This window comes from Tachysurus vachellii, chromosome 10, assembly GCF_030014155.1.
Source record: "Tachysurus vachellii isolate PV-2020 chromosome 10, HZAU_Pvac_v1, whole genome shotgun sequence".
NCBI lineage: Eukaryota > Metazoa > Chordata > Actinopteri > Siluriformes > Bagridae > Tachysurus > Tachysurus vachellii.
In genome coordinates this window covers 18,738,920-18,883,098 of record NC_083469.1, presented here as the reverse complement: position 1 = coordinate 18,883,098, position 144,179 = coordinate 18,738,920, and the positions used below count along the sequence as shown (strand labels likewise).

General features: G+C 36.1%; 7 protein-coding genes across 10 annotated transcripts in view; 5 read left to right on the top strand and 2 right to left on the bottom strand.

Annotated features, from left to right (window-relative positions):
- LOC132852729 (disintegrin and metalloproteinase domain-containing protein 12-like) overlaps positions 1 to 15,883 on the top strand; it is a 112,946-nt gene extending 97,063 nt beyond the window's left edge. For 2 of the 3 annotated variants that reach the window (XM_060880117.1, XM_060880119.1), the window contains 9 exons: positions 773 to 881; positions 2,789 to 2,987; positions 3,160 to 3,237; positions 6,942 to 7,050; positions 8,426 to 8,612; positions 9,254 to 9,362; positions 10,140 to 10,406; positions 13,535 to 13,692; positions 14,277 to 15,883. In XM_060880117.1, the coding sequence (XP_060736100.1) occupies positions 773 to 881; positions 2,789 to 2,987; positions 3,160 to 3,237; positions 6,942 to 7,050; positions 8,426 to 8,612; positions 9,254 to 9,362; positions 10,140 to 10,406; positions 13,535 to 13,692; positions 14,277 to 14,316 (1,256 nt within the window). In that variant the 3' untranslated portion in view covers positions 14,317 to 15,883. The remainder of the gene's footprint in view (positions 1 to 772; positions 882 to 2,788; positions 2,988 to 3,159; positions 3,238 to 6,941; positions 7,051 to 8,425; positions 8,613 to 9,253; positions 9,363 to 10,139; positions 10,407 to 13,534; positions 13,693 to 14,276) is intronic. The other variant, XM_060880118.1, reaches the window with a different exon arrangement.
- A 2,279-nt stretch (positions 15,884 to 18,162) lies between these two features.
- fank1 (fibronectin type III and ankyrin repeat domains 1) lies at positions 18,163 to 30,265 on the bottom strand. The gene is made up of 11 exons (XM_060879380.1): positions 30,100 to 30,265; positions 24,769 to 24,949; positions 22,138 to 22,262; positions 21,739 to 21,820; positions 20,548 to 20,622; positions 20,324 to 20,389; positions 20,022 to 20,187; positions 18,758 to 18,901; positions 18,579 to 18,656; positions 18,409 to 18,453; positions 18,163 to 18,311 (listed from the first exon to the last, which is right to left on the bottom strand). The coding sequence occupies exons 1-11, from the start codon at positions 30,107 to 30,109 to the stop codon at positions 18,273 to 18,275; spliced, it is 1,011 nt and encodes a 336-aa protein (XP_060735363.1). The 5' UTR covers positions 30,110 to 30,265; the 3' UTR covers positions 18,163 to 18,272.
- A 4,123-nt stretch (positions 30,266 to 34,388) lies between these two features.
- LOC132852283 (uncharacterized) lies at positions 34,389 to 38,266 on the top strand. The gene is made up of 4 exons (XM_060879383.1): positions 34,389 to 34,446; positions 35,979 to 36,576; positions 37,609 to 37,778; positions 37,913 to 38,266. Exons 2-4 carry the CDS (start codon positions 36,001 to 36,003, stop codon positions 37,944 to 37,946), a joined length of 780 nt encoding a protein of 259 aa, XP_060735366.1. The 5' UTR covers positions 34,389 to 34,446; positions 35,979 to 36,000; the 3' UTR covers positions 37,947 to 38,266.
- Positions 38,267 to 47,760: 9,494 nt separating this feature from the next.
- On the top strand, positions 47,761 to 53,733 carry LOC132852281 (uncharacterized). Its single transcript, XM_060879381.1, has 4 exons — positions 47,761 to 47,816; positions 50,048 to 50,684; positions 52,111 to 52,280; positions 52,415 to 53,733. Exons 2-4 carry the CDS (start codon positions 50,070 to 50,072, stop codon positions 52,446 to 52,448), a joined length of 819 nt encoding a protein of 272 aa, XP_060735364.1. The 5' UTR covers positions 47,761 to 47,816; positions 50,048 to 50,069; the 3' UTR covers positions 52,449 to 53,733.
- A 6,595-nt stretch (positions 53,734 to 60,328) lies between these two features.
- Positions 60,329 to 83,935, top strand: apoba (apolipoprotein Ba). Its single transcript, XM_060880114.1, has 29 exons — positions 60,329 to 60,458; positions 61,097 to 61,150; positions 61,601 to 61,713; positions 62,540 to 62,685; positions 62,807 to 62,954; positions 63,069 to 63,221; positions 63,324 to 63,448; positions 64,713 to 64,801; positions 65,545 to 65,992; positions 66,105 to 66,219; positions 66,361 to 66,504; positions 66,711 to 66,916; positions 67,199 to 67,403; positions 67,494 to 67,673; positions 67,748 to 67,963; positions 68,070 to 68,237; positions 68,530 to 68,735; positions 69,508 to 69,687; positions 71,158 to 71,288; positions 71,498 to 71,708; positions 71,951 to 72,123; positions 72,216 to 72,391; positions 72,614 to 72,735; positions 72,918 to 73,291; positions 73,400 to 80,923; positions 81,695 to 81,797; positions 82,036 to 82,065; positions 82,157 to 82,340; positions 82,541 to 83,935. The coding sequence occupies exons 1-29, from the start codon at positions 60,404 to 60,406 to the stop codon at positions 83,759 to 83,761; spliced, it is 13,200 nt and encodes a 4,399-aa protein (XP_060736097.1). The 5' UTR covers positions 60,329 to 60,403; the 3' UTR covers positions 83,762 to 83,935.
- An 8,905-nt stretch (positions 83,936 to 92,840) lies between these two features.
- Positions 92,841 to 130,019, top strand: ldah (lipid droplet associated hydrolase). Of its 2 annotated transcripts, none has more exons than XM_060880112.1 (7): positions 92,841 to 92,975; positions 95,442 to 95,633; positions 104,937 to 105,071; positions 110,413 to 110,582; positions 117,364 to 117,604; positions 125,890 to 125,972; positions 129,235 to 130,019. In XM_060880112.1, the coding sequence occupies exons 1-7, from the start codon at positions 92,888 to 92,890 to the stop codon at positions 129,424 to 129,426; spliced, it is 1,101 nt and encodes a 366-aa protein (XP_060736095.1). In that variant the 5' UTR covers positions 92,841 to 92,887; the 3' UTR covers positions 129,427 to 130,019. The 2 variants fall into 2 exon arrangements, with proteins under 2 accessions (XP_060736095.1, XP_060736096.1); XM_060880113.1 differs by lacking the exon at positions 92,841 to 92,975 and adding an exon at positions 95,167 to 95,198.
- A 2,215-nt stretch (positions 130,020 to 132,234) lies between these two features.
- Positions 132,235 to 139,960, bottom strand: gdf7 (growth differentiation factor 7). The gene is made up of 2 exons (XM_060880110.1): positions 139,514 to 139,960; positions 132,235 to 136,675 (listed from the first exon to the last, which is right to left on the bottom strand). Exons 1-2 carry the CDS (start codon positions 139,755 to 139,757, stop codon positions 135,696 to 135,698), a joined length of 1,224 nt encoding a protein of 407 aa, XP_060736093.1. The 5' UTR covers positions 139,758 to 139,960; the 3' UTR covers positions 132,235 to 135,695.
- Positions 139,961 to 144,179: the final 4,219 nt, after the last annotated feature.

The following is a 144,179-nucleotide window of genomic DNA, read 5'->3' as shown; positions in this document are numbered from 1 at the left end:
AAGATGTTATATTTAGGCAGATATATACTGACTTCTACTCATTTCTTTACCAGTTTTCTTTCACAGTATTCTTACCAGTTTAATGTTGTTTGTGAAATGCCAATAGCTAAACAAAAAGACTAAGATTAAATTAACAAAGTAAATAAAACCATTTCCCTGTTGTTTAATGTGTTATTTAATGTTGTTATTTATGCTTTTGATTGCTTACGTCATTCATGCAGTGGAACAGTGATTTTATCTTGCAGATGGGTTTAGAGTGTAATATTCAATCATTATGAGACAAATTTAACCAATGTGTAGACATAGTGGCTTAGAGGTTTGCACACATGCCTTGCAACTCCGGTTCAGTTCCTTGTGCATGCACTCCCTGTGCTTTAGGGGTTTCTGGAGGTACTCTGCTTTCTCCCCCTAATATAAAGACCCATATATTGTTGTGCCATCTCTAAATTGCCCAGTGTGTTTGTGTGTGTGTGTGTGTGTTGTGTGTGATTGTGCCCTGTGATGGGTTTGCACCCCATCCAGGGTGCCTACCTGCCTTGTGTCCAAGTTCCCTGGAAAAGGCAACAGGTTCCCTTCAACCATCTGTAGGAAAAACGATGGATGGATGGAGTGCAGTGTTGTTCATTCCACATGGCTATTAATGTGACACAGGCCACAGTTTGAGACATGTTTAAATAGGATTTACATGATGGGTTGTTAGTGCCACTCTGAACTAAGTACCAGAGTTAACTGTATACTCTCTCTCTCTCTCTCTCACTCTCGCTCTCTCTAGGAGCCAAACCTGCCCCTGGGATCTGCTTTGAAAGAGTGAACTCTGCTGGAGATCCCTATGGTAACTGTGGCAAAGATTCCAAAGGCTCCTTCGCCAAATGTGATGCATGGTATATCTTGCTCACTACATACACCATACAGCCAGGAACAAGGGCTGGCTCCAATTTATAAAATAATGTTTTTGATTGAGAATAACCTTCTGAATACACTATAATCACACATAAGCGTTTCCTACTACTGTATGTGAGCAGCACAAGCAGCACATTTCCAATTCACTTCAGTTTCCTCAATTAATCCTCAATTTACAAACCCATGTCCTGGAGTGCCCCTGTCACGTAATTTTATTAGACACTCACTCACATCAATTCAAGAAGAACTGGCTTAGTAGTTCACTTAAGTGCGTTGGGATTAGAGAAATTATTAGAATGTCCAGAAGGAGTTCAACCAGGACTGGAGTTGGGTTGGGTTGGAATTGGGTAAGCAGTCAAAGCAGTAATAAGACAAGAACATGGTCGACTTTTGTATCAAAAGCTATCTTGTAACAAGACACGGAAATTACAATAAAATGTAATTCAATTCCTATGCAAAGAGCAAGTTTAAAAATATGCCTATAAAATGAGTCTTTCAGATGTTTAACACTGTACAATTTATAAGTCGTTACAAGTTGTTGGTTAAATAATTAGCTAGCAGATTATCTACATTGGACATGTATGGTTTTTATACTGTAGAAGTGACAACAGACAAGGTTTGGAAATAAAGTGGGATCTCTACCCCCTGAGCCACCATGTTATCGTATAATCATATTTAGTTGGAATGAAATCTTTAAATACAATTTTATCATTTTTATTTTGTATGGAAGCCACATTTCAAAATAGTATAAATGGTGATTGAGACACATCCAAATGGGAAACATATTACATTTCAGGATATACTGTATAGAAGATATATAAATCATGCCAGATGTTTACCATGTGAAAGACTTTCCCAGACCATGGTACATGTAGAAAGTTGATTAAAAAAAACACATAAAATAGCAGATAGTAAAATATACACTATATGGCCAAAGGTTTGCGGACCCATATACTGTTCATGTCGTCTTGTAAACCAACTTGTTGCCACAAAAATATAAGCACACAATTGTATTGAATGTCTTTGTATGTTTGTAGCATTACAATTTGTTTTGTAGCATTACAATTTCTCTTCACTGGAACTAAGCAGCACAAACATGTTCCAGCATGATGTCCCTTTGGACAAAGCAAACGTCTTGAAAACATGGTTTGCCAAGGACATAGTGTAAGGACCTCAAGTGGTGTGCACAGAGCCCTGATCTCAACCCCATTGAATACCTTTAGGATGAATAAGAACACTGACTGCACTCCAGGGCTCTTTGCCTGACATTGATGTCTGAACTCACTAATGCTCTTGTGGTTGAATGTGCACAAATTCCCACAGTCATGCTCAGAAATCTAGTGAAAACCGTTCCTACTGGAAGAGTGGAGGTAATTATACAGCAAAATCTGACATGGGATTTTCAACATGCACACATGGATGTGATGGTCATGGGGACGTGATAGCCTAGTGGTTAAAGATTATCGATCGGACGGGTCGCTCTGGATAAGGATGTCTGCTGTCTGCTGCCATGTAATGGTCAGGTGTCCACAAACCTTTGGTCATATGCTGTTCTCTGATACACACACAACTTGAAAAAGCCTCAGAAATGAATGTGACTAAGCTTTACCTGGAATATTTTAGAATTATTATGAGTATTTTTATTGCCTATGTTGTCTGTTGGTTTCAAGAATTTTTTGTAAAGAATGAGATTTCAGTCTATTCAGTTATTATATGTTTACCAAAATACATCACTCTCTATCTCAATGAACATTTTACACACAGAGAAATAAAGAGAGAGTGAGAGAGACGGTAAAATGAACCAAAGTCTAAGTGACTCACTGGCTCGCTGTTTGTTCTCCTGCTCTCTTCTATTGATCTGTGTACGTGTCTGTGTGTTTTGCTACAGGGATGCTAAATGTGGTAAAATCCAGTGCCAGGGTGGTGCCAGTCGACCTGTAATTGGAACCAATGCTGTATCCATAGAGACAAACATCCCCCTGCATGAGGGAGGGCGTATCCTGTGTCGGGGGACACACGTATACCTCGGGGACGACATGCCTGACCCAGGACTGGTGCTGAGTGGCACTAAGTGTGCTGAGGGCATGGTATGTCTCTGTAGTGGATTCAAGACTGATTTAAAGTTAAGACAAGCATTGAGCATGGGAAAATGTTTCAGTCTCAAGCCGAGTCAACATTTAATCAGCAGAGTTGATGCTCGAAATGCCCATGTATTCACTTTTGCTTTCCTTGTGGATTTTTTTTTCCTCTCCATTACAGATGTGTTTGAACAGAAAGTGTCAGAATGTCAGTGTGTTTGGAGTGCATGAGTGTTCAGGGAAGTGCCATGGCAGAGGGGTAAGTAACACACATGGATATTCTAAAATGTACCTTATATAACCTTCTATTAATTCTGATGGATAGCGGTTGAGTGCAGACGTTTGCAAACTCTTTAATGAGTCTAAATTTAAAAAAAAACCTTTTGTACATAACACAGCTTACTTATCTTAAAGGTTTGTGTCTCCATAGATACAGCCTAGTTAACTCATGTATTTGGCTGCTTTATGTGACTTAAAAGCGAAACATTTGCTCTTAATTAAGATAAGAACAGATAAAACAAATTTAATTCTTAAGCAGTTTGTTGTGAACAGTCAAGATTGTGGGATAAAAGCAACAGTTGTCGCAAGACCTAAAACAAAAAGATAATAACTCTTCAATTTTTTGAATATTGAAATATTCACCAGCCATAATTATGAAATAGAAGACGCCTAAACACACACACACACACACACACGCACACACGAACAGGACTGAGAAAGTGACTGTATAAATGTACATTAACATCCACCTAACCAATTAGGTTGTTAATGGTAATGAAGAATGATCTCTAAAATACATTAAATATAAATATGAAATAAAAATATGCAACTATGGATTTATCCGTATGTTTCAAAACACGACCCTTGGATAAAATATATCTTAGAGATATTGAATGCTCAATTCTGATTAGTTGGAAGATTATTTTTTTATCAGCAGGTTTGACAATAGTGTTGCAATGCTTATTTTAAAGCGCTTGTTTTTTATATTGTACTTTATATTATTTATATTGTCGCACTATTACAGTCTTGGTTGTATATTAATAGTTTATACATGGAATCATGTGGCAGATACTCCACATTACATCTGGGCTCTCATGTGGTGCAACAAAAATGTGTTTCTTCATCATCCCAAATATTGGGAATTTGAATTAAGATGATGCTCAATCATGTTTTCTGTGTCCAAAAGTTCTAAAGAGTAAAATTGACCATGTTTTCAGGGTGTAGAGACAATGTTTGGCTGACTTTACATATCTCAGAGGAAGAACGTGTTAACCTTTACCATTGCCCAGCTGATAGTTGTGGTATGATATGAGAGCTGGCTAGTGGGTGGAAATTGACAGGTAACTCCAGTGAACTTTATTAAGCCAAAAACTCTTCTACTAAGCTTCTACTTTCAATAAAATAAAAAACCAAACTCTTCTATGACTCGCTTATAAGTAATGGAATATTAATCTGCTAAGTGAAACTATTACATTTCAGTGTAGTCTTGTAGATATTCTGCAATATACAAACAATAACACATCAGAGCTGCATATAATATTATTGCTTCCCAGTTAGAACTAAAGTCCATAGCTTCCGGCTGCTGCTGTGTTTAAATCAGTCTTCATTCCCCCACTACAGTTAAAGCACACATATTTAATAGCTTTATTTATGTTGTACTTAAAGCACCATTCATCATTATTTTGGCTTTAGTGTACAACGCGTTTGCCAGCAAAGCACTGAAATGCGAATACTATACATCCTGGCCAAGATTCGCCCCTGCACTGTCATCCACATCCCACATTCCCCCCGAGGGGTTTTATTTATATACACTTTCATTTATTATTTCTTATTCCTCTCTCAAAAGCAGGCACATGCTTAATGTCAAAGATGGAAATATTCTTGTTTGAAATGCTTTCTCTCTCTAAGCTGAGACATATGAGACAGGACTTGGAGCAACTTTTTGTTGTTTCTTTGTGTTGTGTTTGAGGATTATTGTTGACAAAGTGAATTAGTGTGCGTGACGGGATAAAGAGCAGCAGTTGAAACAAACTAAAAGTTGATCTTGACGTGTTGCGCTTCCTGATTATGCTATTAGTGTGGACCAGTGGACATCAGGACAAAATGATGTTAGAGCGACTTTGTGATTGTTTTTTTATCTCTGAAAGCTTAATCAAGCACACTGGTCCTAGCTAATGAGTATTGAGCGAGTGAGTGTGTGAGGGAGTGAGTGACAGAGGGAGGGAGTGAGTGTGTGAGTGAGTGTGTGAGGGAGTGTGTGAGTGAGTGAGGGAGTGAGTGAACGTGTGCATGCACACCTATGTGTCTGTTACATACACGTTTGTTTTTTATTCCTGACTTTGCTGATCTTTCAAGGTTTTACACTTGTATGATGTAGAAATGATTTATATAATGAATTTATTATGAATATATGTAACAAGCTGTAATATGAATGTTTTAGATTTCCTATACCCAATCCTAAATAGACCATAAGTTTACCTCAGCAACAAGAAAAGAAATTCAGCTTTCATTTGAGCTATTTATTTTACAGAGCTATACAGTGTAAAATTCATGGCGTGAAAACATCCCAAAGAACAAACCAGTGCAGGACAGTAGGGTGCAGAACAAATAACATGAATATGCTTTTTAAATGTACATGAAAGTCCTAATGTGGTGTGTGTGTGTGTGTGTGTGTGTGATGTGGGTTCTGTTGGAATGAGTGATGTGTTGGAAAAATGCAGGTCCTCATAGAAGCCAATGGAGGTGTGTGTGTGTGTGTGTGTGTCCTTTAAATGGAGATGAAGAAAATTATGCCTGATCGGAGGTCCAATTCAGAGCCCTAACTCCTTTTGGAGTGTAGCTCACCCTGGTTTTCAGAAAACAGAAGCAGATCAGTTTTATAAAAATGCTTTCATTTATACGGACCATCTTGCAGATAAGTTATCCTTGTGTTGTGTTTTTTTTTCCTGGCTTTCCTGCATAATCAGGACATATTGGTCCTGACAGTTCACACACACACACACACACACACACACACACACACACACACACACACACACACACACACACACAGCTGATACCCATTACCTCCTGAAATCCTCAGGATCCTCACTGAAGCCTGAAGTGAAGAGTGACCTGTCCTCTGTATGTTTTAAACATCACTGGCTGCTCCTAAGCCTCTCAGCATGACCAAGGAAATGCATGACATTCTGAAAACACACATCAAATGCAGTGGAATATGCTGCTTTGCACTTTTATGTTCCATCAGATGTTCAGACTTCATCAATCCTCGAGTGGTTCTTCATGAACGGCAGGAAAAAAATACCGTTGTGTATATGCTTTACAGATCGAATGTGATCACAACATTGTGTATTTTTTCCATTGAAAATTTGACTTAGAAAATATTGGATATTAGCCTATAGAATATATATTAGCATGTCATGCTGTGTCTAGTACAGTTACAAAAAAAAATTTTTTCTCACTCATCTTTTCCAGTATCATATTGTCAGACTAGTAGAAACAACCGTTACCGGTGCAGACATATATTGTGTACAATGCAAAATAACAGCTAAAACTGTGCGTAGGGACAAAACTGCAAACACATACAGACTATGAAAAAGACTATGGAGGTAACAGTAGCAAACAAACACAATATTAACAAAAACTTTATAAATAAACAATGAAACACAGGAACTTGTATACAGTTCTTATCAGGTTAAAACTGGACATGTGATAAGAGTGCTTGAGATGTGTGATGTGCTGGGGCTGATGGGAAATGTAGTATAGCAACCCTATGGTGTTATCTGAACACAGACAAAAATGCAGGAATTAACGTTCAGGACTCTTTTAACCGATAAAAATAAATAATAAAGATTCTGAACGTAGTGCAGCTACAGTATATGACCCAGTTAAAAAAGGTATTAAAATGTTTATGCTGGTTCTTTAGGGTGCATCCTTTAACCCCATTCTGCTTTGTTTCTGTAGGTGTGTAATAATAAGAAAAATTGCCACTGTGAAGCTCATTGGGCACCACCGTACTGCGAGAGGTCGGGGTTTGGTGGCAGCGTGGATAGTGGACCAATGAGATTGGCAGGTACAGTAGCGAACAGTTATATGCATAGTATATGCAACACATAGCTTGCAATGCACAAATCCTTTTTTTTTATTTTCAAATCCAATAATTGAGCTGTAGGAATACATAATAATGATCTGATTCAAAAGTAATCAAAGACTGCTTTCTTCTGTTGTTAACTATTAAGTGAAATGTCAGATGAGTGATGGTAGAGTGCTGACAAGTTACGTTTATGTTCATTGAGAGAATTGTGCCATGTCAATTGACACCACACAGTTTTTATTGCAAACTCAGAAAAAAATAAATAAAATCTGATTGTCAAGTTTCAGTATCAGGTTTGTAGCTCCCTGTACAGTATGTAATTCTAGGAATTCTAAGTAAACACTTTAACTCTAATGTTTATTCATCAAACAAGATAAATTTTTTATCAGAAATGTTTAAAGTGCAATAAAAGTCCTTTATTTGTGTTTGTAAATCTAAAAAAAAATAAGTCAAGAAAAACTGAGTACTACTAGTTCAAACAGTGAAATCGGTCCACTGCTGTCCTGGCCATTTTGAAGCATCACTATGTTAATAATATTCATTTGTCCTAGTAATGATTAATAATAGGGCATGAAATGAGAAATAGACCCGTTCTTTTCACCGTGCTTTCTTTGATTGATGAGCAACTATTTTTAACAAGGAACATGTAAGACTTATGTTAGGAGGTTTATCCAAAGTGGATCTATTTCCAGTTCACTTGGCAGCTTTTTCCTAGGACACTATGCTTGGGTATAGTTAATGAACAAGTTCTTCTTTTATCAAACCCAATCTAATTTAAAGTCTGATTTGGCACAGATTAGAATGATAAACCTCATTTCTATTTGGTTAGAGTAGAACTAACATTCTAAAATTCTGACCCATTTTTCTAGACTGGGAAAAGAACTGAAGATCAATTTATCATGGAATTTTAAGAGTATTTGTTGGGGCAGACAGTAACCTTCTGTTCTTTTTCACTACAGAGAAATGTGTCAAAATTTCTGTCAGTGATAATCACCTCTAGGCTACAGATGTTCCAGATAGAAATGGAAAAAAAATATATTCCACTTATTCCCTTGAAGCTCATACCTGCAATATTGTGCGTAAAAGTCTTTTTTTCCTACAGCTTTCATATTTTCTTGACAAAAGAGGTCTATATTCAGAACATGGTCTATATTCAGAACATTATCTTTTAGTTTTTGCAAAAAAAAAAAAAAAAGTAGGTTTGTTGTAGATCCAGCAGACGTTCTTGCACTTTCAGGCCAGCTTTTGAACTAGAGATCTGAAATCAATAAGATGTTACTGAAGTCCAGTTTTGAATCACCATTGACTGCTTGCTATTTGTGTTTCTCCCCTCTGTGCTGTGCTGTACCATTAGATGTGCACGTGTGTGTATTAATGTGTGTATTGTCCTATGTGATGTCAGCTGATAGCCGGGCCATCACCACAGGCGTGCTGGTCACTGTCTTCTGCCTGTTTGCGGCTGGCTTGTTTATCTGCTTGAAGAGGAAGACACTGCTCCAGCTGCTCTTTACTAATAAGAAGAGCACCATTCAGAAACTCAGGTATGGCCAGAAAAAGGAACACAGCTAGACGTGTATCATGTTATTGTGCAGGAACTGAGAGAATGGTATAGTGCTTTGCATAATTATCCATAGGCCATATTTTGTAATATTACTATCTGGATCTGAAATTAAATTGGGATAATAAGTCATGAAGCTGCAGGGATCATTTTAATCAGTAGGGCTGGAATACCGGTCAGGGTTGAAGGCTAAAATGGAAGGAGCTAAATAGAGGGAACTTCTAGAAGAACCCTCTTCCTTAGAAGAAGTTAGCAGGAGCCTTGAGAACAAAGACAATGGCCCAAAGCATACTATCCAAGCATCTGAGTGGTTTAAAATTTAAAATAGCTCAGTCAAGGCAAAACTTTGATCGATTGAGAATCTGTGACGAGACTAGAATATTGCTGTTTGCCAGCAATCTACATCTAATCTTATAGAGCATGAGCAATATCGCCAAGAATAAGGTTGAAAAATATCAAAATCCAGATATGCAAAGCTGATAGAGATATATATCAACTGCAATTGCCATACTGATAGTGTCCTGATAGTTCAGTGTCCGTTCCAGTTCCAGGTAATTATACTGCAAAAATATAGGGGAAAAAAAATTCAAGGTGAACTCTTACATTTTTTTCTCTGTTCTGTAGATCAGTGGGATGGAGGAGAACAACCAGTCCATCACACTCACAGCCTGTGTACAGAGATTCTCCCCAGCACAAATCCCCCTCCAGAACTGCTAACTGTAGTTTAGATAAGGTACACAGGATTAATTCTGCCTACGCACCCATACACACCCATACACTGATGCACCCGAAGACCATCAGAAAATGGTCAGTGCTTATTCACAGAAGAATAGTTTATTTTTATGACCTTAACATCCATGAAAAAAATTGGTTTCTCTCTGTATTTATATGCTTTAAGGAAATCTGTTGTAGAAAGGTATACTCTCAAACAAAGTTTGTCAGCTGGTGGTCCTTGGTCTGTTTGCCGGACATATTTCATGAGACAGTGACTAAACAGTGTTTTGAAAATAAAGACTATATATATATATTTCCAAGATTTTAGCAGACGCCGTTATCCAGAGTGATTTACATTTTTATCTCATTTTTTCATACAACTGAGCAATTGAGGGTTAAGGGCCTTGCTCAGGGGCCCAGCAGTGGCAGCCTGGTGGACATAGGATTTGAACTCACAACCTTCCGATTGGTAGTAGAACACCTTAAACACTAGGCTACCATCATCCTAGCTACCACATTTTATATATATTTGTTTAAATAAATAGCAACATGCAACAATATGAGTGGCATTTGTGTGCAAGGCTGACAGAGACAGAGAAAATGTGTGTAAACTCTTTAATACACAAAGCAGCATCCATTAATGTAAGTCTTATTGACTGTGGCAGAGGCAAACACAAAGGCTAAGCATCAAAAAGCAAAGTTCAAGTGAGCTATACAAAGAGATGACTGCTCCTGGCAAAACAGAAAATCTCATGAAGTATAACATCAGATTCTCTCTCTCATTCTCTGTCTTTAGCGCTGTCAATTCAGTGCAGAGCCTCTTCTGCCTCCTGCTTCATCCCACCCTCACAGTTTGCGACGGTTTCCTCACTGCCCTGCTCAGTGCCAACCCCTCCACATTAGCCACCCCATTCCCATCACACTGGGTCTGGGTCGGGCTGCTGGCCTACAAGATCTGCCTCCTGTTCCTCCCCACAGGCCTCTGCCCAGACACACCCAGTCTCCTGTGAGAGCATCTCCTTTTTTTACCCTCCCGCGGCAGCCAGTCTTTATGGCTAATCAGGTGAGTTCTTACACGCACTGAAGCATGAATCTTCTATATTAATATGAAGCACTGTAGACACTGTACCCATAGACACGTAGACAAGGTAGACACGATCAATAGAGGATCAACTTCTGTCACTTGTTGTGCATAGGGAGCTTAAAATGCCAATTACACAACGTTTATGTAGTAAACGTGTAGTAAATTGTTAGCACAAGTTACATTTTATATTTTGGAAGGAACCCACTCCATTGATCCAAGTGTCTCAGACAACTATTGTTTATTTGTATGTCATTAAAATTTTACACAGTGCTTCATAGGATTGTGAAAGCAGTGCTACAACATAATGCAATGTTTTAGTGTATTTATCATTTAAAACGTCTTTTGTACATTCCTCTCGTCATCAATCCACAGCAGTGGCAGTAGCTTCAGGCGTTCATGGTCAGACATACTGTATTTAAAATCATTATTTATTTCACTTCTGAGATTTAAAACTAAAACACTGCAAATATTCATAGGTCAGTGGCTTGTAAAATGCTTTATCCTGCTTACTGTTCATTCTTAATAAACCAGACATACAGCTGACTGTGGCATGGCATCTGCATGAGCTTGGCTCTATAACTGACATACATGTTGTGTTATGAGGAGTGTACGTCATAGCCATAAATGCATAGCCATCCTCCAAGGTTTCCCTGGGGAAAGAATACAAATGTAATGTGTAGGAGTTGTAGACAAGAGGGTGACATTTCTGAGTGGCTTTATTAAGGCTTTTGTAAAAAATAAAAATTAACAAATGAACAAAACGGGAGGATTTGGATAAAAACATAGACATAGAAACATGATCAATGGCAGCAGACAGGCAAGAGAAGAAATCTGGAAATCATATAAATTACGAACACAGAGAGATAAGAAATATGCCTCTGTGATCTATAAGAATTGATTCATAAGTTTTGCAATATTTGGCAAACAACTTCTCAAATATCGACAGCTGTTGATCTAAAAAGCCAACCTCAAACCAAAATGTGAGCAGATTGTGAAATACGGATAATATTTAGGGGATAATAGTGCATAATAATGATCTTCAATAAGCTCCATAAGATCATTAAATAAAAAAAAAAATTGTTTTTTATTCCCTTCCTGTTTTAATATCCTTAATTGCACACAAATAGTCATGGCCTTGATCTGACATCAGAGTTCTCAGAACTGTTCTGCTGCAGCTCTCCTGTCTCTCCTGCTGGTTTCTGAACACGCTATTATTAAGACTTAAATCAGTGTGAGCAGTTCAGAGAGCAACGCCATGATAGAAGAGCTAAAGTGAATCTGTTAAGTGCTCAGTATATCTGGGAAGCAGAGACCAACACTATCCAAAGGGCATTCATAGCAACTGAAATGATCCTGCTGAGGCAGTAACCACCACCAACCCCATGGGGCCTCAGCTTTTTTTTAAGTAAAAATCAAATAAGCAGCATGAGCTGTAGAGGTACAATGCTGACAGCCAGGCTGAGGTTTAATACATTTCTAGACTTCAGAGACTGTGTAGAGATTGTTTTGTAGTTATATCAGCGAGGGCAGCCCAGTAGGTTCCCAGAAATAACAATGAGTTTAGGATTCATAGCAGAATTGACTTGTAAGTAATGGTCAGTGTGTGAAAGTGTTAGTATCGAATATCCCACCTTGCTTTAAAGGTTATGAAAAGACATCTGAAAGGATATAAAGATGTGTGTGTGTGTGCGTGTGTGTGTAGGTACTCTGTTCTGTATCTGACTGCTTTTCTGCACTGAATCAAGAGAAAAAAATATTCTGTTGTTTTTTGTGTGCTTGTTTTTTTTCATCTCATTTATATTTATTTGTCACTTATTTGAATAAACAATATTATTCTCATACACTGCAAAAAATGACATCATTGCAAGTTAAAATATCTTAAATATACTCAAAATGGTCAAGTATTTCCTATTAGATTAGTAAACCTATTTCTTGCCGTATTTTACTTTTTTTTTACGTTTTACATTTTCTTGTTTTATTGCCAAATTTATTTTTTCTAGTGTACATAGTAATGTTTTTTTTTTTTATTTAAAGAATGGGCTGGAACTCTGCCACTGACAATCATGTTATTATATTGTTAGTAGATGATCCTGTGGATAGCATGAGTACAAAACCACTTGTATGAGCAATGAAGCAAGCAATTCAGTTAACTTGGTGCCCTTGAGGGCTTGTGCTGGTTGACCTAGACACCATTTACGGTGAGAGTTGCAAAATGGATTCATTTCTTTAGGTGCTGCTGCAAATTGGCCTCACAGCTCAACACACTCGACTAACACTCCCATAATGCTGTGGTGACCTTGCAATCTCTGGTGAAGAGACCTGTTCAGGCAGGGTTAAGAGTAATCACTTTCACTCACTGAGAGGCTCAGTGGCTCAGAAAAAAAGACTTAGGATGGTATTTTTATGATTATAATGCAAGGACTACATAAGGCTTAAGATAATGGCTTTGATGTGTGAAAGATATATTCTTTTCTTTTTGTGACAAAAAAAGGAGTGATGATGTAGAATGAATGTGTTTGCTGGTGTCAAATCCAATCAAATCAGCTTATCAGACTTTATTAATTAACTTTATTAATCCCAGAGGAAATTCACGCATCCAGTAGCAACATACAGCATAACGAAATTAGATTATCACAAATACAAGTAACCATTAGAACAACCCCATAACGTGCAACTGAGATTATTTTATGGATGGATGGATGGATGGATGGATGGATGCAGCTTTGACCGTTAAAATAGCAACTCAGCGAGAACAAAAAACAATGATTAACTTGTGCCCAAAAAGGTTGCAATACATTATTGAGTGAACAAACACAGACCACCTCATTTCTTGTGTATAACAAACCTGTATGTTTTATCCAATTTTTTTATATATGATTTGAGAAATTATAGAGTGATTATTAGCTGCATGTGATAACTGATTTAATTTTAGGTCAGGAAGTAAACACAGAGGTTCCAACTTGATAACGCTACAAAAAGTGTGAGGAGCCGGAGCTCCTGTAATAGACGGCAACATATCACCATCTAGTGTTGATGCAAGTGCAGTGTTCAAGCTATAACTGCATTCCAAAACATTACAGGTCATTGTTATTTTCTGTTGTACACAGGACCATGAGAAACCCAGTCCTCCCCAAAAGCCACTGCCTGCAGACCCTCCAGTTCGAGGTTACAGAATGGCCAGGAGCACATCAGCAGCTGGAGTGCCCACATCAGGCCCAGTCCCAACTGCACCGCGACCTCCACCTGCTATACCACAGACAGCAAGGTCAGTAAAATCTTGTCTACATGTTTTAAATCCTTCAGAATATAAACTGCCCAGTCATAATATTAAATTCACGGATAGGTGAAGTGAATAACATTAATTATATTGCTACAAAGGTATTTGTCAAATATTAGGCAGCAAGTGAACAGTCAGTTCTTACAATTAATGTGTTGGAAGTGAGAGAAAATGGAAAAGTGTAAGAATTTGAGTGACTTGTTGGAGAGCTTGTGATAGCTACAGTAGGTGACTGTGTCAGAGCATGACCAAAACAGCTGTACAGTGGTTACCTACTAAAAGTGATCAAAGAAAGGACAACTGGTGAACCAGAAACAGGGTCACGGACACACAAGACTAACTGATGCATATGAGAGAACCCTTTCCTGTCTGTTTCAATACCACAGAAGAACCACTGTACTGTAGTACAATTTGCTAAAGAAGTTCATGCTGGCATTGATAGTAAAGTGTCTGAGCACACAGTGCATCTCAGAGTCTGAGCTGCTTTGCGCCCTACACAATATTAGGCAGATGGTTTTAATGTTGTGGCTGATCAGTGTATGCACAAAATAAATTTTTGGTTTATACTTTAGGCCAACACAAAGACTACAACCTTCTCTATACGAGCGCTGAAATGAGCTCCTGATAAAATCAAGGACGAATTCCACCAGCGAATGGACACTTACTTGCACTATGAAAACTCAAGTGGACCCACTGCACACCCCTGTGGAACATTGTAGAGTATTTTTTTTTAAAGAAGTGAACTGTGCTTAATTCTTGGTGCTGTGCCTCACACAAGGTGCTCAGCATTCTCACTCAGGTACTGTGGAAATGAGATGTATACAGTATTTATTGTCAGAAGAACACAATGCACTGTGGTCAACACTTTTTTCTATGGTGTTTATTATTGTGAACTTTTTACTAATATGTTTGTGCTTGTCGTTTTTTTTGTCAACTCTATGAACACATATCGATTTCAAATCTCGAGACTGTTTGCTTTTATTTTAGTCTGTACTAGGGCAAAAATCCTGTGATGTTCCTGTAAATAAAATATGAATGGATGTTGTAAAAATACTAGACATACATTTACATGTACAGCATTTGGCAGATGCCTTTATCCAGAGCGACGTACAAAAGTGCTTTTAAGTGTCTATCGATGAACACATTAACACCGGTTCACTAGGTTACAGACTTAGGATACCATCAACCTAAAACATTGCTAGTTTAAGTGTTTGAGGAAGAGGTAGGTCTTCACCCGTCATTTAAAGATGTTCAGACATCTAGGGGAAGTTCATTTCACCACCTCGTTTCCAGAACAGAAAAGAGTCTTGCTGTACTGTATGCCTACCTCTTCCCCTGAGAGATGGTGGGACCAGTCGAGCAGTGCTGGTAGAGCTGAGGGAGCGAGGTACAGTGCGATGAGTGATAAGAACTTTGATCTAAGAGCGAGCTGGTCCATTTTTAGGCAAGCATCAGTGTTTTGAATCTACTGCATGCAGCTACTGGAAGCCAGTGGAGGGAGCGTAGCATTATAGTGAACGTATCAACAAACCTCAACAATATGTTGTTATATGTAGATCCACTGAGAAGGAACTAAAACTAAAAACATACAGAACAAACAAAAAGGTTTGTTTTCAACTATGAAGATGGCTCATGCAGACAGGATGCTGTAGTACTTTGTTGATGACCCATCAAAACATTATTTAAATCTAAATGAGTCAACAAGTACATTTTTTCCTGTCTTATTTGATTAAATGATACTGAATCATGAAAAACTGGCACCTGTTACAGCTACTGTACTGTCTTTTTAAGCAGCAGGATTTGTTACAATTCCAAGTTGGTTTACATTTCTCATTTCCCATATTTCATAAATCTTACTGGTATCTTTAGTACTGTTACCGTCACTGTTTATATCGATGATAGACAAAGTGCTGTATTGAAATGCATTTACTTTATTTTGTCACACATCCCCAGAAAAATAAAATAAAATAAAACATTTGAAGTGTATTTGTTTTCTTTGTAAGTCCATGGTACTTTTTTTTGTCATTTCTTTGCCAATTAGATACAGTATTTCAGTTCTGTTTCACTCATGTCATTGTTTTATACCTCACAAGTGAATCCGTGTTGAAGATGTGAATTTACATGTGAACCTGAATTGTAACTGTGTCTGGCGATATTCAATGATTGAAATGTATAAAAAAAAAAATAAACAAGGCTTTACTTTCCATCAGTGTCGTGTCAAGGTGTTGTGTGTAAACTGATGTTTAATGAATCAAGAATTAAGCAATTCTTTTATCTACAATTTTTTTGTCAATTTTTTTAACTACAATATTTTAGGACTGGATGTAGTGAATAAATCATGATAGAAAGTTCCTTTAACAACACCCTGAAGTCCTCTTATACCACAGCAATTTGCTATTCTTTGTTTATTTATAAGATCATCCATCCATCCATCCATCCATTCCAAGGGACTTGCAGAACCGAGAAGACAGGGCACATGGCAGAGGACACCCTGGTTGGGAGTTCAACTCATCACAGGGCACATTCACACACTCATTCACACTCTACAGACAATTCAGATATGCTAGTCATCCTGCACAAGTCTTTGGACTGGTAGAGGAAACCAGAGTACCCGGTGGAAACCCCGAAACACAGGGAGAACATCTAAACTAGACACGCAATGTTTTTTTTTTGTTGTTGTTTATAGTTACATTCAGAGATGGGGGACTCGAGTCATATGACTTGACTCGAGTTGGACTTAAGTCGCACAGTTGAGACTTGAGACTTGCTTGACAAATATTAAAAAAAGAATCGACTTGACTTTGACTTGACATTCATGACTTGAGACTTGACTCGGACTTGAGTTAAATGACTCGAAATAACTTTTTTTTTTGTTTTTGTTTTATCTTTTCATTGTCTATTTTGTTTTTAAATCTGTTTTTAAACGCACGCAAGTGCGTAATATAACCACGTGACGCAGCAGGCACGCAGAGGGAGCGCGCGCACTAACTAATAAACCTTAACAGTCGTGACGAAACATGGAAGGCGCTACACCAAAAATAATTAAGTTCAGGTACCGGGATTTTGTGCAAGATGAGAAGAGAAGAACAGCAGTATGCGACCAAATCGCTCACAGTTGAATGACAAAGTTCTATCAAATTAATTTTTTTGCAAGCGCCATGTAGTGTAAATGTTTGGTCACTGTTTATGTGGAAATGTCAGCTTTTTTCCAATAGCACTTATAATTGGTCTTCAGTGTTAGGCTTTGAGTGAAAAGCGTATGGACCGTTTATGGGGATGCACATATATATAAAAAACATAAATATAAAAATAAAAAACCTCAGAGTTGCAAGCACAGCAAAATTCTTGTCTCGCATGCACACGCACACACATTCAATTTAAAGGGATAGTTCACCCAAAAATAAAATTTTTTTTTTATAATTTTCTCACCCTCGTGATTGGTTGTTGTTATTCTGTTGTTAAAAAGGAAGGATCTAATTTAAGGATGTGTTCATGTCCCATTAAAAGGGAATACTTGTTCAAAAATGCCATTTGGTTGCAAAGTAACCATTGCACTTTTTATATATACTTTTCCATGGTCTTCTGCCATGTTTGAGGCATATTGAAACTTTTCATGCTTTTATGTTGGCCTTATTTCAGTTACATTTACATCTTAGGCTTTGTAGTTTTGATTTTTATTCATTTTTAGATTTTTATTGTATTTACAACTCACCTGTATGTGGACACCTTTTAAAAATAAATGCATATCATAGTCCATAAATACTGTAGATTTACTGTAACTTTGTTTAATATATACATTTAGTTAAATCATCAAACATATGTATGACTTGCCAGTGACTTGCTTGACTCAAGCTACGACTTGACTTGACTTGCTTGACATAAAGCAGTGACTTGACTTGACTTGACTTGACTCTCACAAAAAATGACTCGGACTTGCTTGAGACTTGAAGGTTAAGACTTGAGACTTACTTGTGACTTGCACATGTGTGACTTACTCCCACCTCTGGTTACATTTAATGTTGTGAACATCCATAAAACATTATTTTCCGTTCTAATTTACTTTTACAAAAAAATTTTAAAAAAAAAAAAAAAAAAAAAAAAAAAAAAAAAAATAGGAAAACTCAAATTCAAATTACTTTGTGTTTACAGCTTTTCTTCTCACCAGTGCTGACAATGGAGACAAGATTACAAAAATGAACATCTAAAAGAGTCAGCTGTATGTTTATGTCTATACCTAACATAAAAGCATATCCACAAATGTTCTAAAAAAAACAATTTTAGTGTTCTGTTTACTTTTGTGATGCAAAATGATTACGTTTAAAAAGTCAAAATTTGTTGATAGAATTTGTTTTTATTATGTTTTTTTTTTACAATGCAAGTGAACATAGAAAACTATTTATAGGTCTTTTATTTTTTTAGCTTTTTCATTATTTTATAATGATTATTTTATATGGGTAAAAAAAAATACTGAATTATTCAGGTAATACTCAATGTATTCAGTATCCGTGTTGGAAATAATGGCATCTTGCCATCTCTACTTTTATGCTGTTCTCCTTTTGATGCCAAATCTAAACAATCTGCCTTCCCTCCAACAAGTTGATGATATTCTAGAAAAGAAATGTTAGGATTTTTCTTCTTGACAAAGTACAAATTTGTGGGCAGAAATATATTATTATTATAATTATTTTGATTAAATTAAATCACCTTTTTTCCAGAAGCTTTGGCCATTTCTAATAAACTTGATCCAAACTGGAATGAGAAAAAAAAACTCATCTTAAAATGCTACAAAATAATAAAAGTAGTGTTTTGTTGCTATTACAAATAGCAAAAAAAAAGAAAAAAAAAAGATTCATTACGTTGTAAAACGTATTTACCTCGTTTTTCACATTCCGGTCAGCGCCACTATCTAGTAGGAGCTTCACCAGCTGTTCATGGTGGTTCACCACAGCTAACTAATAGAGAGAACAAAGTTTTAATAAAGATTTAATTTTTCCATCATAAGTGGCATATCCTGATAGCCACTGCTTTTTAGCACATAGCCATTTCCCATTACCATAAGTGGCGTCTTTCCGTCTTTGTCTTGGACGTTGATATCAGCTCCAGCTTGGACTAGCAGCGAAGCCACGGCAGTGTTTCCGCTCAATGCTGATACTCTCATGAGAGGAGTACACTGAGACACAGTGTCCCGCACATCCAGCTGACACAGAACATACACAGCACATAAATATCAGGAAATACAGTATATTTCTGAGAAATTTACATTTATCTATATATCCACTTTACAAGGTTTTTAGTTTTTTTCCCTCTGATTTTTCTCAATAATTTCTAGTCACGACTAATTCCAGCTAACCAGGAAGGTTATTGAGGCACATAAAGCCAGCTGTCCACAATTTTTTCAAACTGCTGCTCATGCAACATCTGGGGTGAAATAAAATACATTGATTAAAGCGCTTTCTGTCCTATTCCTCATGCATGAGCTAACGGACATCCTACTCTTACTGTAACTGATAAAGAAGAGAGTATGTCTGATATCACAGACAGTTTTGCTCTCTTGGGCTCATAGCCACGGATGGTCATGGCATCATTACGATTCGAACTCATGTTCTCCAAATGATAGTGACACTTGCACTCCCTGTAGTAGTGTATTACAATAAAACTTTTTGGGACTTATACTCTCAGCAACTGATATAAAACAAGCAGTTTCTTGAGTTTTTGTATACGTATATTAAGAGCTTATTTTTTCACTGTAAATAATAACGTGTACGGTTTGTGCCATACTCTTGAGACAGTGATATGGATCCCTACTGAGAGGTAAGCAGACAAATCCAACAACGTTCAACAAGACCAAGGTCAAAAAACAGGCTAGGATTAGGTTAGAGTCAACTGGGCTATAGCGAAACATAAAAATCAGGACGCTAACAGGAGTCACGTAACCAAAGTAGCAAACGCAGAAACAAGCGGCTTAGTAAAGACAGCTTGGTAAACACTGAGCAATACTTCAAACCATAACAAAGCAACCTAAAGGTTTAATTATACCAATGACAGGACATGGGTAGAGACAGGAAATGAATCAAACCAGAAACACACATGACAACATGCTGTAGTGCTAAAAGATGCTTATACGGGGAGGGGGAGATTCTTGACAGTTTGTGTTAATTAATAATGCTGCAACTTAGTTCAATAAATTGGAAGTGTCATTTTTAGACTAATACTGTATGTCAGTTTTTAAAATTCACCACAAATGTGGTGTACATTGTAAATTGCAGATAAAATAGTGGAATAAATGGACATACAAAGGGAAATCAATCAATACTGACCTCACAGCCATCCTCAATCATATAGGCTATGACAGAAAGGTTGCCCCCGTCTACCGCCCAGTGGAGAGGAGTGCAGCCACTCATGTCCTGAGACTGCCATGTGGCCCCAGACTTGCGCAGGTGCTTCACAATATCCAAATAACCAGAAAAACAGGCCAGCATCAGACTGTCAGCAAAACACAATACAGTATATAACATCAGACAGATTTAGAAAATACCTCATGTAGAAGATGCTGAAGAGTTAAAGACTAAGCAGTTATTCTATTAGACAATCTCCAATTAAACAGGAAATCCAAACTCACGCGTCTTTACCACTACCATTCTTCATGTGAATATCAGCACCATGTTCTATCAGTTTTTGGACCATCCTACAAACATAAAAAAGACAAAAAAAATTATGTACACCATGTATTTCAGTGTATTTACTCCTAATACAAAAATTGACAAGTAGTTGGTATGCAAGTCAATAAATATTAAGATGTTAGATATATTTACACTAATTTCCCAGAGAAATAAACACATGTACCTGATAAAACCTTTCTGTGACGCATACATGAGTGGTGTGTATCTGTGTCTGTCACAAACATTCACGTTTACCTTCCTGATAAAGGTAATGCATAAGAGAAGATTAGTGCCTGTGTAAAATACTACAAAAATATGATGTCAAGTGACTTTTATTGTCATTTGAATCATATACAGCTGGTACAGTACTCTGTGAAACAATGCAACATTTCTTTAATGTCATGCTGCTACATAAAGCAACACAAAACTAGATAAGACTACACAAAAATAAGGCAAAATAAACAAAGAGCAGAAAACTATACAGTAATTACTAAAACAAGACAAATAGGCACAGTAAAAGACAGCGTGAACTAGTACACAGTTCTAGCAACATATAACAATATAATTATAAAAAAAAGAACATACTACAGTATGACACAGAATTCGGCAGATATATATATACAGTACTGTGCAAAGGTTTTAGGCAGGTGTGAAAAAATGCTGTAAACAAAGAATGCTTTCAAAAATGGAAGTTTTAAACATTTATTTTCATAAATGAACAAAATGCAGTGAATGAACAAAAGAGAAATCTAAATCAAATCAATATTTGGTGTGACCGCCCTTTGCCTTCAAAACAGCAGCAATTCTTCTAGGTACACTTGCACACACTTGCAAGGAACTCGGCTGGTAGGTTGTTCCAAACATCTTGGAGAACTAACCACAGATCTTCTGTGGATGTAGGCTTTCTCACATCCTTCTGTCTTTTCATGTAATCCCAGACACACTCGATGATGTTGAGATCAGGGCTCAAGGCAAAAGGTAGTAACACCAAATATTGATTTGATTTAGATTTTTCTTTTGTTTGTTCACTTTGCATTTTGTAAATTGACAGAAATAAACACTCATTATTTATATTTCTGAAAGCATTCTTTGTTTACAGTATTTATTCACACCTGCCTGAAACTTTTGCACAGTACTGTATATCTTAGGAATGGGAAACTATTAGCACCTTACAGGGTGCAACAATGTGGGATAATGAGTGTATGACTGTAAAGCTGCTTTAAGCTCCTTATAAATAAAATTAACTTGTTACTGTATTCAAATACATAATGTGTTATGAATACAAATATTGTATATAATACCTAAATGCTGGATCTCACTGTGTATTGTACTTCTCAGAACCAGCCATTGGATTAAGATGATGCTACTCACTCACCCTGACTGCAACACTCTGTTCAGCTCCTCTTCATCATTGCAGTTTACAGCTTGGTGTAGATCTCTGCCATACGGTGGCTCATCTTAAACAGATATATCAGATTTCAGATAAGACAAACATGATAACGATGGATTTGCTTTCCCAGGCAGTTGAAATGAAGGTAACTATAGTAGCTCAGAACCAATATAATTGAGCATCACTTCCAAAAGAAAACCAAAAAATGCATTATTTTACACCATTTTTATTACTAGTTACTACACCAACTACCAACAGTGGTTCTTCTTGATAAGCAAACTTTCATCTTCCAATTTCAATTTGAATCCATCTGTAATAGACCTGGACAAAAAACTTTCATTAAACTTCCATTTAACTTCATTAAACTAAAATGAACAGACTCACTAGATGTGGAGGCTGAGATAGACGGGGTGAGACAGCACTCTTCGTCTGGTCTGCTGATTCTCAGTCTGAACTGATATGATGTACATGGCTCTAGATCCTCCGCAATATGACGAGAGCCGTATCCTCTGGAGCAACATACCAAACCATTAGAATTAAACTGTTTGCATAAAATCCAATAAAATCCAAATAAAGAAAAATATGCTAAACTGCTACACATAATGAATTATTGCATAGTCTAAATGTTTGATGCACAGTTTCAAATCTTAAGACTCAAATTTTATTCAGCACAGCAAATAAAATGTGCAATGGAATGACTGTCCGTATCATTAAAATGAAATAAAATCGAATAAAACTGACTAAGAATAGAATTACAATAAAGAATAGAATTTAATTATACAGGTAGGAAAGAGAAAAAAAAAAGAAAATAGAACATAAATAAAAGATGCTGTGCAAAAATCCTGATGTGGTCGAGAGACAAGTTTGTACGTGTTGTCCTGGGCCAAGAACCGAATGAAGAACCTTCAAGAAGTGAAAGCACTTCCCTGACTACAGCTCGTGGAAAACAGTCCAGTTGTCTGTGAACGACGGTGCTGTTGTTGGTGGTGTGTTACTTTAATCTTCAGTTCTCTTTATGAATGGGTGTCATATATTTACATGTATACAACAGGTAGTTATGGTCCACTACTGTGACTGGATAAGCAGTGTTCCAAGACTAATATTTAGCATAGCAGCAGTGGTGCATCTCACTGTCTAATCGCCTAATTCTAGTAATGGTTCTTTAAACTGTACCTGTTTCTACCTACAGTCTGTCAGTCAGTCTGTTTGTTGGCATGGCAACACGCCATGCTTTATCTAACTCTGTCTTCTTTGGGAGCAATATTTGTTGACAAAGCAAAAAATAAAAAATATCTGGCCATATCACATCTGAAATGTGAGCTACTTGATATTAATTTTTTGCTTATAGGACTCATGCACAAAAGCAAAATCCCACTGCTAATGCTATTTTACTGAATACCACCACGGCTGTGGTAACATGCAATTATCTAAGACCAGATCACAGCTGTGTTGATAGTCAATACAACAGCACTTTAACTCGTACAAATTTGATTAATTACAGCATTTCCCAGATCCCTTATTTAGAGTCTCCAGTAAAAAACATATCCACATGGTACAAATAGGTCAATGCTAAGAATACCATTACCCTTAATTTCAATGAGTTAAAGCAACAAATAAAAACAGCGTACAAGCTCAGCTTTTGAATTTTCATTTCTAATTAAGTGCTTTGTAAAGACATATGACGTATTGCATGTTCTGCCTGTGCTTCAGGGGTTTTCTCCAAGTATATAATAATAATAAAAAATTAAAAAAAAAACCTGAATAGAGTTTCACAATATCCAATGGTTGATAGTGTCCTAAGTCTGTAACCTAGTGAACCAGTGTTAATGTATTCATCTTAAAAGCACTTTTCTATGTCGCTCTGGATAAAGACGTCTACCAAATGCCGTAAATGTAAAGATGATTTAGGCCGCGTTCACACTGCAAGTCTTAATGCTCAATTCGGATATTTTGCTCAGATGTGATTTTTTTGTTTGGCTGTTCACATTACCTTTTAAAATGTGGCCTATATCAGATACCAGTGTGAACTGTTTGCTGTTTCGAACTGACCCGCATGCGCAAACGAACAATAACAATGACGTCACACGCAGCAAGCCGTTGCGCTAAAAAGTTGGCGAGGTTATGGAGGAAGTATTGTATCATCTGGTGCAAGCAAACATATCATGTACATGTAATGCTATAATGTGATGTATTCAATGCAAGCATTATGAGCTGGTTCACGTAACCACTTTATATAACACTCTTAACACACACATTACCAATCACGTTTGTGTCACGTTTTCGCCGGCGCAAAAAAAAAAAAAGGTTTCGCCGGCGCAAAAAGAAAAAAGAAAAAAAAAGTTTTCGCCGGCGCATAATTGTGACGAATGTCGATGTAGATTGACGTAAAAGTCGCATCAAATCCGCCTTGTCTGTTCACACTGCGGCCACATTGGAAAAGGTCAGATTTGGGTCTGATTCAGGACCACATATGGAAGTGGCCCAGATCTGATTTGAAAAAAATCTTAACACACACGTTACCAGTCACGGTAACACACAGATGAATGATTTGAGTGTTCACACTACTCCTGAAGAAGTCTGACCTGGTCACTTGACCCCAAAAAAATCGGATTTGAGCCACTTTTACCTGCAGTGTGAACGTGGCCTTAGAGAATCTTTGACAGCCTTACTGTAATAATTACTATACTATAATTACTATAAAATTTACTACATAATACAGATGCAATTCACATTATAAGAGCATTTCAGTCACATTACATAAGCTTTCAATGTAGATCTTGTTCAGATGATCAAGCGATTAAAATTGATCATTTATTGTTCATTGGTGTATACAGAATATCTTGTTTGTTCATTTTTCAGATTTTAAGGAGACTCGAGATGTATTTGTTTTGATAGAATTATTTTCTAAATTTAAACCTATGTGCAGTATCTGTTATAGTTTACCTCATTTAACAGTCTATATAGTGTAGTGTGTGGTTGAAATGTATTTTAAAATATAAAACAGAGCACACTCACAAATATATGGTGCCATATTTGTTTGTTTTGGGATCCATCTGCTCCAGAGCAAAGCTAGTCCACTTTTCAGTGGGGCCGCTGCGGTCCTCCTGCACTGCTTCCCAGCTCAGCTCAATACTGTGATGATTGACCTTCCCAACCACAAGCACTTCAGGAGACATGCCGGCTCTGCTGTCTAAAACTGTATCAAAACACAGTGAGATGATCAGGGGAAAACGTTCCTCACTCTCGGAACTAATTTAGTTTGGAAACTCTTAATGATTCTTTACAGAATCGAGTGTTCTTGTTCAAAAACTCAAGAAACTATTTGTTTTATATCAGTTGCTAAATAACATACTCTGAGAGGAATAAATAAGTAATAGCCTTGGGAGTAATTAAGGGAGGTAAATAAAACCCCAAACCTTCGTTTCGAATATAACTGAGATTTATTAATAGACTGTATACATATCTTTATACATATCACAAAGATTTCTACATGAATAATGTATCAGGTGACAAAATATACTTTGAAAAGTATATTTTGGTGAGCGTGATAGAGTCGGGGGGGGGGGGACTTTGAGCCACTTATTTACATGTTTTATGACTTAGATGAACAATAAAACAGACTCGAGACTTGATTTAAGGCATTAAAAAACAAAAAAAAACAAACAAAAAAAACCCAAATAAATAAATAAACAAATAAACAAAATAATAAAGTATGTATGTAACAATTTGCAAAGACCCATTAATGTCTACTGCACATATACATTGGCTCACTCCCCAAATGTAACTGAAAATCTCTAGGTCTTTATCCAGATGATAATATGCATATTCCACCTTTATCCTTGATGTTATTAAACCTTTTAAAATGGCCATTGCATCAGCTGACCCAACACTGTTCATTTTACCTTATTTGGCCATATTGCCATTTTTGCCTGTCCAAATAAAACATTAAGCAATACATGGATCTGCTTCCTATTTCTGTTCTATTTAGGTCCATAAATAAAAGACATAGGTGTAAACACCTCTCCTAAAACCCTATACCATTCTTCTAATTGGGACAGCAAAGCCACAATGAAAGAATAAATGAAACACTGTTTCATTCATCCCACAAAATAGGCACTGCTCCCCTACCCCAACGGGGCTCAAGGTGTGCTCTGTGTCTGTTTGTGGCTATTAAACCATGCACAGTTCTCCACTGAAGGTCTCCAGACTTTTTTTAATGGGAGGTTTGTATAGGATCCTCCATAAACCTCTATTAAAAGTGCCTGATCAGAAAACCTCCTGCCATTTTACAGTCTCTGCATCAGGCAAACTGATCTAAACCCAAGCTAGGAAGCCAGCGTTTCATCAGATATCCATCTAGATGGTGTCCAAATTTTGTAACCCCTGCACTCTTTAGAGCATATACATTTACAGCATTTGGAGGACACCCTTATCCATAGCGACGTACAAAAGTGCTTTAAATTCCCTATCATTGAATACGCATTTCTCACTGATGGATGAATTTAGAATTGCAGCGTCTACAGCCGCATTGTGCAACAGGGGTTCTTCCATACTCCAACAGTCTTGCAAATCCCTGATATTTCATTCATTCATTCATTCATTCATTCATCTTCTACCGCTTATCTGAACTACCTCGGGTCACGGGGAGCCTGTGCCTATCTCAGGCGTCATTGGGCATCAAGGCAGGATACACCCTGGACGGAGTGCCAACCCATCGCAGGGCACACACACACACTCATTCACTCACGCAATCACACACTACGGACAATTTTCCAGAGATGCCAATCAACCTACCATGCATGTCTTTGGACCGGGGGAGGAAACCGGAGTACCCGGAAGAAACCCCCGAGGCACGGGGAGAACATGCAAACTCCACACACACACAAGGTGGAGGCGGGAATCGAACCCCGACCCTGGAGGTGTGAGGCAAACATGCTAACCACTAAGCCACCGTGCCCCCCTCCCTGATATTTCTTGTGATATTTAAAATGATCCATTCTTTCAACACTGAATGATAAAAAGAAGACAGTCCAATGAGGTCCATATTTTGAATATCCTTGAAAAAAATATGTTGGTCTAGCCCCATCCTTGCTGCTCTCTTTAAGAGACATCTTTTATGACACTTTCTCCACCAGGCCCTCCCAATTCTGTCTCCTATACTCCTCTGTTCCTAAAAACACCCATAAATACTTAAACCCAGTTCTTCCCCATTGTAAATTACCTGGGAGTGTTGGACTATTGTGGTCTAGACCACACCACAGGGCCACACTTTTATCTCAATTAACTTTGGCAGATGAGGCTTTACCATAACTCATTAAGCCGAGTATTAACACCGGAACATCTTTTACATTCTTTAAAGCAAGCGATAAAGCGAGTGATATCATCTGCATATGCTGAGACTTTTACAGAGTCATTAGGAATTTAACCATTTATCTGTACGCCCATTAATTTTTCTTTTAATTTACATAGAAGAGGTTCAATGGCCAAACTGTAAAGCTGGCCTGAAAGTGGGCACCCCTGTCTTATGCCCCTCTCCACCTAAACAGGGACACTGAGCCCACCTGCCATCTTTATCATACATGTGTCATTATTGTACAATAGCTTTGTCATTTTGATAAATTCCTCTCCAAATACAAAAGCCTCCAACACTCTGAAAAGGTATTGATGGTCAACTCAAGCAAATGCTTTTTCCTGATCAAGTGATAAAATTCCTACGTTAATATTATTACTCATAGCATCATCAATTACATCACGTACTAAATGCAAATTATGAGTGATACATCTGTCTCTTATACAATAAGATAGGTCCTTGTGTATAATTTTGTACAATAATTTGTTTAATCTTTATATTCAAAGCAGAGAATTGCCACTGGTCTCTAGTTCTTTAATAGAGTAAGATCCGCTTTTTTTGGAAGTAATGTTAAAGCAGCCTGTTGGCAACTCTTAGGCAGAAAACCTGTACACTTCTGCAGCACGTCAAAGAGATCATTTCTAATTATTGTCCAGAAATGTTTATAAAACTCGCCAGGAAGTCCATCAATGCCTGGGGTCCGGGCCTGTAAAAGGTCCTGTTACTGCTGCACTTAATTCCTCAAAAGTAAGTCCAGAGTCCAAATCTTGTTTGTCTTCTTCAGTCAAGCAAGGAAGATTTTGTAGAAATTCATTTTGGGTCTGAGTGTGTATGTTCTCAACTGAATACAGGTAGGAATAAAAATCCACTGCTAGTATCCGCATTTCCACAGGATCAGACCTACAATATCCATTATTGTTTTTCAAACAGTGCATTTGATTTTCTTGTGCATGTTTATGTTCCAGGTTGAAGAAAAAAGAGGTGGGCCCGTCCATATCTTTCAATGATTAAAATTGGCTTCTCACAAGAGCTCCTTTAACCTTTTCATTTAAAATGGAACTCAACTTCAGTTTCTTTTCAGTCCACTCTTGTGTACTGGTAGAAAGATCTCCCAACAAGTTCTTTTCAATAACAAGAATTTTTCTATTAAGCCACTCCAAAGTCTGTTGCAAGCACAATTTTTACAGTTCCAGTCCCTGTCCCCAGCTAAAATGATCAAATCACTGTCTTGCTGTTGTCCTAGAAACACTTTCGGGTTATTGAAAATATTTATTCTATCAGAACCTCTATTTGGTGTGTAAACATTCACAAAAACAAAGAAAAGGCCATTTATAACAACTTTAACTGCCAACAATCTTCCTGGTTCAATTTCTTTGTTGTACAGAATTTTAGCTTTAATAGATGGGGAAAAATGAATTGCAACTCCTGCACTTAGATTAGTGCCATGTGTAAGAACACAATTATTCCTCCACCACAATCTCCAGTCAACCTCATTATTCACATCAGGTCTCCATATTTTCCCTTCTTTGGTTTCCCTTTTCCAGTTTTAATTCTTTTTGAAATTAAATTCTTTTTAATTTCTTTAGTCTGAAACATTTCTGCTGTGATAACTGATCATTATTGCAAACTGTCCTTGCCCTCGTTACAGACGAGACAAACTTGTCCAAGTCTGTAAAAAACTCACTCACTTCAGTACTCTTCCCTTTAGTTTCATCAAGAAATTCGTTAATTTGAGCCACACTGTACAGATCTTCACTGTCCAGCTTTAACATCTCTGACCCTTCAGTCCATTGATCATCTTTCATGCTGTCTTAAGTACACTGACAGTCTATTTAGATCATCTGCTAGACTTTGCTCTACTGCTTCATCAATCTGAGTCACATTCTTGTTTTCATTTACATTCTCAACTGTATCAGTAATATACTGCACCAGCCTTCTTACTGCTCTCAACATCAACACCAGCATCGCTTTCACTCGCCTCACTGTGCCTGGAGACCTTCTCTAAAGGCCTTCTGCTTTGCCTCTTTAATGCTTGTTTTTTTCTGTGTTGCTGTATTGTCCACTCTATTGCTAGTGTCATTATGTGGCCGATATCTCTGCAATCATACCATTTGAATTTATCAGTGGTTGATCACATCATATATGAACCTTCTGTACATATATGAACCTACTGTACACGGAAAGAAACCTCCAAAGTGGTCTGGTTAAGTAAGAAACTTTAACACTTGTTGCCTGAATGATAAGCTGGAGTCAGGGGCACAGTCATTCCTTTAATACACAATTCACTTTCAGACAGCTGAATGACTAACTGTTCTGTTTTCTCCCACCACCCCAAGTTCATCCTCCACACTCACACCAGGCTCAGCCACACACCTTCACCCATTACGCAGTGTCAGGTGTGAGGTTTCCTGGCCAGATACCTACGCCATACTGACACGCGTCAAAAAGCCGATCGCGCTAACAAACACGTTCCACTCGCCCCACCACACTCGCGCATGCGCAGAGTGAGAGAAAGTTAATAAGTGCGATTAATAAGCCTCACAGTTAGTAAACATATCACATATGGGTGACATGATCACCTGTGATTGGTGGAATATACACAAACGGGGGGAAGAGAGAGAGAGAGAGAGAGAGAGAGAGAGAGAGAGAGAGAGAGAGAGAGAGAGAGAGAGACAGTGACACAGAGAGAGACACACAGAGAGAGAGAGAGAGAGAGAGAGAGAGAGAGACACACAGAGACACTCAGAGAGAGGGGGGAGAGAGAGAGACAGTGACACAGAGAGAGACACAGAGAGAGAGAGAGAGAGAGAGAGAGAGAGAGAGAGAGAGAGAGACACAGAGACAGACAGAGAAAGAGACAGAGAGAGACAGAGAGAGAGAGACACACACACAGACAGAGACAGAGAGAGAGAGAGAGAGAGAGAGAGAGAGAGAGAGAGTGAGAGATTATTACATTATCTTTATTTGTCTGAAATAAATAAATAAGCTTAAAATACCTGGGTCCATCGATGATTCTTTATACAATTGATAGGTTATGAAAGCAGATGTTTCTCTTATTTACAGCTGGTTACTTCTTCGCCGGCTAAAGTTAGTCAACAACCGGTAAACTTTACCGTGCACATGCACGTACACACGTTCCTCCCACGTTCCTCCCACAGAGCCGCTGGTTGTTAAATATACAGTTGCTATGGGAACAGTTGCTATAGTATTTCGAACTCTTCAAGAAGCTCAACAGCGCACTAATGTGGTGAATATAGTGGATATATTCCCTATTCCCTCTTACTACTACAGATCATTTTTAAATTAAAAAAATTAATTTAATTAGAAAATAACTAATTAATTAATATATATAGCGGGTGTCTTGCTAATTGCCTATAATTTCCACCTGTTGTCTATTCCATTTGCACAACAGCATGTGAAATTGATTGTCAATCAGTGTTGCTTCCTAAGTGGGCAGTTTAATTTCACAGAAGTGTGATTGACTTGGAGTTACATTGTGTTGTTTAAGTGTTCCCTTTATTTTTTGAGTACTATATAAGTTTCAGTTCCAGTTTCACCATTTTATACAAAGTGCATATCATATATTCCCTATATAAAACAGCTTCATTTAATGTTCATATCAGAACCTGATCTATCAGAATGGTGACGGTCATTGATTTAACCATAGCTTGATTGTTGGTGCACTAATAAAAAAACATGCAGCTAGCAGCAGAAATGCCTTGTTGATTATGAGAGGTCAATGGAGAATGATTTGAGCTGAGAGAAAGTCTACAGTAACTCAGATAACCACCTTAAAGAATTGTTGTAAGTATGTTAAACCTTGAGACAGAGTGTTCCACTTAAAACAGAAAGCTGAGGCTGCAGCAAGCACAGATTCGTCAAAAGTGGACAGATGAAGCCTGGAAAAATGAAGCCTGGTCTGATGAATCTTGATTATTTTTTCTTGATTCTGCTGAGGCACTTCGATGGTAGGGTCAGAATTTGCTGCCAACAGAACAGTCCAACTGCTGAAGCTTTAACAGTGTACAGTATATCAGTCAGTGTGTATCATCTTATTTCATTACCATACATACCATATTTTGTGACTATTATTTCTATTAATTTTTTTTTACATAATTTTTAATTGAATTTTAATGTCACACAAAATGTGCTTTCCTTCAGTACGAGGCACATTTTGTAAGACATTACAAGGACAGCTGTTACACAATGTGGCTGGATCTTCTGTGGAGCTTTGTTTTAAACCAGAGCTACATAACCCAGTACCTTGTCATTCATCTCCTTGATAGTCATTGTGGCTTCATCAGGAGATGAATAGCACACAAAACCAAAAGCCTCATGAGCTGCCATTACCCATCATCACCTCTAAGGGGCAGAAAGGAAAGCAAAGGATTAGTAATACACACACACACACACACACACACACACACACACACACACACACACACACACTACAATGGCTAACCAAGAGAAAAAAATCAACAGTCTGCACAGCAAAATATAAACAGAACACAGATTAATGAGATAAGAATGTAATGTAAAGCAAGGCAATAAACCTAAGTAATCATCCAAAGCTGAAACATAATGGCTGAAAGAAAACAAAGTGAAAATACTGTCACAAAATCCTGACCAGAATCCCAAAGAAAGTTTGTGAACTGAGTGAAGCATGTGGAAAACGACACCAAGTGTTTGATTCAAGAAAATTGAATGAATATTATGCTAAAAGGCTAATGCATAAAAGACCTCTTACCTATGGGTGTGGTTACTTATACTTATTCTTTTATAGACTGGTGTTTAATTTTTGAATCCAAATTTATACTCAATCTTTTGTAAAATTCACTGTCAACAAATTGAAACAAAAATGTTAAAAAAAAGTAAGAAAACACCATTACAATGTAAGTACTGTAGCAATTTATAATTTATTTATACCAGTTATATATTCCAATAAACATGTTCCGAACAAAGACACTTCATGATAGATCCATCTTCTTTAATGAAGATAATCCTTTTTATAGTAAACTTGCCAAACCTCCAGTAAACCAGTGTAACCACATTAACCTCAATGTCCGTTTAGGCTTATCAGTTTCGCTGACTACTACATCTTTATTATAAAAACTCCCTGGTGATCTCAGTAAACTTGAGTTTTGTATTCAGTCACTGTCTCTGCAGGAATTTTTCAACCTCTTCCTCTATATCAGCTCAGAAGGTTTGAGAAAGACGGAAAGGGAGGCAGGCATGAAATGACTAAAGTTCCTTCTTTTTAAAGTTCCTTCTTTTTCTTTTACTTTCCCTAGCTTGTTTCAGCACTTTTATTTTCAAACACACAATCACACATATTCACATCACTGACAAACTTCCCCTGTTTTTTACTTTTGTTTTCTATGATGATTCATTATCGGGAAGCTGAAGAGGCATTTCTCTGCATATTGTACACCACACATGCTCATTTTAGACAATGTTATACAGTACAGTGGACAAACATTTCAATAATTTAACTGTGTGACTTCCATGCCACCATTCAATGTTGTGCAAGTTCACACAAGAACTAGCTCAAAGTTTAGTTCACATAAATGAAAATGAATAAATTCGTGTTTGTAGTTCAGGTTTAGTTCATTTGATCATTTCATTGAGTGGGAGAAAGTGTGAGAATGAATGATTCTGATCTAAAACCTCTTTAATAAAACCAGCCAAACAGATGGGACAGTGAACAATTTAAATTTAAAATAAACTCTGAGAAAATGAACAAAAAACAAAATCATTATCTTTTCTTATTCCGCTATAGCTATGTTTAACCATACACTAATGTTGTACCAAACTGTGAGTTGAAAACTACTAAGCCATTTGCTATGAGTTTCTTTCCTGTGTCAGCGTTTGAATTAAATTTGCCTTTTTTAGTCAACAATTTTGCACTTCTGCTTTCATTTAATATATTTTCACTTTCGTATCACAGTTACTTTTTTTTGGACAAAACTTATGCTTTCTGTTTGAAGACACCAATTACTGGAAATCCACTTTGGGTTTTTTACTATTCATCCCATATTCAGCTGACATATGGCAAATATTTAGCTTGTCCTGTGGATAAGTCCAGTCCAGTGTGTAGTGGAATGTCTGGTTAGTCTTTACATTAGCATCAATTAAAAGATATATTTATTTGCAAAGTTGTTGGATTGCTTGTGTAGGTTTATTTAGGGGTCTAGGCTGTTTTTCTAGGCTGTTTAAATTGTTTTTCGACTTAAGTTGTGAGTCTTGGAATGAATTAACAATATAAGGCAAGGGATTTTTTGTATATCTATTCTGTGTTGTAATGTGTAATGTGTAAAGTAGCGGTACTGTGTCAGAATTAGCAGCAGCAACAACATATCAGCTGCTGCATGTTATACTGTGTCTCATTCCAGAGGAAGGAAGGCATTCTGAATGATTCAATATCTCACAGAAATCTGAATTAGCTCAAGTACCAGTTATTAAGTTGTAAATATGTACTGCTCAGTTCACCATTGATAAAAAATGAGCTTGTTCGATGATCACGCTCTTTTGAACTCGATCAGTAGTCCAGAGTTCCCACAGTAGTCCCACAGTTAAACAGTATGAAAGAAGGATCTGTCCACAGATTGGGTGGTTTTATTTCCTCAATCTCCTAAACTTCAGAAACCCTAGCAAACCCACCACCAATATTAGGTTCCTCATCTGAATGCTTAATGTCACAACAGACAAATTCATCTATTCATTTTTTCCAAACTGATGGAGCCAGCCTCCAAACATGCAACTTAGCATGATACATTAACATACTGAACATCCTCTGTTAGAGTTTGAAATAAGCAGTTCTTTCCTAAATAACTAATTTAGCTTAGTTTCCCACTAAATCTAGTGAGTGAATACTGTATGTACACAAAATATTGTCTCTTTGTGTGTTAAATTTGTATATTAATTTCTATCTATCTATCTATCTATCTATCTATCTATCTATCTATCTATCTATCTATCTATCTATCTATCTATATTTTGTTATTATTATAATTTTATTTTTATTTATATTTCATAGTTCTGAAAATAGTACCTAAGTATGTGAAAAATATACCCAGAGTTTTTCTTGTGTGAACTGTAAAATTGTCTAAATAGATTGTACGTAATTGTAAAAACAGAATAATTGTATTTAATATGTAAATAATTGTTAAAAAAAACAAACAACTGTAATTATGATGTCATTAGATAAGCAGCCAATAAAACACGGGTCATGGTCATGGATCATGTATAAAAGGTTACTAATAAGTCATGAAAAATGAAAGTACAACTCAGTCAGTTACTTCAGCCTCCTCTGAGCAGTAATCACCTCTACATCCCTTCATCATGTAAGTCTGTTTTCCATTTTCATTAAATAATGGCACAGATCTGGAAATCTATGATCTATGATCTATGAAATCTAATCTATGATCTTTCAGCATAGAATTGTGTGTGAAGGTATTATTAAAGAGGAAAGTGGGAAGTTTCTTGACAAACAAACTATTTTCAATAATTTTTTTAGCTTAAGCATAATTTTTTTTAGTGAGAATAATCTGCCAACTTTTCCCAAATACTAGACACTTATCTTTTAAAAGACAAGGTATCTTTAAGAAATTGTGTCTCTCAAACTTATATGCCAAACAACAACAAACTGTGTTGTTATATAACAAACAAATAAACAAATAAACAATAAAATATATAACAAACAAATAAACAAACAAACAAACAAATAAATAAATAATTTTTAAAAAACTGCAAAAGAATTATACTACAAACTTTGAAGGACAGATGCAAGGCTATTTATGGCATTTCTGCTAGAGATGTACCTTAGAGATACATAGTACCAACAGTATGCAGACCCCTGACAACTCACACCCATGTTGCTCATTAAACATCCCATTATAGACTTCCCCCTTACCTGTTATAAAACACTTCACAGCTCTGGGAAGGCCTTTTTTTGGAGCTTGGCTTTGGGAATTTGTGCTCATTTAGCTACTAGAGCATTAGTTAGAGCTCTGATGCAGTTTAAGAACACTGGTGTGCAGTCGGCATTCCAGTTTATCCCAAAATAAACGTAGTACATAGCAAATCACAATATATTTCACAAATTCCACTATGGAAGGTCTTTAAATAAAACTTAACTAATTATAGGATGGTAAACTACTTATAGAAGTGTCCTGTTATGAAGTTGACTCTGAACTTGTGCAGCTGGTGGAGAATAACTGCATTGGCGGGCTATAAAAACTGTTGCTATCGCTATCTTCAAGCAAGACTATCATGGTGGGCTTGTGGACCTGATTCAACTTCAAATTCCATTATTATAAAATCATTTATGTCACAGTTGTAAATATTCAGATCCATGCTGCTATAGAAAATTAATCAAAAGCTTCTGGTTTGAAAATTGCACTGTGGTACAATTATTATAATCAACACATTCATTTAAAAGACTTGAATTTGTAAAATGTAAAATCCCAATGTAAAATACCTTACCACATCCTTGCTCCTGAATGCATAAGCCCCTAGTACACATTCCCTGTGTGAGCTCACTTTTCTGCACAAGTTCTGTAGTCCATCATCTGGATACAGTGCATAAGTTGGGTCCTATAGGGCTAAATGACGTAAAAAGTATTCTCCTGTGTTGAAAGTGTATATGGCATCCATTGCAATAGATCACAGATTTGTGGATGGTGTCTAGCTGTAATATTGTCACAGTCTTATAAATCATAATGCCTTCATTTGTCTCAGTCGATGAAGAGGAACTTAATTTCTTGCTACTGTGGAACAATGTGATCACTTTCTAGTTTTAAATGTAAGAGATTATGCAAGTTGACACTTTTTCAGAATTTCTGAAATAATCCTAATTGTATTTTTTATATTCCAGTTCTTCCATTTTCTCTACTACTATGGATGTGAAAGACAAACCGTGTGATGATCTGTTCCTTTTAATTGAGAAGCAGGAGCAATTTGCAAATCATCTCATGGATTTTGCCAATGATTTGGAGGAGATGACTAAAACTATGACTAAAGGCAAATGTGTGGGAAACACAGCAACTGTGCTTGGGTCTGCTACCCTAATTGGAGCAGGCATTGCTTTTTTTACTGCAGGAGTGGCCATACCCTTTCTGGCAACTGCAGCAGGTGCTGTGGCTTTGACTGGCACTGCAACCACTGTTACGTGTACGGTTATTGAAATATGGAAATCCAATGAAGCAATGAAAAATGCAGAAAGAATCGCTAGTGAAATTAAAGAGATTTGGAAAAAAGTGGGTGAGATTCAAGACCTTAAAAGCATGTCGTCTGATGAATTGGGGAGGAAAATCACAGAAACAATCCTGAAAGCCGTGGCCAAAAAAGCAGCAACAAAAGGAGCAAAATATGCAGCAAAAACAGCAGCAACAGAAGGAGCAAAGACTGTAATATTGGCGACTAAAGAAGGAACGTCTCTTGCACTAAAAACTGTGTTGAAGGGAACAAGCCAGGTATTTTTTTTATAGATATAAAAGACACACACAGGAACATAGACACAAATATGGATATTATGTATATACATACAGTAATGGAAAAAAGAAATTATACTTTCAATTCTATGTTGTTTTTTAATCAAGTCCTAAATAACAATAGCTATAAACAAAGAAGACTACAAACAAGACTAAAAACACAAAATATTTCAATATTTAGTCATTTCTTCCCCAAACACATTCATAAACCTTATGGGAAACAAGTACATCCTTCCTACTTCCACAGTTATTAAGAGATCAATAAGCAGCCAGGTGTTACTAATGAAATGTACAAGCAGAACTTTAGGTGTTCTGGGGCACTCAGAAAGGACACCAACCCTGACTTCAAATAAGTTTGCTTATTTGCTGCTCATTAATCTGGTAAGGGTTATAAAGCCATCGACAATGAATTTGAAAGTCACCATTCAATTGTGACAAGACAATTGTTGTACAATCTACAACAGATTATAAAAATGTAGAGATTTCAAGGCAGTTGATAGGTTTCCCAGGAGTGGGCTTCCCAGCAAATGCAGTCTAAGGTCAGACCATTTAACATTAGCATGTTTAGAAAAAACAAAGCACTTCACCACAAACACCTCACATACAAATTGTCGAACCTGGTAGTGGAGATGGCATGAGGATTTGCTTGTTTTGCAGCTACAGGTCCTGGGAAACTTGTAGTCATTGAGACACTGATGAACTCAGCTTTATACCTAAATATTCTTGAGACAAATAAGAGGCCATTTGTCTAGTACTTTTAGCTGGGCCTTAAATAGGTCGTGTAACAAGATGATCCATAGCACACCAGCAAATCAACATGGGGGTCTTCCAAAAGCTCTTGCCACAAGTAAACATAGCATTATTGTTTCACAATGCCCCTGTAAACAAAACATAAAGACATGGTGTGATATATATATATATATATATATATATATATATATATATATATATATATATATATATATATATATATATATACATATATCACTTAATATATATACCACTTATTTTCAGTTTGCAGGTGGAGCCCTTGGCATAGTGTTCACACTTCCTGATCTCATTGACAACTGTCAGAAACTGTATGAAGGCAAACATGAGACAGATGCTAGCTCATGTTTGAGAGAAAAAGCTAAGCAAATCCACGATGCTGTGAAACAATTAAAGGAGCAGATGAAGAACATGGAGTAAGTACATACATCTGTCCCTGAACAATTCATGTAAATTATATATATTGATTAAGCAACACAAGTAAGACAGCTTACTAGAGCACAGAATCTGGATCATCTGCTGTATCTTATCAGCTAATTTTATCTTTCAGAGACATGTACAATGAAACTTCGGACAGCGAGTGACATTGATTTGGCTACAATCAATAGCCTTTTTTCATAAATCCCCTGGAAGAACTGTTCTGTGGGTTCATCATTAACCATTCACCTTCTTGAACTACTACTTTTCACCTTCTTGAACACCTAATTTCATTGAATATGCAATCTACACACCAATTAATGCCTAACTTTGAGTGCATTCTTAGTCATAAACTAGCCTACTGTATAAAACACTGAGCAAATATAAATTTAGATATCAGTTAACAAATGTATAATCACTAAGCAACATTATTTAATCATGCATGCTATTCAGACTAATCATGTTAAATAAACTGAACATAAAACTATCCTTTCTCCAGCATCACATTTTATTTTTGCTAATATTTCTTACTTAGTATAAATTGTATAATGTCCATTCGGTATCCAGTAGGAAATTTAGCTAACTTAGTGTTAGAAGCAGTCACAACTGTTATAAACAAAATAACTGGGGTTCAATATAGTTTTACAGATTTTCCCAGCAGACACCAGACACCAAGCAGGCAAAGTAAAACGCAGTAATACTATAAAAATACAATCCAAACTTCGATCAGTTTGATTAAAGCTGCTGCTGAACACAGATAAATAAAACTCTTTAGACTACAGAATTCATTTGATTTATCATGTAATCATGCAAGAGTTCTCTTGTAAAACAAAGTTGAGTTTTGTGTTCCCCTCTGCAGTGATGCAGCACTCGGCTTGCACTTTTCTTTCTTCTTCTCTGTCTATTGCTGTTGTCATTTTGCTGTCATTTATTCGACATTGGCCCATGTATTTTTACTAGATTATCTACACAGGTATCAAACGTCCATTTTAGATTACCAGCAACTCCTGTGATCTGGTGTTATAGAGCATCAGGTAAATGTTCACTCATCATTAGGAAACCCTTGTGCAATTATACTAGCAGTATCTGTTTGTATCAGTTTGATTACAGTCTCAAAATGGCCAGAAACAAAAGAATGTTCTACAGAAACTCATCAGTCTTGAGACCAGAGAACCTGGAGGAATCCTGCACAGTCACAGGGTGAAAATGTAGTTGTACATGTAGTTGAACCGTACACATGCACAATATGTACTAAATCAACTTTTATGACGATGTAAGGATTAGGATTTTCAATTCATTTCTTTTTTATTTCTACAAGGTCCAAATTAAATCTTAATAAAGTGCATGATGCTACGCCCTGCAGACTTCTAATTTAAATCCAGTGTTTCACTAACAGTATGTTTTGGAATGACTGAAAGACAATATGGCTTACTCTGAATTTTAAACATCTAACAAACTTCAATTTTTATCAACTTTGAAGTAATGTAATTTATTTAAATTTATTGGAGATCACTCTAAAGACTACTGATATTATAAAATATTTCTTCTTAAAAACCTTGCAAGTTCAGCATAACAGCATAATAATTGATGTACTACATTGCTGTAATTTGGTGTAAATTGTGTAATCTCCCACATTTTTGGACCTCTACAGTTAATTCTGCAGACTATTATCTGAAAATCTCAGACTGTTTATATACAACTGTCATCTGGAGGCTCAAATTATAATGTGCAAATCCCCAAATGCTACAGATCTTTCTACAGTTTGGGATATCAAATAAACTTTCCTACACTATAAATGAATTGAGTTATATAATTTCTATATCTTAAATTAAAAATGTATTTGTCATTTTACTATACAATTCAATTATTCTGTATTTCTTTAAAAAATGCTTTATATATCAGTGATACATTTATTTTGTGTTGTGTTGCTTTTTAAAAGGAAATGATATAAATATACTGATGACTAAAAATAATCAGACTGAGACTGTAATAGAAGCAAATGCAAACATTTATTAAAGTAAACTATATATAAACTATAACTATAAATAACTATAAGTATAAATAACTATATCTAACTATTAATAACACTAAACAGCTATGAGTTTATTTACAACAATTGTATTTACAGCTGTTAAAATATATAAACAGGAATAAAGACAAAGGAATAGATTAATAAGGGAGGCTTAATGAGGGACATTAAAACTAATCCTTCGTTCCTGGCTTTGCTGGACAGACCTGTAGGTATAAAAAGGGTATTTTTAAATATCAGGATTAATCAAAGATAAAAAATAAAATTAATTTATACTTACGTGTGGAGAGCTTGAGCAATGTATAGAAAAGAAATGAGGGAAAAGAAGAAATATGAAATGTAACAAAGGAAGAAATGAGGATTTGTGTAGAGGGAAAGACATTGCTCAAAGGTTCTCCAAAATCTCCATCATCTTCTCCACGTGCTGCCTGAGGAGACACCCAAGTGTGCTGGCTAAGGCTACTGGGTCATGTAGCTGAGTAAACAGCACTTCACAAGGTCTGTAAATGTAAATGTAAATGTAAATGTAAATTGCTGGCCACAACCCAGGCGTCTCCTCGCGCCTCCTTCAGACAAATAGAAGCTGGAGTTAAAAAAAAAAAAAAATATATATATATATATATATATATATATATATATATATATATATATATATATATATATATATATATATATATACGTATAATCTGGAGTAGTGTGACATAGATGCCCCTATATGGACTTTCTGGAGCGTAATCACTTCATCACGTGTCCTACCCGAGACATTAAATTGGCGTGTGTGCACACAGCCGCCTTCACACTGCACACGACAAAAAGACACGACTGTCTGATTTCGCCCCCTAGTGACAGTCGCACGGAATGTGCAATATGATCGTGTAGACGTCAACATAGGAGAGAAGCGTGATTCTCGCGGTCTCCGAACACCCGTTACTTTATGATCCAACTCTTGAATCATACAGAGATGCTTACAGGAAAAATGAAGCATGGAAGCGTGTTGCCGAGATTGTCGGTCTTTCAGGGGTGTTGTATTTTGCAAAATGTGCTAAATGTTTGCAAACTTAATTAGCCTGTATTCTCCCTCCATTTATCATGGTGAATGAAGTTAGGAGTACAAACAATCAATGCAATCCAGAAAGACCGCGAGTAATTTTTGAGGAAACATGGGAACAACATTAAAAATAATACAATATAAATATTAATAATTTATCACTTTTTTATAAATGTATTTAAAACAAAAAGATTGTTTTTGATAAAGTTTAAAAATTACTAAAGTTTATATTAATACTTTTTAATAATTCTTATCATCGTGTGCAGTGTGAAGGTGGCTTGAAGGCGGCTTCAAGACACAACTTCCTTACAGAAGAATTCCCATAGCGTCAGCCCTGACACAGCTTCTCATTCCCTTCTCAGGGAACCGGGCTACATATGTAACCTGGTTTAGTTCCTAAGGATAGAAGTGGTATGGATATTTATATTCCAACTAATGTGAAAGGAACGGGGAAATTGTTGCATAAGTATATATATTTATTGCACCTATGCTGCATTGAGGGTTGATATTTTACATTATCTGTGATTTATATAGAGAGCAACAAAACATCGACCAAAAATATGCATGCAGTGCAATCAGGTTCCAGCAGGAGGCGCCAAAGTAAAAGACAAAATCCGAGAGCCGTGCAAAACCATTTACAAACTAATTGTAGAAACCGTGGAAACAATCGTGCAGCAAAGAAAAGAGAAGTTCCCTGCTTTTGTACAATACTGTCATACTGTAAGATAATGAATCGTTTCAGCATAAAGCTGAGCAGCACAGAGCCGTGTGCAGAAAATGCAATTACATATCTATATAGACATTTTTGTTCACTTTTTTGTTCAAAGATATTTTTTCTCTAAAAATAATTTCATGTTCATTTTGAATAGTAACTAAATGTTAGAAAATGTGTTTTGCTTGTGTGAACTTTGAGTGTTGATTAATGAATTAAATACAAAAACAACTGTAATTAAAGCTGCAAGCAGCATTTCCCGGGTTCAAGCGTTTAAGGCCTTTGGATTGACATGACAAATGTCATGTCATGCTACATATGTCATGCTACAGAGGGTGCCACAACATATGTCATGTGAAGTACTCACCCGTCCAGTTTTCCCTAAAATAAACAAAGTCATATCCATTAGAGATGAGCAGGATACTTGGCTAAAACGAGTATCCGGTACGGATAAAGCACTTCTGCCGAGTACGAGTATTATACATGTACGAGTAATACGAGTCAATATCTGTGCTCGGATTGTATGAAAATCATCATTAGCTAGCTGATTGTGTCAGCGTTCTTTGATAGGCTAGTCACAGTGCCCCTCCCCTACAGTGATAGGCTAGTCACAGCGCCCCTCCCCTACAGTGATAGGCTAGTCACAGCGCCCCTCCCCTACAGCGATAGGCTAGTCACAGCGCCCCTCCCCTACAGCGATAGGCTAGTCACAGCGCCCCTCCCCTACAGTGATAGGCTAGCACAGCGCCCCTCCCCTACAGTGATAGGCTAGTCACAGCACCCCGCCCCTACACACATACAGATGTGTTGCTGTGTCTCGCTCTGCTCACTCACAGTCACACACAGAACAGCTCTCTGTCTCTCCCTCAGTCACTCGGGTTCGCGGGTCTTTTCCGCTAACATTTAGGGTTTCTTCAGCTTTTTACTTCTGGTTGTAACGTTAATAATACGTACTTACTAACCAGTAGCGTTCTGGTAAACGTGGGTTCGTTCAGACGTGGTGCTTGCTTGGTAGAATGCGACTCGCATTGCGTCTCTGCCTGTCGGAGATTTTTTTTCTTTTTTAAACCTTCAGCTGTCTCTAACCAGTAACCAGACACTGAGTGTCTGACACGTTTTTGCTGTATTTCATAAAAACATAAAGGTAGTAAGCTAGTGTTATAATTACAAATTAATTATTACAAAATAATTACAAATTAATTATTACTGGTTAAAGCCCCGCCCATTTCAAGACAAGCCCCGCCTACTTCCGTGTTAGGCCCCACCCACTCCGAGTCAGAACCAGAATCAGAATCTTCGCCTTACAAGTCAGCACACAATTGGGGTTTTGGACTGTTGGGGGCGCTAGAGGGCTTTTTTTTAAAAAAATGGCTGTTTTTAGTGATTTTTACATTATAGCGCCACGAAGTGGCCAATCACCACGGTTTTTGAACTGTGACCTCAGTTTGACCTCTTTCACATGTATCCCAAGTTTGGTGTTGATAGCTCATTTAGTTCTTGAGTTATTGACATTTTAGTAAAACTGGCTCCTCACAGTCCAAACGTTTTGGGGCCCCTTAAGGACCCTGAATCAAAATTTCGACTTTTTTCGAAAATTATTGTCATTGAGACTCCAGAGAATATTACTACACTGGATTGGTCTCGATCAGGCGAAAAACCTAGGACTAGTTAGCAAAAGTAGGTTTCGGATAAAATGTGCCATATCGAAAAAATTTAATGGCGGAAATGAAATTGGAGTATACGTTTTTTAAGTCATGAGCCAAGGATTCCAATGATATAAAGCACTTGAGATTTGGACTTAGGGGTTTTAGGGGTTTAGGGGTTATGGGGACAAACACGTTTTGGGATTTTGGCCCTGAGTAACTGTGACCAGTACTACCATCTGACCAAGTTTGAGCTCTCTAGGCCTTACGGTTTGGGCTGCACGACCGTTTCTAGACCGTTTCTATATATATATATATATATAGCAGGTGTCTTGCTAATTGCCTATAATTTCCACCTGTTTATTCCATTTGCACAACAGCATGTGAAATTGATTGTCAATCAGTGTTGCTTCCTAAGTGGGCAGTTTAATTTCACAGAAGTGTGATTGACTTGGAGTTACATTGTGTTGTTTAAGTGTTCCCTTTATTTTTTTGAGTACTATATATAAGTTTCAGTTCCAGTTTCACCATTTTATGCAAAGTGCATATCATATATTCCCTATATAAAACAGCTTCATTTAATGTTCATATCAGAACCTGATCTATCAGAATGGTGACGGTCATTTAACCATAGCTTGATTGTTGGTGCACTAATACAAAAACATGCAGCTAGCAGCAGAAATGCCTTGTTGATTATGAGAGGTCAATGGAGAATGATTTGAGCTGAGAGAAAGTCTACAGTAACTCAGATAACCACCTTAAAGAATTGTTGTAAGTATGTTAAACCTTGAGACAGAGTGTTCCACTTAAAACAGAAAGCTGAGGCTGCAGCAAGCACAGATTAGTCAAAAGTGGACAGATGAAGCCTGGAAAAATGTAGCCTGGTCTGATGAATCTTGATTATTTTTTCTTGATTCTGCTGAGGCACTTCGATGGTAGGGTCAGAATTTGCTGCCAACAGAACAGTCCATCTGCTGAAGCTTTAACAGTGTATATCAGTCAGTGTGTATCATCTTATTTCACTACCATACATACCATATTTTGTGACTATTATTTCTATTAATTTTTTTACATAATTTTTAATTGAATTTTAATGTATTGTCACACAAAATGTGCTTTCCTTCAGTAGGAGGCACATTTTGTAAGACATTACAAGGACAGCTGTGACACAATGTGGCTGGATCTTCTGTGGAGCTTTGTTTTAAACCAGAGCCACATAACCCAGTATCTTGTCATTCATCTCCTTGATAGTCATTGTGGCTTCATCAGGAGATGAATAGCACACAAAACCAAAAGCCTCATGAGCTGCCATTACCCATCATCACCTCTAAGGGGCGGATTAGGAAAGCAAAGGATTAGTAGTACACACACACACACACACACACACACACACACACACACACACACACACACACACACACACACTACAGTGGCTAACCAAGAGAAAAAATCAACAGTCTGCACAGCAAAATATAAACAGAACACAGATTAATGAGATAAGAATGTAATGTAAAGCAAGGCAATAAACCTAAGTAATCATCCAAAGCTGAAACATAATGGCTGAAAGAAAACAAAGTGAAAATACTGTCACAAAATCCTGACCAGAATCCCAAAGAAAGTTTGTGAACTGAGTGAAGCATGTGGAAAACGACACCAAGTGTTTGATTCAAGAAAATTGAATGAATATTATGCTAAAAGGCTAATGCATAAAAGACCTCTTACCTATGGGTGTGGTTACTTATACTTATTCTTTTATAGACTGGTGTTTAATTTTTGAATCCAAATTTATACTCGATCTTTTGTAAAATTCACTGTCAACAAATTGAAACAAAAATGTTAAAAAAGTAAGAAAACACCATTACAATGTAAGTACTGTAGCAATTTATAATTTATTTATACCAGTTATATATTCCAATAAACATGTGCCAAACAAAGACACGTCATGATAGATCCATCTTCTGTAATGAAGATAATCCTTTTTTATAGTAAACTTGCCAAACCTCCAGTAAACCAGTGTAACCACATTAACCTCAATGTCCGTTTAGGCTTATCAGTTACGCTGACTACTACATCTTTATTATAAAAACTCCCTGGTGATCTCAGTAAACTTGAGTTTTGTATTTAGTCACTGTCTCTGCAGGGATTTTTCAATCTCTTCCTCTATATCAGCTCAGAAGGTTTGAGAAAGACGGAAAGGGAGGCAGGCATGAAATGACTAAAGTTCCTTCTTTTTTACTTTCCCTAGCTTGTTTCAGCACTTTTATTTTCAACACACAATCACACATATTCACATCACTCTGTGTACTCTCTCTGCCCATTGTTTGATATCAGAGAAATTTTGTCAGGCTCAGCACCAAGCCAAATCAACAGAAAAAAATGCTAAAACTGCTCCCAGTTCTAAACCTTCCTGGAGGCTACAGACATGTTTGAATGGCATGGGAAACACTATCACGTGCCTGACCCGATCTGAAGATGTAAGAATGAGGGAAGTGAAGACAGGCTTACAAGGACAAACTTCCCCTGTTTTTTACTTTTGTTTTCTATGATGATTCATTATCGGGAAGCTGAAGAGGCATTTCTCTGTACATTGTACACCACACATGCTCATTTTAGACAATGCTATACAGTACAGTGGACAAACATTTCAATAATTTAACTGTGTGACTTCTATGCCACAATTCAATGTTGTGCAAGTTCACACAAGAACTAGCTCAAAGTTTAGTTCACATAAATGAAAATGAATAAATTCGTGTTTGTAGTTCAAGTTTAGTTCATTTGATCATTTCATTGAGTGGGAGAAAGTGTGAGAATGAATGATTCTGATCTAAAACCTCTTTAATAAAACCAGCCAAACAGATGGGACAGTGAACAATTTAAATTTAAAATAAACTCTGAGAAAATGAACAAAAAACAAAATCATTATTTTTTCTTATTCTGCTATAGCTATGTTTAACCATACACTAATGTTGTACCAAACTGTGAGTTGAAAACTACTAAGCCATTTGCTATGAGTTTCTTTCCTGTGTCAGCGTTTGAATTAAATCGATTTATTTGCCTTTTTTAGTCAACAATTTTGCACTTCTGCTTTCATTTAATATATTTTCACTTTCGTATCACAGTTACATTTTTTTTGGACAAAACGTATGCTTTCTGTTTGAAGCCACCAATTACTGGAAATCCACTTTGGGTTTTTTACTATTCATCCCATATTCTGCTGACGTATGGCAAATATTTAGCTTGTCCTGTGGATAAGTCCAGTTCATTGTGTAGTGGAATGTCTGGTTAGTCTTTACATTAGCATCAATTAAAAGATATATTTATTTGCAAATTTGTTGGATTGCTTGTGTAGGTTTATTTAGGGGTCTAGGCTGTTTTTAAAAGGGTTTATTTGACTTAAATTGTTTTTCGACTTAAGTTGTGAGTCTTGGAATGAATTAACAATATAAGGCAAGGGATTTTTTTGTATATGTGTTCTGTGTTGTAATGTGTAATGTGTAAAGTAGCGGTACTGTGTCAGAATTAGCAGCAGCAACAACATATCAGCTGCTGCATGTTATACTGTGTCTCATTCCAGAGGAAGGAAGGCATTCTGAATGATTCAATATCTCACAGAAATCTGAATTAGCTCAAGTACCAGTTATTAAGTTGTAAATATGTACTGCTTAGTTCACCATTGATAGAAAATGAGCTTGTTCGATGATCACGCTCTTTTGAACTCGATCAGTAGTCCAAAGTTCCCACGTTAGTCCCACAGTTAAACAGTATCTTCAGAAGGATCTGTCCACAGATTGGGTGGTTTTAATTCCTCAATCTCCTAAACTTCAGAAACCCTAGCAAACCCACCATCAATATTAGGTTCCTCATCTGAATGCTTAATGTCACAACAGACAAATTCATCTATTCATTTTTTTCAAACTGATGGAGCCAGCCTCCAAACATGCCCTTCACAGAATATTAATAGGGATTATTAATGGATTCTCACCCAGGTGCTTGGCTATTAACCTGTTTTATTTTGTGCAAAAAACTTAGCATGATAAATTAACATACTGAACATCCTCTGTTAGAGTTTGAAATAAGCAGTTCTTTCCTAAATAACTCATTTAGTTTAGTTTCCCACTAAATCTAGTGAGTGCATATGTACTCAAAATATTGTCTCTTTGCGTGTTAAATTTGTATATTAATTTCTATCTATCTATCTATCTATCTATCTATCTATCTATCTATCTATCTATCTATCTATCTATCTATATTTTGTTATTATTATAATTTTATTTTTATTTATATTTCATAGTTCTGAAAATAGTACCTAAGTATGTGAAAAATATACCCAGAGTTTTTCTTGTGTGAACTGTAAAATTGTTTAAATAGATTGTAAGTAATTGTAAAAACAGAATAATTGTATATAATATGTAAATAATTGTTAAAAAAAAAAAAAAAAAACAACTGTAATTATGATGTCATTAGATGAAGCAGCCAATGAAACACGGGTCATGGTCATGGATCATGTATAAAAGGTTACTAATAAGTCATGAAAAATGAAAGTACAACTCAGTCAGTTACTTCAGCCTCCTCTGAGCAGTAATCACCTCTACATCCCTTCATCATGTAAGTCTGTTTTCCATTTTCATTAAATAATGGCACAGATCTGGAAATTTCTTTCCAGCATAGAATTGTGTGTGTGAAGGTATGTTCAAGTATAATTTGCTATATTATGAGTTTCTTTCATCTGGCTGAAGCACTTTTTTTACATACAGTCCAGAGAATGAGCAAGCCTGTAAAATGGGTGTAGATAGTATTAAAGAGGAAAGTGGGCAGTTTCTTGACAAACAAGCTATTTTCAATTATTTTTTTAGCTTAAGCATAATTTTTTTTAGTGAGAATAATCTGCCAACTTTTCCCAAATACTAGACACTTATCTTTTAAAAGACAAGGTATCTTTAAGAAATTGTCTCTCAAACTTGCTGCCTACAGTATATGCCAGCGATTCAACACCTTTGTGATTCAACACCGTTTTGAAACACGTAAAATTTTGGAAGTTAGTTATTGTAGAGTTACTGTTAATAGTTAATAATATTAATTCATAGTTTATTTCTTCTTTTCAAAAAAGAAATGAAAAGAAATCTTTTTACATTTAAGGCAAAAAACACCAGCTAAAATCTTCAGTTTTTTTCACTAGCTGGAATATTATTTTTGTCTTCCTAAATACATTATTAAATTGATCAATAAGATTTAAGTTTCCTGAAAACTTAACAACTTTTAAGTTGTTTTTGATCCTCTGTTTGCTCTGTGCACTGTGAGGTTACATATCTAAAAGGGAGGCTCTATGGTTTCACACAGCACATAATTAAACTCACTAAGCAGGGCTGAAAACAAACTCATAAAACTGTTTCTTTCACTTGTCAGAAATACAGCAACAGCAAATAGTTTGTTTTAATAGCTGCATCCAATTAGATTCAAATGAAATGTTTATTATTATTATTATTATTATTATTATTATTATTATTATTATTATTATTATTATTGGAATTATACATGAAAAGAGATTGTAATATAAGCAAGAACAATTATTATTACTGCAAGTATTATTATTATTATTATTATTATTATTATTATTATTATTATTATTATTATTATTATTATTATAAACAAACAAATAAACAAACAAACAAACAAATAAATAATTTTTAAAAAACTGCAAAAAAATTATACTACAAACTTTGAAGGACAGATGCAAGGCTATTTATGGCATTTCTGCTAGAGATGTACCTTAGAGATACATAGTACCAACAGTATGCAGACCCCTGACAACTCACACCCATGTTGCTCATTAAACATCCCATTATAGACTTCCCCCTTACCTGTTATAAAACACTTCACAGCTCTGGGAAGGCCTTTTGTTGGAGCTTGGCTTTGGGGATTTGTGCTCATTTAGCTACTAGAGCATTAGTTAGAGCTCTGATGCAGTTTAAGAACACTGGTGTGCAGTCAGCATTCCAGTTTATCCCAAAATAAACGTAGTACATAGCAAATCACAATATATTTCACAAATTCCACTATTGACGGTCTTTAATAACTAATTATAGGATGGTAAACTACTTATGGAAGTGTCCTGTTATGAAGTCGACTCTGAACTTGTGCAGCTGGTGGAGAATAACAGCATTGGCGGGCTATAAAAACTGTTGCTATCTCTATCTTCAAGCAAGACTATCATGGTGGGCTTGTGGACCTGATTCAACTTCAAATTCCATTATTATAAAATCATTTATGTCACAGTTGTAAATATTCAGATCCATGTTGCTATAGAAAATGAATCAACAGCGTCTGGTTTGAAAATTCAACTGCACTGTGGTACAATTATTATAATCAACACATTCATTTAAAAGACTTGAATTTGTAAAATGTAAAATACCTTACCACATCCTTGCTCCTGAATGCATAAGCCCCTAGTACACATTGCCTGTGTGAGCTCACTTTTCTGCACAAGTTCTGTAGTCCATCATCTGGATACAGTGCATAAGTTGGGTCCTATAGGGCTAAATGATGTGACATGTACTAAATTACTAGCTTACTCAACAAAAGTATTCTCCTGTGTTGTTGAAAGTGTATATGATATCCATTGCAATAGATCACAGATTTGTGGATGGTGTCTAGCTGTAATATTGTCACAGTCTTATAAATCATAATGCCTTCATTTGTCACAGTTGATGAAGAGGAACTTAATTTCTTGCTACTGTGGAACAATGTGATCACTTTCTAGTTTTAAATGTAAGAGATTATGCAAGTTGACACTTTCAGAATTTTTGAAATAATCCTAATTGTATTTTTTTATATTCCAGTTCTTCCATTTTCTCTTCTACTATGGATGTGAAAGACAAACGGTGTGATGATCTGTTCCTTTTAATTGAGAAGCAGGAGCAATTTGCAAATCATCTCATGGATTTTGCCAAAGATTTGGAGGAGATGACTAAAACTATGACTAAAGGCAAATGTGTGGGAAACACAGCAACTGTGCTTGGGTCTGCTACCCTAATTGGAGCAGGCATTGCTTTTTTTACTGCAGGAGTGGCCATACCCTTTCTGGCAACGGCAGCAGGTGCTGCGGTTTTGACTGGCACTGCAACCAGTGTTACGTGTACGGTTATTGAAATATGGAAATCCAATGAAGCAATGAAAAATGCAGAAAGAATCGCTAGTGAAATTGAAGAGATTTGGAAAAAAGTGAGTGAGATTCAAGACCTTACAAGCATGTCGTCTGATGAATTGGGGAGGAAAATCACAGAAACAATCCTGAAAGCCGTGGCCAAAAAAGCAGCAACAAAAGGAGCAAAATATGCAGCAAAAACAGCAGTACAAAAAGGAGCAAATTATGCAGCAACAAAAGCAGTAACAGAAGGAGCAAAGACTTCTGTATTTTTGGCGACTAAAGAAGGAACGTCTCTTGCACTAAAAACTGTGTTGAAGGGAACAAGCCAGGTATTTTTTTTCATAGATATAAAAGACACACACAGGTCTTTTACAGGTCTTAGACACAAATATGGATATTATCTATATACATACAGTAATGGAAAAAATAAATTACACTTTCAATTCCATGTTGTTTTTTAATCAAGTCCTAAATAACAATAGCTATAAACAAAGAAGACTATAAACAAAAAATAACCTCAGGTTACCATAAAAACACAACATATTTCAATATTTAGTCATTTCTTCCCCAAACACATTCATAAACCTTATGGGAAACAAGTACATCCTTCCTACTTCCACAGTTATTAAGAGATCAATAAGCAGCCAGGTGTTACTAATGAAATGTACAAGCAGAACTTTAGGTGTTCTGGGGCACTCAGAAAGGACACCAACCCTGACTTCAAATAAGTTATTTTTGCTGCTCATTAATCTGGTAAGGGTTATAAAGCCATCGACAATGAATTTGAAAGTCACCATTCAATTGTGACAAGACAATTGTTGTACAATCTACAACAGATTATAAAAATGTAGAGATTTCAAGGCAGTTGATAAGTTTCCCAGGAGTGGGCTTCCCAGCAAATGCAGTCTAAGGTCAGACCATTTAACATTAGCATGCTTAGAAAAAACAAAGCACTTCACCACAAACACCTCATATACAAACTGTCAAACCTGGTAGTGGAGATGGCATGAGGATTTGCTTGTTTTGCAGCTACAGGTCCTGGGAAACTTGTAGTCATTGAGACACTGATGAACTCAGCTGTATACCTAAATATTCTTGAGACAAATAAGAGGCCATTTGTCTAGTACTTTTAGCTGGGCCTTAAATAGGTCGTGTAACAAGATGATCCATAGCACACCAGCAAATCAACATATAAATCGCTCAAGAAGAGAAAAAAAAGTGTTGGAATGGCCAAGTCAAAGTTCAGAACTTAACCCCATTGTGATGCTGCATCTCTTATAGGAGATGTGCACAAATTCTCTAAAACATCATTGAAGTGAAGCAATTTTGTAAAAGAAAGCAGGTCAAAATTTCTCTAAACAATCTGAGGAACTGCTAAAGTCATTTAGACAACATTACTTCAAATTATAAGACAGTTCTACATTGCAAAATTTTAGGATGTACCTATTCTTCCCACATTGTTTCTGTATCGTTTACTTTTTGAGGAAAAAATGTATTACTTTGTCATACTACATAAAAAAATTACTAAACACTGCCAAATGTATGTATACACCTGACCATCATACCAATATGGGGGGTCTTCCAAAAGCTCTTGCCACAAGTAAACATAGCATTATTGTTTCACAATGCCCCTGTAAACAAAACATAAAGACATGGTTTGCTATATATATATATATATATATATATATATATATATATATATATATATATATATATATACATATATCACTTAATATATATACCACTTATTTTCAGTTTGCAGGTGGAGCCCTTGGCATAGTGTTCACACTTCCTGATCTCATTGACAACTGTCAGAAACTGTATGAAGGCAAACATGAGACAGATGCTAGCTCATGTTTGAGAGAAAAAGCTAAGCAAATCCACGATGCTGTGAAACAATTAAAGGAGCAGATGAATAACATTGAGTAAGTACATACATCTGTCCCTGAACAATTCATGTAAATTATATATATTGATTAAGCAACACAAGTAAGACAGCTTACTAGAGCACAGAATCTGGATCATCTGCTGTATCTTATCAGCTAATTTTATCTTTCAGAGACATGTACAATGAAACTTCGGACAGCGAGTGACATTGATTTGGCTACAATCAATAGCCTTTTTTCATAAATCCCCTGGAAGAACTGTTCTGTGGGTTCATCATTAACCATTCACCTTCTTGAACTACTACTTTTCACCTTCTTGAACACCTAATTTCATTGAATATGCAATCTACACACCAATTAATGCCTAACTTTGAGTGCATTCTTAGTCATAAACTAGCCTACTGTATAAAACACTGAGCAAATATAAATTTAGATATCAGTTAACAAATGTATAATCACTAAGCAACATTATTTAATCATGCATGCTATTCAGACTAATCATGTTAAATAAACTAAACATAAAACTATCCTTTCTCCAGCATCACATTTTATTTTTGCTAATATTTCTTACTTAGTATAAATTGTATAATGTCCATTCGGTATCCAGTAGGAAATTTAGCTAACTTAGTGTTAGAAGCAGTCACAACTGTTATAAACAAAATAACTGGGGTTCAATATAGTTTTACAGATTTTCCCAGCAGACACCAGACACCAAGCAGGCAAAGTAAAACGCAGTAATACTATAAAAATACAGTACAATCCAAACTTCGATCAGTTTGATTAAAGCTGCTGCTGAACACAGATAAATAAAACTCTTTAGACTTCAGAATTCATTTGATTTATCATGTAATCATGCAAGAGTTCTCTTGTAAAACAAAGTTGAGTTTTGTGTTCCCCTCTGCAGTGATGCAGCACTCGGCTTGCACTTTTCTTTCTTCTTCTCTGTCTATTGCTGTTGTCATTTTGCTGTCATTTATTCGACATTGGCCCATGTATTTTTACTAGATTATCTACACAGGTATCAAACGTCCATTTTAGATTACCAGCAACTCCTGTGATCTGGTGTTATAGTACATCGGGTAAATGTTCACTCATCATTAGGAAACCCTTGTGCAATTATACTAGCAGTATCTGTTTGTATCAGTTTGATTACAGTCTCAAAATGGCCAGAAACAAAAGAATGTTCTACAGAAACTCATCAGTCTTGAGACCAGAGAACCTGAAGGAATCCTGCACAGTCACAGGGTGAAAATGTAGTTGTACATGTAGTTGAACCGTACACATGCACAATATGTACTAAATCAACTTTTATGACGATGTAAGGATTAGGATTTTCAATTCATTTCTTTTTTATTTCTACAAGGTCCAAATTAAATCTTAATAAAGTGCATGATGCTACGCCCTGCAGACTTCTAATTTAAATCCAGTGTTTCACTAACAGTATGTTTTGGAATGACTGAAAGACAATATGGCTTACTCTGAATTTTAAACATCTAACAAACTTCAATTTTTTTCAACTTTGAAGTAATGTAATTTATTTAAATTTATTGGAGATCACTCTAAAGACTACTGATATTATAAAAAATTTCTTCTTAAAAACCTTGTGAGTTCAGCATAACAGCATAATAATTGATGTACTACATTGCTGTAATTTGGTGTAAATTGTGTAATCTCCCACATTTTTGGACCTCTACAGTTAATTCTGCAGACTATTATCTGAAAATCTCAGACTGTTTATATACAACTGTCATCTGGAGGCTCAAATTATAATGTGCAAATCCCCAAATGCTACAGATCTTTCTACAGTTTGGGATATCAAATAAACTTTCCTACACTATAAATGAATTGAGTTATATCATTTCTATATCTTAAATTAAAAATGTATTTGTCATTTTACTATACAATTCAATTATTCTGTATTTCTTTAAAAAATGCTTTATATATCAGTGATACATTTATTTTGTGTTGTGTTGCTTTTTAAAAGGAAATGATATAAATATACTGATGACTAAAAATAATCAGACTGAGACTGTAACAGAAGAAAATGCAAACATTTATTAAAGTAAACTATATATAAACTATAACTATAAATAACTATAAGTATAAATAACTATATCTAACTATTAATAACACTAAATAGCTATGCGTTTATTTACAACAATTGTATTTACATCTGTTAAACTATATAAACAGGAATAAGGACAAAGGAATAGATTAATAAGGGAGGCTTAATGAGGGACATTAAAACTAATCCTTCGTTCCTGGCTTTGCTGGACAGACCTGTAGGTATAAAAAGGGTATTTTTAAATATCAGGATTAATCAAAGATAAAAAATAAAATTAATTTATACTTACGTGTGGAGAGCTTGAGCAATGTATAGAAAAGAAATGAGGGAAAAGAAGAAATATGAAATGTAACAAAGGAAGAAATGAGGATTTGTGTAGAGGGAAAGACATTGCTCAAAGGTTCTCCAAAATCTCCATCATCTTCTCCACGTGCTGCCTGAGGAGACACCCAAGTGTGCTAGCTAAGGCTACTGGGTCATGTAGCTGAGTAAACAGCACTTCACAAGGTCTGTAAATGTAAATGTAAATGTAAATGTAAATGTAAATGTAAATTGCTGGCCACAACCCGGGCGTCTCCTCGCGCCTCCTTCAGACAAATAGAAGCTGGAGTAAAAAAATAAAAAATAAATAGAAGCTGGAGTAGTGTGACGTAGATGCCCTTATATGGACTTTCTGGAGCGTAATCACTTCATCACGTGTCCTACCCGAGACATTAAATTGGCGTGTGTGCACACAGCCGCCTTCACACTGCACACGACAAAAAGACACGACTGTCTGATTTCGCCCCCTAGTGACAGTCGCACGGAATGTGCAATATGATCGTGTAGACGTCAACATAGGAGAGAAGCGTGATTCTCGCGGTCTCCGAACACCCGTTACTTTATGATCCAACTCTTGAATCATACAGAGATGCTTACAGGAAAAATGAAGCATGGAAGCGTGTTGCCGAGATTGTCGGTCTTTCAGGGGTGTTGTATTTTGCAAAATGTGCTAAATGTTTGCAAACTTAATTAGCCTGTATTCTCCCTCCATTTATCATGGTGAATGAAGTTAGGAGTACAAACAATCAATGCAATCCAGAAAGACCGCGAATAATTTTTGAGGAAACATGGGAACAACATTAAAAATAATACAATATAAATAATATTAATAATTTATTACTTTTTTTTTTATCAATAACAATGTATTTAAAACAAAAAGATTGTTTTTGATAAAGTTTAAAAATGACTAAAGTTTATATTAATACTTTTTAATAATTCTTATCATCGTTTGTCGTGTGCAGTGTGAAGGCGGCTTGAAGGCGGCTTGAAGGCGGCTTCAAGACACAACTTCCTTACAGAAGCATTTCCCATAGCGTCAGCCCTGACACAGCTTCTCATGGGCTACATATGTAACCCGGTTTAGTTCCTAAGGATATAAGTGGGATGGATATTTATATTCCAACTAATGTGAAAGGAACGGGGAAATTGTTGCATAAGTTTATATATTTATTGCACCTATGCTGCATTGAGGTTTGATATTTTACCTTATCTGTGATTTATATAGAGAGAGCAACAAAACATCGACCAAAAATATGCATGCAGTGCAATCAGGTTCCAGCAGGAGGCGCCAAAGTAAAAGACAAAATCCGTACAAGAACCGTGCAAAACCATTTACAAACTAATTGTAGAAACCGTGGAAACATTTGTGCAGCAAAGAAAAGAGAAGTTCCCTGCTTTTGTACAATACTGTCATACTGTAAGATAATGAATCGTTTCAGCATAAAGCTGAGCAGCACAGAGCCGTGTGCAGAAAATGCAATTACATATCTATATAGACATTTTTGTTCACTTTTTTGTTCAAAGATATTTTTTCTCCAAAAATAATTTCATGTTCATTTTGAATAGTAGCTAAATGTTAGAAAATGTGTTTTGCTTGTGTGAACTTTGAGTGTTGATTAATTAATTAAATACAAAAACAACTGTAATTATGAACTCATGATAATTAGATCCTCCTCCTGTTTCTGCTCACTTTCAGGTCGAAAGACTACGTGTGAAAGTAATCACGTATCAAGTATAGGTTGTTGTATTCTGTTATTTAGTGTTATTCATCTAGCTGCTATTTGAAAGCATTGTTGTTTTTGCCTGTAAGCCTGCAAAATGGCTGCAGCAAATCCTTCTCAAGACATGGAGCTGTTTGTGGATACATGAGCTATTTTAAGATTCTGTTTTAGTGAGAATTATAGCTAATTATTTCCCAAATATACTCCAGGTTTCATCAGAAAAACTTCGAAGATTATAAGCTGCCAAAATACAAAATTATTTTATCTAAAGCATTATTTTCCATCTTCTTTAATAAGTGATTAAATTAATCAATAGGATTGACATTTTCTAATTGCAATAATATTGTGTTATTTTCTTTTGCTTTCTTTTGTTGCTACTCTTTGTAGCATCTGGTATCTTGTCAGGCTGAGCTGGTTTTATAAAAACATGAAAAAAATATTCTTATTACTTTGCTTTTGTCTACAAAACCAAGTTGTCTTTACCCCGTCAGTGAGAGTAGTTGGGTGCAGTCAGATGATTAGATCCCCTTATGTGACAAAATTCACAAGAAGTAAGCAGTGATGTCTTGATCTAATGATTTATGTATTCACTTGATCTTCATTACAATTTATGAAACAGCAGTTGAAAACATGTTTCAGGAAAAAGGGGAATTTTCTCAAAACAAGAAAATAATAAAATAAGAAAATCTATTCATCAGAATAAAAACAATTAACCACAAGGTGCAAGCTGCTAACTTGCTTGCCTTCTTCCCATAATGCATCCTGGTGCCATTTCTTTACCAGGTTACACAGGCACATACCTGGACATTCTCATGATGAAAAAGAAAATGTCATTCATCAGATCGGACCACCTTCTTCCACTGCTCCTTAGTTCAGTTCTGATGCTTTCATGCCGATTGCAGGCGCTTTCAGCAGTTGACAAGGGTTAGCATGGTCCAGTATTGACCTTTTCAGCTATTTGTGGTACAGTAGCTCTTCTGTGGGATTCTATCAAACAGGCTAGCCTTCACTCCCCACTCATATAATTGCATCTGTTATCAGTTCCCCTTATTTGTTTTCCAAGTTTCCCTTCCTTGAACCTCTTGGTAGGTACTAACAACTGCATACTGCGACCTTGGGGACTGCTGGACATGGCCCAGGAGGCTTGGGAATAACAACTCTAACCATTTAGATCCAGCATCGACTTTGTCCAGGAAATGCAAGCACGTATCAACTGCATGGGGCTGATTGTGAAAGAGCACCTGAAGGAGGCTTAGCGTGCCCAGAAAAGGGCTTATAACCGAACGCCCCATCCCAAAGGAAGCATCTGCCTCTGTAATGACTTCCGGAGGCTGAACTAGATCTCGGAATTCGACAGCTATCCGCTCCCCTGAGTGGAGGACCTCGTGGAGTGCCGGGGGATGGCTTTGTTTATTTTCACCCTAGATTTTAGCAAGGTGCTACTGGCAGGTGGGTCTTACCCTGAGCCCACCGGGTTCTTCCCTTTAACCTGCATGGGGTGCCGGCCCACATTCCAGTGCCTTATTGGTTTGTTCCTAACCTCCAGACTTGACAAAAAGGGCCAACCTTTTTGTATTTTGCAAAACAGCAATTGACTGCAATTGTGCAAGACAGCATGTGCAAAGAGCAAAACAGTGTGCAAAAACAGCATGTCAACAGTTTGATATGAATGGTGCTATATAGATGGATGTATATTAGAAGAGTGTTTTTGGTGTAGATTAGTTCAGTCCATACAGTTGATTGTGCAAGTGTATTGTGCTTGGTACAGTTCAATTCAGGAACTCACTGAGTCACGTCTCTGTGAAAACAAAGACACAGCAGTTTCTAAACTCTTGCCGTGTACTGTGTTCGAGTCGTATGTAGTCCAGTTTATTGTCCAGGGAGCAAACATTTGAAAGTAAAATGGATGGGAGAGCATTTTTTGGTAAAATAAAAACCAAACAAAAAAAAAACACTCAAACTTATTGTTGACCCCCTAACATATACTGCAATTTTGATGACGATCAGAAAACATCAATTTTTTTGTTCAAAAAAAACATTCAAAATGGTAAGGTTTATGTTTTTTTGGCAGAAACCTGCCCCAAATTCTCACCAGATTCATAATCCACATTAGGAAACTCAATAGTAACTTGGGAAAGTGATTAGATACATCTTATTATGTACATATCCTACGATGAAGCACAGCAAATTATTTGAGGATAGTGTATTTCAATATAATTAAAAAACAGGTACAATCTCAGCCCTTGATCATTATAGGAAAATATGAATCAAACCACATTGTTAGTCTTGACCACCCAACACATACTGAAATTTTGATGAATATTAGTCAATGTAAATTTTTAGATTAAAAAAACAGTTAAAATTTTAAGCCCACGGGTTTACGTGTTTTTGACAAAAAAATTCACCCAAATCCAATTCTTACCAAATTATGTGTGCATAAAAAAATTCAATAGTAACTTGGGAGAGTGATTAGTATCATCCTATTATGCAAATATCCTGCCATATAGCAGAGCAAAATATTTGATGATAGGGTATTACAGCATGAAAAAGAATACCAGCTAAAATCTCAGCTCTCGAACATGATAGTAGTACATTGATTTGCGTCATTAAAGTATCCATAGTTTTGTTTTTGTGTCCTTTGGGTGTTCACAGGTATTCTTTTGAGCTTCCTCAGGTCTGTTTTCATGACCATAGAGTGTCCCCAAATTTGTTTTTGTATCATCAGGGTGCGGCAGATATTCTTTTTGTGTTCTTTGGTGGTCCCCAGGTCTGTTTTAGTGTCCTAAGGGTGTCCCCATGTCTGTGTCTGTGTCCTTATGGTGTCCACATGTCTGTTTTTGTGTCCTTCTGGTGTTCCAAGGTATGTTTTTGTGTACAAAACACAAACTTTTGTGTCAGGCATCTTACTCAGGTCAGCAGCTTTGCATTTTTATACGGCAGAGCTCTCAGATATTGTCCCACCAACCTTTGTTCCAGGGATCTAGCTCCACTTATAAAACTCTGCTGACGCATTGACAAGGGACTGATGAAAGTGCACCAGGATCTCACTCTCTGTGTTGCAGTCAGTAGCCTTCTCATCAGAAAGTGAGTGGTACATGAGCTGGGCCTCTGCTGACAGTAGGGGAGCAATAATGTTAGCCCACTAGCTCCGTCACCAGCTCTAATGGGTCTACAATAGATATGCAGACTTGCAATTGAGAGGAGTGAAGATTTTAGATTTATTGTTGCTTGATCACACTTTAAAGCACTGTGATGAGTTCTAACGAAGAAAATTGGATTACAGTAAAATTGTTAGATATTATATTGAACATATTGAACACACAACTATAATATATTGCCTAAAATAGAAAATATTTCTAAGATTCACTTATTATCAAGGAAGTTAAACAGAATGCCAAAATAAGCTATTTTAATTTGTATCTCTGTGATTGCTCTCTGTAGAAGAGATAACTGTAAGTACAGTATATTGATATTTCAGCACGTCAATTCTGTATTCCAGCATTCAAAAGCGCATGTTACCATGTTTTATCACTTTTTACAACTGACCAAAGTTTAGATTTAGTCAGAGGTAATCTGAGCAAAGTTCAGGACATTGTACAAATATATTCCATATGGTGTTTTACATGAGGCATGAGTTTAGTTTGTACCAAAGGTGAAACTATGAGTCTTACAATGGAGAAGTAACCAGAAACTACCAGCTGAGCTCATTAAATATATAGTATATTACCTGTTATTGTCCATGTATATATGTATATAACTATATATGGTTTTTAATAGTTATAGATTTTTAACATTCATATACACTTTTTTCTTAGATTCAAATATATACTATAAATGATAATTTTGATCAATATTAATTTTCATTCTCAAAACATGGGATGATAGAAGACTTTGGTTCTATATAGAAACCAGCGTAATGTTTGTAATCTGATTGGAGGGGAGGGTGAAGGGTAGGAGAGGCATATAAAAACTCACTGATTGTCTGGGAGTCAGACACAGTTAGGTGAGAGTTGGACAAGAAAAAAAGAACAACGACAAGCTTTTTGGTGTCCATCATGGGACACACTAAGCTCTGTGTGTTTCTTCTTCTCAGCACTTATGTCTTGGCTGGTAAGATTCACCTAAATTTTGTGAATCAAATTACGCCTTATATAATATTTTTCTTTGATGAAGGTTATTTAATCTTAGGAAGATATTTTAATTTTTAGAAATCTCTTATCTTGTTAATTCATATATTCATAACTACATGTATTATTGGACAATCTCGTTGTGTGTGTTTAACTGTAAAGAAAATGTGTGTGTGTGTGTGTGTGTGTATATATATATATATATATATATATATATATATATATATATATATATATATATATATATATATATATATTATATGTTATGTTAAATATTACAGTATATATAATAAGTGTAGTCTATACATTTATATATAGTATGAATGTAATTTTTTCCATGTATGCTAAATTAAGAGTTCCATTCATTGAAAGATTGCAATTTGAATAACTACACACTATTTCAAAAGTAAAATGTTTGTGATTTCCTTACTCAACTCAAAGTAATTTGCTCTTACTTTGTTAAGACTTTAGAGCAGTGTTATGCTTTTAGATAATCAAGTCAGTTAACAATTTTAAACATAGTCTAGCTGGATAACAGCATGAAGATTTAAATTCACCATATAAACTATTTTTGAATGTGTTGTTCTAATTTACACAAATATATTTATATTCCTTGTTCAGAGTCAAGCTCTCAAGTGATTGATGAAACAGCAAGAGAAGAATTAATATGCCCATGTAAGTCATCCACTAAAATCATGTTAATGTGTGCACAAACGCTGTCCTACATTTAACCAGTCAAAGTTTGGCATTTCAGTTTGGATTGATTTGTTAAGCGGAAAAGATATCAACTCTAAACCTTTGTACTCTGTTGTGTATGAGTATAGTGTATTGATGAACATGTTGACTCACTGCAGTGCCACTCTGTCAGGGAACAGTTCAAAGTTCTTGATTCAAAATGCTGATATGGTACTGTCTATGAGATACTTCAAAACAACCTGAAACACCTCATATGAAATGTCTAAAATAAATAAAATGACTGAGGAAATTTTAGTATGAAACTTGATCTCCGTACATAAAACTTAATTTGTGCTTTCGCGTCAACTTGATCAACAATTATTAATAATAATAATAATGTGCACACACTTTACGTGACTATATTTTTTTGCCATTATCTTTGATGTCTAGTGGCAACACGATTTAGGAACTTCAAAAAATATGTTTACCAGTACACAGCTGAGAGCACAAATGGAGTGCCTGGAACAACTGACACCAAGAATGGGCCTAGAATATCTTGTAAGGTATGGAAATGATATAATATACTGTATGGAAACCATACTTGTACAAACATTTTGAAAAGAAAAAAGGTTCAAAGAGCAAGATACTTTATACAAACTAAAATTTTGAATTTAGAAACAAATATGTATCACGAGTATTGTGGTATTGGTTACAATCAGAGATGTTTAGGAAGTCTAGATAGCTGTACTTGTGTAATTATCTTAATGTCATTTAGCATTAGTGAAAAAATATGTTCTTACACTTTAAAAAAGATGTTTCTCTGGCTTCTGTACTTTTGTAATAGATGTTTCTAAAATTCAAGTGCCATTACTTTTGATATCCCTGTAGATAATGCAGGAAGATGTTCTGAAATGGCATGTTTATATATGACCTATTTTAGAAATGATGACCTATTAGAGAAACTATTTTATTACATTAGTACAATAACTAAAACTGAAATGATAGATCTATAGTAACTAAACTTTTGATTTTAGAAACAAATATGTATCATGGCCTTGTTGTCATGGCATTGATATTGTCAGTATCAGAATTTGCTGTGTTTCTAAATTTGGATATAATAATAATAATAATAATAATAATAATAATAATAATAATAATAATAATAATAATAATAATAATAAAGAAAGAACCATCTAACTTTGATTTATTGAACATTATTGGGTTATTTTCAGTGAACCCTTCAGTTTGGGTTCCATGTATGAAGCATGTGACAGAAGCATTTTAGGTTCTATAAAGTATCGTTCCTTTTAAGAGTAAGATATACTGTTTATAATATATTCAATGTCATTGGAAGTGACAATTCTCCATTTTTTACGTTTGCTCATTTAGGTAGAACTTGAGGTTCCACAGACATGTAAATTTGTTCTGCGAACTACTGAGTGTGCATTGAGTGAAGTGACTGACATCGATGCTCAGGGCCAGCCAGTCTACACATCAGCTCCAGGAACCGAGACCTTCAGGGCAGCCATGGAGAGGTGAATGCAATGAGTCTAATGTTTCAAATAACACTGACAAAAAATGACTAGAGTGAAGAAGAATGTATTCTTACTAATGTGGACTGATTACTAATTAGAGTTGATTTTCTGGAGTATATAGGAGCACCTTGAGTTTTGAGGTGGAGCAGGTGGTCAAAGTTTCCATCTATCCGGAAAAGGACGAATCTGAGAATATAGTGAACATAAAGCAAGGAATCATCTCTGCTCTCTTAGTTCCTGTCATTGAGCAGGAGCACAACCGATTAATGGTAAGATTATATATTAGGGTTTAGCACAATATTTGGAGCTCTGCAGTCTTGTCAGTGTGTGGTCATTAGTGTGCCATTAAGTCATGAATGTCTCTCTCTTTCTTTGTTTTAAAGGCTACCATACATGGCATGTGCCCTACTGACCTCATTGTAAACACAAGGAACGATATAGACACTGATGTCACTGTGGTCAGGGATTTGTCAGCATGCAGTCACTTCTATCCTCACAACCTCCCCACCAGTCCTCTGTCCCTTCTATTTGACCTGGTATGGTAGAAGTTTAAAACTTAGAATCCTTTCTAATCTGAGTTGCAATATTTTGTCAAAATATCCAGGATATGTTGCTCAACAACTTTTTTTTTTTTACAGAATGGACTTCTGAGTAAGTTCATCACTAGCACCCAAACCTGCAACTATCAGTTTGACAACAGGAAAAAGCACATGACCGAAGCCCAATGCTCAGAGAAACACCTCTTCATTCCATTCTCGCATGAGTGAGTAACATGTACTGTACCAGTGCATTTTCAATTCCTCAGTTCTGGCAGCATAATAACAAATAGGTTTTTACAAGATATTTCAGTAGATAAGAGCATAAAAGCAATAGATATTACAAAATGTAGTTCAGATTAATATAGTGATTTACCTATGAGAAAAATAAATAGTACCTGAATATATTATTAATGAATCAAGGCTCATTGTAATCATTAACCTCCTGAGACCCATATGCTACTGTTGTGTACATTACAATTTCTACTGACTGTTTCTCTTAATTCATAGCTGATAACTATAAATTTAATCAGTGTTTTCAAGGAAGCAGTTTCACAAAAGAATTAAACCTAACAGTCCTCATATAAGGTTGGTACAATAAATATATCTAGACAATGAAGTTGTGAGAAAATGTTATGTCCTCATATGAGGACATTCGGGTCTCAAGAGGTTAAGTTTAGTTGTGTTCACAGAATATTTATAAATCAAGTATTTAAATAAGACTGTACTCTTTCTCATATTGTTGATTTGCTATTTTGTGTTCTGTAGGTTATTTACTGAGCCTGTATTTTTGTTTCATTTGTCCTTTTCTCTAACTAAAACATGCATTCACCTGCTATGGTTCCACCTCAGTTTAAGAACATAGAAGTAATAAATACAATGCAGTAGTTTGAACATTTCCCAAAATACGTCTGTGATTTAGAAAATATTGGACTAAAAACAGGTCTAAATTCTGCTTTAACTTGTTTAACTAAAATAGACTTAATTGTGATTTTATGTCTTGAACCTACACAAATAGACCACAAGATTGAACTAGTGGGAAACAAGAACAATTCTGCAGCCTATATAATGTTTTTCCTCCCATTCTATTATTATGTGCTATATCAGTTTTAGCTTGTAACACTAAAATATGTGGGACTTAAAAATTAAACTTCAGAATTAAAGTCTGCGTAAGCCTGAGACATGTCTCTGTTTTGGTCAAACTCAGTGTGCTCTATGTGCAACTTCTTAAAGTTAGTTAAAGTTTTAAAAATAGTAAAAGTTAAAGTTTAAAGTAAAGTTACCATTACTGTTCTTTATTTAATTATTGAATATGTGCCTTTTTAATTACTCTGCACTTTCTTGTATTTCAGTAATAATTTCTTCTTGTATTTATACTGTATTTCATTGCTATCACATATTAAACTTTATTCAATCACTGAATAAGAAAAAAAATCGTATTTAATAAGATGTTCATATTTAACCCCAGGCTAATTCTAACTGTTTCTTTAGGGATAAGTATGGTATTTCTTCTGAGGTGAAACAGAGGCTGGTTCTGCAAGAGTCAGTAAAGAGTAACAACAGATATTTCAAAACAGATGGTATGTAACTTCAAAGTCAAAAAGTTGTAGTATATCACGTAATAACTTATCTACAGATGGGTGACAGTTTAAAGGAAGAAAAAAACACCTTAGTTTAAGAACAAAACTTGTTTTTTCTACTTTAGGGGCATTTTGTCCCCTGATTGCAAATGGATTCAAACTTTCCACCCAAATGCCCCAGATCATAGTTTCTTAGAAGTTTTTATGCCTATTTTTGGTGTTTCTTTGCATTCCATTGTTAAATTTCAGAGTTGCCATGTTTATTTACACCCCAACTAAACAAACAACACTATCTGATGATCAAACATTTCTACCTGGAAGGTGAGATGTCCCAGAATGACACACTAAATGACCTAAGTGACCTTCAGTCAGCAGATCTGAATCAAATTCAACACTAGTGTGATATTTTTCATTGACATGCTAGATATCACTCTCCAAACACATTATGAATTTTTGAGGGAATATGTTTTGGTGGAATGGTGCTCTATCAACACGTACAGTTCTATATACTGGTGATCCTATGGTGTCCATATTAGTAATTTATCATGTGTCTGTATATCTATACTATATATTTTTAAAGCGTAAATGTAGAAGATTAAGAGTTTGTCCTTCTGGTGGAATGTTATCTGAGAATGTATCAAGTAGAACCTCTTTAGGAGACTAAGAAACCCTAACTACTGAAAGAATCCATTGATTCTAGAATGGTTGTTATCAATTTTCCTATGTTTTCTTTTTTTAACTAGGCACATCTAAGAAAGCACTTTTCCAAGAAGTAGTAGAAAACACATCTTTTATCCAGACCAAAGAGGACCTTGTTACCTTGATGAAGTCCCTCAATGACCTGCCTCGTTCTGAAAGAAAGCAGGAGAGAGCACGTCTATTCCATAAACTTGTTTCACAGATCCGTGGAATGAAGAATGAGACCTTGTCTTTGGCCTTGGAGGAGATGGTTGAGATTTCCAAATGGCTCACTTGGCAGGCTCTGCTCCAGTGTGGAACCAATGAATGCACCAGTGCCATTTTGCAGGTCCTAAGACGTAACAAAGAACCAGCTTGGGAAGTAGATGCCATAATGTATGTTTTGAGTCTTTTACCACAAGCCAGTCCACAGCACCTTAGAGACATGCTTAGCATGGCCCAGCACCACCAGAGCAAGCCCATTATGTATGCCCTTGCTAACACAGTGAAAAAGTAAGTTTTATTTTATTTAATGTAGAGACCTGTAATTTAAAGTACTATGTAAATTTCTTAATAAATATGTTTTAAATGTGTTTTTTTCTTTTTTTTTTTTTTTTACTTTTAGGTTCTCTAAAAACCAGGCAATTAATGTTCCTGAAGTGAAAGAGGTAGCGGAGTTCATGGAGTTCATGCTGGGTGACTGCTCAGGAGATGAGGACAAAATATTTCTTACACTGAGGGTACATGAAATTTTGTTTTGTCTTTATATTAATATCTTATCAATAAGATTTATATCTTATCTATCTAAATGCCATTTATGATAAGTTTGAAATATATAAAATCACTGAAAATTACTAAGTATAAACTGGATTGTTTTGTAGGTCATTGGTGTCATGGGAAAATACATGGAGGACTTTCCATCTCTAAAATCCACTCTCTTAAGGTGTACGCGTCAAAAAGATGCTTCTTTGTCAGTACAAAAATCAGCCATCCATGCTTTTAGACTGATGGAGCTTGACCCTGATGTAAGTCAAATCTAGAATCCACACTTGTATTTGTATTGTACAGAGCAATGCAACTGTATAGTAAACATAAACAGCAATACAAGCGTTGAATTTTTGTAACAACTGTTTCATGAACTTTTACATTATTTTTTTTTTATAATAATCCTGTTCTTTTATGATTTCAATGTCTTTGTTTTATTGTTTATTTTTTGCATTGGCACTTCCAGGTGACTAGCACCCTGTTACAGCAGTACCAGGACACTGAAGCTCCTTCCCAGAAACGTATAGCTGCATATTTAATGTTAATGAGGAACACTGATGTAGTAGAGAAGGTGTTGAAGACACTGAAAGATGAGAAGGATCTGCAGGTCAAGAGCTTTGTTGTGTCTCATATCACCAACCTTTTGGACACAGAAGATCCAAATCTCCAGACGTATGATTGACAAGCTGATATATCTTATCATAATATAAAATTTTATGTTTTTCACAGTCAGGAATTGCAACTACAATTAAAATAAGATATTTTCTACTATATTTTGATATTCCAGGTGTTGGTATAAGTTGTTGCTAAAAATTTTGTTCTTATCTCTTAAGGTTAAATGTTGAAATTCTAATGTTTGCATATTTTCTATTTGTGATTATGCTAAATAAGAGTCAACTTTGATAAAAAAAACACCAGTCCATATTTACACTGCATTCTCTTTATGTAATACAGAGCAAAGGATTCCATTGAAAAAGCTTTGGAGAATGATAAGGACTTATCTCCTATGGATTTCACAAAGTTTTCTCAGAATTACAAAATGAATGTTCCATGGACTGGATCTGTAGAGAGTAATGTAATCTTTAACTCTGCTAGTTATATGCCCAGAGAAGTCACATTGGCAACCACCCTTGATACTTTTAACTTGGAGTTAATGGAGGTATTGTATTATACAGTAGATTTCAAATAATACTGAATAAGCTTAATGTCCTTTATTAAACACCTTCCTCTTTTGTTTTGTTTGTTCCAGATTGGTTTGGAGGGTGAAGGTTTAGAGTCAACCATTGAGGCCCTATTTGGTGAAAATGGATTCTTTCCTGATACCATCTCCAAGGCTATATACTGGACAAATGACCAGGTTCCACCCCAGGTCCGCAAGGTTCTGGAAAAATGGGTTGGGCCTTTAAAAGGCAACAGGAGGAAGAGAGAGGTATATTGGGAATAAGCAACATATTGTTTAGCAGAATTTTTTATATTCGATTTAACACACCAATGTCTCCACAGATCTCCGAGAACATTTTTGGACAAATTCAGGACAACTTTAAAAAGTTCAAAGAAAGCCTCAAATCTCTTGAAAACGACAAAGATGCACCTAAAGTCATGGCCTACCTCCAGTTAATGGGAACAGAATTGGGATATATAAAGACAAGTGAACTCAATGGCATTCTTGAAAATATGATGAAATACACAAATATTTTCTTCAATGATATTTTATCACAAGTATGTACAGTTAGACTGAAAATATCATACTGTACGAGTTGATGCTCTATTTTTTTTTGTTAAATATACTCTAAAAACTAACCTTAAACATCTATAATCTCTACAGCTTCTGCAAAAACTGTTATCTGCAACAGATAACGAGGTTTTTGCCCACTACATGTTCCTGGATGAATCATTTACCCTACCCACGGGTTCTGGATTCCCTCTGAAGTTCTCTTTGGCTGGAATTTTTGCCCCTGGTGCAAATGGAGGCCTGAAGTTTAAACGTGGCATGGTAACCTTTTGAACAGTGTCAATAAACAGCTGAACATAATTTAAAGACTAAATTGCTCTATACTCAGTAGTTGACAGTTAAGCAGTTAATGTAACGTACATCTGCTGTGGCAACCCCGGACAGAGAACAGCCAAAAAAACAGCAACTACTTTGATTAACTGTATTGTGTGTATAATGATAACACTAGACAAAGGCAAAGTACATTAGTTGGTATTTGGGAAAATATGTACACAAACATTGTACACAAAATGGAGCAGACATTTAACTGAAACATTTTTATCTTTACTGACAGCAACAGCTTATGTTCAAACCATCTATGGGAGTGGAGTTTGTTACCCAGATGGGCGTCTATTTGCCAGAATTTGTAGATGCAGGTATTAGAATGCACACAAATATATACCATGAGAGTGGCCTGGACTCTAAAATTACCCTGGGTGCCAACCAAGTCAAGCTTTCCATCCCTGTGGCAAAGGAGAATACCCAACTGCTAAGCATAAGGTAGGATAAAAATATGAAATATTTATAACAGTGGCAATTGCTCTTTCAGCAACATGCTTTCTTTTGATAATTCATGATGCAATATGAAGAAGGCACATACATATGAACTCAGTGGTGCAGATTTATTTCTCAGAAATGTTGTTCCATAATACCACTGATAGTTAGCACATTAAAATAATGGATAGATCTATAAACCCAGTAGGTTTCCCTACTAAAGGGGGAACACCTTTAGGAAGTTAAGAACCCTTAAACTATATTCAAGATTACTAACAACTTAATGATGACCACAGTGCAAAAGTGTGTGGAAAAACAGCCAGGCTTCTTATAGTACATCAACTACACTTCAGAATTATTGGCACCCATGAGTAAGAAAGGTAATGAAAATATGTCTTTGGAGTTAATTGGCAAACTTTTTTTAGTGAAAGATTAAGATAATTGATAATTGATTTGCTAAAATTATAATGGTTAGCTTTTGAAAATGAATTAGTGTTATACTGAACGTAGAGGAAAGAATAACAGGGATTACAGATATAATTTTTGAACCATTTCAAAAACAGTCATATGGAGGGATAATGTGTCAAGCTCAAAGATTCAGGATAACTACTAGGTTAGGAAATATAGATCATTGTTCTAACTGTGATGTACGGTTATGACGTATGATTAGCATAAATTGTGAATAATAGCATAAAAAACATCAAATGACTTTCATTATTTTTCACCTTAACATTTTATGTTGAATTTATGATGTTTATATTTTGCCTTTGATAAACAGCAATGAGCTATTTTCAATCACTTCCACTATGGCCAAGAAAGTGACTCCTAACGACGAAGACAAAACTGCCTCCACACAATGCAGGCCCATCTTTCCTGGAATGAAATACTGTACCATACATAACTACTACAATACCAACTCTGTCCATTCTCCCTTCTATCCCCTAACTGGAGAAAGTAGGTAAGTAGGCTGTTTCAGTTTGTGCTGTGTCTTCACAGTGTCTCATATCTGAAATATACACACACATTGCAATTATAATTTCACATCATGTATAAAACTGACAAAATTATTGGGAATACTATTTATGTATTATTTTTATCAAGACACTTACTTTTCCATTCTTTGCACCATATGCAGTAAATTAGCTGCATATGGTGCAAAGTAAAATCATACAGACTTCATAACAATTACAAGTACAAGTACAATGCGTGGCTCCCATTAAAAACTGCAAGATTTATCAGTAATACTCAAGTCAAGGCAAGAAGCTTTTATTGTCATTTCAAGCATATATACCTGTTGCAGTACATAGTGAAATAAGACAAGGTTTCTCCAGGTCCATGGTGATACATAGAACAAAGTAAGAGCTACATAGAACAACACAGAGCTAAGGACTTAATAAGTTAGTCCTAGACATATAAAGTGCATCTGGTGCAAACATTACAAGACAAAAGACTAAAAGACAAGACACAAAAGACAGTAACAAAAGACAATACACAAAAGTAGCACTGACTAGAGTACATACTGTATATTCTACAGTACATGTGCAAAAATACTGGAACGGACACATAATATAATAGCAGCAGTTATTTGAGGTATTGTAATGAATTGTGCAAAACAGCAATTGACTGAATGTGCAAGACAGCATGTGCAAAGAGAAAAAACAGTGTGCAAAACAGCATGTAAACAGTTTGATATAGGTGGTGCTGTAGACATATATGTATATTTGAAGAACGTGCATTTGTTGCAGATCAGTGCGTCCAATATAGTTAGTGTGCATGTGTGTGTTGTGCTCGGTATAGTTCAGTTCAGTTGTTGAGGAGTCTGATGGCTTGTGGAAAGAAACTGTTACACAGGGGTCATCCACAATGTTGTTGGCTTTGTGGATGCAGCTTGTGGTGTAAATATCCCTGATAGAGGGAAGAGAGACTCCAACGTTCTTCTCAGCTGCCCTCATTATCCGCTGCAGGGTCTTGCGAGCCGAGATGGTGCAATTCCCAAAACAGTATCACTCCTTATCACTGGCAAAAAATATTGAATAAATTACAACTATTTATTTACTGCTTGCATTCTAAACATCTGATCATGTCTATATACGTATAAGGGTTTGTGTGTAATGTAAAAGCTGCAGTCTCTGATAAACATCATAGTTAATACTGTAAGAAAATAAAACAATGAGGGCTTCAAAGATCTTAATGAAGAAGTAGTTTATTCCAGCATATCAGTGACAAAATACATGAAGTACTCTGGGTTTATCGTAGTCAAAATGAATTTAAAGTGTTTAAATGCAAATTGAATGTAAGAATTGACAAAAGAACAGAAGAAAATATAACAAAATATACTTGGGCAAATTTTATTTTCACCAAGGATCAGTGATGTGGGATATACTCTGGCCTTCTAATAAGTTTCTCTGAATTAATCCTTTGCCCTTAGGTTTGCGGTGGAGCTTCAGCCCACTGGGGATGTATCAGAATACACTGCAACTGTCTCTTATGAAGTCTTGAAGGAGGGCAAGGAAAGTCGCCATAAAGTTCACTCACTCGTTATTTCCCTTAAGGCAGAAGGTAAGTCATCAAGACATTTTGTTAGTTTTTGGAAGTATTCATTGTTCATTGCATCTAATAACATCTGACTACAATCATCAGCTACTGATTAAACACTTCATGATTTGGGTTGGATGTGTTTACAAAAAAACCTGAAATATCATAGGAGTGATTAAAATTCTACATTGTTTGTTTACTAAAATAACACCTAAGTTCAATTTATCTTTAAGGCACCACACCTACAGTGGCTACTGCCACTTTCAAATATAACCATAACAAGAAAATCTTCACCAGTGAGCTTCAAATACCGGACTTTGATGTTGATGCTGGTATTAAGCTGGCAGTCATGGATAACACTGGAAATGGAAAAAAGATGAATGGTATTACAATTGATGTAAGGAACAGAAATAATATTCTGCTGTCCTTGGTTGGACGTACCAGGTACTGTACAGTGTTGGCTACTTTCATTCCAAAGTGCAATAATACATTTAAATAATACTTTAGTGGCATGTATTATTTATCTTAAAATGAATTTTGTTGCTGTGGGTTTTGAGAATAAGATGATTAGCTGATTTTTCAATTAAATGTGACCATTTGACCCTAATTATTTTACTAACAGTTTTACTTAATAGAATTGTTAAAGTCACACAATAAAGAATGTGAATTTGTGTGTCTATGAGCAGACTGGAGTCTATGAAAGATGCTATGGTAGAACTAGAGATGGCTGTTCCTGCTCTACAGTTGGATGCTTCAGCAAGTGCCAGTCTAAAAAAAGTGAATGGTCTTGTTTTACAAATTGAAACAGCTTTTAAGGTCTCAGAAGCTTCATCAATGCAGAAAGCCATTCTTAGATACGGTATTAGTATCCCATTTGTTTTTTCTATTTGTAACATGAGAATTGTAGGACATATTTTTGATGCATTGTGCATGATGCACTGTGTTTTGCAGATGAGAACAAAATTGAACTGGAGATTAAGTCAGATGTCAATTCCGATGTCACAAATCTCATCCCAGTCATTGAAAACTACCAAAACCAGCTACAGATTCTAATAGATGACATGCTTGATCAAAAGGTGGCCAAAACTGATATGAAACTTCGACATATTGTTTCAAAAGTAATAGAAGTAAGTGTTTTAAATCTTTAACTAAAACTATATTTATAACTTATTTTAAGATATGGTGATGTGATTAGATTTCACCAAATTTTGACAGATCATCTTGATTATTAGAAAAATATATTATTGATATATTACTGTTATGTAATTATATATATTTGGAGATTTAAATGTTCCCTTTTTTTCTTTTTAAAATTTCTTTTTATAATTAGTATTTTTCTGTATCCTCAGGCAGGTAACATTTGGCTTGACAAATTTGGAGGAGACATTCCATATGTGAACAATCTAAGAAGCAAGAGATATATCCCAGAACTCACTTTGGCCTCTATACCAGAAAATTTATTTTTCAATTTGTGAGTCATTTATCATTTTATTATGTCACAAAATTCAAACCCAAATTCTGGTATCTATTGGATTATATAGTAATTGAATATAACATGAGCTCTTTTCAGGTTTTTAGCTTATTACTTTACTTATTATGCTTTCTACTTTTTAAATCTAAGGTATTTCTGTTTTGTTGTTTTGTTTCTTTTAGTGATGCACTTTTACGGTATCAGTTTAACAAGGACAAAATATTTATCTCAGTGCCTCTTCCTCTTGGTGGGAGAACCTCTGCAGAGTTTAACATCCCCTCTGTGTTAACACTCCCTGCTATTGATGTGCCATTCCTTGGGATAGCTGTACCTGAAAATAATTACAGACTCCCCTCTTTCACAATCCCTCTGAGTGTGGACTTTTCATTGCCATTTATTGGCATGGGAGAGGTTTCTGCTAAAATAAACAGCAACTTCTATGACTGGGAAGGCTCACTCCAAGGTGGAAATTACACTGATGATGTTCCCAGCTACATTGCTAAATACAAAGTTATGGCCACCAGTCCTGTGACACCTCTTTCATATAAAGTTGAAGGTAGAATTATTGTATAATAATCTTACATAATAATGCATTCAGTTGCTGTATATGTCTTAAAACATAATAAGAATTTCAATTAAAATGTTCTTTGTTTTCTTCATAAAGGTACAGCTCTGGTTTCTGGCATTTCTGATGACTTTAAGTTCCTTGTGAATGGCTCAATAAACCACAGTTTCCTTGATGCCAGCTTTAGTGTACTTGAAAGCATGAATGCTCTTAGCAAAGCCAGGGCAAACTACAAGCTTCATGCAACAAGCCCATTTGGATTAGAAACCTTGCTGTATTATTCTGCTCAGTCATCTATCACAGACCATGAGCATAGTGGAGATGGAAGCATAGATGGAGTCTTTAAAATGGGACCCCTGTATGCCAACACCACATATACCCAATCCTACACCATAGATCTTATCAAAGAAGAAGGAATAGGAGAGTCTGTCTTGATATTCAAATCCTCAGTCATCCAGGGTCAAACCCTGACCAAGGGAGAATATCGCAATAATGAGTTAACCATTGAGTCCACAACAAGCGCAGAAGAAAACATGTTGAAGCATATAGCTGAAGTGAAGTACAAAGATGGCCAATTGTCATTGAAGTCACATGGTAGTGTTTCAGCATTGGATAAAACACTTCGCATTCAGACTGACCTACATATGACCAACGAAGGAGCCAGGTTCAAATTTGAGACCAATGCTCATGATGGAGAAAATCGAGCATACTCCATGCTCATGGGATCTTTCAATGACAGAGGTCTTGAAGTGAACTTGGATGGGTCCCTAAACTTTGAAAATACCCATGGAACGCACAAAGGTACACTAACATTTGGAGTGAATGGCTTGGCCACAAGTTGTACAACAACCCTTCAGTGTAGGTCAATGACATTTGAGAATGTCTTAAACGCTGGAATTGATGGAACCAATGGTGCTTCCATTTCACTTATGACTAAAGCATTAGGTCTGGACAATTCAGTCGAGTTTAATACAATCGGAAAGATCTCTAAGACTGAAGTAAACTTTAACAGCATTTTTAAAGGCAATGTATTTGAGGGTGATGCGAGAAACACAATGAATATGGCTCTGAATGAGCAGGGCCTGACTGTCTCCAACACTATGACAGGCACCTTACAGAAAATGAAGACGGAAAGCATTCATACCCTGTCTGTAACCCTGTGGACCCTGGCATTCCGCTCCAAAACAGACAGTTTCATCTGTGATGGTGCATCATACAACCATGATATCCAGGTTAACATGAGACCCTTTACTACATCTCTGCTCTCAAACAGTAAAGTTGAGATATATGACATCACTTTTAACAATGATGCCGTTCTGAAGTTGGAGCCATTTAAGTTAGAGGCAGCTGGAAGTATTACTGGCAAATATCAAGAGGATACTATTAAGACCACTTGTGGAATCAATTATTCAGACTTGAGTGGTTCAATAAAATGTGACTCAACGGGAGAAATTCTGGAATCCAAAATTAGACAGAATGTTGAACTGGAATTTGCTGGATTGTCCTCTGTGTTTAAAAGTGAGACCCACTTGAATTCCAAGGCTTTGAGACTTGAGAATGTCATCCGTACAATGGCACTGCCATTTAGCTTGACTGTTGATAGTATTTTGAATATGGATGGTGCAGTGAATTGGTATGGTAAGCACAATGGACAACTCTATAGTAAGTTCCTCTTAAAAGCAGAACCTTTTGCCATTGCTAAGTCCCATGACTGGAGAGCCTCATCCACACACGTTTTACCAAATGGGAATTCAGCAGAAACTCGTATTGAAAACAAATTTGATGGCTTGTTGATACCCAATGAGCAGTCTATTTTGTGGAAATTCAAGTCTAAGTTGAATAATCATGCATACAATCAAGACGTCAGTATTTACAACAAAGAAGCAGATATGGGAATTCAGCTCTCTAGTGTGCTTCACACAAACCTTTTGTCTGGAGAATTAAGTGACAATTCATTGGACAGCCAGGAATTCAGCATCTCTGGTTTCCTTAAATATGACAAAAACAGTGACTGTCACATAATTGATTTCCCCTTTATTGAGAGCCTTCCTGTCGCCTTGGAGGGAATGAAAACCAATATAGTGAATATTCTTGAAACCCTTCAGCAGTACCTCAATGGTTTGGATATCAATGATTTGGTCAGACAGTTTAGAGAGAACTTGGAAAAAGTTCCACAAAATGTCCATTACTTCATGGAGGTACTTGATCTAGAGAACAGATTAAATATGGCCAAGGATAAGGTCATTTCTTTAGCACGTGACTATGCTGTTACCTTGGATGAGTTAGAAGCATCAATGGAGAAGCTTAAGGTTGCTTCAGAAAAAGCCATAATTAATTTTGCTATCAAAATAAGAGACATAAAGACTCAAATAAAAGAGATTATTGAAAGTAGATCATGGACAAAAATTCTGGAAACAATTGGCAAGGAACTCAAAATCTGGGATGAAAGACACGGCATTACTAGTACATTTCTTATTTTGATTAATGCCTTTGAAGATGTAATTAGTCAGATTGATCTGCAAAAGTTGCAGGACAACAGCATGATTTGGTTAAAAACCCTGGATGCTAAATATGATATTAGAGCAAAGGTTCAAACAAAATTGAGTGAGCTGAAGCATGCAATAGAGGCCTTTGACATAATGAACTTTGTTCGGGATGTGATAAACTATATAAGCTCATCTGATCTGGAGGAGTATGTGAGTCAGCTGTCTGATCATATCCCAACTGAAGACATTGAGAAAGTGGTTGATTCCATAAAGGACATCGTTGTCAACTGGATTGAGGAATATGAACTCATGGAAAAAATCAATTATATTTACTCAAAAATAGGTGAGCTGTTCCAGAGATATGAAATTGAAAAGAGGATGGAAACCTTTATAGAACAAGCAAACATTCTCATTCAGGAGTACAAAATCCACAGGACCATTGAGGCAATGGTAAAGACTTTAAAGTCTATTCCATTTGAATACTTTTCAGATAAGATCATGGAACTCCTTAATGCTATTGTGAGTGAACTGAAATTAGTTGACATTAAGAGAGATATTAATGAAATAAATAATTACATCCAAATATTTATTAGGAATCTCAAGACTTTTAATTACAACGACTTTGTCAATGAAGCCAACGAGAATATCGGCAAAGTCATAAATTATATCAACGAACAAATAATGCTCTATGAAATTCCACAGAAAATAGAGGCATCCAGGGACTTTCTAAGAGAGATGCATGCCTCTACTGTCATGTATTTAGAGCAACTAAAAAACACTAAGATAGCAGAGCTTTATAGGATGATTAAGGGTATTATAGACAGAGCAGCTTACAAAGATATTAAGCTGAAGATCCAGGAGACCATTGAAGATATGAGACATAGAATCAATGACATGGACATAAAACATGAAATCAGTGTTTACTTGGAAAGAGCAAGTGAATCCTACAACAACATGCTTGTCTACATCTCATCAAAACTGCTCAACTTGACTGAGATTATACGCAAGGTATCTGGTGAGCAAGAAGTTCTGACTCAGATTCAACAAGCTATGGAAGAAGCGCTCAGTTTTCTCAAAATGGCAAAAATTGAAATACCTGATTTTACAGTTCCACTGACTACATTTGAAGTTCCTGCTTTTGTCATACATCTCAACAGGCTTCAAGATATTAACATTCCATCTGAGATAACTATACCTGAATTTATGGTTATGGATTATTTGTATGTTTCATCCATCACCATTAATTTTGATGAAATTAAACAGATGATAATTGAATACATTGACCAAATCAGAGAGTTTGAAATTCCAGAGCTGGATCCTGAGGCCACATTTGGTGACCTAAAGGCACTTTATTGGTATTACCTGCCTGATTTTACTTTCCCAGAGATCCGACTTGTAGAGTTGAAGTTCCCTGAAGTACACATAGGAAAATTAAATCTGGAGAATTTTGAGATCACCATGTTACCTATTCCTGAAGTCAAGCTGCCTCTTATCTCACTAGAACCATGTTTACCTGCTTTTGGAAAACTGTATGGAGAATTCCGATTCAAATCTCCACACTATACAGTAATGACAGAGGCAGCAATTCAAAATACAACAACTACAAGCTTAGAGCCACAGTTCAAAGCTACTCTGACTTCAAAGGTAGATTCAACTCTGAATATTCTTGGTTACACTTTTGGTGCAATGCTTCAAATTGAAGCCCCTAACATGAATAAACTGGTGATTAGTGAGACCATAACAGCCAGCCACTTGGCTTTTACTATCAGTCATGAAGGTTCACTTATTTTCACCAGCCCTTCAGCTGAGGCAACAGCAAAGACAGATGCTAAGGTTACAACCCAAATATACCAAGCTGAATTAACAAACAATGTAGGAGTCTCTCTAAAGAATGGAATATCTGTGAATATGAACACAGTCTACAACCATCATCTAAGCATCCCATCTATGAAAATCTCAAGTCAGGCCACAATTAACAAAAACACTAAGGCTCAATTTGAATCTGGAACTATCTCTGTGACTTGCAGAAATGTGGGAAATGGAAAGTGGTCAATCAAGGACTATGCTGATGAAGGCATCCACAAGAGTAATCTGGATTTTAGAGTCAATGCAGGTACTGCAAAGTTAACATTTGATGGTGAGACTAACAGCAAAATACTCAAAGCAAAGCAATCAGTCAACGCTGAATCTGTCATCCTGAGTCATATTACCGTTGATGTAAATGCTGAGACAGAGACTCCCTTCATGAAGACAAGTGTGATGAATCTGGCAGGGAAAGTACAAATGGATGGTCTCAAAATCGAACTTACCACTTCACACAATGCAGAACTAACTGGAAAAGTAAGTGGAACCCTATCAAATTCTTGCAAATTTCTTGCCCAACCATTTGAGATCACTCTTGAGTGCAAAAATAAAGGAAACTCTAAAATAGTCTTGCCCCTTAAACTAAATGGAAAGCTTGATCTCCAGGAAGATTATAAGATTATTTTGAATTCTGAAAAACAGCATGTAAGTTGGGTGGGTCTCACTCGGTTTAACCAGTACAAATATAACCACAAATTCATTTTAGAAAATGGTGATAATGATGCAGGACTCTATGTATCAATGGATGCGGAAGCTAATCTTGACTTTTTGACTGTCCCACTAACTATTCCAGAGATGACATTGCCATTCCTTGACATTAAAACACCCATAATCAAAGACTTTTCTTTGTGGAAGGATTTTGGCATGAAAGATCTACTAACCATACCTCATCAATCATTTAATATTGATTTTAAGCTCCAGTATCAAAAAAATATGGACAAGCACACGTTTAACATTGATCTTAAACCCATCTATGAGTTTATTAAAGAAAATGCTCACATTTTAGACGTGCACTTTGAACTCGGACGGGACAAAATCTTTAAAGCCTTAACAAATTCTTATAACCAAGCCAGGATCCAGTTTGAAAAATTTAATATTGACACATCCGAACAGCCCCCAAGGCATTTCACTATCCCTGGATACACTGTACCTCTGGTAAATATCGAAGTATCGGCCTTTAGAGCTGAGCTACCTGCAGTCAGTTATTTCATCCCCAAAGAGCTTAGCACACCCAGTTTCAAAGTTCCTATGATGGGTTTTTCAGTGCCCTCCTATACTCTTGTACTTCCATCTCTAGAATTGCCAGTCTTGCATGTGCCTGAGACCATCAGAGAGCTGAGGCTACCGACATTCACATTACCAGATATTCAGAACAACATTATGATACCTGCTCTAGGAAATTTGACCTATGATTTCACATTCAAGTCACCAGTGATTACCGTGAATTCTAATGGTGGCCTCTACAACCATTCTGACATTGTGATGAAATTGGGAGCATCTTCCACCTCTGTGTTTGAGTTCCTGAAAGGCAAACTTGATGGCACAACCAGCATCACTAGGAAGAGGTGTCTGAAAGTTGCTACAACTTTGTCACTGGAGCACAAAAATGCAGCATATAGTCATGACAGCAGTGTCAGTCTCACCAAGAGGAGTATAGAGTCTTCCCTAGCCAATGTTCTCAAAATCAACTTGCCTGTTTTTACAATGGAATTAAATCAGCAACTTCGTGGAAATACTAAGACCAAGCCTAATCTTGCCTCAAACATTAAAGTTGCATATACTTACCTTCTCCCAGCATTCAAAACTGAAGGGAAGGGTGACATGCAACATGATCTTTCGCTTGATGCACTTTCATCCTATTTCTCTGTGGAGAGTTCTTTGAGGGGAAAGACAGATGGAAAAATAACGGAAAATGGACATTTTTCCGAATCTTTTCACAATGATGCAATAATATACTTCAATTCCAATGGTCTACGTTTAACTTCAAAAACAGCTTTAAACTTTGACACTGATTACAAGAAGGCTAAAATCTGGAATGTGGACATGACTGAGAACCTTGAACTTGAAGCTTCTCTTAAACGCATTTATGCCACAGTGAATTATACAAATAATAACGAGGTGAATGTTGCTTCTTTTTCAACCAATGGGAAGCACTCTGTGAAGGGATCTTTCGAGTTTGTTCCATTGACAACCCTGTCTGCTCACCTAAATGTTGATGTATCACAGCCATCTACTCTTGGTCCTGCAAATTTAATGGAGAATGTGAATCTAGCTATCACCTCAGATAAACAGAAATTCATTTGGAGCGGCAAGGAACAGCTAAAATCAATAAAACATTCCAGTGATTTTCTGCTGTCCAACGATGAATCTGAGATACACATGGAGATTGCAGAATCTGTTGAAGGTCATCTTGCATTTTTGAAGTCTATCAAACTGCCTATCTATCAAAAAACTCTATGGGATGTGATGAAGTTTGATGAGACCACCAGCCCTGAAAAATTGCAATTCCTTAATGTTGCTACTCATGTTGTATATACCAAGAGTCTGGATGGAATATTGTTTTCATTGCCTGCAAAAGTATTTGAAAATGGGGTCATTTTTAATATTCCAAAAACCACACTAATTCTACCTAATTGGATTAAGCAAATTTCAAATATGATAAGAGAAATAGATCAGCGAATCGAAAATGTCGACATGATTGATTCTGTTTCTATCCCACCTGTAATCACTGTTCCAACTTTCAATGTACCTCTTACAACACTTCAAGTGCCATCATTTACCCTAGATCTACAAAACCTGAAAATTCCAGATTCGATAAGCATGGATACGTTTGATATAACTTTGCCAGGACTGCCAAAGGTCAAAGTTCCAAACTTTGAAATTGACACAAAATACTTAATGGATAAAATGGCTTTCCTGCGTATAAAGCTACCTGAATATGAAGTCACAATCTCATCATTTACCCTGCCTAAGTCTTTCACAATTGGTGAATACACAATTAGTCTGGATGACCCCATTAAAGCAATGTGTAATTTTGAGATGCCAACTATAACAATCCCAGAACTGAAGATTGAGATCCCAGAGATATCACTTCACTTACCTGTTGGTGTATTTATTCCATCATTTGGTGCCCTCTCCACTTCCATGAAAGTTTCCTCTCCAATTTACAACTATACACGGACTGAAAAACTAGAGAACAAGGAACCAGGCTTTCTTTACACATTGAAGTCCTCATGCACATCCACCATGACCTTCTTAGGATATGACTTGGAAGGTAAGCAACATGTTTTGATTTATGCAATGACCAAGCCAGGGGTGGTTCTAGGATTTTATCTTTAGGGGGGTTTAGCCCTCAGTTAGAATTTAAAACAAGAAGAGTTTTATATTATATATTATATGACTACATTTAAATTGGCAAAAGTGGACACCAAAATGTTATGCATGATGTAATGATGCCGGTCTTGAATCAAATCAGTTCATGTACAGTATGTGTGCATTCTTTACAAACAGTGTGTCCAATGAATGCAGTCATTAATAAAAAAATATTCACAAGACAAAGACCAAATCAATAAATGTTATTTTTATTTAGTATTGAATGGATCGTTTGCATTAATATTTTGTTTGTGCTATCAACGCTGGTAATAAGAATAGAGAAATTTCACTTTTGGTTGCCGTCTTTGCGGCTTTCCGCCGATTAATGTCATAGATAAATGCCTCCAGCTTCTCCATTCAAATAAAGCAAACAGCTGATGATGCACTTTTGAAAGACTACAACGCACACGCATAACAGCAAAGTAAAAAAATTGATCTTGGATCAAACTGATAAACGATTTTCTTTCCCGTCGACGACATGTCCTGAATTTTAACATAATTTTTATTTTTGAAAGTAAAAATTATACTTATAGTTTTAGGGTGGCTGAGATCATAGACACGGGGGATAGAGCCACCCTAAAAAAGGTCTAGAACCACCCCTGGACCAAGCCAATTTCCAAAAAATAAATTGTACCAGTTATATTAAATACTATTCTCCACATTCTTTATTCAGCTAGTGTTTTATCGGATGATGGTTTGAGTCTGGAAGGAAAATGCACCTTCTCCCACAATGATTTAAAGGTGAACTTGAAGCATGAGCTCCATCAGAATCCGAGGTAATAATGTGTGTATACGAATTATTTGAAGCAATGTCTTTCAAGATCACTTAATAACTGGGAAGGATTTGAAATTGAAATTGTTTAAACTTTTGAAAACAGTATATAAACATTATAAAGTGATTACTACTTGCTATGAATTTGGTCTTCAACATTAGTGGAATCTAAGTGAGTCATTTACTAATACTATTTTATTTCTAGTTTTATTACTATTTTTATGCTTATTTTTTCCATGCAGAATTAAACGTGAGGAGCCTTCTGCCTCAAGGTAATTGTGCATAATTATTAGTATATCCCATTTCTCAGTATCAGAAAATAGGCAAAAATCCAAATACCAGAATGCTGACTGTATTTAACAGGCCCCCAAAACACACGTTGGACATCGATGTAACAAGCCAAACCTTTGCCGATGTGAAATTCCGCTATGCCTCCTACAATAATGGTATCACGTCTTCAGTATCCCATCCAGCTGGCTTTCTTGGATTTCAGTTACAAAGGAGGACACCAGCTCAGTACTATGCAAAAGTCTTCACCAGATCCTTGGTAAGAAAGTTGTTTCATTTGCATATTGTTATTTTTAGGATCGGTCTACTGGTTTGATTTGATGTTTTAGATGCCAGTCACACTGATCACATCAATGTTTGAAGTAGCAGAATTTTTACAATATTAAAACCTTCAGGGAAATCAGGTTAACTTAGAGTTAAGATTGTTGTAATAAAAATATCCTTTCTATTTTCTTGCAGTCATCTTCTGACAAGGACACTGACCTGCTGAGTTTGAAGGTTACTCTTAAGAACTCTGAAAGGCTAAACCTTCAATCTAGCTGGCAACTTAATGGGTTCTTTGACATGGTAGATGACATTAAAGCCAAGCTGCCTGATATGACAGCAGCTCTTTATGATTTTGTCAACAAATATCACAAAGCTCATTTTGGCATTGACCTTAATCGTGCTATCTCAAGGGTTAAGAATGCCATAGCTAACAATATAGACAAAGCTTACATTACAATCCCCAAGGCATTTGATGTGATTCAGAACTCAGTTGAGTACCTGAGCGAGCAGAGTCAAATGATGTTGAAGAGAACAATGAAGAGCATGCCTGATATCTCCTTCCAGGATCTTATCTCCCAGGCTTCTAACAATGTCAAAAAACTACTTCAGGACTATGAGTCCAATGTCAGGGTCCTCTTGGATGCCGCAATGAAATTCCTCAGTAAGACCAAGTTTCACTTGCCAGGTTTGGAAGAGAAGTTCACTGGTCAAGAGTTGTACTACAAAATGAGACGGTCTGTTTCACAGGCAGTAAGGAGAGCTGCAAGTAGATTTACCACCCTTATGGAGACTATAGCCGACACCATTGAAAGATTTGTTAATTTAATTAACTTCAGTCTTCCATATACAAATGTAGTTGTTAATGGTAAAGACATTTTAGAAAACCTAAAGTCTGCTGCAAAGTCTGCACAGGATCTGATTTTTAAAGCAATGAAAAAGTGGGAGAGTCTGAAGCTAGAGAACCTGCTGCAGAACATAAGTGACGTTATAAAACTTTGCATCCAGAAAACAGGTGATTTTATTACCTCTTTAAAAGCAGAGAAACTAGATGAGTTTTCTAATAAGGTCAAGGGGATTTACATTGAGGCCAGCAATACACCAGCAATGCAGGAACTTGCGAGGCAGATTCATGGAGCAAAAATAAATGCAGCAGAGTACAAAGACAAAGCACAGTTGAAGTTCCAGGAAGTCTACAGTAAGATTTCCATGGAGAACTTTAACTCAGAGATTAGCAAATCAATTTCAGTGTTAGAGAAACACCTTAAAGCTAACATTGAAAATATTATTGAATATTCAAAGAATGCTTCACAGTACACACAGCCATACATAAAGATAACCAGCAAAAAAGCAGATGTGGATATTCCTCTGCCTTTCTACTGGAATTCTTTCAGTGAATTGCCAAGCATGACTTAAATGTTCAGTTTTGGGATTCTTTTTCATTTCTTTTTTTTTTTGTAAAGTTAAAAGTGTTAAAAAAAATCCTCCATATGTGTTATGGTTATAGAAAATTATGTTTGCATGTTTGTGTATAATTTGGTATGTTGTATTTCCTTTAGACAAAGCATGATTAAAGTCTTCTTTGCATAAGGGTGATATTTTTCTTTCTTGTTTGAAGATATATAAGATATATATAAGATAGCAATATTAAACAAATACTTGTAAATATTAGTATTAAAATTGAATAGAAGAACACAAACCCTCACACCTCCAGGGTCGGGGTTCGATTCCCGCCTCCACCTTGTGTGTGTGGAGTTTGCATGTTCTCCCCGTGCCTCGGGGGTTTCCTCCGGGTACTCCGGTTTCCTCCCCCGGTCCAAAGACATGCATGGTAGGTTGATTGGCATCTCTGGAAAAATTGTCCCTAGTGTGTGATTGCGTGAGTGAATGAGAGTGTGTGTGTGCCCTGCGATGGGTTGGCACTCCGTCCAGGGTGTATCCTGCCTTGATGCCCGATGACGCCTGGGATAGGCACAGGCTCCCCGTGACCTGAGGAAGTTCGGATAAGCGGTAGAAGATGAATGAATGAATGAACACAAACCCTGTAAAAGAGGAGTGGTGTAAAACAAATGAAAAACAAATTAAAATTGACTAATACTAAACCACAGTAAAAACTGGCCTATGTATAGTGTATGATAGGTATGTAAATATTAAACTTTTTGCATAGGACTGAAGACAAGCTAGGAAGATGAAATCTAAAAGAAGAGTCAAGACTAACATATAAAAACAAAAAAATATAACTTGAAGCATTTTTCTCAATAACAAAATAATGACATTTTAGACAAGAGTGCCTTAATTAAGAGATGTTTTATTTTAACACTCATTCTTCTGCTAATTAATATTTAATGGCCCAAAAAACTCATTCTGTTTTTGAGGTGTTTCTACAACTCTACAGTATAAAGTGGCTTCAAGTGAATGTCTCTTTTGTTTTTGCCAGTTTACATCATCATTTTCCTTCAATATACTGTATCTGAAATGACTGCCTACATATAAAAAAAATTATATACATAAATAAATGCATTTATTGCCATATAAGGAATCTTTTATTTGTTTATATGGCATGGATATTCAATATATGATTTTTGGTCACTAAGTGACTGTGTTGAAACCAGCTGGTTAATTCAACGACTCAGCAAAATGTGTTCATCTGAAGGTATATACAGCTTTATATTGTTGCAAAAGTGTCTTATATTACTATTTAGGGTGTAACTCATCAGAACTCATCAGAACTCTGCCTGGAAGCACCTCCTTATGAACTCTGAATGAGCATGAATTGGTGATAAGTGGTAGATTTGAACAAATGAAAAATGAGTACACACACAGTACTGGGCGAAGGTTTTTTGCTAGGTGTGAAAAATGTATTTAACAAAATGTAAAGTAAATGAACATAAGAAAATCCAAGAAAATCAATATTTGGTGGAAACAAACAGCACCAATTCTTCAAGTTATACTTGCACAATGTTTTTGAAGGAACTCGGCATGTAGGTTGTTCTAAACATCTTGGAGAACTAACCACAGATCTTCTGTGGATGTAGGCTGCCTCAAATCCTTCTGTCTCTTCATATAAATCCCACACAGCTTCAGTGATGTTGAGATCAAGGCTCAGTGGGGGCCACAATATCACTTCCAGGACTCATTGTTCTTCTTTACGTTGCAGGAAGTCTTATGACATAGGCTGTATATATGGCGTCATCTAGCTGCAGAATAAATTTAGGGCCAACCAAATGAAACTGTCTTCTTTACCTTAGTAGCACAATTTGACTGTTCTTCACCAAGTTTTAAGCCTCTCACACACCTGTATCTGTTTCATAATTGGTTACTCATACACTTGACTCTGATCCTACAAAACCCTCACTTGCAAGTGTGCAATTGTAAGAATTAATACTACTAATATTCACACCAAATATTGATTTAATTTAGATTTTTCTTATGGTACATAAGAAAATACATAAATCCAGGGTGTATCCTGCCTTGATGCCCGATGACGCCTGAGATAGGCACAGGCTCCCCGTGACCCGAGAAGTTTGGATAAGCGGTAGAAAATGAATGAATGAATGAATGAATAAATAAATAAATAAAAATAAAGTTTTAGAATTTTTTGCATTATTATTATTTTCTTTTCTAAGTAATTCTTTTCTTTGTTATTTTTACTATATATGTGTATAATAGATATAGATAGCAATATCCTTCACTCACTTACTTTCAATATACTCTATATCCTAGTCAGGGACACAGTGAACACTGGGTGTGAGGCTTGAATACACTCTGGATGGGATTCCAGTTTACTGTAGAGCAATGTCCTTGCTTTGTAACTGATGTGATCTTGTGTTTAAGCATTGTTAATGTACATGAAAGAATGTTCCATGGTGGTCTAGAGGCCACGCTCTCACTGCCATGGACTGGGCTTAATTTCTGGGCAAGTAACCAATTCACTTACTCAGAGTTGCTCAATCCAGTGCACTTTCTGGTCCCAGGCCTGGACAAAAATCCAGTGTTGCATCAGGAAGGCATCTGGGGTGAAACATATTCCAAATCAAATTAGGCGGATAAATGATTCTCTGTGGTGAACAGGAGCAGGCAAAGAATTTTTTAAATGTACATGAAAGAGTGGGAATACTGATTAATCCATCGTAATTACACTTCTTAATAATCATCATATGTATTAGGATTTGATGAACGCAATATGTTATTATTGTTCAGCCTCATTGTCAAATCAGGAATTTAAATAAATGTAAAAGATTCTTATAGATTAAAGGTAAGTATAACATGATTGTTTTTTTTTTTTTTTTTTTTTTTTTTAAAGATCATGATGATGATGATTGCCTGTAGACTGATGAAACATAACAGAAAGATTTAGTCTTGTTTCTATTGTTGCGTTTTGAGTGTTGTATCCAGGTTGATGGGTAACTGATTAAAACAAATCCCTATGCCCACAACTAAAAGAAAAAAAAACATCTGTTGTTTTAATCAGATTTGAGCTGATGGCTGAAACAAGACTGTTGTTGTATGTTGTTAAACACTTTGGGTGTATAATTCTGTCATTCTGGATACAAATCCTAGAAAAAGCAAAAAATGCTGTAATTATGCCGTAATTTGAGTTTTATTTAGTAAACTGTCAGCCTGGATACAAAAACCAAAACTGCAGTAACAACTTGTTTTTTCTGTTTTTCATATGTTTGTAACGGCAGAAACAAGACTGTAGGTCTGTATTTGCATTTTGGGTGTTGTATCCAGGTTGATAGGTGACAAATCCCTATACCCACAACAAAAATGTGTTTTAATCATTTATCTGTGTGTTTGTAGTAACACAAATGTTTTATTGTATGGTTGAATTATTATAATAAAATGATTGTTTTGACAACATAGTAAATTTTTTGCTTTACTTGTTTTTGTTAGTTTACCTGACTTAAAAATGTGAGGCAATCGGTTACCTTATATTTATTAGTAAAGTGAACACTAATAATAAGTTACCTCAACTAATGCTTTTTTAGTCACCAGTACTTAATTGTACTTGGCAATTAAGTTTAGTCTACAAATACTATTTAGTTTTGTCAACTATTAATGAATACTATACTTTACTTAATGAGTAAGTTTAGTCTACAAATATTATTAAGTTTTGCCAACTTAAAATGAAAACATTTAGTTTACAAATATTATTTACTGTAGTTTTGCCAACTTAAAATTAATACTATACTTTACTTAATGAATAAGTTTAGTTTACAAATACTATTTAGTTTTACCAACTCAAAAGTAATACATTACTTTACTTATAAATTTAAGGCAATCGGTTTCCTCACTTTTTTAAGTTAACTCAACTTATTACATTTTACAGTGTATGATGAGAATCCAGCTGCTTTATGGATTGTTGTAAATCCTACTGTCCAAGACCAGGTGTGTAAATTATATAATTAAAGCAGACATATTGGCAGATGAAGAATGTCTTTAATATTTTATGGCATGTGATTTGCTTTCAGAAGAAATGATTGCAGATTAATTTGTGCTTGCATATTGTTTACATGAAGATGTTAAGTAATTCTAATACACAGCATTCTGACAAAACAACAGCTGGCCTTACTATTGATCTGACACACGTAACATCCCCTTCTGCTGCTGTGGCAACATTTTCTCCGAACTTTGTGGACTGAATTGCAAGCACATAAATCAAACTCTTCTGTTATGTTTGTAAATTCATGACAAATCAGGGAAGCTGCCATGGAGAAAGATTATGCGATCTGATACTTGTCAGTAGCTTTGGTCTACATGCTAAGTTGTCAACATATTATTATTACTACTATATTGAAAAGCATAAACAGCTATTTCTCTAATCCACTACCTATGACCCAGATCCACACATTTAACACACCACACATGTCAGGACAATATTTGACAATGTTGGCATCAGCTGTGTATTAAATTAATGAGAAAAAAGGGTGAAAAAGAAGAGTGAGAGTGTATATGAATGATGATGGTGAAAAGATAATGATCTCTGCTTGTTTAGAAGTGGTTTTATGAAGACTGTCATTGTTCAAATTCATGCACATATCCATATATTTATATTAAATGTTGGTTCACCTTGTGTTACATTCACTTATATTGTGTGGGTCCTAAGTGTGTTTACTGCAGATAAGCACTAGAGGACACCAGAGCTTTTGCTTCCCTTTTCAATCATGGCTGTACTGTATTTTTGTGTTTTACTGGATTGAAATAGTACAGTGTAGTGCACATAATTCATGCTAATCTAAAATGTAGAACTGTTGACACACACACGCAAGCAGGGTTGAACATTAGCATCCTGAGTCACTATAAACTGTTTTTACTGTTAGAGTGGGTTTTATTGTTTTATATATTTTAATTTAAAATTGATTACATTTACTTCTTGGCCATAAATCTACACAGTGTAAATCACAGTAATTCAATGAGGTGACCAAGAACTCTAAATCGATCAATTAAAAGGCCTGTGTAGAGATGGACGAGTCTTTTCAGATGTACTCCATCAATCAGAACTTAAGCACTACATTTGGCTAAAATCAGAAACAGCCTATTTACCGGCTAATGCCATCCCTTCAGTGAAGCAAGGCGGTGGTAGCATCGTGTTATGCATGTACTTCTTTGTGGCAGAAACAGGAAGACTTTATAAAAGAGGGTGGGATGTTTGGTTGATGGTGGGTGGTTAGTCCTTCAAGCAAAACCAGCACCAGATTGCACACGTTCTCTGTCTGGGGCTAAAGTTCACCTTACAACATAACAACCCAAAGTATACAGACAACAAATTGCTGAAGTGGCTTCAGGGCAAGTTTCTTATGTTCTTGAATGGCCCAGATAAATCCAAAGATTGTTCATCATAGAAAACCTATAGAAAGAGTTTAGACTGAAGGCCCAAAAGTCCATTTTATCTATTCTAAATTAAATCTTAAATAAAGTGTGTAAAAACTAAATGAGCTCACTGAATATTTTATGAGCCCACTAAATACTCCACACTTTGTAGCCAGGTACTAAATTGAGTAAAACATTGAATGTTTCTCAATTGTAATGGCTTCATAAAGTATTTAGCCCACTTTATTTTGTTGCACACTTTATTTTATTATAGATTTAGCCTCCTGGTGGTCCAGCAGCAGGATCTTGTGCTCTCATTGCTGCGGCCCTGGTTAGATTCCTGGGCAGGGAGATAACCCAGCCAGTGCTAACACGGCCCCAATCCCAGATAAAATGTGAGGGTTGTGTCAGGAAGGGCATCTGGCATAAACATTGTGCCAAATCAAATATACGAACCAGATGATCTGCTGTGGTAACCCTGATCAGGAAGCAGCCAAAAGAACAACAACAACATTTTATAATAGATTTAATTTAGAAAGGACCTAAGGTTTAAGAGGCCATAAAATGTTTATGAATACCCAAATATATGATGTCCACAATAGTGTGAGACAGAGACTTCCTGAAGCAAGAACGGTATTTTGATAATTAGGCAATGCAATGGATCTAGTTGATGAAGTTTCCACCACTTAAGTTTACTTGAATTACTAGAATTATTTTTCCAGTTACGGGCACACATATCTTGGCAGCAAAACTCATAAGCACAGATGATTTTGCTTTTTATTCATTTTAGAGAACAGATCTGCTGAGGAGAGAAGGATATTGTGGCTACTAGTAAAAGTAACAGTGCATCTCATGCCTAAGGGTAGAACTCTACAGACATGTGGATAAAACAAGCATTAAAGGTAGAGACATGTATAGTAGATGGCCAGATGTTGGCTAGTGTATCCTGCAACAGGCTGTCTGATACAACAGATAGCAATGAGCTGACAGGTACACCAAATGTCTTATCCACTGCTTATTTGTTCAGTGTCAGTAGGTAAGTCACTCTCAGTGAGACTAACTCCCATGCAGGCCACATTATATCCATGAAAATCTTTTAATTCAAGCCAGAACAAGAGAGTTACTTCTGAACTTTCCCAATAGCATTCCCAATACTGTATCCTTTGTAGAAACCAGTACCACACATATTGGAGTGGAGGAATCCATCAATCAGACATGCATTGGAGTGACTTAATCTCAGTAATTATAGCTTCATAGAAAAAAGAATCAGTGTTTGCCTGTGGTCACTGTAAGAACAAGCTCAATGTTGTGAGCAATTATTGTGTCCAGGCCTAAAAAAATCCTGTGGTGCTAAAGGCCAAAGTTGAAACTTTTAAATGTAAATGTTTTTTTAAAATGTGGCTTGAATAAAGAAATAATTTCAATTTAAATGTTTTTAAATGTTGTTTTTTTTTAATGATTTTTGGTGGTAAATAAAAACAAAGACATGCATTGTGCTCAGTGGCATAGTCTTGCTTTAACAGGTTTAGGCTAGGTTCCTTATTTAAAGGGAAATGATAATACTACTGCATACAATGACATTCTAGGCAATCAGCTGCTTTTATCATTGTGGAGCACTGTGGAAAATAATGTTTGGAAAAGGCCCATGTGGTTGATCATCAAGACCACTGGACGGCTCAGGCACTGGATTGTTCGTTCCGTTCACCTGCAGATGTCTTGGCCATGGGGATGAAGGTGGCTCAAACAGACTGTTTCAGAGTTGGTTTGAAAATAATAATAAGCAGTGAGTCTACATGGTTAGAGCAGGTTTTCAGAACTCTTTCAGGAATTCCATCTCATCTCACTGCCTTCCTGCCACTCACTCACTTCCTCTTAATGCAATGTTGTGCACAGAACTCGCAGATACAGCAGGATGCTAGTATCGGCTAGGCTGCTAATATTAGCAGTGCTAACATCAAAAGTGTGCATAGAAATGTTTGTTTGTTAAAGAGGGAGTGGCCAGCACCCACTACGGCATGTGATCGTTCTCTGTATACCATGATGATCTCTTTGCTGATTACTTACAGCTGGACTCAATCCGCACAACACACACACACACACACACACACACATATATAAATAGCAGGGCTAATTCTTGATCTCAGTTCACATACAATGACACCGAGCCTTTGTTTATTGCACACACTATCTGCTTGACTTGCTCTTGTATCCTGTTTTGTTTACATTTTTTTATTCTATTTGTGTCTTTGAAAGTCTGTTTGTTGATTGCCGGACCCGATTTGTTGAATGCCTGTGTTTGGCACCGCTTTTTGATTTGTTAGCTTGTTGCAATAAAGTATTCCTGTACTTGCAACCATCATCTCTGGTGCCTTAAACATTTAAGTTAAGTAGGTTATTTTATTTTTAAACCATTACTTGTTCTGTTTTCATTCATAAGGACTTTCGTGCTAGTCATTTGGAAATATTACCATTCTTAAACCTTATTAAAGCCACAGAGCTGTTTTACATGCCTTTTAAAAGTGTTGTGTTTGCATTTTTTTTTTTTTTTTTTTTTTAGAAATCTTGCAGGATTCTGATGGATAGAGCAAGTTTTAGCTGTAGCTCCTGATTAGGCACAAATTAATACGATTGCACAGCAAATTCTTTGAAATAACTAAAACCATATGTAAGTGTGAATTTGTTACCATAGTGTGTAGTCTGACATATGAAGTGTTCTGAATGAATTTTAATCATACTCAATGTGACTACAAAGAGGAAAAAACATCTAAGTATTACATATGTTTATTAATGAGTAAAAAATGAGGAAACACTTCGTATGATATGCCTATTCTTATGTTTGAAGGTTTGGAATATTTTAATATTGTGTTTTCACAGGTGCCCTAAATGTTCTCCAGTATTTTAAACAGATGTGCCAAAATGATTTTGACTGAGTGTGGTTGGACTTCATGCATCTTTCCAGTAACATGTCAGTATTATTGATGACACAGGGACTCCTGAATGTCAGGCTGAGTGCATGGAATTTTTGAAATACTTAATCGAGGCCTCCAAAGTAAAACCAAAAGAAAGCATGCATTCTGCTTTTTTCCCCCCTGATTTTAATTGTGCGAGTCTTATTTGTAATTTGTCTATTTGTATTAAGTCTATTACGGACCGATTCTTGTCGCCATGCATTAGTTGCAGTAACATATCACAGTAGAGTCTGTGATGTTTTAGATTGTTCTTCATGTTTGGATTCTCAAACAGAGGAAACCCAGGAGAGCAGCTTGAAAATTTGATGGCTGATGCCATGACAGAGCCCTTAGTTTAGGTTATTTTTATGTTACTATTTCTAAAAGAAGAAATGTTGAGATTTGAGGTCCACAATAATAATCATAATAATGTACCAGAGTTTAGAGAATTCCTCACTACACCCCTGAGCACACAGATAGTAGGTACACAGTGCACTAATGAAAAATATCAACAATTGAACAGATATTGTTTTTGTGATTAAACATTTTCTTAAGTCTTGATGTGCTCTTCGAAAGTATAACGTGACAGAAATACTTAAAAAAATAACATAATAATAATAATAATAATAATAATTAATAATAAAAGCGTGAATTTACATTTACTACATCCAAACGGCAGGTGGCACTATAACAGACAGATTTTTTCAAAAACAGCAAATGAAAAGACAAGAAGAAAACAAACACGGAAATCTTGTGTGCAATCGATTCATCGTTTCTTGCTATGAGTTTGAGGAGGAGATTGGAAGCTCTTCTAAAAAGCAATTTTATAAACATTTTTGGCATCCAAAACTACGCAAAATTCTTTGTCGGTAAGGAGAGTCGTGATTTATAACAATCCGAGAAAGACGGGTCTCTAAAAATGTGTGTTCTCAGATTTAATCCTGAAATAATGTGAAGGATAATTTTTGAAAATTGATCTAAAAGGAAATCATAAAGTAAAATGTTTCTTCCAGTTTATTTACTGTGACTTCCTTTTAATTACTGTGCAATGGGTGACGTTTAATATTATACAGTAATTTAATAGTAATAATTTAATTATATACAGTATATACATATATATAAATATATTTATATATATATTTTAATATATATATATATATATATATATATATATATATATATATATATATATAAAATTTAAAATAGATGTTTTTTGTTAACATGAATAATTTGGTTTGTTTTTGTTATTTCTAAAATTTAATTCCAATGAAGCACAATTTAATCGTATAAAAAGTAAACAAAGAAAACATTAACTAATATCATATATATATGATATTTAATATACAATCTATTATAATAATATTATAATATAATATACAATCTATTATATTATAATATTATTATATTTATATATATTAAATATTATTAATTGCTTATATATATATATATATATATATAGTATATTAAATATCATATATTTGATATATTATATATAATATTTAACAATTAATAATATTTAATGTTTTCTTTGTTTACTTTTTATACTATTAAATTGTGCTTCATTGGAATTTAATTTTAGAAATAACAAAAACAAACCAAATTATTCATGTTAACAAAAAACATCTATTTTAAATTTTATATATATATATATTAAAATATATATATATAAATATATTTATATATATGTATATACTGTATATAATACACACACACACAAAGAATACATTTAATGAATAAGTGAATAAATTGCACTAAAAGGTCATTCTAATTAGGAAGCGCCATCCATCTAGAATATCACAGATATTTAATTCAATTCAATATATTTGTATAGCACTTTTAACAATTTCCCATTGTCTCAAAGCAGCTTTACAGAAGTATGGAAACAGAAGAGAGAGAAAAATAAATAACTATACAATAATAAGAAGAAGAAAAAATAAGGATAAAAATAAATAAATGAATATATACAATTAAAGTTTAAAATGAATTTAAAAGATTAACTTAAAATTTATGATACTATACATTTAATCGCTATCCCTAACAAGCAAGCCGGAGGTGATGGTGGGAAGGAAAAACTCCCTGAGAGGATATGAGGTGGAAACCTTCAGAGGAACACAGGCTCAGAAGGGAACCTCATCCTCATTTGGGTGACACTTTACAGTAAATAGTGTAAATGTAAATAATTTACATAATAGTGTAAATGTAAATTCTACAACAGTTTATAACAGTGCAGCCGAAAGCTCCTGAAGAACTAATGGGTCATCGTAAACTCTTGAAATTCAGAAAGACTCATTATTGAACAAGCTTTTTCTTGTACCAAAGGGAATATTTCTGGAATTGTTGTTTCTCAAGGTCTTTGAAATAAAGCTGAATTCCAAACTGCTTCATCTTTGACATATAATGTGCTGCATATGTTGCAGAAGTTATTTGATAGCGAAGCCAACGGCAGAGGAAAAACAATCCCTGTACAAAAAGAGCCCATAATCCCAGCATTCTAATCTTTTTCCAAATGTGTGCCTTGATAACGGTGACTCGGCATTTTGGAAATCACTTCATCAAAGGCACCACGTGTTATTACTGACATCTATGAAGAACGAGAAACAAAAGCAGGAGTTGAACTAGATCACACAGACGAATATATAAATTACATACCATGGCATAAATCAACTACTTGCAGCCTATGCAGTTGCTCTGTATCAAATGATAGACTATAGGTGGGAATTAGGTCATTAGCATCTGTACCTCACACATCACACCTGTAGTCTGCATTGATTGGGGTTTACACAAAGGATTTATTAAGCACTTGTATTATTTTATTATTATTTTTTTTTTTAACACAACTCAAAAATAAACATTTGAATGGTCATGGATAATAGTTATTCAATAACCAGAAAAAATTGGGAAATTTTGGCATAAAACGTTCTATTTTTTGTAACATGAAAAAAGCATGCTACACTACATATAAAACAAAAGCATTCATTTTTTTAAAGAAAATCAAGATTAAGGACTGACATGTTCCTAGAGGAATTAGCGCACATAATGTCTGCACTTTCTTTCTTGTTTACATCATCAAAGTGTGAAGCTGGAGGAGGTTGGTGAGTCTGAATCTCAAACGAAGCTCTGTACTTCCACTGTTTAATCTCCTTGAATTTATGCTCATAGCAAAAACAAATAAAAGGCAATAACAACAAAATTAGTAAGATTGTGTTTTTTTTTTTTTTCCTCAAACAAGGATACACTATATGCTGATGCAGGGTTCATAGATGCAGCATTACAAATATTAGTACATGAATAGATGATTGAGATAAACCCTCAACACTCTGTGTGTGTGTGTGCAGGCTCACCGCCTGGCAGGTCTGGTCCAGCTAATGCAATGGGCAGTAAGTCTGAATGCCAGAAAGATGATGCAGCTGTGGAGCATGTCTACTGCAGAGGTGCTGTCACAGAGTTGCTTAAATATGGACACAGAAACCTGCACACAGCTACTAAAAACTCCAACTCACCTCAAGTACTCATCCTTGTTATCCCAGGTATGCAAATGGACCAGTTTCCAAAATATATATACACTGTGGCAAGAAGGCCCAAAAATTCTGTTAAATAAATACACAATTTTTATTTTTTTTTCCTTTTTTCTTTTAAATGTAATTTCTGAATGACAACACTATTGCACTGAAAACCTACTGGAAATCTCTAGCTTGAACAAAATAAACCTGCCATTAGTGAATAACAATTTTTTTCCTTAGTAACTAATTCAAAGTAAACCAAAAATAAAAACGTGTACTATTCATTGTGCGTTGTACTACGGATGGAGTCCAGCAACATACAGTGCAGACCACAGCAATATCACCATCTGACCCGTAACAGTGAAAAAGCCTTGTGGTAATCACGCTATTAATATCCAAGAGGCAAATGAAAAGCTGCACTTGCGGTCATCCACTCCATCATAGGAGCACGACCACATAATCTGCATAATGTTTAAAACATTATATAATACGCACATATGTAAATATTATCTTATTTGACTTCTCATTAGTGAGAATCTTTCCTCGTGTCTCTCGTCTACGATTTAAGGGGTACACATTGATTTCAGGATGCTGCTGTATTTTCCTGTAAGAGATGACACACTTTCCTGTTCATTGTATACATTGCATACCATACCTCCTTTTTTCCCCTCCTTTTTTATTTATATATTGTGTTGTGTATATACTGTATATTATATTATATATTTGCATTTCTTTCTCTTTGCTGCTGTAACAGAAATTTCCCCACTGTGGGACGAATAAAGGTATATCTTATCTTATTTTATCTTTATTTATCTAACATTGAAATGAATTTAAATTAAGAAGTAAAGAATGAGGGAATTAAGATTAAATAAACAAAAAGACTACACAATAAGAGTATAGAATACGTACAGTTTTATTGTATGTAAAGATTAAATAAACAAAAAGAGTACACAATAAGAGTATAGAATATGTACAGTTTTATTGTATGTAAAGATTAAATAAACAAAAAGAGTACACAATAAGAGTATAGAATATGTACAGTGCCTTCATTATTAAAATGTATATTGAGATGTATATATATTACACTCAACATAAGCCATTAAAGGCAAATTGCACATTGTATAAAGTGATAAAAGTGAACTGTAGTGCGCATTTCTTAGGAAAACAAACTCGCAGAATAGGAATGGTTCAATGCAGAAAATCGAAAAATGGCAGGCAAAGCACAGGTCAGAGTAATAAAAGGTCATTTAAACTAAGGCAAAAGATTGAACGCAGCTGAATATAATTAAAAGGACAGTGACTGAGAGCGTGGGAGTGCAGATGGGTTCTGGGAAGGTTAGTCCTTAAGGTGATGGCCTTGGTTCGCTATAGGAAACTGTGACGTTAGCGCACGTGTCTGTATTCCTTAGAGCGTAAGTAGGATCATTTCAAAGGCCAAGATGCAAGTAAAGTTGGTGGCAAAATAGGCAGTTTGAAATGACAGTGATGTTTGTGATGGGAACGGAGAATGGGTAACTGCTTGTGAGAGCCTGTGTAATTGTTCAAGCCTTCTAGCTTTGCATGTGAGCTTTGTAATGGATTTACTTCAACACATTTACTCTGTGTTTCATTTTATTAGGCAGAAAATGTATTTTTGTTAGTAAAGTAAAGCATTTTCAGCCACATTTGTACTCCAAGAACTTTCCACATACTGTCATATACTGTTCATTGTATCTCCTATGATTTAACATTGAGCCTCGTGTCATGTTCTAGAGAATAAAATGCAACAATTCACCATTGATTGTGAAGGTGATTTTACTTGATTAGTTGTCTGTTGTGAATGTTGAGCAAAAGTATTACATAAGGAGAAGTCCATAATGGTGATATTACAGGAAAATGTGATCATATGATGGCTTGCAATTGATGCATTGTAAAGGAACAAATATTTCACAGGTTTTGTAGTTTTAAAGGTAAAATAGCTAACTTAGTTTTTATACAGTGTAATTGATTCGGCCTTCTGTCCAGTCTATCTTTTGTTAATCAAATGGCAGTGATGTGAATTGTGTCATGCCGAGCTGTCAGACCTCCTTTTCCTTTTCAATGGGTTTCATTGTCTGACTATAACTGAAATAGAAAGTGAAATGATTATGTAACTCAGATCAGACACATTTAACACATGTCGATTTACTGCTGCTAACTTATTAAGCATCGAGCCTCCAGCTACAGGTGTGAAACCTGCTCAGGACGATGACCTTAACCATGGCTACGTTGCACGGCTGCTTTTCTTCAGCTCTGAATGTCACTGAGCATTGTGCTCAATGGACTCTTTATGGCCTTCAGAGAGCTTGAGTAAAGGGCTGTTATTGTAGAGCCTGTGCCCTTTTCCCTAAAGATAACAACAATAATCACCATCGTCTCACCAGAATCAACCCTCTTTCTCTTCCAGGGTTTCATAACCATCATGGTGGGAGCACAGGTGCTGAGGTTTTAATGTGTTAAAAAATACATAACAGTCTGAGAGAAGGGTGGAAGCAGTTATATAAAGTCATAGCGTAAGCTCTAAAAAGGCTGCAGAAGACTTGTCATGCTTTGTCCATTTATGACTGGAACATTCTTACCTATCAGAGATTTGTTTTCTAGTGGCACTGAACAATGGTCAGGGTTACATGTGTAAAATATACTTTCACTGGATGAGTAAACCTTTCTTTTTTTTTTTTTTTCTTTTTTTTGTATCTGAACTAGAGTTAAAAGTTCATGAAAAACATTACATTTATCTTAGCAAATCTTTTTACCTCAGTATTATAAGGTTCTGTCTTGCCTATTAACCACATCTAATCTACTTCTTCAGTGAGTGATTTTATTCATCCTGTGGTGTTTATTAATGTGTAATATTCTGTTTTGAATCCTACAGGGTGAACAGTGGATGAGTGCAATATTAGCAGCCAAAGGCCCATTAAAACCCTGTTTAATTTACACTGTGACGGAAGAGAACAGACTTTAGGGTGAGACGGAAGAGAAAGTACTTTTTAGCTAGACATGTACTACATATGTCTGTACGACTAATACATACATATACATACTCCATTCGACTATTAATAATAAAATAATTAAATAATTCATAAAATAAGTATACAAAACATGTACAGTACCCTTCTATAGAAAGAGCGTAAATGTAAACACGTTTGTAAATTAGAAAATTTTCAGCACAGCACAGAGCTAGTATTGTGGATAACATTAACATTAAGTATTACTGATAGGTGCGTGCTGAGTGCCTCATAAACAGATGTTTCCAGTCTAACCAGGAACTGAAGGTCAGCCAGTGGACTACTGGACAAAATGCATTTGGAAGTATTTGTGGGGTTGTGCAAAAAAAAGTTTTAAAAAACTATAAAAAAAAATGTATCTTCTAATGTACACAGAACAACCACCTTATTAGAAACACAACAAACACCAACTGCAACACCTAATTCTGGTTTCTGGTCCCCTTGTGTGTTTAGAACAACATTTTGTTTTTGTGTGTGTGGCATGGATTCCACAAGCTGTAGGAAGTTCTGGTTGTTTTTGTGACTGCGTAACATAATTGCTGCAGTTTTGTCAGCTCTACATTCATGGTGTAAATCTCCTGCTCTAGGGCAGAGGTAGATTAATGGTTCAGATGGTTGAAGGTTCAAGCCCCAGCAACACCAAGCTGCAACTGTTGGGTTCTTGAGCAAGGCCCTTAACCCTCTCTGCTCCAGGGGCAGTGTATCATGACTGACATTGTGCTCTGACCTCAACTTCCTAACAAGCTGGGATCTGTAAAGAAAATAATTTCTTTGTGCTGTAATGTAGATGTTACAAATAAGTCATATTTTGTGATGATTCCTGGCTTCTAACATAGTGTTTTTTGATGCTGGAAACAAGGCAGGTGTGTGTCCGTAGATTCATGATTTGAATTTGAAATTCATCAAACCAGGGAACGTTTTTTTTTCCTTCTATTTTTCAGCTCCGCGGTTGTGTTCCTAAAAAATGTCTGCAAAATTTATATTAATATTGTTAAAAATCTGAATGATAACCTAGACATTAAATAGCTTCCTCCTGAGAGGATTACTCTTTATTATTTATTTAATGTGCTTAATAGACGAGACTCTTAAAAAGAGAACGTGAGTTCTGCCTGTGTTTGGACACTGTTAAAAAAAAAAAAATCGAACTTTCTTATTGGCTGTCAATTTTGATAAAATAATTTTGAAGTAATCATAAATTGTTGGTCTTTGTTGAGCTGTAAATGTAACTGTCTCCAAACAGCTCTTGAACGTTGTAATACTAAGGTCACAAAACGTTAATAATATATAAAATGACATGAACTCTATTCCTTTTTAATCGCAGTATAATGTTTTCCTGTAAGCGTTAAGATGTTGTATATTAATGATCTGTTTATAGACAGCATGCAGAGTTTTACCCCTCTGCCAGAATGATAAGCTTAATGACTTGTTTCTACAGGATTCTGTGTTTCGTGCAGAGTATCTCTGCTTATCTCAAGCCTTATCAGACCAAACACGGGTTATTTCAACCTTTTTAAGATGTCAGGTATTTCCCCGATGGGATCAAATTCCAGTTAATCAGGAGAGCCTGAAAGCAGTGATAGGATCTGTGCCCAGATGAATTGACATTCCTTTTGGTTGCAGTTAACTTTAGATGCATAACACCCATGTCGATCTGTCGGATCGCTGAATAGCCACAGCTTATCCTAATTGTCTTGAGATATCTTTAGCTCTGCATGACCACTACTGGGAGATAACCAATGCAGATTGTTTTACCATCCAAACAGCTGCTCTGTGTAATAGGTATTTTTTTAGCATAGAACCGAAATGTTCTTCAGTGGTTGTTTTGGAAAATGTTTTTACATTACAGTGAATAGATGCTGCCAGAATATGCTGTGCACAGATGATCGATAACTCTTATTTTACAAATGTTGTGTGGTGTGGTGTAGTGTAGTGTAGTGTAGTGTAGTGTGCTGGTCTTTAGTAAAATAGGTCTTCTATCACCTGAGAATGAAGAAGTTTACTTTTTTTTTACACATTGTTGAGCTATTCATAATTTGTTGGGGAATGGGGGGTGAGAAGAGTAACTTGTTATAGCTCATATTAAAGCCATAAAGATGTTCAGAGAGTTTGGAATGGCCTCTACAGATGGTTTACATTTAGAAGAACCTGATGTGCACAGCACTCTCCAAGCAGCTGCTTCCAATAACCTTCAGAATCACATTGTTTGATAATTCATAATGATCTTACAAAGATTCATTTTAGTCTTTCCTCAGCTCCCCATATACTATCTATAAGGGTGTTGCTATGAGCTCTTCTTGCTCTTTTTTCAATCTTTACTAACCTACAGACTGAGGGATTCCTGAATTAATCTATGTAAAATAATGTCTTTTAATAACGATTGAAGCCTGAAGGTTTTTTCTATATGGAGTGCCCTTGTCATTCCTCGCAGTTCCTAGTTCCCCAATTTTTTTTTTCTTTTTCTGCTTAAGCTTCACACTTTTCCATTGCTTTATTTTGTGTAAAACCCTTACCATCCATCTGGTCTTGCAAACGAGATGCTGCAGTAAACAGAGCAACGAGGAACACCTTGGATAATGAACATTGATGATGATGATGATGTTAGTCGTTACAAGTGAGACTTTAAACATAGAGTTTCCTGTTTCTGGGTAATTCAATATGTATAATAAACCATTGTTTACTCACCTGTTTTTGCATTTATAGCATACCCTGTTGATTCTTATTTATTTATTTATATATATATTTATTACCACAAAGTGATTATACTGGATTTTATATGTGAATGGTTTATTGATTTGGGTCGACTTTTTATACAGGACACATTCTGCAAAAGACACATCAGGTACCTCAGACCTAATCTCCTGCAGCCTTTCTCATATCTGGAAACACAGCGAATCATGAACTTAAAGAAGAGCCCTCAGAGATAAAGTTGTCTATCCGAAGATCTGGCCACAGTGACCCTTGTCTGTATGTTTGCCAGGGTCAATAAATCATTTCCAGTTCTTCCTCTTTCGTAAGATAGATAGACATTTTGGCATGTTAAGAACTGATCCATTAAAGGATACTCCACACAGTGTCGTGTGATAAAGAATTCCAGCACCTTTGAGGATGATGATTTCTAAAATACAGCTTCTTTTGTGACCCAAATCTGTGACTGTGATTCAGTATTGAAGCTATCAATCAAAGTGGACAGTTTATGTTCAGCTGGCTTTTGGAATTGTGTCCCAGACTAAAATGCATGTTATCCCCAGTTTGCAGTACAATTTTTTTTTTACTTGTGCCAAACTTGACAACATATTTCATCCTGCAAAAACCTCAAGGGTCGCACATCACTGTTTGGCTAGCTTAACTGAGATTTAGGGGTTTGTGTGTCTGTTTCTCTCTCTCTCTCTCTCTCTCTCTCTCTCTCTCTCTCTCTCTTTATCTCTCTCTGTGCGTGTGTGTGTGTGTGCGCGTGTGTGTATGTAAGAAGGAAAGGTTGTCGGAGCGAGTGGGCTCTGCACCTGCAAGGCTACGTCAGTGGCGTGGTAGTCCATGTAGCCTCGGGGTCAGAGACGGCAGGCAAGGTATCTGTTTAATGTTCCAGCGAACAGTGCTGAATTTATGAACCCTGTGGAAAGAGGGAAATGATAACATGAGCGAGAAGAGAAGAGGAGCTTATGCTTCTGTGCCCTTTTATATACATATATATGTGTGTGTGTGTGTGTATGCGCACCTCTATGTATGTGATTTTTATTTCTGTTCACACAAACAGACTAGACTTGTCTGACCAAACGGTTCTAAGGAAGACCTTCCTTTTGGCTCCAGTCCAGCAACACATATATAATGGGAAATAAAAGAGAACTCCAACTTCCTGACTGAACTTTATACACAAATAAACACCGTATTTTATAGTCATGAATTCCTCAAGTAGATTTTCCCCTGGTTATATAACCTGCTGGTTTCATGGTGTAATCCAGGGTGGAGCTTCACTTCCTCCCCAGCTCCCTCACACTTTGCCCTTAAAGCTGAGGGTTACAAAAATCCAGTATTTTGTAAAGGTTTTTTATTCTGTCTGGGTCTTGATAGAGAGTGGCAATGACTTTATTGTAGTGAATTGAAACAGTCGTTACTGATGCTGAATGTGGTTAAAAATGGCTTGGAAGGACTGCTGTTGGCCTTCGCTGCATGTCTGCTTCCTGTCCAGACATCAGTACCGACAGAGTTCTCCAAATGTGGTCAGTTTCAGCTCCAGAGACCGATGAGCAGAAACAACAAGCACTCAGGATCAGGAGATTTGCCTGAAATCACTCCATGCCCATTCAGTTATGGAAATAACAATGAGGAAAAGTCACATGGACAATAGTATTCAGACCCTTTGCATCAACACTTGAAAACCTCAATCCAGACAGAAGAATCTGTCATTATAATAATAAAAAATTCCACTCCCTTCGTCACCTCTTAACTAACTCCTAAAATACTAATAAGAATTTTCACATAAAACATTAGCATTTAAACCTCTACTCTAGCACTTGTTTAAAATCTTGTATATACAACACTACTTGTATTGTCCTCTGCTTGATAATACACGTTGCTTCTATTTCCTCATTTCTGTGTCACTTTGGATAAAATGTAATACAGTGTAAACTAAAGGCAGTAAATTTGTATTGATCTTAATAGCTATCATTTATATAAGCTGTTTTTTAATTTCTTGTGAGGCTGCTCACCAAGATTTGCTATATACAAATGACACCCGCATACATATGTTAGTATGTCATAAAACATTGCATACTCTAAGGAAGTGGAGCTGTAGCAAGTGAACTAATTCAATTATGAGAGCAGAGGAAATTGATTTAAAAACACTTGTAAGTTCTGCACATATTTTTAAACATTAGTTAGAAAATGTCTCACACACACACACACACACACAAGAACCTCGCTAGAATATCATATTATTAAGGCATAAAAACCTTTATAACCCAGCAAGGCACTGAGTTTTAATCAGCTGTGTTGTTTTCTGATTAATGACTGATGAAAAGTGAATACAAACATGAAAACAAACTGTGTGTGCTAGCGATTAAGATCAAGCGCAATAGTTTAGGCCCATGTGCAGACTACCGCTCATACACCACAGCTGTTTTTAAAGTCTCAACAGTTTCTTCAGCCCTCACATGCTCTTGTTTAGAGGTTTTGTATTTAGTCATTAATGGTGTTAAGTGGCTTGTAAAATGTTTCAGTTTGCTCTAAGGCATCAGTTTGATAAGGTTTGATTACCAAAGCCAGCTGTTCTACTACTTCAAAGGAAAACAACTGCATGTGCATTGCTACTTCATTCATCCTGTGACTACCTTTGGGACCTTTTGTCTTAGTTTAAGTGACTTGTCGATATTTCAATGGTGATTTTGTAGTCTTCAAAGAATAGACTGATATACAATTTGTTTTCAGAAAGGTCTTTATGTGGCATGTGTGTTTTCTTGTGTGAGGAAGGAGCTGCATCTGGGACAGTTTTGCTCATTGTGCAGCTTCACAGCATTCTTAACAGGCCAAATGACTCACTGTACTGAGATTTATCTACTGCCTAAGTGGACACCAGGGATGGAATTTACACCTCCAACATCGTATTTCCAAGATGATTCTTTCTTAGTTAGAATGGGCAGCATATTTTTCTTAGCTGCATAAAACAGTGATTTTACACACACACACACACACACACACTTCTACGATTTATTATGATATACTGATGCATACAGAGCAAAAAGCGCACAGGCTTTGACTACACAGGCAAAGACACATTAGGACCAGCAGTGACTATCAAATATCACTTATGTTTTGCATCTTCTTGTGCACCATATCATCAGATTGTTCTGAATGGTTAAGTAATATTTAACTAATTAAGGCCCTCAGTACCTACCTGACGTCCTAAGGGTCTGTCTGCACCAAACTCTTGAGTAAATACCAAAAGCATCAACATGTGATGCCGCTATTAAACATATAAACTAGGGGGGGGGAAATGTTTACTTTTTGTTTAATGCATAATGATGATAATGACAATCAATTTTGTCCATATTGTTGTTAGTTCACATTACAAATCACATTACGTCTTTACAATTTTCAGTTCATGCCATGCTGTTTAATTTCAAGATGTATTGACAAGGATTTTTTTATTACTGGAGCAGTGATGTATCTCACAAGAGATCTTTTATTTGGGCACAGTGAAGATGCACAAAGTGTTCACGTTTCTTCTTTCCTTCAGTTCATCTTCATTTTTCAGCATCATTGGAGTAAAGCAGATAACAGAGTGTTCATTGTGATTTTTCTCTCCCCTCTACAGGCAACCCAGGTGTAGTGGGATTTTATAAGACCTTCATGTGGACATTGTATCAGGCATTTAACAAGCTATACCCAGTCTGGGCTGTGAGTCATGCTGGGCACTGTGCATTTCCAGACACAATGGATATGGTTGAAGGTAAGACACAAAGAATAGCTTGCTTGATTGTTTGTTGCTTATGTTGGTTACATCAGATTCTCATGTTTAGGGAGTCACGCGGCTCTTTAAAACATAAACAAAACAACTATGACTTGCTTTTTTTTAGCTGCTAACTTTGTTTTAGATCATTAGTTTTCTGACCTGTCTGTAGGCAAATACCTAATACTGTACATATCCACTGTGAATGTAGATATCATCATAAAATATAAAACTTGACAAGATCACTATCCTCATTAAGACAGTAGGTGGCAGCAGACAATTAAACAGGTTTAAAGACTGCAGTTGTCCCACAAATTATGTGAAGCATCAATTAAAGGCTATCAGACCATCCAAAAGACAATAAGAAAATAAATTCTGTAACCTAAATTCTAATGAATATTTTCATTGTTTTATTTAATTTTCCCATAGCTCTTAATCTAAGGTAGCTGAAGACATTTTATGTCTAACACTAAGAATTTATGGCCATCTTGCTGAGCTGTAGTTGTGTCACAGTGTGTAGCTGCCAGACAAATCTCAGGGAAAAGGGATTCTCCTTACCACACAGTAGGGAGGAATGTTGAACGTGTACAATGCTGGCGAGCTGAACCAGGCAGATCTCGCTCTTCTTCCTCATGCCAGTGTATAAATGTGTCCAGTATGTTCAATCACGAACCAGAGTGGACGTTTTTATTGAGCCTGCTACGTGGGAAAGACATTAGCCAAGCCCACCTGTAATAAGCCAAACCACATACAGATGGCTTGGATCACCTAAAACAGCACTTCAACTGGCTAGCTTGATGGATTGGACAGTAGAGGTGGAAGATGGCCATAACAGGTCTGTAGACAGGGCAAAAAATGCCTCAGAGACCATTCAGTTCCTATTCAAATCTATGCTGATATATTTACGGATATAGCGATTTATTGTAATAAATATTTATATTTGCACGTATGTAACTATTGTGATAAACGGAAGAGAGGAATTAGAATGTGGTAGATTATAAAATATGTACAGACTTAAAGAATGTAATCATAAAACAGTCCTCAACCCAAAAGCACTGACTAACTCTTCTTTTAACTGGGAACAAATGGTGAACGTTCACCTAACCACAACTATAAAAACACTATTAATCACAGACACACATGCAGTATGAGTCTATAGCCGAACAAATACCAGTGACACCCATTGCTCCCTGTATCATGGCACAGAGTCACAAGTACAGAGTGAGGAATAAATCTGAGCTCTGCAATGAAATCCAGTGTGCCAGAAGATGACACCAAGGGGCAAACATTTGCCAAGGCAGCACAGATAAAAGTGAAGATCTAATTAAATGTTATATTTCTTCTCCCAAAGCTCTGTTTGAGTGACATCACTGATCATCGTCAACAAGAGGTTTAAGCACAGCAGTATCATGTATATAGGCCACTTTTTCCCCCTGGACCGTTGTCTTTACTCAATGATTCATCTTTCATCATATTCTGCCATTTGGCTCACAGATGCCCTTGTCCATTGAAATAGCTGCTTTTGTTACAACCCATTTTTGAAGTTATAGATTATAGGACTGCAGCCAGCTAAGATGTTTGAGCAGATCATATGTTTATTGAGCTATCTTACCCTGATCAGATTTTCTCCCTCTCCATATGGTGAGAAATGAGGAAGTCACTTGTAAAAACTGGAAAAATGTATGTAAAATTACTAATACTTTTGCATAAATAGTGCCAGATTTATCAAAATCTAAGCTAAATGCCTCATTCATTAGCTGTGAGACAGTGTGGTGGCACAGGGGGCACGTGGGTCCCTGGTGTAAGAACAGGTCATATCAACTGAGATGATCACATTCTAGTGCTCTTGGAAATCTTTGTGAAAGATTGATGCATCAATCAACAAGGCAGTGAGTTTGGACAGTTTGCTCTATCTTGCACTAAAGCTTCTATTTTCAGTCCATCCACGGATGGCTAGCTTTAGCAAGAAACTCGTATACCCATTCCTCTAGTGCCCAAGAGAGAGTGTGATCTGCCTTTAATTGTGGTGCCAATATATGTTACAAGTTTGTTAAAGACAAGGTGGATTTTTTTTTTCCGTGTTACCAAGTGAACAAATTGCTGATTGGTTTCAGCCTTGCCACAAAAGGACAAGCTGACATCATGTCAGTAATTCTCTCATTAACACAGATGAGAGTGTTTATGAGGACAAGGCTGGAGATCACTCTGTCATGCTGATTCAGTTAGAATAACAGACTGGAAGCTTTAAAAGGAGGGAAGTGCTTGGGCTTGAAATCTTTGTTCGTTCTTTGTTAACCATGGTTACCTACAAAGAAACAAGTACAGTTATCATATTGCTGTTAGTAAAATTGTGCCTAAATCAATAATTTATCGGATCATCAAGAACTTCAAGGATAGAGGTTCAATTGCTGTGAAGAAGGTTTCAGTGGCCAGGAAACTCACCAGACCTTAATCCGTTTATGAACTTCTGGTCAGTCCTCAAGAAGTGGGTGGACAAACAAAAACCCATTATTTCTCCAACTCTAAGCATTGATTACGCAAGAATAGGGAGCCATTAGTCAGGATGTGGCCCAGAGGTTGATGCCAGACAGCATGCCAAGGTGAATTGTAGAGGTCTTAAAAAAGAAGGGTCAACATCGCAGATAGTGTCTCTTTGCATAAACTTAATGTAATTGTCCATTAAAGACACTGACTCTTATGAAATGCTTGTAATGATACTTCTAAGATCTAAAAACACTGAAGCAGCAGACTTTTGTTTCATTGTCAAAACTTTTGCCGATGGCTGTGCATGGTCTGTACAAGTACTTTGGGTTCATCAGAGTCAAGAAGAAGAGTCGGGTCATATTATCGTTTAAAATGGTAAATACGGTCCATATACCCTTTGTTCAGACATGGTCTTTGATGTCCTGCTGCTTCCATACTAATAACTGATTAAGGTTTTTCATTTAGTGTCATAACATGTTCCTCTATGATATATAAGCTTTTTTTTTGGGAATGAGCCCTTTCTGGTGTGTATCTTGTGGAATCTGGTTTTAGACAATCTGTAATTTCTTACAAGTCTTTGTCTATTTTAAACAGACAAGGCAGCCATCACAGTTCACCTAAGTGTATTATTGTCCTTTCTGGCTGACACTATGATTTTGGTCCATTTGCCACAATATCCTTGGCACCCTTCCCCTTGGGCTCTTCTAGTATTCCAAACTGAAAACTGCCTTTGTGATAGTGATCACGTCTGTAAAGTGTTAGGGAATCCCATGCTCTGATAATAAGCTTGCCGTGCATGTCTTGGTGGCCGGACAACAATGAGGTGACCTTGTTTTTGAATTTAGGCCCATGGTTGTATCAACCAGCTGTGTAAATTGGTTAGTTGACCTAGCAGCTTTTAATGATGAGCCTTTAGAACATTTTTTGCTCTGCACTCACTCTATTATTTAAACTGAATGGCAGCTATTTAATCCTCACCCCAACTGTTCATCTGCTACACAGACCAGACATGGCAGAAAAGACATCTCTTGCTGGCCAATGTCACCATGTACTCTCACATTCATAAATTTAATATTGTAACCTTGTCTGTTCCTCATGACATTTTACGCGGTATATCTAAAAGTGTGTGGAAACACCAAACCATCACCGATATGTCTTTTTTGAATACCACATTCCAGATTTTTTTCGTCCTTGCTATTAGAATAGCCTCCACTGTTCTGGCACGACTGTCCACTAGAGTTTTGAGCATGGCTGCCATTTGGTGCCTTAAATCCATGGACCCAACCTGCCTGTCAAATGATCAGGCTGGTGGAGGTGGTACAGTATAATGGTACAGGGAATGTTTTCTTGGCACAGTTTTGGCCCGTTGTAGAAAAAGAAGGCGGCAAGGTCACAGTTAGATGGACAGCTAGGGTTTTTACATTTATCAAACTAATTTTTTATTTTTTATTGCTTTAATTACTTGTACAGCATATAAATCAGATTAAATCTTCCTTTACGATATTAATATGCTGTTTTTCTGTCAGTACTTGGCACTAAGGTTAGTAAATCATGCCATGCATATGATTAGTATTATATCGAACAGAAAATTTACATAAGACTAATGTACTGAATCAACTCCTAATCATGAAGTGATTCATTGCACAACCATTTTTCAATATATTATCATACTTTGCGATTTTACTCAAGTTTACGGCTTTATTCAGACCTGGAAGATCATCATTTCATCAGTGTTTTAAAGTCTAAATTGTGTGTGTGTACAGTATATAGCAAAGAGTACCATAACTGGAAATAAAGTTTTCAAAACTAAATTTTGAAATTTCCTTTGAGGATGGCTCTTTATTTAAGCTTACATTTAATTTATTTTTATTTAAGGAAATAAGACATGTTTATTTACAATTACTTACATTTGTTTTCTTTACTTGTATAAGATTCTGATGATGACTCTAAATCGTTTATTAAAATTTAGGTTTGTTGGTTTGAATTTGTGTTGTCGCAGAGCAGATTTAAAGGAGTATAAAAATTCGAAATAAAAATTTTCCATTATAAATTTTTTTTTATCAGTATTGAGGCTGGTTTGATTACAGAAGATTCTGTTCAAATATTTATCAGATTTATAAAAATAAATAAATAAATAAATAAATGACAGCGCGTGTATGTGATCCATTCAGACACTTACAGTAGCAGCATGTAATGAAACAAAAGCTAATGTGGTTAATTACAGTATTAGCTCTCTGGCCAAGAGTGTTAATATGCACAAGTGTGTAGTTTTGTCACAATACAGCAAAATATCCATCTCAACTACATCTCAAAGTCTTTACAAAAATACCAGAAAAGAGTTTGGGACTTGCTCAAAGGCCAAGCACTGGCAACTCGGTGGTGATAGGATTCAAACTCAAAACCTTCCAATTCATAATCCATCACCTTAACCACAGCGCTTCCACTTTCATTGCTGCTTAATATTGTCACAGCAGTTTCCATCTTTTCTTTTGTCCAACACCCATCCACTGTGTCTCAGAGCTTCAGACCCTTTCTCGAATTAAGACAACTTCATTTAGTGCTGCTTGGATGGCATTAATATCAGTGCCTGCCAAGCATTGTTCAGGACTTCAGGTTACTGGAATTGTTGATAAGGTGTTATTTTACCTGTCCAAAAACATAATGAAGAACAAGATAAAGATGTTGAAAGAAAACGCCACACATGAACAACTTGCCAATTTAAAGTGCCCCTTATATTACTGTATTGTTCACTGTTTCTAACAGCTGTAATGAGAATCCTGCAATCAGGAAACAGTTATTGGTGAGTATGATGATAGCTATGTGTAGGTTGTTTATTGCCCTGTTTTGTACGTTTAAGATGCTTCGGTGGCCGAGGCAGGGGATGTGTTTGGCTTGAATGGGCAGATTGAGCACAAACTCGGCTTTCTCTTGGAACACGTGCCCCGAGACACACACCTTATCCTGATTGGTCACTCAATCGGCTGCTACATCATTCTGGAGATGATGAAGAGAGACCCAGAGTTAAAGGTAAAAGGTTATACCAAGAAACATGTTTTTGTTTTGTTTTGTTTAATGTATATTCACATGTTTTTCGATGTACTGTGGTTCTACTGTTCAATTCCAGCTTTAATTTTGACATTTATTTACTTATTTTGGGTGTAATTTCTTAATCTGACCATTAAAGACATGATAGTATAAGCCACATAAACAGCTTGCTTTTACCATGATTAAATGAATTCTATTTCTTTTCTCTCCACAGTTTTAGAGCTTAAGAACAATGACCAAGCATAAAGTCTAAGCAGGAAGAATGAATTTCACTTAGTGACTCACAGCTGTCTCTAGAGGCTATTGTTTGCTCATTCAGCCTGCTTCTCTTTATTAAAGCATGTAAATAATGACTAGCTCTGCATGACTTTCTTGGCCCTGTCTGCTCGGCCTCTGTATTCTGCTTTACTAATGTGTGTCTGGCATGGTTTAAATGTTCAGCAAAACATGAGCAGGATTATGTACAGTTTAGAAGTGTCCTGAGATGCCACTGCTGAACAGGATAATAAGACAGTTCTGCTCCCAGGTGCCTGCTGTGCAAAAGGTCAGGAGATTAAATAAGGTGAAAAAGAACTTTGATTTTCTTTCTCCCTCTGGGGATTTTTTTGCTACTAAGATGTGTACTTTGTCATTTTTATTTTCAGGCTTTGCTTCTAGTGTTTTTTCTCCCTCTCCCTATCCCTCACCTCTTTTCATTAACTTCCTGTCTGTTTCAGTCCCTTGTTTTCTTCTTTAGAAATATTTAGTTCCACTCAAGGGCCTTATACAGATGTGCATATAACTCATAATAACAGACAAGAGCTACATCATAATTCTTTACATAAAGTTCAAGTGCTTAAAGACCTTACTCATTCAGTCATATAATAACTTTTACAGCATGTTCTGGAAATGTGTACACTTTTATGCTTTAAGAACTGGATATGAGGAAATATTGTATCAAGCTTGCGACTCATTGACACCATTAAATTGTTTTGTTTCTTTTTCAGTTTATAGATGTATGGTTTGAAGTATTTATCACTTCTATTTCTTTCTCAGGAGAAATACTGCTCAATTAAGTTAGTCTGGTGATTGACTTGGCCAGTCTAAAGCCTTTAACTTTTGAGTTGTTGTCTTGTTTGGAGTTCCTCCAAATTAGACTGCTAGCATTTCTCTGTAAATTGGCAGACAGAATGTTTCTGTAGACGACTTCTGCTACCATCATATGTTACATCATCAATAAGGATTAATGAGGCTGCTCTACACACAGCCATGCAAGGCCAAGCCATGACACTACCTCCACCATGTTTCACAGTTGAGCTTCACAGCTCTCACAAAATTTCTGTCATCCGCTGTTGCCGTTTTACTTGGCCGGACATTCCAATTTGTTATATCGGCTATGCCCGATATTTGTAGATTGTTTGTGTGGAAATACGAAATACATGTCGGTCACATGTTCCAATATTTTTGCCTAGAAATTGTGTTCTGATACAAATATGCTATTGTCCAAGTTGTTTAATACAATTAAATAAATGGAAATAAAAGCAGAAATTCTATACTCTTTTCACATGCTCAACTTTTGATCCAAACCCGGACGTCTTCAGTCTAAAATAATTAATTGGCCTTGCCATTCCAAAGTTTTGGAAGGGACAGTAGTCCATCTAATGCTTCAAATATCTTAAGATGTTTAACAGTTTAATGTGCCATTTGAATCAACCCTTGTAAATTATATTCTTTATGTGTGCACTATTGTCTATTATTTCCTTTTTTGGACCAGGTTATACCTAAACTATTGTGAAGTCGTGGCATGCCATGTCTACATAGAAAAAAAAAAAAGAGTATAAAAAAGAAAAAAAATATTTCCCTCACTGCTGCAGATTGTAGACTGCCAAAAATGCAACATGGTGATTATGTATGATATGTGATAATCAGAAACTCCTGTTCCGTTAGGCTCTAACTATGTGGGTTTGAGTCAAGGGCCCTGCTGAGGTCTAGGGAGACAATAGCAAGTTTTGCTTGGCTTTATTCTCTGAAGTGGACAGGTGGCATAATTTTTCAGCTTGTAAATGGAAGCAGCATGTATGGCTTTCAGCCAGTCACTTAAAAAGGTTCCTTTAACAATATCACCACTGAGATTATTCTGAAGGACAAATACAGTAGTTTCTTTTAATGTTGATTGGCTCTTGTCGGTATAGACTTGTATTTATAAAAGATTATTGTCATGCGGGTAATTTAAAATGGCAAGGCGACTGGGCTTGTGGCTTAAATACTCATCACTACATGCCCAGCCACTTTGACTGAATGCTACTAGACATCATTATGGACATGTTTGTCTTAAAAAGATCAGGGTTACGCGACTGAATGAATATCGTCTTTGGTCTGCTGCACATGTGTGCTGAAATTGTGTAACTCCAGCCTACTCAGCATTGTTGGGACTTCTGCCCATTCTAAGACTCTGAGGTGAATGTTTAGACTCCAGCTGGTCTAATGAACAACTCTGAGAGCACAGCAGACATTTCTCAGTTAGACTGACTGCCATGAGAAGAAAGCCCTTCAAGAACTAGCAGGCTATTTTGCAGGGAGACAGGGCACAAGCTAAGAAATTAATCCAGCATCTACGTACCTTGGGAATGACAGATTATTTGATTTAAGAGCTTAAGTAGAACTTAAGTAAATTCTAAAGTTTCTTTAGATATTGATCTTAAGTTTGTTCTTACTTCTGTTGATGTTCTATCAACAAGTAACTTTTTAATCGTTTGTCATTACTATTGTGATACAGAATGTTCTTGTTTCATGTATAAAATTTAGGTTAATTCACCTACAAATTGCAAGCTAATTTGCCCACCTTGATCTTCATGGATAAATCTAAACAGATGTGTAAAGCAATCTCCATTTGTTTTGTTTTTTACTTTATTTATACGCATGATCAAAATGTGTATCTTCTGCAGACCTCTTGTACTGTGAGTAAGGATGGGAAAATATGGAGCGTCGTTGGTTTTCATCAAGCTAATTCAAACCATTTTTTGGTGATGCACACACTGAACTCCTGCTCACATCACCACGTGAACTCTTTCTTACACTTTTGACTCCTTAATCAAAATATACAAACAATCCACTCAAGTAAAACTGGTACTCTGAAAAGCCAAAATTGTTTTGCTGTCAGGTTTTGTTTATATAGTATGTCAGATCTGTTATATTGCTCGCATGCTAAAGCACATTCAAAAGCACCATAGATTGTTTAGTTCCTGTGTTAAAGTATCTATCTGCCTGAGTATATAGCCAGACATAATTTTGAAACCGGAGATCATTATTTTGACAGCAATTTGACTCGGATAAAATGCTAAACTAGGAAATGTTAATATTGTTTTTTTGGAACGCGAATTGTTTTTAAAAAATCTTGAACAATTGGTACACTAAAGTCTGTTGAATAAAAGATAATAGTATTTTAAATGTTTAAACAGAGTCGTTATCTGGGAAAGGTAATGGAAATCTTACAGATGTTTAAAGGAAAGAACTCAACAAGTGTCATTAGCCTTAGTGGAACGATGGCACATCCCCAAAATTCCTCGGACAAAAAAAAAATGCGTCTCCCGCTTCCTGCGAGTGTGTGCATCTGTATCACAGCACTTTGGGTGGGCCTCCATTCATGGAGAAAAGGTTAGGGCAGACAGGGGTGAGGTCCAAAAGTGTTGGCATTACTTCATAATTCACTTAAATAAAACATCATTACAGTCACTGTGTGTGCCAAGTAAAAGCATAAACATTACATTATATAGCTGGCTCGAGTTACAGCCTCAGAACACTCCAGGTTTTAAAAAACCAAATAGTTAAATTTGCTTAACACGCTGCAGATTGGTCAGACCTTCAGCACATTCAAGTATTCCATTGACCACTCGCACAATCTGGTACATTTCATGATTACTTCCAAACTGCTCTTGTAGACCTAGTTTTTGCAAGTATGTACCTTGCTTTTCAAATACATGAATAAATAAATTGGGCAGAAAATTGTTTAAAGGTTTTTCCAGACTATTGGTGAGTAGAACATTGTACCAGTTTGCATACACTTTAGATGCTGCTAAGAAAAAGGTTTATAGTTATATAGCTGCATATTGCCCTTTATATGGTTGAGTAACATATTAATGGCAGTCAGACACCATTTATTTACATTGCACTGTCAGTTATTACATTATGTTTATTACTTAAATGACATTATTGCTCCTCATTCGTAATTCTGTCTTTACCGTACATCTTTATGAACCCCAGGCTTGCATACTTTCTTGAAGGTAATGAGCTACGAACCAGCAAAAGAGAGACAGAGTAATGCTGCACAGCCTTGTTGTCAGTGCTGAGTTAAAATGAGCCTGTGACATCTCGTCCACTACAGATTTTAGTACACAAGATTCGGTGACCAACTTTTTTCTTTCTCTCTCTCAATCTCCCCCGGCAAAATACAGGAAGTTTAGGAAGACCTGTACCCACAAATAGACAGGTGTTTGTTTACATGTGGCAAAGATTAAGTGTGTATGAGAGTAAGCGTGCACTTTTGAAATCCTGATGCTGTGTCAATGTGTTTGAGGGAGAAAGAGAGAGGGGGCAATTAGAAAACCCCTCCCAGAGTTCCATTCCTGTGACCTCCATGAAGAGGAGCTGCTTCTCATCAAACCTAGTACTTTACACATCAAAGGTCACCTGTTCACACACTCGCTTATACGCTCTCTCTCTCTCTCTCTCTCTCTCTCTCTCTCTCTCTCTCTCTCTCTCTCTCTCCCTGATCTAGTCATTCAAGATTCCTTAAACTTACAATTTCTACCTAGAAACACAGGAAGTAAAGAATAGAAATGTTCATCAACACATCTGACCTTAAAGCCATCTTTTAAGTTCAAGCGCTCAGTAGTAGGCAGTCAGATGTGAAACTCCAGAGAAGAAAAGGGCCACATTCATTAACATGAGAGTTCAATCATCTTCAGTAACTGATTTATCATGGTCAGCATCACAGTAGATTAAATGACTAATTTGTTTATATTGTGGGGAATAGAACGGGTTGGTTTGTTAGAAACCATTACAGATGGGTGCAAATAAATAAATAAGAAATAAAAAACTGGCAGTAGGCAGGATTGATGAGTAATGAGTAATAAGTGAGAGGGAGTGAAAGTTAAATAAATAAAAAAACAGACAGTCCCACTCACACCTCTACTAGAAAATATAGGTTTGAATATTCACTCGCTGCTCAAACATAAAACATATAAGTAGTTCTTATATAAGTAAGAAAGAAAGACTTAAGAAAGTAAAGCTACATTCATGTTAATCTGAAGTGTTTTTTTGTTTTTGGTCAAACAATATGTTAGAGAACATATAATACTTTTGTTTAGCAAAAGTTTGATTTTAATTATAGATGAATTTATTACCATAAATGGTTTTGTTGGTAATTGCGCAATACAATTTCTTATAGTTTATTTGCCTTAGACCAGTAAATCCCTTGCCTATAAATGTCACCAAAAAGGATGTATTTAATCACTTTGATTTCACCAGGTTTTCTCATCTCTCCACAGAGGAAAGATATAGTTATATGGATCAGTAGAAACAGATCCTAATTCAAAAGTTTTACTGGGACATACATTGGGCTCTGTGCTTTCTATTGTTTGTACCAGAGAGTTAACAGATGTTGTGCTATAAGTCAAATCCGATGTCTTTTCTGACTAGCAGCAGTATCGGTGCTTGAAATTGGTTTGACAATGAATAAATTACATCTGGCAATACATGCGGCTGGCTATTTCATATTTCGCACAAGGGAATGGATATTGCACTGTATAGTTTCATTGAAAAAATACTTGGCCCCAACTGCAAAGCTTTGCAAACGCAGACGAAGCACGTTCACTTTGTCTTACTGAATGAGTTGAGCCATTTTCTAGTCAGTGGCCAAACAGAGACAGGTGCTTCCTGTTTCTGGAAGTCTCTCTCTCTCTCTCTGTCTCTCTCTCTCTCTCTCTCTCTCTCTCTCTCTCTCTCTCTCTCTCTCTCTGTCTCTCTTCCTTTCTCTCACACTCTCATACTCTATGGTTCTGTATCGTATCAGTTTCATAATAAACAAATCCCGAAAGTTACATGTCATTTCTCATATTTTGCTCACCCAGAGGCAGCTTTGGAATTACATGTCAGGTGCATCATATTTGTGTGGAAGAGGAAAGTGTAAGAAACCACCTGTAGCATCTTTTACACTACATGTCAATCCAGTGCTCTCTTTTTCCCCCGAAGTGCATGTGGTTCAGTTAATGTGCAGAGCAAGAGCAAATGAATCCCAGGAATGTAAACTGATATTATTGCTACAGAGAGACCTTTTTAGGCCTGTTTTTATAGTCTGTTTTTGTGATTCAATATAGACCAGTGCTCTTAACTCTCCCAGTCTTGTAGAGCCACAGATTTTTTTTTTTCACCTTCATCTAAAATCCAGCTAATCTATCTTGCCTTTCTAAGGGCAGATGCAGTGCTAAAAACCTTTTGGACTCAAAGCAAGAAACATGTAGTATGAATTTTGGACAGATTTGATCTTGGCATAGGATGATAAAGCCTCTTTGTTAAATGGCTTTGTAGGGTAGAATTTATATGTTTGTGAGATATGAAGTTCTTAAACCTCTTACAGTAAACGTATAGTAGTTTTTTTAGTACACACAATGTCACCATATAATTTTTTTAATGTTAACGTCTTGTTCAGTCTGCCAAATATTTCAAAAATCACCTGAAGTATGTCTAATATGAGCGTACTCTCTGCCCCTACTCCTCCCATGGTTAGGTGGTGAAGTCTGTGCTGCTGTTCCCCACTATCGAGCGCATGGCCTCAAGTCCGCAGGGCAAGGTCATGACTCCTGTGCTGTGTCACCTGCGCTACATTGTCTACTTGCCCATTTTCCTTCTCTCTCTCCTTCCCGAGAGGCTGAAGGCTGGCATGGTGCAGATGGTTTTGAGGAACATGCATTCACTAGACACATCCTGTGTCCCAGCAACCCTCAGCTTGATCAATGTGGACTGTGCTGGTGAGTGTGTCTTATCTACTTCCTACCACTTGTTCACTCGCTGAATGATGGATGTTTCAGTTGTCATTGCAGCATCACTCAACAAGGAGGCTTGCCAAGTAAGAAAATCTGTTTTTTAAATTCTTTAAAATTGTTCCTGACATCGATATCCATTATATGCTGACCCTGTTTTATTTATTAGCAAATGTTAGATGGACATTTTCCAAACCATCTGCAGCGATACGGCAAGTTTTACTTTGTGAAATGTAGTATCTGTATTACAATACAGTAGCTCATCTATCATAATTATTCAGGAATAATAGTATTAAAGACAGCTTGACATTTACCAATGAATAGACCTCAGTGAAGTGAAAAACCACATTTCAACTTTGTTTTTAATGATAAACCAATTTTCATCAAAATAGCCGTACTAAAAAAATGGACTGTTGTTCTGAAAGGATATCAATCAGTATTTCTATTGATATTTCATCCATTGACTTTAAAAATACATATGTCACTATTTTTGTGTTATCCATGATAGGAATCCGATCATTGCTAACACTTGGGAAGGCCTACACAAATGAAATCAGAATTTGAGTGTCAGCCAAATGAGCAGTTTTTCCCCAAGTGTACAGAATAAAGAATTATTTATTAAAAGACTTATCTAATCTCCAGGGCTTTCCATTTGCTCAGTAATGGTGGAGATGAAGTGTTGTAAGGAGGGGCAATTATGAACCTTCTCTTCTGAGGGAGGCAGACCTGCATGGCTCTTTCTTTCAGTCTGTGTGAAAGGCAGAGTGTTTTTCTCTGTCTGTCTTGGGAGGTGGATGATTGATGCTGTGATGGATAGAGAGGCTCTGCCAAAAAGAGGCCTCAGTGGACCCTATAAGGGTCTCTCTCTCTCTCTCTCTCTCTCTCTCTTTCTCCCTCTCTCTCTCTTTCTCTCGCTCTCTGTCCTACTTTACAACCAACTACACAAGGACGCATGCTTTTAATCATTAGCACTTTTTGTCTCTTAAAATATATATATATATATATATATCTGACACTTTAACTCTGTACTGCCACTTTAACTCTGGACTTGAACAGTACCACTTTATATACGGACACTTTAAGGACAATAATTAAAACCACACGCATTTATGTATATTTATGTATATGTATATACATTATTTTTCACTTATATTTTCATATTTTATATAGTTTTTTTTATATAGTTTATACTTTTTTTATTTATCTACCTCCTTTTGGTTATATTTTTTATCCCAAATTGCAGTCCTTATGTTTGAATACCGGACAGATGCAAAAAGCATATCACTGCATGTCGTACTCTGTATGTATGTGTATGTGACATAAAAATTTGATTTGATTTTATACGTATCTATCTATCTATCTATCTATCTATATATATATATATATATATATATATATATATATATATATATATATATATATAGATAGATAGATAGATAGATAGATAGATATATATACATATATATATATACACATGTATATACGTATATATGTATATACGTATATACATGTATATACATGTGTATGTATATATATATATATATATATATATATATATATATATATATATATATATATATATATATATATATATACATAGATAGATAGATATAGTGATAAGGGAAACAGCTTTAGTTAATATACGTAATAAATATACGAATGTATTAAAAGAACCTGTTTTCTGTGACTTTAACAGGCTTATTTTATTCTATACGATGTCTGTGTGTCTGTATTCATAAAGTATCTATATATTTTTATTTATTTTCTGTTTCTTTCTTTACGTTCTTATGGCATGGTTTGGATCCACTTATTTGTTTAGAATGAAAGTCAATGTAAATTTATTCTTTGTGTTTCCTAAAACATGCAAAAATGAAATTTGGTCATCACATGGTTGTTGGTACCAAATTGAGTATTTCAGAAACTGCTGAACCTCTGGGATTTTCACACACAACAGTCTATAAACCTCCATAGAATCGTAGGAGAAAAAAGAAAAAATATCCATTGAGCATCAGTTCTGCAGGTACAAATACCTTGGTTGATGAGAGAGAGAAAATTGTCAGACTCGTTTGAGCTAACAGGTCCACCATAGCCTAAATAACCGCTTATTAAAACCCATCGAGTTTCACTGCTATCACTCAAGAACAGGAATCTAAGGTTCTTGTTCAGCCTGGAACAGGTCAGAGTGGAACCCAATGTGCTTTTTTTCTGTTGAAGCACATCTGCTTAAAATTTTGGGTTGTGAGTTGCCATTTTTTTGTTCACGCAAGGTGTAAAGTGTGTCTGTCTGAGTTACTATAGACTTCCTGTCAGCTCGAGCCAGTCTGGTCATTCGCCTCTGATCTCTCTCATCAACAAGGTGCTTCAGCCTGCAGAGCCTCCAGTCACAGGATGCTGGCACTATTCTTTGTAAACCCTGGGTACAGTTTGCATTAAAATTCAAGGAGACCTGCAGAATTTCAGAGTTTTTGACATGGCACTACCAAAATCACTAATATTAGACTATTTTCTCATTCTGGTATTTGAACATTAACTAAAGCCTTTTTCCTCTATATGGATGATTTTATGCATTGCACTACTGGCACATAATTAACTGATCGGATAATTTCATAAAAGATAAAAAGTTTTAAAAGATAAAAATTTCATAAAAGTGTGCAGATTTTCCTATAAGTGGCCTGTGAGTGTTTTTTCCCAATGCACTCAAATTACTTATGTCACATTTTAGCTTAAAAGTGACAAGTTTCTCTTCAAAAGATTAGTTTTAGGCTTCAGCCTGTGTGTGTGTGTGTGTGTGTGTGTGTGTGTGTGTGTGTGTGTGTGTGTGTGTGTGTGTGTGTGTGTGTGTGTGTGTGTGTGCGCGTGTGTGTGCGCGTGTATGTGCACGTGTGCACATCATACTGTAGCTAAGAACTAAGTGCTGGACTTTATTTGTAAATGAAAAGCTGCTCTCTCTCTGTCTTGCATTATACACATAATTAATGGCACGTTGACAGACTTAATTAAGAAAGCATGTTGCGATTAGATGGAACTTCCTGGGTACTTTTAAGGATTTATTTGTTCGGAAATCCCTTTCCTTGAAATCAGGATTGTTGATTCTCTCATGTTAACTGCATGTGAAACATGCACACAGAAACATGCTGGCAGTCATCAATGTCTGACATAAATTAATGAGGCCAGCCTCCCTAAAGAAAAGAGATATTAAAATGACTCTAATGTGCTCCATCATCAAGTATTTCGGCTTATACTACTACCTCACTCAGCCTTTTTTCCTTTATTTTTTTCACAACGTCAGATTATCTGGGGAATAAGAATTCTTAACATTTTCTATCACCTTTCGGCCTTGCATTTTTTGGGAATGCGAGAGTGTGAAATCCAAGAAGTATTGCTCAACACTCATTTCACTTCACCAGAGAGAAACATAGTTAACACTGGCCTGACCTGCAGTGCAGTGACGAAGGTTGTACACTTCCTATCTGGCATTTTCACCAGACTGCTTGCATATCTTTTCCCTTTCCTTTTCCAGACACCTGGAAACCGGGGAAAGAACATAGAGCTATGACAGTATGTTGAATGAAACACACATTAGCCTTCCATTGGAAGATGTTTATGATTATAAACCATTTGTAGTTTTGTTCTTCTAAAAAAAATGTTCATAGTTTTCGCTATCACAATTATTTAGACAAATTACCTGTTTGAATGCAGTAAATTTTTGTTGTTACACCGAATGCCGTTTATTTTAACAGCACACCTTTAATTAAAAATCACAAAAATACTCTCATAAATATCAAACAGTTCAAACACAACACAGTTTTATTAAAAAATAGATATTTGTTAAATGTTTGTGGCACAATTATTGTCCTCTTTTAGTCATTGACTTTTTCTACCTCTCTCTGCCAAGATAACAGCTCTGAGTCTTCTTCTATAATGCCTGATGAGGTTGGCCATGGCAAGAGATCTGAGACCGTTCCTCCATACAGAATATCTCCAGATCCTTCAAATTTCAAGGTCCATATTTGTCACCTTACAGGTTTTCTATAGGGTTCAAATCAGGGGACTGGGATGGTCATGGCAGGACCTTGAATTTGTGGTCAGTCAAGCATTTTTGTCCTGATTTTAATGTGTGTTTTGGATCATTGTCTCGCCACCAGGATTCAACCACCAAGATCCAAACACAGCCCATTTTAGCAATAAAGGCAGTTTTTCCACAGCTTTCTTTGCTCCTATTTACCAAGGGTGCCAATATTAGTGTAAGGCATTGTGTGTATAATAAGTTGATGGATATGATTTTTATTTAAATTGGTTAACTGTGATCAAATTCTGGCCTGTGCTTACTAGCTACTTTAGCATAACACTATTGCTTCTTAGATGAGGCTATTTTAAAAAAGTAATTTCATCCAGTAGCAGTTACACAACAGGAAGCTAAATCGTGTTCTGTGAAGCATAAATCCATTGCTTCACGGGATTTCATCAGACCGCAATGGATCATGGAAACAAATATGTCCTTATGTAAGCTAAGCTTTCATTTTTAGACAAGGCACAATTACTTTACACACCACTGTGCACGTTATATTAACTTCAGATGTGAACTTCACCTGATAATAGTGACTTAGTTTGTAAAGAAAGAGTGTTGGCACATTACTGAATATAAGCTAGTCACCTTAGCAAGAGTTCAAGCATGTAAGTGTTTAAAGATGAAACCTCTCGGTCAAAGAACACTGGATAGAAACCCGAGGGCAATAAAATGATCAAAATGAAAGTCATACAGAGGCTGAAATATGTTAGCTGTTTTGAAGTAACTCTAGAACATCTTATCGTAGCTGACCAGATTCCTGATTTTCCATGCTGTGGATTGGTTTATGAACGGTTTTATTGAATGATATTGAGGTTTTGCTTCAATCCGTAGTCAAGACATTAATGTTGAAATTTAAAAAAATATAAACTCTTAAGAGAGGTTCCAACATTCCTCCCATGTTGCTTTTCATTTGTTATTTGTGGTAGTATGGTTTTCTTTTTGTAATATCTTTAACTATGTTTCTAAAGTAAACAATAAATGAATTTGGTAACAAGCTTGATAAAGGAAATAGTCTCGATCAGAAGCTAGGTATATTCTTGCTAAATGAAGGATGTGGTTACAGTTTTGTGCAGTCTGGTCACTCTGGGTTCTTGACCACAGGTGTTATTTCTCTTACAGGAAAAAGCCACAGACCTTTCCCTGAGCACTTCCAAATCAGCTTTAATCCACAATTAAAATGCGATGATGGATAAATCCTTTCAAATCGAAGTGATGAAAGACATGTTTATTTCTGTTATTTCATGCAATTGCTTTTCTCTAAACGGCAGTATAATTCTGTATGAGGTACTGCAGAGTTTGCCCACCCACCTTGGGTTCTGTTTGGTGGAAGAAAAATCTGCACTGTGTTGCACCGGTTTGTGGTTTTCTTTCAAGACATGTGTTATTGAACTGAATAGAGGAGGGTAAAACTGTCTGGTTCATCAAGTTCATTTTTATTTTATCAAAGCAAAATTAGGATGAACAGTGACATAAAACAGTCAGTGTGGTTCAAAACATCAGACAGACAGCTGGCTGGATTTCCCACTTACTTCCCTTACTACTATTACCACTACTACTACCAGTATTACTACTGCTACTAACACTACTAATAGTATTACTCTACTATTGTTGTTGTTGTTGTTGCTTTGTCTTGTTGGAAATGAAATGTTCCCAAGATAGGAATGTCTGAGATTTTTGACTTTGTGTTTGACTTTGTATATATATATTGGCCACCAGACAGACTTATATGTTTTTCATAGAATGTTTACATTATTTTCAAAATATATGAAAAAAGAATATGATGGAAACAGTTATTGATATTTCGATTCTACTAATGATATTATGATATTTAGCATTTAAGTATAGCGTAAGTATGTATGTCAATTTAATTTCTCATTTTGTTACTACATTGTTGTATCCTAGCTGATTCCTCTAGATGACTCAGTGCATATGCATTTGTGTTTCCTTTACGTCTTCTTTCTGATGTTAACTGGGTGCATGTGTGAGGATGTGTAAATTGGGCTGGAATGCTATGTCCTGCCAAACCCCCGAGTCCAGACACCCCCCTAGAGATAAGTGAGATAGACCAGGGGATGTCTCGCTCATCACTGCCCCAAGACTGGCACACACATCTCTCTAACTAAATCTCTCTGTCTGTCTCAGTCACACTAATTTTTCCTCTTTTTTTCCCCTCTTTTTTTTTTAATTAGTTCTGGATTTAAATCCCCAGCATTACTAATATCAAAAAATTGGTCATATTTTTTTAAGCAGCTCTAAGTGCTTTTAATAGTAAAATGTGCCCAGTCATTAAACATATAGGATAGCTACTGTCTTCTGTAGATGTTAAAAGAATATTCTTTCTAGTCCATTTCTGAATTTGCCGTTAATTGTCAACCTGAGTCCCAGACCGATTTCTTAAAAAAAAAAATAAAAAAAATTAATAAGAAACAAGGTCAGAGAGATCTTTTACGCAGTGATGCACATCCAGATTTACGTTCTTAATGTAATGCAATTAAATGTTCAGGTTCAAAGTACATAGCACAGAACTCAAGAGAAAGATGATTTTATTTATTTATTTATTTATTTTCATGTTTTATTTTTTTTTTTAATTTTTATTAGATCTTTAGTGTAAGCAAAAGCTGTTGTGTACCATGTACATTAAGTTTACACCAGAGCAGAGCAATATATCGTTTGTAATGCAATACCTCAGTATTGCACTGCACTTGAGCTCTTTAACAAATCATTAAATGGGTTTTTGAAGATATTTTTTTTCCTGTGAGCATCCTGAATGATCTCAGATGTTGCAGATGAGTGTTCCTGTGGCTGTTTTGATGAATCACATTTACATGATCCGACAAACATAAATAATACTGATCAAAATAATGTGACCCAGTCTTCCACAATTGCACGTCAAGGGCTCTACCAATGTGTTTTTAATACATATCAAGACATGTCCAAATCTGGTACATAGTGTAATTGTAAGATCTTGTCCATATTGCGCAGATATAGTTCAGACCAAAGATGTCCACGTTTATATAATTTTGCACGTTCTTTATGTGGTAGCAATGGGTTATTAAGTGTCACTATATCTTACATTTTCAGTGGCGCCATACGGAAATGTTATGTTTTGGATCGCTGGTCAAGTAATAATAATGACATCTGGTATTTTATAATGTTTGTTTGTGAAAGATGAAATCTTAGGCTGAGTATTAAATGTGCTTCCAAGCAGTAATACACTGAAACTATTAAACTACATTATAGGATTTTTTTCCTGTATGTCCATCCAACAGAAAACTTTTACTCAAGGTTTATATTCACCTCTATCCTTGTTACATAAATCATCTATTGTACAGTTGTGCAAGACCCCTTCACCTACACCCTAGTAGTGTCGATGCTTAACTTGACTCTCAGACATTAGCAACCTGCCACTAAGGATTAACTATGTACTGAAATATTGCAGTTTATGTTGATCTATGTATGTGCTGTTTGTATATGTACTGGTTCAAGAAGATCTATCTATATATATAGATTAGTGTGGAACAAGAGGACATCTGCATAAGTTGGGTTTTCAAAAAACAAAGTGGAGTGTGTTTATTCCTCAGATGTTAAGGTGCAGATTGTTTCATTAAAGATTAGACTCACAATAAATGCTTTTAGAGCATCAGGTTATGAATGTTGAGTTGGATCACTGAGTTTTTTCAATGTTTCATTCTCCATATCAGAGATGTTTTTCTGCTTTCTCACTGTATTTATTTATTTATTCTTTTTTTTTTCCCATTTCACAGCTATGTTAGTGAATATCAAAATTCCTGATGTAGCTAACATAATGTACAGTCTGCAAATATGTCCTGTTTTGATTATTGAAATGAATATTGATATATATACTATGCACATTGAAATGCATATATATAGTACATAGTATAAATTATATACTGTTTATATAGGTCTAAACAGTCACTAACCTTTCTGCTTTTCACTCCCTTTTTTAGCTAATAAGACAAAAACTGAAGCTTGAGTTCTGTCATTCCATTCTGACACCGGAGACTCCTTACAAAAATGCTTCCAAACAATTTAAGTCAATTGAATACTTTTGCAAAGACAGATTTATTCATCTGATTTATTTGTCTGATTTTAAGAAAGATTTGTTTCACTAGTGAATCAGTAAGGTGTTTTATGTTAGAGGTTAAGTCCGTGTGCTTTCTTACTTTTTTCTTTCCTTTCACAGCAAATGCTATGTATATGGGGAGTCAAGAAATGAGGATGGTGCTAGATCGAGATAACCTGACCATACAGCAACATCTTGACAAGGTACTCAGCCAGTAACAGTTGATTATGTTACCACTGATTAATGACTATATTTCAATGTTACGAACAATAACATTATAGTGACGTTTACAGTTTTCCTCTAAAGTAATACAGATTTTGGATATTCCCAGTCAGACAAAATTGCTCAATTACAGTGCATTCTGAAAGTATTCAGATCAGTCTACAATCCATACACCATAACGACAAAATCAAAACCAGACTTGTTATAGTTTTGTATATGTTTCAAAGACAAAGAAACTGGAATATTACGTTGACATAAGGACTCAGCCCCTAACCATTAATTACACCTTTGGCAGCAATTACAGCCTCAAATCTTTTTGCACACCTGGATTTCTCTTGTCCAGCTCTGTCATGTTGGATGGGGACTGTAAGTGGACAGCCAATTTCAGGTCTCTCCACAGATATTCAACTGTGTTCAGGCTCTAACTTGGTCACTTAAGAACATTCATATAGTTGTCGTTAAGCTAATCTTGCATTGTCTTGCATGTGTACTTAGGGTCATTGTCCTGTTGGAAGGTGAACCTTAAGCCCAGTCTGAGGTTCTGAACAGGTACTCTGGGACAGATTTTCACAAAGGATATCTCTGTATTTTGCTGTGATCAGGTTTCTCAGGTCTCTGCCAATAAAAGAAATACCTCCATGCTACCAACACCATGCTTCACTGTTAAGATGGTATTGTGAGGTGATGAGTGGTGCCTGGTTTACTCCAGAAATGATGTTCGGAATTGAGGCCAAACAGTCCAGACAATCTTGTTTCTCACAGTCTGAGAGTCCTTTATTATTATTTTTTTTAAATTTCGAACAGGAATTGTTTGTGTCTTGCATTGCAGAGAGCCTTCCAGCTGGCCAATCTGTCATGAAGCCCAGACTTTTGAGTGTTGCAGTGATGGTTGACCTACTGCAAGTTTCTCCCATCTCTACACACGCCCAAAAAACACCCCATAGCTACCAATCAGACGACTCTAATCAAAGTTGAGAACCTCTCCAAGATAATCCAGAGAATTGGGATGCATCTGAGCCGTATTTCAAGTGTCATAGCAAAGCATCTCAAAATTTTGATGTGATATTTCAGGTTTTACAGTTCATATTTGCAAAAAGCAGAAGGTTGCAACATAAAATCATGTAAAGAAAAACAAGGCAGTGTCGGAATACTTTCTGCCTGCATTGCATCTTATAATCATCCACGGTTTATTGTGAAAAAGTTCAAAGAATGCAAGATCAGAATGTGCGCCCGTGCTGTTTCGCTCTGCCCCAAAGTCATGAAAAACGTATTGAGCATGTGTGTCAGCGTGTGTGTTTTCGATGCAGTTGTTCTGATGCTAACCAGAGGCCTCATGCATGCACTGAGGTGGGACATGACTGGCTAGGATATCAATGACTGGTGCACTTTATCTGTCATCAGTTAAAAAGGTGATATCATTGCTGCTCTCACTCTGCTTCTCGTACACACCACATACTTTAACCCTAAGTGTCACAAGACATACAGCACCTTCCTGTTATTTTCTGTTGAAAAGACAGAGCTCAAAGATGGCACTGTTATAGTCACAGCAGAGGCACACTTAAGTCACTGCTTTGCTAAATAGGGTTCTTTTTTTGTTGTGGTGAATGTCAGATCTGTGTGTTTCCTCCAAAGTTTGACATGGATTGCATGACAAAAGGGAAACCCTCTTTTGTTCTGCAGCTCTGGCTCCGTATGTACGTGTGTATTCCCATTTTGCTTTGATACGCTTTGTTGTATCCTGCATTGTTGAAACTATAAAGCCTTGCTGGCTCTTTTGTTTGCCAGCAACCTTGCCAGAGTAATTCTTTTTAAAAGAGCTGTAGGTGAAGACAGGAGGTCATATGTTTGAACCCCTCTTCAGTCTTAAACCACATGCATGTGACTCCTTTATTAGATTTATAGGCTGTGGAGAAATCAATCAGGCAGACAGATGGAGAAGCCATCATGATTAACTAGTACAGGCAGCAAAGGCCTAGAGTTATGCAATTTGTCTGGAGTGTGATGTGGAACAGTTGACAAGCATATGTGATCATTCTATTGTGCACATTAATGAGGACACTTAACAATAAATACCTTTCAATAGAGTCAATAGGGGAGATTGTTATAGGCTTCACTAAGGGAATCACTGCTAACCATGAGAAAGGCATCACATTTTATTGCCAGTCATCCCTGACCTGGTTCGAATCTTGAGCAGACTATACGGTCACTGAGACTGTCATCTGTGGCTTGTGAAGTCCTTTTCTATGGTATATTTGTTTTTGAGATCTTTATCAGGGATGCAGTGGAGAATAAACAGAAAAAAATGTCCATGTGCATTTTTTAAATATGAAACATAATGCATGAATTTTTTTCCCTTTTTAATGTGGGTTTAATGTGGTGCGGGGGAGGGGCGGGCAACAAAGACGAATATTTCCGTGTTAAAAGTCCCATCGTAGTCACCACATCATCTTGCTTTTCATTTTTTGTAAAGGTTTTCTTTCAATCTCATATATGAAATAGCTGTGCTGAAGCACAAGTCTTTCATTAAAAAAGATGTACATGTTTTGAGATTTTGGTATACCGTTTATATAAATGCTTCATAAGATGTGCTTCAGTACACATGCTGTTATAGACAAATACCCAATGACAGTGAAAACAACACTTCCCAATGTGATTTATTACCCTTATACCGCAGCATTTTTTTTTTTTATCATATTGTACATTTTATCCATTTATAGCTATGTTTAATGTTGATGAGCATCTGTAAAATAAGTTAGTTCCTGTTATGTCTTGCTTTATAACAGCTCTAAACAGTCACCAGCCTTTCGTTTTTGTCTCTCTTGAATTACTCTCCCAGACAAAAAGAATGCAGCTTCTGATGTTTCTGAGAAAACACTTTCCCATGTCAGAGAAAATAAAGGAACAGCTTTACCTCTTGACTGTTATAAAGCACAGACACTGGAGCCTCCTTCTGAAAATGCTGAATAAGTGTCTCCTCATGGACAAACATCACCATATCAACAACTACACATGTTTTTTAATTTATTTAAATGAAGCGTCCACCAGACAAGTCTCTGTCATTGTGTATTAGAACAAGCACCTTAATATAAGCCTCTCATTTGTGGTGTAGCCATAATTACATGCTGTTAAGCAAAATAAATCAAGATTAATCAGAATCGAAAAAAGCTGCAGCATAAGAGTGTTTTATAGGGTCATAGTGTCTAACATTTTGCATGAACTTAAGCTCTTTTTCAACTTCCTTAGCTTATTTTCTACTACGGAGCCACAGACCACTGGTGCCCTGTGCAGTACTTCCAGGATATTCGAAGAGACTTTCCCGATGGAGACGTTCGTCTGTGTGAGCGCGGTCTGCGCCATGCATTTGTCCTTGACGCGGGTGAAGATATGGCTAACATGATCACCGAGTGGATCCGTGATGACCTAAGAGGATTATAGTACTGCTAGAATCAAAGCAAACCTTACTAATGACATACACAAGCTCCATATTCCAGTCCAGTTCAAAATGACTTGCATTACAAGACCTTTTAAAGGCCTTTATTATTATGATGCTGAAACTCAGCAATCATTTCCAGTGAAAATGCACAGATTCTCAAATTTGTGCCTTAAAATAAAAAATAAGAATAAGTAATAAGTTTACTAAGTAATGTTATTATGCTCTACTCTAAACATATGAGTATTCTGATTTTATTAAGACTAGAAGCATAAATAGAAAATCTAGAAATGTGATTCCTACATCACTAAACGCCCCACCTACTTTGTTAGTATATTTTTTTGTTTGCTTGTTTGTTTATAATAAGTTATTGGATTTTGTCTATAATCGTTAATAGTTAAAAATAATTTTTTTGTCCGATATAATAGCAGGATTTATCCTAAGTGAAGTAAATAAGCATGTTTTGAGACCAAAGTTTTCCTATATTGTCCAAAAGTTATTATAAATCAGATCACAACAGGAAACAACATTATCTGTCATTGAAACAAAGATGCATTACTATTTAATAGAAATGTAATTTAATATTGATGCTTGTATTTATGGTTTTCCATTCATCTATAATAAATTATTATATCCAAAATGTGTAGAGTATTTGTCAAGGTATTCTGTTTATAAATACTTTTGAGATATTGAAGAGTGTCCACTGGGATAGACTCAAAGGATGAGTATAAAACACCTGTCTTAAAAAGTGATGCGGAAAGTTTTTTTCTTTAGTAACACTGACTATTACAGTGATTTATTCAACTATAAATATGTTGCACGCATGTGTTTTCCATTTCCAGTGAAAACATAGATCATAAGAAGACCTTGAATGGGGTTTGATTTGTTTTTTTTGGTCAAAAATAGAAATCACATTTTGGCATGGTGGCAAGAAAGCAAGTGCATATTGTCAGGGGTCAAATACTACAAGCCCTATCACTGCAAACGAGAGCTTTTCAGAACAAAGAGTAATAAATGTCTGTGAATTCCATGCAAATTTCCCATTCGGTGTATTCATCAGTCATCATATGGATGGTGCTGAACGACATCAGTGCTGTGACTCTGCCTCGGGAATATTTTCCCACACAGCATTTCAAGACTGTAACACTGTAAGTGCTGTTACAGTGCTGTACTGAAAAAGCCACAGTGTTGTTCTCCTATACTGTTATTCATGTGGACAAAACAGGGCTCTGTACGGGTTAAAAAAAAAACCTTATGAAAGTGTATATTGGTCATATTGCTAGAGTTTGATCCTGCAAGTCTCCCACAATAAATTATATATCTTGAACAGTAGGAAGTTCTATAAATCAGTCCACTGTAACAAACATCACACCATTTTTTGTTTTATGATTCGTATAACTACATTCCTGTCTAAACCAACAGGTAATGTCCTTTGGATTCCAGCTTTATCAATTCAACATCATCGACATCAACCCCCTGTACCAAATGGCGATAATATCCAGCTTGGTTTTGTGTCATTCTGACACCAAATCTAGTGAAAGTATTCATGATTCATAATCAAATTTACTTTCACGGATTTCCCATAGGCACCACACTAGTGAACATTATCTCATATTGGTGAAAAGCTGAACAAATGTCGAGTAAAACATCCCCGGCTGATCCAGTCTGTCGGACGTCCCAGAGGAAATGTAAACCCTCGACATGTAAACCCAGGCCTCTTTAATCTCCCTCTTCTGCCTGTTCAGAAAAGAATGACAAAGCCCCTTAATTTGCTTATCCTTGATTTAAACCAGGAGGCAGGGCTAGTTCATAGAAGGAAATGGAGTAATCCCGTCCGGGTGGATTGAATTGTGGCAAAGCAAACAAGCTTTACTGTTTTACATTTTCAAAGTGGTTTGGGCTTTTTGTGGCAATGAAGAATCGGCCCAGATATATACATGCTTTTTCCTGCCAAATATCATCTGTAACAGATCAAGTTTGTTCCACCGGTCTTTGTTAGGTCTTGTTTTGACATAGTAGTAGTTACTCTTTGTCCCTCCTTTCAGCATTTGTACCAGTATAGCTTTATCTAATAAACCTTGATCTATAAGTGTTTGCACTGTAATAGTAGGCTGGCTCTTCGAGGAAATTATTCTCATGATTTCCGAGATAAGTTTTCTGGTCATAAGTGGATGCTGTAAATCTTTAAAAGTGTGACGTAAATTAGAATTGGATCAGTTTTATTTTTCAAGAGAAATCTGGATACAAATACTATAACACTTGTGCTGAATAAAGGGCTGATTATGTAGAAAAGTAGTGTTCAATAGTAGTGTTACAATAAATAACAATATTTTCAAGTAAACAGTATATATGTATATATTTAAAGATTGTTATTTATTGTGTTTTTTTTATTAAGTTTGTTATTGTTTATTTATTTCTTTATTTATTATTTTTTTAAAGAAAGCTACAGACAACAACCATGTCATCAATCTATATATTAAAATGCACATACTCATTCTCATCTATTGTTTTTTCTTCCTGTTACCGTACTCTTAATGTTTTACTTTAGCAGCCCTTTAACTTTACTTCTCGCTATACAAAGTTTTGCAATTTTTATATTTTGTTCCATTTATCCCATATTATCTCGCAAATGCTCTTATAAAAAATGATCATCAATGTATAGAAATGTAATGTATAAAAATGTAAATAATACCTTAGAAGCATAATAATATTAACAAACTATGACATTTTTATAATCATATTTAACCTTTCATCAGGAGTAAACTATTTGAATGGAAATAGATTTTAAAATAAATGCATAAATGCAGCACATGAAATATTTTGTTGAGTCATACTGAGTTAGTGTTGTACAAAAAAATATAATCAACAGCCGGAGTAAACTAGAGATGTCTCTTTCACTATTTTGAGAAAACATCACAAGACCGATGTGCTATTACATCACCAACTTCTGAGGCCCTGAACTCTGTGTAAAGCCATGAAGTCAACAAATTTAATAAAACTTTTAATGTGCACCACATACACACCCACATACACACACAAGCATTAAAGTACTCTAAGCATAGAGCTTCACGTTATGCATTACGACTTCTCTGCCTGCACTGCGTCTCTCCTCCCTTTCTTTCTGCCTTTTGAAATTCTAATCAGTTGAAATATTCGTAGTATTTTTCAGACAAAAACCAGAGCGAAACACAAACGCAATAATACGTCTGAAACCAAGGATGAGACACACTTTCAGTAAGGGTTTACTTTTATTTTAATGTCTGGCAAAGAATTGCTGAGAGTCCATTTTCCCCCCTTATTAATAAACTCTTTGCTTTAATAAAGTCATCTGTACAGGAATGGCATAGTAAAAAAAAAAAAGGTGAAAGAAAAAAAAGGCTACAATGTGTGCTTAAGTTTGGGTTTGAAACATATAGTTATTTATATGTATATTATATATTTTATATATACCACTAAACAACATTTCCAAAACATGAAAAAATGCATAGCTGTTTACAGATAATTTATAGCTCAATTATGTACAATCCCTTGTATGTTACACAAAAACTCGCACATAGTGCAATGACAATACTCCAATATGGTTTCTGCATTTAAGGCATTTGTATTCAGTCAAAGGACATATACTGCATTTCTGTCCTATTTTGTATAATGATTGATTTCATTATACTTTCTCATTATATTTTTACAGCTCACAAATGTATCAGGACTCGATAGAACATAATAAATTCACTAAAATTAAGGCTAGTACTTTCAAATTAGAATAAACACGTTACACTCTTCCATCTCATGTTTAAAACCAACATGCTATAAACCGGGGACGGTAAAGTAAAACAGATGTCCGATTCTTACGATGTGAACATAGTCTAGAATTGATGTATATAGCAAGGTTGCCAAAGCCCTTAGTTGAAGCATAGCAATGCTGTAGGATTTACATTCAGTGTCTGAAAGCACTTGGCCAGCTGAAATACCTACTCCTCGAAATGTCTCTAAAGGCTTTTAAGTTAAAATGCCAAGGCACAAAAACGTAATTCTTGCAGCTTTAAGCTTTCACCATGCTCCTGAAATCAGTCAGCATTCACATTGTACTGTAAATTTGGGACAACTGGGTCTTTAACACTGTTGACATGACAAAAGCAAAGCACAAGTCCAATGTTAATTACTAGTAAATCTTCTCTTTTATCTTATAACTTTCAGATGTTACAGAGAACAAGGTTCACTTTAATGACATAAGCTACTATATTGTGGAAGAAAATGTAATAATGATGTTTGATAAACAAAGCTGTATGAATTAAAGTGATTGTAATCAAGGCACATTTATTTAACGTTTAACTGCTCAACATATTTAGTTGTAGATTTTTCACGTGTTTCTAATTACGTGCTCTATTACTTTATAATTATTATTTTTTTATTTATTGTTACATTTTCTTATTTTTAAAAGTATAAAATCTATATATTATTATTCATTGCACTTGTTGTTGTTTTTTTACTAATTACCTTGTTTGAAAAAAGTTTTTAATTAAATACAAATATGTAATAATATGTAGCATTATGTTAATGGAAGCTTCTTTTATTATTATTATTATTATTATTATTATTATTATTATTATTATTATTATTATTAGTCTAGATGTGCATTTAGGACAAAATAGAGAAACTTTTTTTAATAAACTGGCCAAAAGATTATACATATTATTCAGATTATTCATATACACTCATGCAGGCATACTTACAGATTTTTTCAGAAAAAATGGATTGTCTTTACTGAAATAAATTGGGATAAGTCAAGTCTGTTACCAAACCCGCTCACTAAGTTCTGCGTATAAGGCACAGAAACCGTTTTATGGTTGAAGCATTTTTGTCTGTCTATTTATGCAAAAATCTATAATATAACACTATTTATACAATATACTGCCAACATTGTTTAGAATGATTTACTTTTGTATTGCTACATTCCAGTGTGTGTGTGTATATATATATATCTTTTTTTTTAGATTAGGCTTACAAAATGTATTTTAGAATTATTTGAATTGAGGTTGTCTTTTTTCTTCTCCAGAGTTAACACATTGTCTTATGTCCCTTAGCAGGTGTACAATCTGAGGCTGCTTTCAGGAAAATGTGCTTGATGCGAATGTTTATTCTAAAATGAAATTAACATAAGGACAGCAGAGACAAGGAAAAGCAAACCAACCTACACTTGCAGTTTGACCTGACAAGAAGGTTGTCACACATAAGTGCACTACGCCAAGAATCAGTTTGACTTTGGCTTTCTAACCTCTTTCCCAGGTTCTGAGGTTCAGTGAAGTCATTTACCTCTTACACATGTAGACATCATGAATAACACAGTTATTGTATCTAGTCCTGCAGATGCCAAGTTGGCTGTCTACAATGCTTATTTCTTTAGTAATGAGCTTAGTTAAACACAATTCTTAAAGAACTTGGCATGATTAGCCTTTTGAGTGAAACAAATAATGACTGAGGTTCTTAGCACTGTATGGTCTGTGAGTTTCCTTTTGTGGGCCAGTCAAACACTGTCCATTATGCTGAGAAAAGGAAGCGAGATGTCACCTCTTGGGAGCATCAGCTGTGTGTGGGTTACCTTGATATAAAATTCAGAACTGTCATACACAATAAATCACCCTATGAGTCTCTTGATTATAAAAACAACTCAAGCTCCAACTGGAATAATATATTGCGCTTTACAGAAAAAGTCCAAACCTCCGACATTCAGGCAAGCATTGCTGCTACTGATTAAGGTCACTTTTTCTTTCTCATATTTATATTTTTAAATCTTCGATAAAATTCATATGAATGTTCTCTTTAGTTTAAGCTGACTGTCAAGCAAAATACTTCTACTCTTAGACTTTCATGGAATCTCTCAGAGTCTTGGGAATTCAGAAGGGTTCAACATTTTCACAGTCACTGGGGAGCAGACTTGACTGCTCTATCATTTCGTTTACATTATAAGGATGCAGTGTTATTTCTGGAATTTCTGCTCTTGCTTTTTTCCTGATCAGTGAGGTTTGTATTTTATTGGAGAATTTAGTATCTAGCAAAAAGGTCTGTTCAGTATTTTGTACCCATTGGGTTTCCTGTAAGCATAACCTCTTATGTCCACTCCAACACATGCATGTGCACACACGCTTACCCATGGTAGTGATTGCTAAAATATGTTTGGCACTAAGGCTCATTCATTTCTGTGAGGCTGACAGTGCTGGGCTGGAGCTCTTTTGTATGTTTGGAAGCAAGGGCTGTAGGCCAGCCCATTTTTAAGATGCTACCTGCAGCCACAGCTCTCCACCACCATGTCCTCATACTGCTTATACACCACGTTATTCCCAGCGTCAATGTATAGGATGCTTATAGGGCTGAGCTTGGAAGGCACACAGCAACTGGGCGGTGTTGACTCTGGATCCATTGAGTTCATAAGCGTCTGGATGATGGCGTGGTTGGTGGGTTCAAGATGCGAGCGGAGGGGGAAGTCACATGCACCTTCGCAGTGGTATGCATCATAGTCCAGTGGTGCAATGATCCAGTCATCCCATCCCAGCTCTTTAAAGTTTACATGGAGTGGTTTGCGGCTGCAGCGAGTTCGTCGCCTGCCACCTCCTTTGCCCCCTCCGCCTGTTCCACCTCCCACAATGGCTCCACCCCCACCTGCTGTCCCTGCTCCACCAGCACGGCCTGCTAAGGTGGTTCTCCTCTTCTGGCGGCGCCTTGGTGTGCCACGACTCTCAGCTCTCCGGTCAAACATGTGCATGGCTTTCATCTTCTCACGGATCTCTCTGAAGAGATTTTCTTTCCTGCGAGTGCGGGAAAAGGCAACAAGCAAAGCCCTCTCATTCTTCTGCTGTCCCTCTAAACCCAAACCAACTAAAGAAGGGGAAATCAGCTCATGTGTTAAGTCTGAAGCAACAGTTATTCTGAAACATACATATCTGCTGTCTTGAGTTGTCCTGTGCAGCCTGTGGTGGGCTTTTAGAGTAGTCCCAATGTTAAAGACATCCCAAGTGCTCAAGGTGGTATCCAGAATGTTGATGATCCTAGAAGTGAGTAGTCGAGGCTTGCCTGATGAGCCCCAAGAGGAGCAACTATAAAGGCGTAGGTGGTACAGGTTTCCTGCAGAGGATCGTAATTTCTCCAAGTCAGATGGCAGCTTCCGCAACACCCGCAGCTCAGCCTCCACTAGTTCTTCAGTCCTTGAGAGACCCGAAAGGTTAAATATGTACTGCTGGTGGGACTCAGCTGATGGCTCATCTGTAAGTACACAAGAAATCAACAACACTAAGATGAGCAGTTCAGTCTTAGACATTCAAATATGTACTGCCTGGGAGGAATTTCAATAATAGGTCAGTGTTAATTTAACTTCAGCAGTGCTTACAGGAGCCATCTGTCTGGGGTAGAAATCTCACATTCCTTGGCCCGTGTAAGCAGTCTACCAAATAGCCGAAAATGCCATACTGACACTGTCAGCTCTTCTCTTCAATGAGAATAACATTCATGGGCCTTGAATGGATTCTCCAAATGCAAGGCACACAACACCAGCCAAGACCAGGTGGAGAGTGTTCTGTTGACCTGTCGGACTGCCTTGGTCCTTGGCAGCATCTCCAAGTTGTGCAGAGTGAATGTGAAAACGGCTGGCTGGGACATGCTAAAAGCTCACAGTCTCCAGCAAAGCCCTTCTCTCCCCTTCTGCTACGCTCCTCAAGAGAAGGCTATAAATTTAAGAGGAATGGTAGGTGGGCTGGTTACAGAATTAGATGTCCACCGTTTGGGTTGAACACCTCTGACCACCATTATAACTGTTGGAAATCACCTGGACCTAGTTTGCTGTGTTTAAGGTGTTTAAGCGTTGGGCTCATTTAACCTCTGGAGAGAGCATAACTATGATTCTCATTCAAACATCTCATGATGATCTTTGTGCTATGCTATTTTTCTTATTAAGATGTTTTCCAAAGAGATCTATCGTAAGCCCATGTCGCTCTATGCCATCCGTGACTGAAGCAATGCAGACAAGAGCTTTGCTAAGAGGGACCAGATCCAGCAAGTAAAACAAGTTTCAATGTTGACGTCTTGACATCTAACTCAACCGTAGAAGCCAGAACACTGTGCAACCTGAGACGCAGACCACAGTTTCATGGTTAAAACATGAAGGGGATTCTTCTAATATGAGTGGGTAGCACGAGAACCCAAGGCCAGATCTGGCTATATCGTGTTGACTGCATATCACGAGACAGAACTAAGAAAAGCAAGTAATTGCAAACAGTTAAGCATCTGCTGTGAGCATCCACACAACCTGGGCTTGGCCTGTGGTCCTCAAGAGGAGCAAAAAGGACAGAGGCATCCAGTGTAAGCTGCCTCTCAGACGCTAAGTTCTCACACTCAGAATAAGGGCCACTATCAGAAGATGAAAGATGAACTCAAAAAGCAGGGTCCTAGGGCAAAGCATCCTCCTCTAGAGGTAATATCTGCTTGCCAGGCAAAACAATGACATAATTTTAAAAAATGTCATGAGAAGCTGTCTGGAAATAGGGTTTCATTCTAACTCCCCCATTTTTATTTTGGTCTACAACATGCAGTCTAATCTGCCCTTAAGAATTTTGTGGGCCTTAGAGACCAGAGCGGTCAAAAAGTTGGATTATGTCAGTCGATGATGTATGCAACGTGATTTGATAATTGAATTTCCAAAAGATTTCCAATTATTTCTAAACAAAAATGACTGCTGATTAAAACAACAGGTTTATCTTTTCTCACAGATCATAAAATCTAACGTCAGGATAATCTATCTTTCTGATATGTTTTGATTTGCGTTGTTTTATATGTTGTTATAATGTCTAGAATGTTGTTCATGTTGTTAAGTATTATGTCAATTAGGTAACATTTTACAGGATGGACTCTGTATTGCACTTTGTTTTCACCTCTGCATCGCTCCAGTCCACTTTATTTTACCAAGAATGGTGTTCTAGACCATACCGTTCACTGTGTTTTTATAAATGGGGAAATGACCCACCGAACCAGAGGTATTTTGTAAAGTCACTATTGTAGAAGATAATGTGTATTTGAGCATGAGTTTTGAATTAAGAGTTTCTGTCTTTATCAGCAACACCTGGCCACGGATCGCACGCTCTTTCCGAGCATTTGGCTCAACACGCCAGTGTACTTTATTTATCACAGATGGTAGAGGTTAGACACATTAAAGTCCACGATTTGAGGTGTTATTTGAAATCATTTATTTTTTAACCGTAAACATCAGGACATTCAAAAACTTTCCAAAATAAATTGTAGGATATGAAATAAAGACTTGGGTTAGGGTTGAATAAGGTTGAATAAAATTCAGAGCAATTATTTGCGCAATATGCTGCTGATATATCTTTAAAAAAAAAATCAAGTGAACTCAAAGTAGATATAGATTTATTTATCGAAATGCAATTACATTAGTGTTTTCATACAGTGTGTTTTTAATATCTGTCTATTATAATTCACTAAAGCAAATTTGTGTGTTACTGATTTTTTTTTTGGTTATAATATCAACCTGTGAGGCTGCAGAGGTGCAAAATTTATATATATATATATATATATATATATATATATATATATATATATATATATATATATAAATATATATATATACCTGGCAATATATATTATATATATAGTCAATACACGAACAGTACCACAGGACCACATAAATGTTGTTGAACAAAACATCAGTTTTAGTACAAAGAGACAAGTGCACCAAAATGCGTTAAATACACTTGACACCAACCACAGAATAGCACACGCAGATGTACTGCTGTATAATGCAAAGACCCTAATTAGATTTCTGTCAATTGCATGCAAAACCATTTAATGCATCAACGTGTAGCAACGATAAAAGGAATGTCAGCGGTATAACATCTGGAATACAAATACGTATTGAAAGAAAGAATAAAGTCCGGAGAATGCATTCGTTTCTGTTTGTAGGCGTTTATCAGAATGTAATTGTAATCAACATTAAAGTCAAGTAATTTATCACTTATCAGAATAATAAATAATTCGGGACCTTGTTATTTATAATTATACATTAGTTATGTAGAAGTGATGAGCGTCTCCCACCTTTGCTCTGGTCCACGAAGCTGGTGACAGTGTTGGCTCGTCTCCTCGCGCGCGTCGCGCTCCCGTAGTTGCTTGTGCGCTCGAGCTGTGACTGCGTCCTGTACAGGTTGAGCATGTAGTCCGGCACGAGCACCGCCGAGCCGTTTCGCCACACTGCGCGCGAGCCCAGCGCCACGGCTTCGAGCGCGCTCCCGAAGCACACGGCGAGCCACAACAAGGGAGCGCCACTCTTCCTGCCGCTCATTTTCAGCACTCTCTGGCCCACAGCGGGGGAACCTGTCTAGTGGATAGTGGTGACTTAAGGAACTCCCACTTTTGGTCTTTAAATTGGCTTAATAGCTCGATTCGGGCTGAATGTGGTGTATAAGGTAACGCCTGTTGCGCTGAACACTGCTAGCGCCCCTACAGGCAAAACAAGACAACTGCCCCAAAAGCGAAGTAAAACATGGACTTAAACACACACTTTGTGGTTCATTTTGGTCAATAATTGTCTTGTAGGGGGGCTCAGCTTTCATGTGAGAGACAGAATGGTGCATTCAGAAAAAGTAATGTTTCATTTGTACTTTTCTTTTTTTTTTCACTCCTGCATGTGTTTTGTAGTTTAAATGTATCTTTCACTTGGATATGTGGTTAAAGTTTTCCTATAAAATGATATAATAATTAGATATATACTGTATAATGTAAGCCATTACAGTGCAATGACTTGAATAAGTGAAACAGTACAAGGGTTTATTGACATTCTGCTTACGTCCAAATATATGAGGGGAAAGTTGTTTTTAAATATACAAGGAAAAGAATTGCCTTCATTATGGATTTGTCAGCTGTACTAAATAAATACGGAAGCAGCTTTCATCTCACGTATGGCCTTGAACCATGATCTATTATTTCCCTCACATCACGTTTATGTGATCGTTTGGGCAATGTTCATTACTTTTGTGCGTGTTGTGCGCCCTCTATTGTTAAAAATGCTGTATCGCAGTTTACTACTTTAAAGGTTTTCTAAGTAATTTTAATAGCACTGAGGTAGTAGGTTGCTGTAAGGCAATGTTCAGAGACTAAAAAACTCTACAATAACTAGCCAAAATATTACTACATTAAAACAATTGTAATAGTTTTGTTAGAGGTATAATAGCTTAGTGTTTCACAGGTTTGTCTCTCATTTCTGGGGTTAGATGTGGTTTTATTCCCCCTGCCCTGTGGAGTATGAATGTTCTTGCTGATCTATTATCCCCAGTCAAAGGACATGCACTATAGGCTGACTGGCATCTGTCCTTTGTGTGTGTGTGTCTGCGTGTGTGTGTTTGTGTGTATGTGTGATGGGTTAACACCCTGGACAGAGTGTGTTATTCCAAAAACATGCCAGAGAATGACCTGAATTAATTCTCACAAAAGGAATGATTTGTATTTATTGTTAGTGCGTTTAAATGGTAGTGCGTTTTTAAAATTTTGCTAATTTTTTATAACAATAAAAATGTGATTAATGCATTATGGTCTAAATGACAGTTGTCATTTTTGCTGGTTTAGTTATACAATTTGGACAACAAACTTTATGCTAAGAAAATACTGAATAGCTAAATTTAAATACTGTTAAAGAATATTCTATGTCTGCCTTTATTTCCACCTTCTGAATTATTTGTCATAGTCCATACTTTCATCATGCTCATACCCTCCATTTTATTAAACTGTCAAGTGAATGCCTTACCCCTGCTAACAGGATGTTCTGCATGGCAGGCCAGTAATTCATTCCACCAAATGACAGGCCATCTCTTTTTTTATCCCTAAATGTTAATCGTGGTTCTGTGAGTGGTGAACAACCAGCAGGGGCAGTGTCTAACACCTGGATATGCACATATGCTATAAAAACCTTTATATCACTTCTCATCTTGAAGACTACGCAATGAGTCAGGTTGCTGGTGCTTCTAAATGACAGTGAACCTTGCCTAACTAATGTCACCTGTGTAACTACTAGCAGCCCCATCTGAGAGCATACAGGATCATTTCCTGGACTACTATGACACTGTCATTTGGTTGCCAAGCAGAATAGGGGGCCAACCCCACAGGTACAGATAGTCTGGCCATGGATGCCACAGCTGCCCGTTCATCTGAGACAAAAGGTCTGCATTAAAGTTCCCAGGATTTCCCAATCATTAGAAAGAAAAGCAGTGATATCCAGAGTTTCAAGATGAGTGTGGACAGAGTTTGTTACTCTTGGGATCAGCTGCTAATGTGTCTTATCTCAGAGGGCCATTTTTCTCCACTATGAAGACCACATTCAACAAGCTGACTCCTCATCAAAGATGTCTACCTGTGCCTGACTGAATTTCTCTCAGATCTGCAGCACCACATGGGCTTGCAAGTGACACTCTCCTGGGCTTACAGGAGAGTATGTAGATAAGTTGATAGGTAGGTAGTTAGGCGTATCACATCTGCATTGTCTTGTATAGTCAGTTTTATCTTGTATAGTATAGTGTTATTTATGTCTGTACTTTTGAGAGTCACAAATTCCAAATTCCTTGTGTGTGTCAACACACTTGGCCAATAAACCTGACTCTGATTCTAATTCTGAGAGCTTGCTGTCCATTTCTGAACATGAAAGTTCATTGTTGAACCCCTTTTCTGAATCCTGCAGTCTAGTTTTGTACTGTAACTCTGTCCAAGAGGGTAACTAAATCAATAAACCTGATTCTGATTCTAATTCTGACATGATGAGAGCTTGTTGTCCATTTCTGAACATGAAAGTACATTGTTGAACCCCTTTTCTGAATGCTGCAGTCTAGTTTTGTACTGTACCTCTGTCCAAGAGGGTAACTAAAATGCAAAACACCCCGAGTGAAAATTTAGAAATAAAATCCTTTATTATCCTATTTAATAGTCATTATTATTGGGTCTGCCCAACAGTCTGATAACCTCTGCAGATAACAGAAGGTTATTTATTATTATGATCTTTGCTGCCAGGAAGAATATCTTCTTACAGTAGACTTCTCATTAGGCCCTATCTTTTGTATTATTATTAAGTATTGGATTAATTTACAATTACATGGATCCTGGTGTCTCATATCATGTTGCATGGATTTCAGTGACTAGCACCATGTATGCCACCACTTAAGCTTGTGTACAGTATGCTTTTGTATTTTGACCTGAATCGTTTTCTTCTATTTATTGACAGGAAAATGTTTTTGTATTTGGGTTTTGGTAATTTGGTGAAAATCCAATATATATATATATATATATATATATATATATATATATATATATATATATATATATATATATATATATATATTAAAAAAAAGTATCATAGAGGTGTGATGATTCATCTGATGATTCTACCAGCGATACAAATCAGGGTTTCTTTTCATAATCATGTCTACCTCATTCTTTTGCAGAACCCAGTGGAGCATAACTGTTATCTCCCTACCATATTCATGTACATCTCTTTTCTAATTACTCCTCATAATCTCCCACTGATTACCTAGATTGCATCTTGATGGAAAGTTTATATTATACTTGTATGTACTTGCAACTGGAATCTAGTATAATTTTTCATGCTTTTTAAATTATTTTATTTTATCTGCAGTTATCCAGATTTTAATCTAATCTTCAACATTGAGTAAAGGCTTATTGCTGTGTCCATATACGTTTGGCCTCATTTTGAACTCTCCTTATTAGTCTAATGCATATGCTTATCCATAGTATGCTGCACATGCCTTTTCAAAAATGCCATGTTTTGTCCCATCGTCTGTAAATAAGGAAAAAGTGATTTAAAGTGCAGATCAGCTGACATTAGTGTGTCATGTGATCAAGCGAGGAGATTTGGATTTTCCTGAATCGAGTAATCGTACTAAGTCATATGACATTTCTGTCAAAATAAAAGCTTGTATGCGTTCAGCTACTATTACAATAAAGCAATGATAAGAATAATGCAAATATAAAAGATGTGGTAATATAAACATACGTCCACTTAAGTATACGTTATTTTAATTATTATATGTTATTCTCTGAATCTTATGCCTTATGTTTTTGACACAAATGAAATTTCCATTCAACTTATTTTTAAAGTGCTTTCAGCTATGAACATTGTCTCAAAGTAGCTTTATAGAAGTATAGAAACCCAGAATAAAAAATTAGTTACTACTTATCTCTAATATTTATCCACAAAGGTGATAAGTTATTTAATGTTATATGTATGGTGGTGGTGAATGCACATTGGTGCTTTTGGCACATTTAACTCCAAGGTTTTGGGTTTGATTCCCACATCTTCCCTGCCTGTGCAGTTTGAATGTTCTCCATGTGACTGTTCTCGTCTGGGTACTCCAGTTTCCTTCACAGTTCAGACATGCATTGCAGGCTGATTGACACACTGTCCTGAATGTCCTCCACCTTGTGCCTATAGTACCCTGGATAGTCTCCAGGTTTATTATGACCCTATGTAGAATAAGCAGTACATAAAATGCCTGCAAGTGGTAATATATATGCTTGCAAAAAACAGTGCCAAAAAAATTAGCTCAACAGATTATTGGCCACCAAGCACCCCATATATATTTCTACAAGGAATAATAATTTGTTAAAAGTTTAATTTATTAATTTCCATAAAAGAATACACATACAAAAAAGTCGATTTTCAAGATTCCTAATGAGAAAAAAATTAGATAAAAAGATATTTTTT

What these genes read in the sequence shown, in the direction of transcription:
- fank1 (XM_060879380.1), bottom strand. An exon ending in TGATTGAGGATGGCTGTGAG is followed by an intron (nt 18,902 to 20,021) that starts GTCAGTATTGAT and finishes GTTCTGTGTCAG; the next exon opens with CTGGATGTGCGGGACACTGT. An exon ending in CCAAAGCTTCTGGAAAAAAG is followed by an intron (nt 18,312 to 18,408) that starts GTGATTTAATTT and finishes TTTCTTTTCTAG; the next exon opens with AATATCATCAACTTGTTGGA.
- LOC132852283 (XM_060879383.1), top strand. Translation starts at nt 36,001, where the DNA reads ATGGATGTGAAAGACAAACCGTGTGATGATCTGTTCCTTTTAATTGAG. An exon ending in TGTTGAAGGGAACAAGCCAG is followed by an intron (nt 36,577 to 37,608) that starts GTATTTTTTTTA and finishes ACTTATTTTCAG; the next exon opens with TTTGCAGGTGGAGCCCTTGG. An exon ending in GAGCAGATGAAGAACATGGA is followed by an intron (nt 37,779 to 37,912) that starts GTAAGTACATAC and finishes TTTATCTTTCAG; the next exon opens with AGACATGTACAATGAAACTT.
- LOC132852281 (XM_060879381.1), top strand. Translation starts at nt 50,070, where the DNA reads ATGGATGTGAAAGACAAACGGTGTGATGATCTGTTCCTTTTAATTGAG. An exon ending in TGTTGAAGGGAACAAGCCAG is followed by an intron (nt 50,685 to 52,110) that starts GTATTTTTTTTC and finishes ACTTATTTTCAG; the next exon opens with TTTGCAGGTGGAGCCCTTGG. An exon ending in GAGCAGATGAATAACATTGA is followed by an intron (nt 52,281 to 52,414) that starts GTAAGTACATAC and finishes TTTATCTTTCAG; the next exon opens with AGACATGTACAATGAAACTT.
- apoba (XM_060880114.1), top strand. Translation starts at nt 60,404, where the DNA reads ATGGGACACACTAAGCTCTGTGTGTTTCTTCTTCTCAGCACTTATGTC. An exon ending in CCCCTAACTGGAGAAAGTAG is followed by an intron (nt 69,688 to 71,157) that starts GTAAGTAGGCTG and finishes CTTTGCCCTTAG; the next exon opens with GTTTGCGGTGGAGCTTCAGC. An exon ending in GAGGAGCCTTCTGCCTCAAG is followed by an intron (nt 82,066 to 82,156) that starts GTAATTGTGCAT and finishes TGTATTTAACAG; the next exon opens with GCCCCCAAAACACACGTTGG.
- ldah (XM_060880112.1), top strand. Translation starts at nt 92,888, where the DNA reads ATGAGTTTGAGGAGGAGATTGGAAGCTCTTCTAAAAAGCAATTTTATA. An exon ending in AGAGAGACCCAGAGTTAAAG is followed by an intron (nt 110,583 to 117,363) that starts GTAAAAGGTTAT and finishes TCCCATGGTTAG; the next exon opens with GTGGTGAAGTCTGTGCTGCT. An exon ending in TACAGCAACATCTTGACAAG is followed by an intron (nt 125,973 to 129,234) that starts GTACTCAGCCAG and finishes CAACTTCCTTAG; the next exon opens with CTTATTTTCTACTACGGAGC.
- gdf7 (XM_060880110.1), bottom strand. Translation starts at nt 139,757, where the DNA reads ATGAGCGGCAGGAAGAGTGGCGCTCCCTTGTTGTGGCTCGCCGTGTGC. An exon ending in CTTCGTGGACCAGAGCAAAG is followed by an intron (nt 136,676 to 139,513) that starts GTGGGAGACGCT and finishes GTGTACTTACAG; the next exon opens with ATGAGCCATCAGCTGAGTCC.